The sequence below is a fragment of the Hypomesus transpacificus genome, chromosome 17, assembly GCF_021917145.1.
Source record: "Hypomesus transpacificus isolate Combined female chromosome 17, fHypTra1, whole genome shotgun sequence".
Classification (NCBI taxonomy): domain Eukaryota; kingdom Metazoa; phylum Chordata; class Actinopteri; order Osmeriformes; family Osmeridae; genus Hypomesus; species Hypomesus transpacificus.
Window position 1 is genome coordinate 12,687,214 of NC_061076.1, and position 137,365 is coordinate 12,824,578.

At 40.2% G+C, this 137,365-nt stretch overlaps 3 protein-coding genes across 7 annotated transcripts; all 3 read left to right on the forward strand.

The window, feature by feature from the left end:
- Positions 1 to 42,112: 42,112 nt before the first annotated feature.
- Positions 42,113 to 55,663, forward strand: cdipt (CDP-diacylglycerol--inositol 3-phosphatidyltransferase (phosphatidylinositol synthase)). Of its 2 annotated transcripts, none has more exons than XM_047038354.1 (6): positions 42,113 to 42,276; positions 42,763 to 42,897; positions 42,998 to 43,151; positions 45,314 to 45,395; positions 53,497 to 53,578; positions 53,871 to 55,663. In XM_047038354.1, the coding sequence occupies exons 1-6, from the start codon at positions 42,234 to 42,236 to the stop codon at positions 54,014 to 54,016; spliced, it is 642 nt and encodes a 213-aa protein (XP_046894310.1). In that variant the 5' UTR covers positions 42,113 to 42,233; the 3' UTR covers positions 54,017 to 55,663. The 2 variants fall into 2 exon arrangements, with proteins under 2 accessions (XP_046894310.1, XP_046894311.1); XM_047038355.1 differs by lacking the exon at positions 42,113 to 42,276 and adding an exon at positions 42,440 to 42,605.
- Positions 55,664 to 56,278: 615 nt separating this feature from the next.
- LOC124480099 (myc-associated zinc finger protein) lies at positions 56,279 to 66,367 on the forward strand. 3 transcript variants are annotated; one of them, XM_047039182.1, is made up of 9 exons: positions 56,279 to 56,531; positions 57,332 to 57,365; positions 57,626 to 57,776; positions 63,588 to 63,961; positions 64,138 to 64,403; positions 64,592 to 64,655; positions 65,069 to 65,240; positions 65,411 to 65,777; positions 65,985 to 66,367. In XM_047039182.1, exons 2-8 carry the CDS (start codon positions 57,333 to 57,335, stop codon positions 65,725 to 65,727), a joined length of 1,377 nt encoding a protein of 458 aa, XP_046895138.1. In that variant the 5' UTR covers positions 56,279 to 56,531; position 57,332; the 3' UTR covers positions 65,728 to 65,777; positions 65,985 to 66,367. The 3 variants fall into 3 exon arrangements, with proteins under 3 accessions (XP_046895138.1, XP_046895136.1, XP_046895137.1); XM_047039180.1 differs by having other exon boundaries at positions 56,279 to 57,365; positions 57,623 to 57,776; XM_047039181.1 differs by having other exon boundaries at positions 56,279 to 57,365.
- Positions 66,368 to 66,875: 508 nt separating this feature from the next.
- nlk1 (nemo-like kinase, type 1) lies at positions 66,876 to 100,576 on the forward strand. Of its 2 annotated transcripts, none has more exons than XM_047039178.1 (11): positions 66,876 to 68,815; positions 81,222 to 81,351; positions 81,553 to 81,626; positions 85,774 to 85,916; positions 86,215 to 86,300; positions 86,594 to 86,803; positions 94,806 to 94,907; positions 96,725 to 96,811; positions 96,921 to 97,119; positions 97,329 to 97,422; positions 97,524 to 100,576. In XM_047039178.1, exons 1-11 carry the CDS (start codon positions 68,508 to 68,510, stop codon positions 97,570 to 97,572), a joined length of 1,482 nt encoding a protein of 493 aa, XP_046895134.1. In that variant the 5' UTR covers positions 66,876 to 68,507; the 3' UTR covers positions 97,573 to 100,576. The 2 variants fall into 2 exon arrangements, with proteins under 2 accessions (XP_046895134.1, XP_046895135.1); XM_047039179.1 differs by having other exon boundaries at positions 81,553 to 81,608; positions 85,810 to 85,916.
- The last annotated feature ends 36,789 nt before the right edge of the window (positions 100,577 to 137,365 follow it).

Sequence of the window (137,365 nt, forward strand, 5' to 3'; positions counted from 1 at the left end):
CACCTTGATATGTAAAAATATGACTGAATTATAGCTGTTTGAGCTTGGACCAAATCTGACAATGCTTGCCATTGGAGAAACATCTTATTTTATTATCCAGTTGATGACTGAACATGGCAGATTCCAGATCTGGCAATGGCTCAATTGGCTGAGATGTTGTGCTGTTAAACAAAGGGTTGTAGGTTTGAAACCAGTCAGAGGACATTTTTTATTTTTTTGGACAGAACGGTTTGTAGTGTTCCGGTCAAACCTCCGGTTGTAAAACATAGCAATGGGTGTTTATTTGAGCCCATAACAACACTCCGATCATATGTTAAGCGAGACTGTGTAAACCACTGCAAAACAAGCCAGGTTTATAACAATAGCTAGCTACTTGGAGTCTATGTATGGTAGTGTCAGATTTACGCCGGTCTCCCATCATGCGCAACCCGCCCTCTTCAGAGAATTCAGAATGCAGCGGCCCGTCTGGTCTACAATCTACCCAGACGCTCCCACGTTACCCCGCTCCTCATCTCCCTCCACTGGCTACCCATAACGGCCCGCATCAGATTCAAGACCCTGGTACTGACCTTCCGAGCAGTGAACGGGACTGCGCCCGACTACATCAAGTCTCTCCTGCAGCCTTACACCCCCACCCGCCACCTACGGTCTTCTTCAGACAACCGCCTGGTGGTCCCACCTCTCAAGACCGCCCGGTCCCAGCACAAGCTCTTCCCCTGCCTGGCACCCCAGTGGTGGAATCAACTCCCCACCTCCATCAGAGACACGGACTGTCTCTCCACCTTCCAGAGAAGGCTCAAGACGCACTTGTTCCGGGAGTACAATGGTACTTAGGAATGGTTTGCTGAATCCAACGCTAGTTTCCTCAAGGTTCACAATGACTCTTGCCTAGACTGTTGCTCTTGTTGGTTAGTGGTAGCTGATTTAAACTGTTGTATTCTTCTTTTTTAGTTAATCCTATTTTTATTGCTTTCCTACAGGTACACCTGCGCTTAGAGATTAATGTTGTGTAATTTTAACTTGTTTAACTACATGCTCTTATGGTTTCTTCCCTTTAGCACTATTTTTTGGTTGTTCACAATATGTACTTCTTGTTTTTTGACTACCCGCAATGCTGTGGGGCTATCTTGTTGTTATTATCAGTGACCTATGCACTTTGTGAAGCTCTCTCTTGGAAGTCGCTTTGGATAAAAGCGTCTGCTAAATGAATAAATGTAAATGTAAATTTACAACCGAATTAGCTCGAATGAAGTATATTGATCATCAGACATCTCTCTGAAGTAGCATAAACAATTTCACCTTGGTATGTCAAAATATGATTGAATTAGAGCTGTTTTAACCTTGGCTGAATCTAACAACGCTTACCACAGGAGAAACAGCTTACTTTTTTGTACAGTAACTGAACGTGACAATATTCAACACTGAGAATAGCTCAACCAGCTGGAACGGTGATCTGCAAAATCTAAGGTCTTAGGTTTGATCCAGCCACACTGTTTGAGTCTGTCTTAAATTTGAAAATATGTTTAGTTAAACAGGATGACATTGTTCTGAAGTACCATGTGCAATTTCACCTTGATATGTCAAAAGACTATTGAATTACAGCTGTTTAAACTTTATCCAAATCGAACAAACCACGCTACAGGAGAAACAGCTTTCTTTTTTTATACAGAAATTGACCTAATTTTCCCAGTCCTGTGGGTAGCTCAATGGGTTGAAACGCTGTCCTGCAAAGTGCAAGGTCACAGGTTCGCATCCAGGCACAGTCTTTTGGCCTGTCATAATTTTGATTACTTGTTTAATTAAACAGGCAGACATCCTTCTGAAATACCATGCGCAATTTCATGCAATTTCACCTTGAAATGTCAACCGTTTCTTAGCCTTTGTCCCAAAGCTGACCAAACACTAATACTCATATCATGCAGTCGGCACCCTTGGGTACCCAGCATGCAGTGCGGCGTGTCCAAAAACGCAAAGACTTGTGGAAAATAGTTTGGTTTCAAAAGCCGTGCGAGGGATTTCAGTTGTAGTGTTCGTTCAGTTGGATGTTTGTAATGTTATTGTTGGTTAGTTATAATAATCTTGTTGGTCACCCTAATTGAGTATGTTGTGTAGTTTAATCGCACCAGAGAATCGGCTACTGTGCAGTCGTAGACTATTCTCGCAAGGAGCTGAATATGAGTGCTGCCCCAGCCCAGTTGCCCACATGACTATTATTAGTTGACTGAGAGTCTGGAAAGAAATCAATTCAAGAAGAGTTTCAATATTCTATGGAAAGTTAATAATGAGCTCTTGTTAATCATAAAATCTCAGCGGTTGGTGTGTAGCAAAGAGGCTAGAGACACTGACTTGTTACCTTATGCTCATGAGTTCAAATCCCCATTCAGCCTATTGTTGTTGACCAAACATGAAGTAGTTTTGCTCTCTTGTTGTCCAAGTCTCGATCTTCTACAGTGTACATGTTTATAGTATTTTGCCATTTTGCGGAGGAACCCGCATCGCTGCTTGCAGCTATATTTAGGATTCCTCCGTCAGGAGGAAACCTATTATTATTGTTAGTTTTATTATTATTCTTGTTCCATGGAAGTCAATGGCAGCCCCTAGAACCCTTCGACAACTTTTTGTGAAATTTGGCACACTCATTAAGGACAGTTGATTCTATACCTACACCAAGTTTCATGTCTCCAATTAGACCACTCCAGCGCCACCAACGGGTCAAAGTTGGACTTGTGTTTACACATGCAACTTTTGAACCGTATGACCCATTTTCAAAAATGAGGTACCATTGGATTCCCTGGATCAAGCCGAGTTCAACGCACACCATGGCGTCAATTTCCGGTTATATAGATTTTCCGCTATTTCCGGTTTTATGAAAAACCTTTGAAAGCCTACTCCTCCTACAATTTTTGTCATATCTTCTTCAAAGTTACCAGAGATGATCTTCAGACCAAGCCTCACAAAAGTTATCGAAAAGAATTTTGATCCTCACAACCGTTTGTCCGGTACAGCCAATCAAATTCATCAGAAAAGCCGCCAAACAGGATGTGAAGTCATGTCTCAGCAAATCTTTGAGATATCAACACGAAACTTGGTATATCGATGGAAGACACTACAACATGTTACCGTGTGCAAAGGCAACTTCATATCTCCAAAAATGATTGATATAAAGCAAATTGAACTTATCGCTAACGCTAAAATAATGCTTTACACATCAGCCAGTCAAAAACTGATACTCTGATTCAATCACAAGTTCATATGAAGACTCTTGAGAATGTTTATAACACAAATCTGTGAAAAAGTTGACTGTAAGATCAAAGGTCGATTTTTGGTGAATATTTGAAACATGCTTGCTTGGCTAATTTCTAGCCAAATTTCCAATGAATGTCTCCCCTCCTCCTGCCCGCGCGTGCTCCACATCCTCACACACTCAGCCTTAACTTACACACGCGCGGGCTTGGCAAGACGCACACGCAACATTTCAGGAGAGTGTGGGCTGACCAAGCCCCCACTCATTCCTTAGTTTCTAGCAAAGGCCTTGTGGATCTTGTAATCTTGGATCTCTTAACAAAAGCTGATCTTTTTAGTATTGCATTTCCGATTTTGTATGCAATGGTAAAAAGTTATACAAATCCTGAAACATTGATATATATATATGTATTTATATATATATAAATCTTTATTTCAGACGCCAAGTTCCACATAAAATAACAGACATAGAGCTATAAAAAAGAGAGTAAAACGAAAACATAAAACATAGATAATACAGTGCATAAAAAGTATGAAGACTTTTGTGCCAATGTAGTCTTAAGTTCCAAGTAATCGATAGCAGCTCTTTAGAGGGTTGACCAGAGCCTCTACTATTCAGTTCTCAGACTTGTCCAGTCGACACATGAAACCATACATCAGTTGTCTCAGGAGTGCCTTACAGGTTGGTACGTGCTTAGACAGAAACAACTGACCAGCACTATGCCACCTAGGCACATTAAGTAGCAATCTAAAAGCATCATTGAAACCATACATCAGTTGTCTCAGGATTGCCTTACAGGTTGGTACGTGCTTAGACACAAACAACTGACTAGCACTATGCCACCTTGGCTCATTAAGTAGCAATCTAAAAGCATCATTGTAGGCTACTTTCAGTATCTGTATACTCCTTTACCTGTACATAGACCACAAATGAGCAGTGTACAATGGTGTTATGTAGGTTCTAAACAGGGAACATTTAACTGAATCTGAGCACATAGAAAACGTCCTTAATAACATACTGGCCTGAGAATATATTTTACAGCGCTGTTGATACATATCGTTGTCATCTGTCCAATCATCAGAAATGACATGGCAGATATTTTATTTCCTCACAAACACCAAGGGGACTGCCAGATAAATAAAAGGTAGGGAAGGTTAATTTCCTGTCCTGATTACTTCTGACTATCATTATGTGGCTTTTCTTTGCATTACATTTTATATCATGATCTAAGCCATACTGAGAGCACACCCATAGCATCTGTTGCAACAGGCTGAGTGGAACCAGATAATCTGCGTACATCAGATGATTGACAATAGATTCACCAACAAGACAGCCTGTATTTGTCTTATTCAGCTGGCTTGATAAGTCGTCCATATCCATATTAAACAAAAAGGGAAATCAAATTCCTCCTTGTCGAACTCCGTTACCAACATGGAAAGGAGCTGATACAACATTGTCCCATTTAACATGAAAAGTTTATTGGCATACCAGAACACCAAAATCCTCACAAGAGGTTTAGGGACACCTCTCGCTATTAGCTTCATAAACAGTTTTTCATGACAAATTCGATCGAAAGCTTTGTAAGCATCAATAAAGCATAAAAATACAGATAAATTAAGACTTGTGTACCTGAGACAATCTCCTTCAGAGCATAGATACAGAGATCAGTACCATGTTTTCTTTTAAAACCAAACTGATTTTCTGCAGTCAGAATATACATTTTCAATTTCAATCAAATAATTCTCTCAAACACTTTAGACAAGATACTGGCCAATGCAATGGGTCGATAGTTGTCTATGCTGTTCAGTTTACCAGCCTTATCTTTAACAACAGGCACTAACAGTACTGACATAATAGAGTTCGGTAGAACACCATGAACCATAATTCCAGTGAGACACATGGCTAGAAATGGACTGAGTCTATAACTGGCATTTTTTAGATGCTCTGCAGAAATGCAATCCATACCACAAGCTTTGTTGTTGTCTACCATGTGGATGGCATCATAAATATCTACTGATCTAACTATCAAGTCTGCAGAGATACCTTTATATTCATTATCAATTCTCACTGTGTTACTTTGAACACAATTAAATAGTTTACTGTAGTGCTCATGCCATAGATCAGCAATCTTCTCTGGACAACTAACCCCTTTGATATCAGAAGGGAGGGGAGTTCTGTTATTATTTATGATCTTGACCTCCTTCCAGAAGTCAGTAAGATTGTTATTCTGCAACTTTCTGGCCAGCGAGTCTGCTCTCATTGTGTTTTCGTTTCTCTTAATGAAACGAGTGCATATTTAAATCTAGCATTTGTGAGGTTTTTGTTATCAAGCAGCACTCCCTGTCTGGGTCTAACTGCCTCTGACCAGACTCTAAAGGCTTCTCTAACAGCAGCATGTTGCTCAGACACAAACTCATTCCAGACAGGCCGTGCGTTAGGGACCTTACTCTTGTGATTAATAAAAGGTTCACTGGAAGCATAAAGACATTTGACAATATCATCATACATGGCATAGAGCTTTTCAGCATGATGTTTATCCTTGCAGTTCATATCCGTGCACATTAGGGCATCCCTAGAAAATGCAACATCACTATGTAAGCTGTCAGTTAATAGAGAATATCTGTGCATAACCTCTTTGGTCAATTTTGACCAGTCCAGTTTTCTTGGGGGGCCAGCAACAAGGGTACACTCTCAACATTTAGCAGCATAGCAACTGGTATGTGATCAGTGGTGGCCAGCCCATAACACATCTCTATACTTTCCAGTGAGTCATGACCATCGGCTGTGGTTACAATATGGTCTAGCCAGGAAGTTGTGTGCCACGTTTCACTTATATAGGTAAAACTTGTATCAGGCAATAACGCTTGATATAATTAATTTAGTTTCATTACAGAACTGCTGCAGATGTTGTGCGAATAAACGCTTATCTGACATGTCAGCATTAAAATTACCGATGACATAGACAAAACATGAACTATTGTCCTCTATGAAGGACTGAATAAAAGCTAACCTGTTCTGAAATTCATCCTCATGGTCATAGGATTCATATGGTGTGTACACATTTACAATAGTAAATGTATTTTCATTGTGATTAAACTCCAACCCAATAGCCCAGTCAACGTTAAGCCACACCACCTTTACCGTTGGGTCATATTTTATGTTCCACAGTATAGCTACACCACCAGCTATCCTCCCACAAACCATTCTCATGCTGAGATCGGTAGTGGACTCTCCAGCACCATGAAAGTTCTTGTGTAGGGAGTTCAATTTGTCCAGATCTTGCTTGGCCATCCAGGTTTCTTGAAGGCAGACAATGTCACTCTCGTCCAGCAATGTGTCCACCACCAAACGTCTTGATCTATCAGCAGCAGTATGTCCTACTCCGAGGCCACGAGCGTTGTAGGATACAACCCGCATTAATGATCTACCACGGACCCATCAGGGCAGCTGGCCGGTGTGTCTGTCTCCCTGGTCTCTACATATAGGCCTACATTCATCCCAGCATCATGACTGAGCTGAAGCTCGGTACCCTGAGAGCGGGGGGTATGCTCTGGTCGTTATTTTTTGAAAGTATACACCAAGGGTAATTACCACACCACAACTGTCCCACCATTACCCATAGGTGGCGCTACATTCCACGCCCTAAAGCACAAAGGCTTTCTGGAATGGATAGGCTAACCAAGCCCCCTCCCTTCACTCCTTGGGTTGAAATAAAGGCCCTTGTGGATCTTGATGGTATTATATTTCAGATTTAGTATCCCATTGGTAATTCTGCAGCATAGATTTTTCTATACAGTTCCAATTTGTCAAGAATATACATTTTTCAATGGTTCGCAATGTTTGGAGGAATCCGCCATTACTGCTTGCAGTTATATTTATTATTATTATTCTCCTTGCGCCACAATAACTCAACTTGGTATTGGTAACTAATTTTTCTAATTTGGCACAGTGATACTACATCTGAGTGGGTCCCCCCACGCCAACTATGGGCCACATCAGACAATAGGGGGCGCCACAGGCCACGCCCTAAAGTCCGATTTTCAAAGTGATGGCATTTCCACTCCATTGCTCCAATTCTTCTGAAACTTGGTGTTCATGCCTCATTTCTCATGGGGAACAAAAAAGCCTCAAGGACCCATAAGGTCTGATTGATTTTCCTGTACAGTGAAAACTTGGAAAAATCTTCAAAATTCCTCTTCTGTTGAACCAAAGGTCTAATTGACTTGAAATATGGTACAGATATGTATCATTGACGTATAAAAAAATGTTACTTAAAGTAGTTGAATCAAATACAAAATGGCTGAAAGACCAGTATTTATGTAAATGTACACATTGCCTCGATTACTTTGTGTCAATAAATCAAATATAATTTTGACTGATTGCTTTTCAAACCTAATAGGGTTCAAGATGACATCTCTCTGAAGTACCATAAACAATTTCACCTTGGTATGTCAAAATATGATTGAATTACAGCTGTTTCAACCTTGGCTGAATCTAACAGCGCTTACCACAGGAGAAACAGCTTACTTTTTTGTACAGTAACTGAACATGACAATAATCAACACTGAGAATAGCTCAACGAGCTGGAACGGTGACCTGCAAAGTATAAGGTTGTAGGTTCGAATCCAGCCACACTGACTCTGTGTTAAATTTTAATATATGTTTAGTTAAACAGGATGACATCGCTCTGAAGTACCATGCGTGATTGTCAAAAGATCATTGAATTAGAGCTGTTTAAACTTTGGCCGAATCGAACAAGCCATGCTATAGGAGATACAGCTTTCTTTTTTGATACAGAAACTGACCAGGATTACTCAGCCTTGCAGGTAACTCAATGGGTTGAAACGTTGTCCTGCAAAGCGCAAAGTCACAGGTTAGAATCCAGGCACAGTCTTTTGGTCTGTCATAATTTTGATTACTTGTTTAGTTAAACAGGCAGACATAATTCTGAAATGCCATGCGCAATTTCATGCAATTTAACCTTGACCAAATCTGACAATGCTCGCTATTGGAGAAACAGCTTTTTTTTATTATCCAGTTACTGAACTTTGTGTATTCCATGCCTGGGAATGGCTCAATTGGCAATTGAATAAAATACAAAATGGCTGAAAGAGGTGTATTTATGTAAATGTACACATTGACTCAATTTCTTTGTGTCAATAAATCAAATATATATAAATATATAGGTTTTTCAAACCTTATAGGGTTCAAGATGACACCTCTCTGAAGTATCATAAACAATTTCACATTGGTATGTCAATATGATTGAATTAGAGCTGTTTCAACCTTGGCTTATCTAACACTTACCATAGGAGAAACAGCTTCCTTTTTTACAGTAACTGAACATGACAATATTCAACACTGATAGTAGCTCAATATGCTGGAACGGTGACCTGCAAAACAGAAGGTCATAGGTTCGAATCCAGTCACGCTGTTTGAGTCTGTCTTAAATTTGAATGTATGTTTAGTTAAACAGGATGACATAGTTCTGAAGTCCCATGCGCAATTTCACCTTGATATGTACAATACGTTTTTACTAAGTCAATATGTGTGTACAAGTCTGCTTTATATTACAGTCAAACCAACACATAATGTCTAAATTGACTACTTTGTATGGTAAGCTTGTAGTGAGACGTCAAAAGTACGGTTTGGAGTCTGTTAGCACAAAGAGTTTAACTTACATTTCTAAATGAAAAGTTTATAGCCTGTTCTCCTATTCTAAAATGGCCACGGGGCACGACAGTAAACAAAATCTGCAAAACACCCAATGCAACTGCCATACACTTGCGTCCCACTATCAACAGAACAGTAACTGTCATGCACCAGTGGAGGCGCTGTCACATACCACTAGCCATTGTCATGTACCAGCGGAGGCACTGGCACGTACCACTAGCTACTGTCACGTACCACTTGCTCCACTGGCACGTACCACTCAATTCACTGGCACGTACCACTCAATTCACAGGCACATACCACTAGCCGCTGTCACATACCACTGGCATGTACCACTAGCTACAGTACAGTACAGTTTCGGTTCTAACCGCCTCAAATTTTTTCCAAAACAGTGACTAGGTACTTCAGTTAGCTGCCGCCTGCCGGGCTAATTTACCTAGAATTCAACTTGTAGCAATACCACTACCATACTAGTGTCTGCTAGCATTCTAATTCATAATTTTTTAAGCCATACTATGCGTTTGTCGCATAGTTTTGTCTATCGGAAAATATTAGTTTGGAATGTTCTAATCACATATTTGGCCATGTTTCACTCAGGGACCCTCATTCGAACGTACACATATTTTTGACGCCAAGCAGTCTGTAATGTAGTGGTAGTTAGCAGTTGTATTGTGTTCTTTGTGACACAAGTCCCTTGTTGTACGTAAATAAATATCATGTTTTAGTTTCCTGTTATTGTGATGTTGCGATCTTAGCATATACCCCTGCATATTGTCTTTGTGTCCAAACATTAGTCTGGTACTGTAAGTTATTTTTTCCTACGTTAATTCAAATATAGGAGTTTTAACAAATATACTGCATGTTTAAAATGAAACATTTTGCATTGTTTTGTTCTTGTTTTCACAACTGAAAGGATCATATTGTTTTGGTTATTCATAACCACAATCCTTTACAATTTTTTTCCAGTGTCACGATTTATGGCAATCATATAGTCTTGGAAAATATTAAGACTATTACATGTAGTTATATTGTTCTTCAATAGCTTTTCCTGTTTTTCAGATGCCACTTAAGAAGAAATGTAAAAGAGGATGTAACCTCAAGGCTGCTGATCCTGCATGCAGTTCCTTGTCTTATTTTTCTCTATCCACTGCTCCCCACTCTACCCCATGTCATATCCCATCTCCCTCTTCATCCCCCACCCCAACCTTCACCATCTCTGACTTTCCTCCTCTTCCGACCCATGGGTCATCTGTTTTCAGGCCCTGTGAGTCTCTTTCACAGTCTCTGCCTGTGTCAAGTTGTGAGACCATGATTTCACATTCTCATTCAAAGGCCAGTGAGACAATGTTCACGCTGCCTCTAAAATCTGTAAGGTGTGCGCCAATACCACACTGTTCTGATGGTGACTCTCACCATGGAATAATACCTGAAACAATACCTGAAACAATACCTGAAACAATATCTGAAACAATATTTGAAACAATACCTGAAACAATATCTGAAACAATACCTGAAACAATACCTGAAACAATACCTGAATCTCCCTTGAAAGCATTGCAATCTTATGCTAAATGTGATCTTAACAATGTTGTGCTTTCAAATACAGTGGCTGCAAGGCACAGAAGAGGATGTGTTCAAAGATTGTTTCACCAAGGACATCAAATGCATGTTTTCAATGTGTGACAAACAGTTTAACAGCAATGTTGATGAATAAACTGAAAAATGTGTGCACATGGAAAAGTAGCGACCTAGATGATATTCTTGTTAATGGAAACGATATGTATATGTCATTGCAGAAATGTGGTCAGATTGTAGGCAATAACAGTTTGTTGATGATCAGTGATTTGCCCAAATCATATGTGCTGCATAATGTCGGTTTCACAATAAATCATGGGCAAGCATTTTCTGGTAAAGTTGGACTACATGAGTATGATCCAGGTTTGGTAAATATATCTGTAAGCCTTTATGAAGCCATGCAGAGAATCCTGCTAACAGATGAGAGCTGTTTTTTGACATTAACTCTAAGCACATGTGCCATTATCAAATAGGTTAATGGTTTTGCAGTGTTTGATTCTCATTCACGGAGCTATGATGGGCTTGTTAGTTCAACAGGGAAAAGTGTTGTTTGTTTCTATGAAACGTTTGATGATATGTATAATCAGCACATTAATAAACTTGCATTGTCAATGAATGCCTTTGGGAAACCATTTGAGGTAACAGGACTCAGTGCTATAATGCACGTCTCAGACCGCAACAACTTTCACACAAGGTCTGTAACATCACTGGTACAAGTTTCCAGGTCTACTGGTAACCAATGCAAATCAAAAGCCATCAAAACAGAAGTGACGAAAAAGGCCAGGTCTACTGGTAAGCAACGCAATTCAAATGCCATCAAACCACAAGTAGAGAAAGAGGTATTTATTGTTGATGGCAAAACTAACCTTGCCAAAAGCTACAACAAAAAAAGCCTGTTTGATCATGCATTGCTAAATGAGAGCGTCTTGTGTGACAACAATGTCATTGTTAGTAGTGATGAAACACTTTCAACTTCAAAAAGTATTGATCTAACAGTAGAGGAATGCAGTGAGTGTATTGACAGCACAGTCGATATCACTACCAAATGGAGTGCAAGGGCAAAAACAGATATCTCTACAGACGGATTAAAAATTATTCCAAAATGCGATGTCCATGAAACAGATGTCAACATAAGTGAGGAAGTAGAACTACTGTGTAACAATAATGACGATATCATGGTTAAAAATGTGACACTGCCAACATGGAGTTTTAACCCATTAACATGTCTTAAAAAATGTACTTTATGTTCACAGCTAGATTTGCCCTATGTAAATACTAATGACGATTTAACAATTCGCCAATGCACACCAAGTTCTCTGTGTGAATCAAAAGCTATTCAAAAAGATGGTAACTGCTTGTTTCGGTCATTGGCTTTTGTAATTTGCAGCAATGAAAGTACGCAAACATGTGGTGAAACACTTATTGAAGAATAAGGAAATATTTAAAACGTTTCTGAGACCTGAATACAACTCTGTAGAACACTATACACAAATCACACGAATACTGTACTCAAAGACATGGGGCACAGAATTAGAAATAATGGCTGCAGCCGATCTGTTAAATACTGACATCTACACGTTTAATTCAGACCACTGGAACATCTACAAAAGTCTTTCAGACAAAAGTGAGGGTGACATATATCTGAACCCTGTAAATGGAAACCATTACTTGTGTAACAGACAAACACCATGAAGGCGCATGTGCATCCTTGTGCCTAGAAAAAAGACCTACGCCCAAATGGAATATGAATTTGAGAAAAAGGGCAACATGCAGCACAATCAAAGATGAAGAAATAGATAAAGCCATGGATGTGTCATTAAAAACAGCTCCAGGTATAATACAACAATCACAAAACACAAATGATGCAGAAACAAGACAAAGCCAAATAGCCCTCAAGAAGCAAAAATATCAGAATGATAGTCAATTTCGAAAACATCACATGATGTTGCAACACATTATATACAACAAATGAGGAATACAGACAATCAAAGTTGTCACAAAGTAAACTAAAGTATGCAGAAAATGTAGACTTGCAAAATTAAAAAAAATTGTACAGTAAGAAACAATATAACAACGTTATTTTTCAAATGAAAGCTAAGCAGTCCAGCCAAAAGAAGTACAGAAATGAAGAGGAGTTTAATTTAAAAGTCAAACAATACAGCAAAGCAAAGTACAGCACCGATGATGACTTTCAAACCCAAGTCAAACAATACAGCCAAAAGAAATACAAATATGATGCAGACTTTCAAAGCAGTGTAAAAGCGCAAGGCATGCAAACGTTTGTTGGTAAGAAAAATCGGACATATTCCATGGTTTATGTTATAGAATCCTTTAGAAAAAATGTAAAAACAGGCCCGCAATGTGTTTGCTCTGTTTGTCATCGCCAGCTTTTTCGAAAGCAAGTTATTGAATGTAAACATGATCGCTACACAAGTCGTCCAATTGTTGCTGCTATGGCCAAACAGTGCATTACAGATACATATTTACAGACTTATGTATCTGTAATGAAGATACATATGAATGAAGAATGTGATGATAACTGCACTAAACATATTCAATCATTTAAGCTGTGGATATGTCACACATGTCACCGTAAGATTTGTTCTGGTAGAATGCCTCAAGAAAGTGTAGCCAACAATTTGCAGTTGCAACCCATTCCTTCAGAGCTAAAGTGTTTAAATTCACTTGAGCAACACTTAATAGCAAAACATATTCCTTTTATGAAACTGTTGGCATTACCAAAAGGTGGACAAAATGGTTGCCATGGACCTGTCGTGTGTGTTCCATCTAATGTCGATCAAGTAACAAACATGCTTCCACGAAATGATGGAAATGATTTAATGCTACGAATTAAACTAAAACGCAAGTTAACATACAAAGGACATTATGAGTACAAACATGTTCATACAAATCATGTTTACAATGCATTGCAGTACTTAAAGTTAAACAACAAATATATGTACTAATGTATGATGACATTAGTATTAACAATGAATGGGTAAACCCTTTGGAGAAAGTGACTGATGTGCTAATCAATGAAAATCAACAGGATATCATTGTTAACCCTCTCAATAATAGGTATGATCATACACCTATGGAAGTTTGTAATATGAATGATTAAATACAATCTCAATTAGACTCTACTGTTCCAGAAGTCGATAAGAGCAGTACAGTCTGTGATAACATTGTGACATCACAAATGTCTGCTGAACCAACGCATTCAACAAGCCTTGCTGATGAAAATACAAACAGTGATTCTGAAAATGATCAACCTGAAGAAGAGTTGACATACATTGAGCAAACGCATGGGCTGTTTCTAGATACATGTTTACAGCCAGTAGATATTGCTCAAGAAGTTTTGGATCAGCATTTTGACTCTGTGTTATCAGTAGCTCCTGCTGAAAATAATCATCCCATAAGACTGTTAGAAGATGCTACTAATGAAGGTAAATGTTTTCCTGTTTTATACCCCACGGGAGCTCCTACTTTTCATGACCCTCGCAAAGAAAGAATAACCCTGGCAAGATATATGAATACACGTTTACTAAATGCTGATTTGCTAAAAAACACAGACTATATATTCTATGCTCAATACATATCAGAAGTGCAACAAGTTTTTTCAAATGTTTCAATAGCCCTGCGCAAAAGTTCAGGAACAGAACCAAACTACAAAGATGATCCCAACATGCTAACTAATGCAGAATCCTTAAGATGGGTATAAAAAAATGACGAAGGTTACAAGTTCTTACGACCTATACATGGAACACCCCCTTTTTGGCAATCTGCTCAGAAAGATTTGTTTGCAATGATAAGACAACTAGGAATCCCAACATGGTTTTGTTCATTTTCCTCAGCTGACATGCGCTGGCCTGAAATGATAACAACACTCAGTCATGCACAAAATAAAAATGTGCCTATAGATAAACTGACTTGGTCAGAGAGATGTGCATTGTTAAAACAAAACCCAGTTACAGCTGCAAGAATGTTTGACCACAGATGGCACAGTTTCTTAAAAGATGTGATTATGTCTCCAGCTGCTCCTATTGGACAAATAACTGATTACTTTTACAGAATTGAATTTCAAAACAGAGGCTCCCCTCATTGTCATTGCTTGTTCTGGGTGGAATCAGCCCCTCAAATTGACAAAGACCCAGATGAGAAAGTTGTACATTTCATTGACAAATACGTATCTTGTGAACTGCCTTTGTCAGATGATGAAGAACTGTGTGAGATTGTAAACGCTGTGCAAAAACATAGCACTAAGCACTCAAAAACCTGTAGAAAAATGAATGAATGCCGGTTTAACTTCCCACGACCTCCATCTTGTAGAACATTTGTTGATTGTATTGTAAAACCTCAGAAAACTAAGACCAAAGTGGTTAAAAGTGACTTACAAGACCCTACAATGCCCATTCAAAAAGTCAATAACACTGAAGAAAACTTGAATAATTCACAACAGCCAGATCAATGCAATACTGAACAATCACAACAAGCAATAAATGAGGAACAGGAATTGAGAAAACTTATGACACCAGACATAGCTAAGAAGATTTCGAAACTAATCAGAACAAGTGTATGAAGTACTGACCAAACATTTGAGTCTACAGAGGAACTTTTTGAAAGCATTGACATTTCTCAATTGCTTTTTGAAATAGCAAACTCAAAACTAACTGCTATAACAAATGTGGTATTAAAAAGAAAACCTGGTGACATTTGGATTAACCAATAAAACAAAGACCTGTTACGAGCTTGGAATGCCAACATGGATATTCAGTTCATTGTGGATGCATATTCTTGTGTTGTGTATATTATCTCTTATATTTCCAAAGCAGAGAGAGAAATGGGATTGTTACTAGATAAAGCACAAAAAGGAGGACATAAAGGCAATCTGGATGCCAAAGCATTCAAATCACTTGGCAGTGTTTACCTTCATAATAGAGAAGTCTCTGCACAAGAAGCAGTATATAGACTGACTGGAATGCATTTAAAGGAATGTTCACGCAAAGTAACTTTCATACCGACACCCTATGCGCATGAGTTTACCTCTCAGTGTATTGAGAGAAAGAAAAAATAACGACAACAGTCAACAAAATACTATGTGGATGACAAGTGTAGTAGACCGGTATAAACATAGACCACAATAACCACAGTTTAAAAACATGTGCCTTGCCACGTTTTGCTCAGAATATCGTGTCTTGAGTCAAAGTGAAGTTCCATGTAATCCAAATGAATCTGTTGTTCAACTTCAGGACAACTTCGGACACATTAAAAAAAGATCACGCACGGAACCAGCTGTTATTAGATATGCAAGACTGTCACCCACAAAAGATCCAGAAAAATACCATCATAGCCAGTTACAATTGTTTTTGCCCCACTACCAAGACTGTGAGTTGAAACCGCATTTGTTGGTGTCATATGAAGATTTTTACAATGTTGGGATTGTACATGAATTTAATGGTGACCAAGACACAGTTAAAGCAATTGTTGACAACAACAGGTCCTTGTATGAACAAAATTCAGACAAACTAGACTATGCACAATCTGTTAAGGAAGAGCAGGGGGAATTGGACGATGCTTGGGCACAGATTTGTCCCCAGTCTGAAATGGAACGCCTTCAATGTTTACAGTCTCAGGAGATCATTGAACATGAAACTGAATTACATCATATTTCAAAAGATATTCCAGATTTGACAGAAACTTTGCGTACAACTGATAACGTAGAACTCAGAAAATAGTTCATGACTAGGGACACTGCTTGGGATATAATGAGATCCTTAAATGATGAGCAAGCACGCATTTTTTACAAACTACGTCAATGGAGTTTAGAAACTGTTTGGGGACAAAATCCAAAACAAATACAACTTTTTATCACTGGTGGAGCAGGCACAGGAAAAAGACATTTGATTAAAGCTATACATTATGAGTTGTCAAGAATTTTAGCACAAGCATGTACAAACCCTGATGACACTACAGTGCTGTTAACAGCTCCTACTGGAGTTGCCGCGTATAACATTGGTGCAGCTACCATACACAATACTTTTTGTATTGGCACAGATGTGCGATTACCTTACCAGCCGTTAGGTGAAGAAAAGATCAACTCTTTACGAGCTAAGCTTTCCAATTTACAATTACTGATCATCGATGAAATATCAATGGTAGACACCAGACTGTTTGCATACATTCACGGAAGACTAAGACAGATAAAACAATGCGGAGATCATTCTTTGTTTGGAAAAGTGAGCATCGTTGCTGTTGGAGATTTTTACCAGTTACCGCCGGTGAAAGGGAAACCACTTTACAGTGATATGCCAGGACTGAATATTTGGAACGATCACTTTGAAATTACACAGTTGACACAAGTTGTAAGACAAAAAGATTCTACTTTTGCTGAGTTGCTAAATCGCATACGTGTCCATGAAAAATCAACCCCTATGTTGCCAGCAGACATTAAACATTGAAACAGTGCGAAACAGGAAAATAAATGAATGTGTTGCACATTTATGCTACTAACAAACAGGTTTACGATTACAACTCCAACATGCTAAATTCAATTTGCCAAAAAGCTGTAACCATTGAAGCACAAGACTTTGAGCGTAATCCCAAAACAGGACGTATGGAAAGGAAAAATGGCCACCACACCAAAGTTTTTAATACTTGTCTTCAGCCAAGTGTTTGTTTGGGCATACAAGCTCGAATCATGCTTACTAAAAACATTGATGTTTCAGATGGACTTGTTAATGGTGCCTTTGGGACAGTTGTCCAAATAATATATGATACTGACAAAGATTTTCCCTCCCTAATACATGCTGAATTTGATGACAGCAAAATTGGACAGCAACAAAGAACTAAAATGCACAAACCAAGTAATACTACACAGAACATCACAATCATTAAACCTGAAGAAGAGAAAGTCTCTAACAATGGTGGCATACGTCGTCAGTACCCATTAAACTTAGCATGGGCTTGTACCGTTCACAAAGTCCTAGGTCAAACAGTCAACAACGCAGTAGTAAACTTGAAAAAAATATTTGCACCAGGACAAGCATATGTAGCTTTAAGTCGTGTTTCTTCTCTGTCAGGCCTAGTAATTGAAGACTCAAAGAATCCGTTATTTACTGCAACAACACCATCAAAGATGTTATTAAAACAATGCTTACCTTCATCTCAGACAACCCACCTTCAACTGAATCATTATTCACAATTGCTTTTCATAATATCCAAAGTCTCAATGCACATTTTACCGATATGCAAGCAAACAAGAGTATACTGAAATCACAGTGCATCTGTTTAGCTGAAACATGGCTGCAACTAAATATTCCAACCAACCATTTACTTTTACCTAACTTTACCTTCTAAAACAACAGTCGTTACAATTGCTACAGTCCTATGAACGTTATCACCAATACTTTAAAACATCAGTGTTATGATGATATTCTGTCGGAGGATGGGCCAAGGAACGCACCACAATGAAAAAGAGTTGACTTTGTTTATTAATCGAGCTGCTCGGATCACACCATGATCCAAGTCTTCCACATTCCACAGTTTCAATTATTTGCTGCAGTTGTATACAGACCACACACATACCAAGTTGATCTATTCTCATTCCTAAATGCTTGGGAATCAGATGGCTGAGCGGTGGAGAATCGGGCTAGTAATCAGAAGGTCGCCAGTTCGATTCCCAGCTGAGCCAAATGACGTTGTGTCCTTGGGCAAGGCACTTCACCCTACTTGCCTCGGGGGAATGTCCCTGTACTTACTGTAAGTCGCTCTGGAGCGACTGCTAAAGCGTCTGCTAAATGACTAACTGTAAATGACTAACTGTATTCAAAGAACAATTATTACACCTTATTGATGAAATGAATACTTTTCCAGGGGGTAAGATTATCATGGGGGACTTCAACGATAATCTTCTAACTTCTCAAACTATTCAAACACTATTTGAAAAACACAATTACATTCAATTAGTCAACTTTCCAACCACTGATGCCAACAATATAATAGATCATGTATACACAAAAGATGTAAAATTCCACATATCACTCGAATTGTTGTTAACCTATTACAGTCACCATAACGCTATTCTTATTCATATAAAGTAGCCAAAGCATTATCTGCAAAACAGTAGATGTTTAACCAAAAACACAACACAACCTAGACACGTTACTATTATTATTCATTAAATACTTTATAATTTGTAATGTTGTAAACCTGCTGACAGGACATCTAAACAGTGGACCAGTGACGCTATGGAGGATCTGCGGGCATGCTTGGACTGTACTGACTGGGATATGTTCACGACTGGTACCAACATTCGCTAACTAATCGCAAGGTTGGTGGTTCAATCCCCGACTCCTCCCAGGCCATGTACCGAAGTATCCTTGAGCAAGACTCTGAGCCCCAAGTTGTTCCCGATGGGCAGAGCGGCACCTTGCACGGCTGCTCGCCGCCGTCGGTATGTGTGAGTGTGAGTATGAATGGGTGAATGAGAAGCAAAATTGTAAAGTGCTTTGGGTACCGCTAAGGTATAAAAATGCGCTATATAAATGCAGTCCATTTACCATTTACATCAGCTTATGTGAGGACTGCTGTATTCCAACACGCACCAGGGTTAACTTCAACAACAACAACAAGCCTCAACAAAGCTCAGAAGGTTGCGGTCGGAAAAGGAGGAAGCATTTAGGAATGAGTCCATTCCATGTACCAGCCTGTCTTGAGTCCTCCACCATCATCCCTGTGCCCAAAAAGCCAACAGGATTTAATTGACTACAGACCTGTTGCCCTGACCTTTGTGGTAATGACGTCTTTTGAGCGCCTGGTGCTGGCACACCTCAAATCCATCACAGAGACCCTCCTGGACCCCCTGCAGTTTGCCTACAGAGCCAACAGGTCTGTGGATGATGCAGTTAACATGGCCCTCCACTTCACCCTACAGCAACTGGACTCTCCAGCATCCTAGCATCCCAGAACAACTTAGAGCTCACTTAAGACAGTGGAGATGGTTGTGGACTTCAGGAAGAAGCCACTCACCCCCACCAGCCTGTGCGACTCCTCAATCAACACTATGGAGTCCTTCCGCTTCCTGGGCACTATCCTCTCCCAGGACCTCAAGTGGGAACTGAACATCAGCTCCCTCACCAAGAAAGCACAACAGAGGATGTACTTCCTATGGCAGCTGAAGAAATTCAACCTTCCAAAGACAATGATGGTGCACTTCTCCACAGCCATCATTGAGTCCATCCTCACCTCCTCCATCACCATCTGGTATGCTGCTGCCATTGCCAAGGACAAGAGCAGACTGCAGCGTATCATTTGCACTGGTGAGAAGGTGATCGGGTGAAATCTGCCTACCCCCAAGGACCTGCACACCTTGAGGAGCCTGAAGCAAGCAAAGAGGATTGTGTCCGACTCCTCCCACCCTGGACACTGTTCCAGCTACTCGCCTCTGGCAGAAGGCTGGGGTCCATCAGGAACAAAACCTCACGCCATAAGAACAGTTTCTTTCCATCTGCTACTGGCCTCTTCAACAAGGCCAAGGACTCCAACTGACATTTAAATATTATCTATTATAAGTCCATCCGTCCACACAAGCCACCTTGATTTCATTTGCACTATGCTGCCCATTCATGTTTGTATTCTAATTTTATATATATTATTTTAAATTGTTTAAATGTTTTGTTATGTCTAGATCTTAGAATTAGTTAGACTATTGTACTTTTTGTATTTTTTATTTAAGATCCGTATATGTTTAGTGTTTGCACCTTCCTGCCACAGTAAATTCCGTGTTTGTGTAAACCTACATGGCGAATAAACCTAATTCTGATTCAGATTTGCTGAAAGAAACATTACTTCATATTTATACAGTTATTTATCATTCATGTTCATATTTTTAGAGCTTCTTGTCTGACATAAAACTCTACTGAAGCACAGGCCCCTATTCATATCCCTTTTTTTTCTTTCAAGCTTGCTGGGCACAATGCACTACTAGGTTATTGAAACTCCCTTTGCTTAACCCAATATCCAACAGTTCAGGGACGCAAATTTGATATCACCTTTGTCAGGGACATCAATAGTTAATGCGAGCGTGTTTTTTTGAGCTTCATGTAATAATGATTTTATGTTTTAGTCAAATTAACATGATCGGTAAGTCTCATTTAGAAACCATCTTTACTTTTGTAATGTTTTCTTAGCCTACATCAATTCTGAATTGTGTGCCGAGTTCAACATGTGGGGTTGGGACTTCTGTGTGCGTGCGGCAGTGGCTATTTGTCAAGCTCAGAAGAGCGCTCTGACATGGAATTCTGCATGCATGGGGTTGTGTTTTCGGTTAAACACTTTTACAAGCGTTGATTGGGAGACTGCGTTAATTTTTTCCGGAGTTATCAATCTAAATTAATGCACTGACTAATTAACTAAATTGTTAGAACTCAAACTTTAGATTTTACTGGGGCACAGCAGATTTATACTTGGGCACGTGCACCAGTAAAAAAGGGTCTAATGACGCCCATGAGCGTAGTATTTGTAGCCCAATGGTTTGAAGTTCAAGCAAGGTGAAACTTGATTTTAAATGTCCTTTGCCAACACAATGATCAATACTACAAAACTACAACCTGCCTGATACTAACCAACCGATTTCTTACATGTTGATAAATATTTTTAATACTTTATTATTTTTACTTGGAACTTTAAAATATATTCCCTTGCCATAGGGTCTACCTTAAAACACAAGGACAAACATTTATCATTTACTAATATTTACAACAATGCAGAAAAACGTCCATGAAGACACTGGCAACTGATTACAACATCAACAACTGAAATTACAAGCCTCTAATTAGTCTGTGGCCACCTGGACTCAATGAAAACAAATTCATATAATTGATTTGAATCACTGTCAGCCAATCATACGAAGACATTCCGTGTCTTGGCAGCATGATATAGTGCCACAGTATTAGTGCACAGGAGACAAGCAAGACAAACGTATGTTTAATTCATCCAAGACAAGCAAGAGAAACATAGCCTGTTTAATTCGCCCCAAGACTTGCCCGATGCAATTTCCAGTTGTTGTACTACATTATACAAATAAGAAAACAATGTAGTGGTAATAAAATGTGTGATTTGAAATGTCCTATTGTTTAACAAGAATGTGCTAATTTTAGCTGTCCATTGACTCCAAAACAATAGCCTAGTTTACTACAATTGAAACTGGGAAAACGCATTACTAAAATGTTGAACTGATGCTGTGAAATGTTTTGATCCTAAATTTCACAGTAGGCCTATGTGTATTCCTTTCATGTTTGCTTCACAACAATAGTTTTCTTGAAATTTATCAAATGGTGACTAATGGTGTGTTTCCCATGTCTACACAAGATGACGTCACCAAAGAAGCTGAAAGTTGAGGTCGAAGGCTTTATACATGGGGTCTCTGATTTAAAGGAATTAGCCTCCAGGAAAAAGTACTGTACTGCAAGAGGCAGATAAAAACACCAAGATGGTGATATTCACACCACAACGACACAACTGGTTCAAATGCGTAGAAAAAGATGAGTAAGTGTTCTGAAAAGTATCACCTCTGCTTAAATTGATCTGCTAGTCTGTTACTTTTAAGACATTGAATGGGCTCATGGATTTGACTATGCTTTGTGTCAATTGTTTCCCTACACCCTTTATTTTTGATCTTTCAGAAGCCCAGGAAAGGCTGAAGATGTCATGCTCACTCCCTCGCGCCAAAAACATGGAAGCCATGACATCCATAATGAAACATCAAAGCTGACTTGCATAAGGAACCTGTCATTCTTATTTGACAGAAATGCATATGCAGACGTGCAATCTAGGAAATTGGCCGACATCTTGGCTGACCCTAGAGAGCATCAAAGAGTGAGTAAATTGAAATGCTTGCTATTTGGATTATTTTAACAGTAAAACAATGTATGAAATTTAAAAGTTTCTGTTTTGGCCCTGTTGTGGTTTTCAAATAATGCTGCTCATTAGCCAATGCTAAGCATTAAGAATTAAGACACTTGTCATGCAAAGTATTAATCTTGTTTCATTGTTTGCCTTTTAAGGTAAATGTGGTGGTGAAAATAATGGAGGAGAGAGAAAAAGGCAGCAGCATTACAAGATCAAAGAAACCAATGAACAGGACATCATATGCCATCTCAGACAAAACTGGCTCAATTTTATTAACCGTTTGGGGTGACGAGTCACTGAAAATCAACAAGTGGGAAGAGTTCAAAAATGTCTCAGTGAGGTTTTTCAATAGCCAAGTGACTCTTACTACAACAATGGACACCACGTTTGCAATTGTGGACAATGAAGGAGAAGCTTTACCAGCTGCAGACAACGACACCACACAACTTCAAGGAATCATTCTACAAGTAGCAGTGACGGTTAGCTACCTTTGTCCACGACGCCATCAACTTGCCAATGTCAACATGTCTACCTTGATGACAAAATGTGAAGACTGTAAGGCCTTTTGTAAAAACACCAAATTGACTAATGTCATTATGGGGAAAATTGTAATTGAAGATGAAAATCAAAACCCAGTTGAGTACACAATGAACAATGACTTGATTCATTTACATTTATGCATTTAGCAGACGCTTTTATCCAAAGCGACTTCCAAGAGAGAGCTTTACAAAAGAGCATGATCACTGATCATAACAACGAGGTAGTCCCAAACATTGCAAGCAGCCAAAACATGAAGCATACATTGTGGAAAACTAAACAAGTGCCAAAAGGGAAGACCCATAAGAGCATGCAGTTATACAAGTTTACAAATTAAAACAACATGAACCACAAAAAGTGCAAATTAAAACAACATGAACCACAAAAAGTGCAGGACTGTACCTGTGGAAGAACAATCAATAGTAAAATATTTCACAGCGAGTACAAGACTTAATTTCGTTATAACTAACCTACAAGAGCAACAAGTCACTCAATAAGAGTCATTGTGATCCTGGAGGAAACTAGCAACAGGTCTAGCCAAGCATTCCTAAGTGCCGTTGTACTCCCGGAACAAGTGTGTCTTGAGCCTTTTCTTGAAGGTGGGGAGACAGTCGGTGTCCCTGATGGAGGTGGGGAGCTGGTTCCACCATTGGGGGGCCAGGCAGGAGAAGAGCTTGTGTTGGGACCTGGCAGTCTTGAGCGGTGGGACCACCAGGCGGTTGTCTGAGGAAGACCGTAGGTGACGGGTGGGGGTGTAAGGTTGCAGGAGAGACTTGATGTAGTCGGGTGCAGTCCCGTTCACTGCTCGGAAGGTCAGTACCAGGGTCTTGAATCTGATACGGGCGTTGATGAGCCAGTGGAGAGAGATGAGGAGCGGGGTAACATGGGAGCGTCTGGGTAGATTGTAGACCAGGCGGGCCGCTGGTTTCATTCACTAGTCACCAAAAAAGAGATTCTAGATAAGGAAGAGAGAATTATTGCAGACATAATGCAACATCACATGGCTGAAGTGACGGCAAGAGGAAGTCGTGCCATTTCTATAACTTTCTGTGAACAGCCTGAAGGTTATACGCAGACCCCAGAAGAACAAGCACAAACATACCCTGGGTCTCAGGATGACACAGAGGAGGACTTGCTAGAAAAAGATGGCATGGATTTTACAGACTCTCTCCAAAGGATCTTTAAAGAGAACACGCCATCACCCATCTAACACACCAGCAAGACTAAAATGGCGCACAAGTAAAAATGGCCTTGGTCTCAACTTTTTACATTTTCATTGTAAACGTGCCTTTTTGTCATTTAAAGTCGTTCACTATGCTGAAGCACTTGCCTTGTTTGAATATTTATTTGTATAATTGCACTTCCTTTAAGCTAATTGAAGCTACCTTTTTGTTATTGCTTAACTGCCACATTGTTAGCTGTGGCCATTATTTTTGGATTGTCAGTGCAATTTAGACTGACACTTGTGGAATAAATACTCGTTAACTGTCATTTTCAGATTTTCAGGATTTCACTTTGTTTTCAATAATGACTGTTCTCCAGTTTACAGTTATGGTTTAGGCATAGAAGCTATAGAAATATTGCACAAGTGGAAACATCTCTTATGCAGTGTTTTAATATCTGAATTTACAACACATGAATATTTTCATGTCAGTTCTTTTTGGGGATTCTGACTGATTTCTGGTCAGTCCTCCGGTTGTCATAGCAGTAATTAGTGTCACAACACTTGCAAGACTAAGCCAATGCAAAAGAAGCCTTTAGGCTACTAGGAAATAGTCATAACGGTTATGTTTAGCTGTGATGGGATTATTACAGAGCCAGAACTTTCTATTTGGTAGATAAGATCATCTAGCCAGCACATCTGATTTTTTTTTCCATCGTGTGTAAACCTACGTTTGTTGTACATGTCGGAAAGCTAAGTTATTAATAATCAGAAGGTTGCCGGTTCAGTTTCCGACTGTGCAAAATGATGTGTCCTTGGGCAAGGCACTTCACCCTACTTGCCTCGGGAGAATGTCCTTGTACTTACTGTAAGCCGCTCTGTAAGAAGTTATGTAAATGTAAACATGTCTTTCAAAGTAATATTTATCATAAATTAGCCTAATACAAGACAATATGGTTGAATTCAATGTCCACATTGTATGTGTTTTATAATATTTTCCAATCTTGCGGAGGAACCCGCATCGCTGCTTGAAATTTGGCATATTGATACAACATGCCACAATAACGGCCCAAACACAGACTGGCCCACATCAGACCATAGGGGGCGCCACAGGCCACGCCCAAATGTCCACTTTTCAGAGTGATTGCATTTCCACCCCATTGCTCCAATTCTTCTGAAACTTGGTGTGCATGCCTCATTTTTCATGAGGAACAAAAAAGCCCCAGGACCCAGAATGTCCACCATGATGGATTTTCCTGTACAGTGATAATTTGGGAAAACGTTCAAAATTCCTCTTCTCTTCAACCAAACAATCATTTGTTGATATAGCCACTTGTACACTTTAACACGGAACCATAAATTGACAAACAGAAGAAAGTGACAACAGTTTGATCAAAGAAGCCATATCTGTTTTCAGAATTTAAATAAAAGTCAGTTAGAGTTAGCCTAGCCTCTGACTTGAGTGCTGGTTACAAAACTGCTCGAGAACGTCCTCTCGAGCAGGAGACTCGCGCTCAAGTCAAAGGTGCCCACTACAATTTCTGTTCACATCAGAGGGAGTAGCCAATAAGTAAGATTATTCCTGTCAAAATTCAAATTATAAATGAAATTCTCAAATGATAAATGATAAAGGCTACAATTACAATATCTTGAAACGTTCTAACTTTAATGTATTTATTTTGTGAGATGTTGCTTGTGTGTCGTTATATGCACATAGCTTATTCTTAACACTGTGTGTATTTTTATATTTCAGAATGGCCTTACAGACACTCTTGGAAACCAAGCCTCCAACGCCCTACTTTCGACCCCCGCCTCTTGGCGGTGGAGCAGCCTAGGGTGGTGGCCTGGGAGCAGGGCCGGCCCAAGCCTTTATGGGGCCTTAAGCAGAATTGATTTAGGGGCCCCCGTGACGCAAATATTATTGATTATTTTTAAAGCTTGATTATTCGCACACTATTTATCTAATGCACTAATTAGCAATGTTATTAGTTGTGTTTCTTACATCATAACATTGATTTTACCCTTATACAGTTTTTTATTTTAACAGAAGCAAACCCACAAGATTGGTCAGGTGATGATTTGAACTTTAAGTATTCAAAGTCATACAGTACTAAGTGGTGTACTTAATGAGGTGTACTGAAAAGTAGCTAAATAAACCAGACAATGCATCTATTGTACACAAGTTAACCTCTTTAATAGCTTCTGGTTTAACTAGCAATGTGCAAAAGTGCAAAACATTCAACTCCAAATACCTTAAAGATAAACAGTATTTTGTTATTTCTTACAAAACTGATATTAATTAAATACCTACAATATAAATAGGATTGTTAAAAACGGACCTGCTGTATCATCAACTGTAGCATTGGCACTTGGGGCAGGAGGCGTTGGTTGAGACCCAGCTCCAAAATATTTCAACAGTTCTCCTAGGGAAGATTCAAATGCGTACATGGTAGACGGATCAGAATATTAATTTAACAACATAAATTATTTTACAGAGCAGCAAGCCATCTGTACACTTGTAACCACAACTCTTAATCTATAACTAGCTGATTGAGGCATAATGCTATTGGAATATTATACAGTGACCCCAAAAGGGTAGGATCTATGCTAGCTACTCTATGCTAGCTTTGTTAGCGACCTTAACTGTCAAGTAGCCAGCTTCTGTTAGCTCACAACGTAGCGTAGTTTGCAAACCTACCTTATAGCAAAGTTCAATGGCAATCTAAATTTATTTTGAAATGTATTTAGCTAGTATGCACTCGCCTAGGTAAATCCACCTGGGGAGTCAGGTGGCTGAGCGGTTAGAGCGGTTAGTGGTCTGAAGGTCGCCAGTTCGATTCCTGGCTGAGCCAAATGATGTTGTGTCCTTGGGCAAGGCACTTCACCCTACTTGCCTCGGGGGAATGTCCCTGTACTTACTGTAAGTCGCTCTGGATAAGAGCGTCTGCTAAATAACTAAATGTAAATGTAAATGAATGCATACTAGCAAAATACATGCCAATTTTAAAGGGGGGGATCTAGCTATTGTTTTATTTTGTAAGATAGCTAGTCTAAGTGTTACACTAAAATGATAGCTAGTTAGCTCTAGCTAACGTTGAAGGCTTGTTTGATGCATCTATCTCCAGACAGTAAATGTTTATGGTTAAAAACTGTAATTAATCATGCAAACATACCTTGATCTTGCTGTTTTTTCTCTTCCTCTGTTTTCTTTTCTCTGCGCCAGAGGAATATGTCCTTTTTTGTGCCATTGCTTTTTGCCGTGTCAGATTGAGATTGCCGACTGATCTTTTCTGTTCTCGAACAATCGACAACGTCATGTTGCTGTATGAGTGCTGACAAAGGCAGGCCCCCAAGATAATATATTAAACCAGTAGCAGTAGGCTATTATCTTCCTTGCCAGCCGGTCAACATAATATTGAGTTTATTGCAAATTTGTATAATTACCATTAACATAATATAATTTTAAAATTAAGCTGTAACTTAATGTGACCCTGGTGGCCATGGGAGCCCCAAGCAGCCGCTTAGTTCGCTTATGCCTTGGGCCGGCCCCAGTGGCGAAAATCTGCTATCAACTTTGGGGGGGGACAATTATATGACATTTTCTGATATAGAAAATGTCATATAATTATTATTATACAAGGGCAATTTCTGAAGGGGACACCAAAATGATTGCTGTAACACAGCCTACATCGTAATATGTTAAATGTATATTGAGGAACCATAATCCTAATACTCCTGGATAATTTATAGTGAGTAACTGAAGGGTTGTCTCAACTTGTTCAAATGTAGTTATATTAGGGTTTCTTATCAGCCAAGTGAATGCAGGTGTACAGTATTTACAACCAGCAATACCAATGAAAGGCCAGTATGTACTGTACACTGTATGGGTGCAGTTTATGTAATTACAATGGGCATGGTGCAGTCTCATCTAAAATAATCTCAATTGAACCATCATAAAGTCAGGGAAAATCGCGAAACCATTTCTCTTGAAGTGTCAACACTGTTGGCAAGAGTATGCGGTTCTATAAATTGTGGGTGAGGCTGATATGGTTCTGTGCCACCACTGAGGTGACTAGACAGTGCTGTGCCACTGTCTCCTATTCTGGTGCTGCTGGCAAAAAGGTTGACCCCCGGTCCTGCCATGGCTGTGACCACTGTCATCTGAAGTCTCTTCCTGGCTCTTTCCCTTTCACCACCCTCACTAACTCACAGTCTGTCTCCTTGAAAAGACATAAGGTGTTTGCCATCCTCCTAACTACCAGTACCCAATACTACACAATTAATCACAACAACAATACATGCCTCAAACTAATCTTGGTTCAGTCACCAGTTTAAGTAGAGAGTGGGGGTATCCATGGCACTGTCCAATTATGTCCCTATTTTACAAGTCTAAAGAAGAGAACCCGTCATGTTGCCAAACAAGAGACTCAACAAACTTACCTGAGACCCCCTGTCTCTGCCAGTCTGTTCCTGCCTACCTGCAGCTCTATTGTCTGTTTGTCATCTGGTGCCTCCTCTGCCTAATGGCATCATTATGAAACATTCAATTAGCACATTTCACATCATTCTTATGAACATTTTATCAACAAATCTTTGACATTAGGCCACTAGGGTTCTTTCTTTGTGTTTTGGTGTCCTGAAATGCTCTGATGTCGATCTTTCTTTTTTCTGCAATTGTTCTACCTTGCTTGCCCACACACAATGTGCATGGTATTTACAGTAGGAGATGGGGTTCTATCTTTTATTACCATTCTTCTAGAATAGGCTTCGATCTACCAGGTAGCTAGACAGTTAGGAAAGGTGAAACAGATTGCATTGACAAGGATTGACAGATGTATGAGTTTACCCTTTACACAACGCAAATTGCAACCTTTTGTCATATTAATATAATTGATGTTTTGGTTTTACATTGGCTGGCTTCCCAGAATAGGTGAATTTGCAGAGCTAGCAAGCCCCAATTCCGTTTGTGTGGTATTTGCCATCATCTTTGCTATCGCCAGTATACTCAAGATCGGCACACAGGTACTTCGAAGTCCCTAGAGATGATTTAACTTTTGCAACGATACCATTTAAGATAATTATGACAGTGGTAGAATATAGTATAGTTCTGTTCAGTATCGCTAACAATGGCAAATGGATTTCGAAGAACTACAATATCCGTGCTGATCTTGGATTCAATTGACAATAGCAAAGTTTCTATCTTTTGACCACGCCAAATGGAATAGGTGCTAGCTAATGTTTGCTCGATCAGTTTGTTTGCTAGCTATGCAAATGCAGCTATCTTAGTTTGTGTGAATCCTGCCAACATAGTAAAATCGCTATAGTGCGATTAACTGGATTAATTTCACGTTAGCTACGTGCATCTCAGATGGTAGACACTCAAGTCACATTGGCTGTTTATCAATCCACGTTTTTTTCCGTTCTTGTGTTCTTGCGAACTGGTTTGACGTCATCTTGTATTGCCCAAGTACGGTTCCAATCCAAAGAACACAAGTCACCAAGAACACCAAAAATACCCGGAAATGTTGCTGATCCGCCCCTTTTATCGAGGATGCATCGGATGGTGATTTGACCAGCGAGAACGCTTCTGATTCCCCAGAAGTCATTGCAAGATGTCAAGCGAGGCGGACAAACCTCACAACTGTAAATTTGTACCTTTCATATTTCAGCTAAACGGTACGTGTAAATCAGCATCTGAATTAAAATGTGACGAGAAATAGGCAGTTCAGTCGCTGAAAATGTTCTTATTTTATTGATGAAACGGCTAATTTGTAAATTTGCTCCAACTTGTCGATAACCTAGCTCAGTGCAGTGCAGACACTAGTTAACAGGTACTGTAAGTTAGCAAGGGCTACAGAAAACGTAAATTACAGGTAGACTGACCAGTTTTATACATGTGAATATTTCTGTGCGTAGGTACTTTTCGAGTTTTGGCCGTACGCCATCTTCTGGTATGAAAGCTGCGCAATCCTTTATGCATGAGGCCCCAGGTGTTGGTGTGTGTTGTACATTGTGAAAAGTACTGGATGAAGTAATAGCTTTGAAATAAGAAACTGATTACTTGTAATAAAGTTTTTTTGTTCATTCAGATCTCTTCAACACAATTACTTGAATAGCGTATCTTTCATAAAAAATGTATAATATGTATGATGGGTCTGTAAGAGTGTTATGGACGTTGTTATTGGAAAATATACAGTTGGATAACAATCCCATTTCACTTCTGCAAAACAGGTTTCCTTAGGTTGGTCAGAGCAGAGCAAACAAGCAGTAGTTTATCAATGGTAGATATGTTGGCATCACCTCTGCGTTTGATCATGGAAACTGGAAGTGTATTGTGTAGGATTTTGAAGGTTTTCAGCCCACCAATTGCTCTCTCCACATGGATTCGTGCTCTGGACATCCTCCTGGATGTTGCCACCTCTGATCCTATCAGTTGTTTTTTCCCCCTGGTAAAAGCTGGCACCACAAGGCGGACACCTTTAGCTGCAAAGTACTCAGGAAAGTTGAATCCCCTGTCAGCCAGCACAATGTCTCCCTCTTCAAGCAGATCTATGAGTCCAGAACTTTTGGTTATTACTTTGTCACTAGCGCGTCCACCCCACACTTTGGACAAAAAAGTAATTGCACCTGTTGGACTAACACCCACTAAGAACTTGACTGTGTTGTGTGACTTGTAGTTGGAGTATGTCAGAGCTCTGGCGTTGAGGCTGGATGGTCTCTCTATAAACACCTCACTGCAGTCGATGATGCACCTCACACGGCGGAAAGTTGGGGTCCTAAACACAGATGGAAGGTGTTTGCGTACAGCTCTCTGGGAGGGCCAGTGGATCAGACACTGCATTTCCCTCGCCATGACATCCAACCAGCTGTGGAAAATTGAAGCAACAGTCCCACAACTTGACCCAAACCTGATAGCAAGGTCTTGATGAGTAAGGGCTAGCCTGAGCTTCATCAAGACAATGAGAAACTGGTCAGCTGTAGAGAGTGGTGTTGAGGCAGTGGGCGTCCATGCAGATGTCAGGTAGGTCAGCAGAGTGAGGAATACTTATGCAGATGGAGGGCCAGTATAGATGTTGTTATGTTTGTTATGTTTGTTATGTTTATTCAATTCAGGTCTTGGTGTTTCTTGTTTCTCCCTCTGTAACATTGCAAATTGCTCCTTCAGTGATGCATTCTCCACAATGAGAGCATCTATCTCCTGCATTGACAGCTCAGTTCCGACAGAGGTTGTGGTGGTCGTACAGGGAAGGTCATTATTGGTAGGCTCTTCTACTTGCACCGATGGTCCTTCTACTACCACTCTATTAAGGGATCTTTGATACCTCTCCATTCTGTGTCCTCCATCTGCGCTGGCATTAAGAAGGAACTTAGAAGGAATGAAATCGGGGTGCAAGGGGTCGTTTGATGGTTTACTTGAAATAAAAGTAGCAGTTAAAATGTGCTTAATTGACAGGAGTGCATGCATTGTTTTAAATGATTTTGTTGTAATTGTTTTATATTTCTTCGTTTTTTGTTTTATTTAAGGACAGCATATTATATGTTTACTAAATGGGCCTGCCCACCACAGTAAATTCCTTTTTGAATCTTGGCGATTCAACTTTATTCTGATTCTGTGTAACGGTTAATAGCTCCCCAAATCAAGTTTCAAGTAGAAACGTATTCAATATGTATACATAAAAATTATAATTGAAGCAGATGGTGAATATATGGCAACATTCGGCAACTAAAAAGCATTGTTGTATTGTAACGAAGTACAAATACTTTGTTACTGTACTTAAGTCTTTTTTTTGGATATCTGTACTTTACTACTTATATGTCTGTTTACTTTTACTTCGCCACATTTTGCAAAGAAAACTGATACTTTTACTCCGATACATTACCCCTGAAACCTTCGTTACTCGTTACAAAATCAAATCATGTTTAGAAAAAAAAATTCTCATGAGAGTGATGAGACCAAACGTCGAGGACTGTGGTAGAACACACTGACTGCAAGCAGGTTTGGCGAATCAGTGGTCCAAGCACATGTTAAAGCGCTATGACCGTTTGCAAAAGCCCGCGCCCTTAGTTACTGTTGCTATGTCTTTTGAACTCGTTCATGCACAACACTGTCTGTCAGTGTTTCTTTTTGGAGTAATATCTTTGCGATATCCTCCAGATCAAGGCAAAATGGACTGCAATAATATGCAGTGGAAGGATGTATCCAAAAGATTAAGACCAACAACGAAGGGGACACAACAATAATCAAAGCAAAAACAGGTCTCAATCCAAAAATGAGAAACCCCACGACCTCTTCATTTAATGCCACCAGCTCAACCTAGACTGTAGTCACGTTATTTCACCGCTGGGTAAGATCTGTATATAATATTTCAAGCTCGCTAATAAACTACAAAGATTGTTATTATTCTTTATTCCATCTCTGGCGAGGTAGCTAACTAGCACTAGCTAGGATGGTGACAATCTAAAGTGCAGTGCAGTAACGTAGCAGTGTGGAGCAAGATAGCTGCTAGTAGTAACGATATTGTTCAAGGGATGTGTGTGCATGTTGCTTAAAGTATTTCACAGTCACTGTACTGATAACTTGCTTGTTAAACTGAGGATCCTGATGTAATGCTATGGCTTTGTATCAGATCGCCAGGTTATTTCTCTCAGGTTGTGCCTTATGCATACCTTCTTTAGAAGATGAACTAAAAAAAATTATGTTACAATGACTGGGTTGTTACTTTCGGTGCTGCTTTAGTATTGCCTATTGTGTTAAAATTGTGTTCAAATAAGGCCCAGTTTATAGGTATGCTCATTCTAGTCGGAATAAACTTAATAATTCTCAAAATTCTGACCCTTTGCTTTTTTATTAACAGCATTTACTTTTACTTTCAATACTTTAGTACATTTAATATCAGAAAATTACTTTTGATACTTAAGTACAGTAAAGATCAGATACTTTAAGACTACTCAAGTAGTATTCTAAAAGGTTACTTTTACTTGAGTCATTTTTCATTAAGGTATCTTTACTTTTACTCAAGTATGGATTTTGGGTACTTTATACACCACTGCTAAAAAGTAACTAAAAGCTACATAGCTAGTTCACGGTTGCTACAGTAACCAACCAGTAACAGCTGCAAATAGAGCAATGTCACTAGCTAGTAACTAAGTAGCTGATCCAAGTATCACTTGACCGAGATGACTTTAAAAAAATACTTGCTTTGTAAACAACAAACGTTGTTAGGTAATCATATAAGTTTGTCTCACCTGTAATGAAGTGAGTACTGCAGATTTTCGAATTTGCTGTTGGTAACCAACAACTTCTCTTCACCGTAGCAATTCAGTCATCCCGTTGACCCGTTTCTTTAGGAAAATCTAAACATTTTGATTGTGGACAACTTGTTCGTCCCCGATCTCAGCGAACAGCCGACAACGCAACAACAGGATCCAAAAGACATCGTTGTGTTTAAATAAATAAATGTTAAAATGTAAGCCTATTTTTTATGTTCTCAGGTTACATGACTGTAAATATGATTTACTCTTAGCGACACAAGAGGGCGGACGAGCACACAATCATTAATGTGATGAATGTTCATGTATTGTATTGTGACCTAATGGACTTCCCGTACATGGACATTTTTATGCGTAACGTTTCTTACTTTAAAAGTTAGTTCGCGCTCAACCCAACCGGCAGATTGCCACATTTCATTGTTCTGGAATAAATGTCCTATAATGAGAGAAGTCGTCAGCCTCCTTCATACGCATCGTCAGCAGCACCACTCTGCTGATAAAACTCAACAGGTTATGGTCCCAGGAGACGTTTGGAGGAAAAGACAGTCGACGAAAGCCAAGAAAGTTGCAACGGATCGCGTGCTGAGGAAGGCTGCTAACCTGAGAAGAGGGGCAAGCTAGCATGGCAGAGCAACGAAGGGCAAGTAGCAGCAGGCTACATCGACTGGTATTCGACGGCGACGAAGCAAAGTATGAAGTTTGGGAAACTAAATTGTTGGGACACTTTAGTTTATTAGGGCTGAAAAACACTGTTGAATGAGCCAGTAGAAGAAGCTGAAAAAGCAGCAGATCCTGAGAAAAACGCGGACGCGTATGCAGAGTTGATCCTATTGCTAGATGACAAAAGTCTGTCTCTGGTAATGAGAGATGCGCAAGATGATGGCAGAAAAGCATTAAATATTCTGAGAGACTATTATGCAGGGAAGGGAAAGCCTCGTATAATTAGTTTGTACAACACGCTGACCTCACTTCAAAAGTCCATCGGCGAAAGTGTAATGGACTATATCATTAGAGCAGAGAGCGCCATAACTGCCATAACTGCCCTGAGAAGCGCGGGAGAAACGCTGGGGGTCAGTTTGCTGGTGGCTATGGTGCTGAAGGGATTGCCAGAGAGCTTCAAGCCATTCGCAATTCATGTGGCGCACACCTACAAAAACATCACGTTTGCTGACTTCAAGACCAAATTGCGGAGTTTCGAGGAAACCGAGAACATCAGAGCAACCGGGTCGAACGATGACAGCTTGATGAAGACCCAGGGGAGAACCGGACGGCGACCTCCCAGTAGCAGCGCACATGGACCGGGCAAAGACAACAGCGAGATGGTGTGCTTCAAGTGCGGGACCAAGGGGCACCGAGCGAGAGCGTGTCGACAGAAGACGTGGTGTAGTGTTTGCAAAAGTGACACACACAGGGACGCGACATGCAGACGAAAAGACAGAGACCGAAGGGACGGCGTGAGCAAAGTGTCGGAGAATGCTGAGGTAAAGGAGGACTTCGCGTTCAAGATGACGGACGGAAGGGCCAGTGACCAGCGGCAGCCGGCGCACACCATCCAGGAGAGGGGCCTGATGGTGGACACCGGGGCCACATCCCACATCATCAACGACATCGCCTTGTTCACAAGTTTCGACAGCACCTTCAGGCCAGAGACTCACAGCGTCGAGTTGGCTGATGGGACCAGATGCAGCGGCGTCGCTCAGCGGAGAGGCACGGCAGTGGTTACCCTCATCAACAGCAGTGGACGGCGGTGCAATGCGAAACTGTTGGACGCTCTGTATGTGCCGTCGTACCCGCAGAACATTTTCTCGGTGAAGGCAGCAACCACGAGTGGGTCCACAGTCGTCTTCAAAGAAGACAATGATGTCTTGATAACCAGATATGGTACCAGGTTTGACATTCATGTGTTTCGCAGGTTGTACTACCTGCACACTGAGATTGAGTCAACTGATGATAAGTGTAATGCAACCCACGACATCCAAGCATGGCATGAGATACTAGGCCACTGTAATTATGATGATGTGCTGAGCAAGAGTGTGAGGTGTGTATTCAAGGGAAGTTTACACAAACTAGAAATAGGAACCCCGATGCCAGAGCAAAGGCTCCTTTAGAAATGATACACACAGATCTTGCAGGTCCAATAGCCACTGAGTCATTAGATGGGTACAAATATGCACAGTCTTTCACCAATGATTACTCAAATGCAGTATTTGTTTACTTTCTAAAGAAAAAGAGTGACGCAGTGCAGGCAACTGAAAAATTCCTTGCAGATGTATCCCCTTATGGGAAGGTGAAGTGTGTGCGATCTGATAATGGAACTGAGTTCACAGGTGGTGATTTCCAGGCGCTGCTGAGGAAAAGCAAAATTAGGCATGAGACGACAGCTCCATACTCACCACACCAAAATGGAACAGGAGAACGTGGGTGGCGTACTCTTTTCGAGATGGGCAGGTGCATGCTAATTGAAAGTGAGTTACCAAAACACCTTTGGCACTACGCAGTACAAACAGCAGCAACGGTACGCAACAGATGCTTGAACAAGCGCACAGGGCTGACTCCTTACGAGATGTTGACAAACAAAAAGCCCAATGTGTCCAGAATGCAACGATTCTGTTTTTTTTTGTTTGCTACAACTATAAGCAGGAAAAGGGAAAGCTTGACTCCAGGTGTGATCAGGGGCGTTTTGTGGGGTACGATAAAAATAGCCCAGCGTATTTGGTGTACCACCCAGATACAAACAAAGTGCAAAAACACAGGCTGGTGAAATTTGTGAGCAAAACAGCTGCAGAAAAACAAACACAGACAGATGAGCCAGATCTAAATGATGACAGTGTGGGGCACAGAGTCAGGACTAGGGGGACGCAGGGGGTCAACAGGAGTGCAGAAAAGGCTCTAGAGCAAAATGAACCCGGTAAAAGTCCACATTGCGATAGTCCAAGGGCAGCAAATGAGTCTACTGAGCATAATGAAACTGTTACAAGCGTCGATCCTGAGAGTAGGCGGTATCCAATTAGAGAAAGGAGGGCACCAAATTACCTAGACGACTTCGTGAGAGAAGACAGTGATAGTGACGGGATGCATGTCACAGTAGACTACTGCTGCAGAGCAGTTTGTGGCATTCTGCAAACTTATGGTGAAGCAATGCAGTCAGACAATTCAAAAGAATGGAGAAAAGCAATGAATGAGGAAATCCAGTCTCTAAATGAGAATAAAACAGGTAACACTTTAGAATAATGGTCCATTGTTAATGAGTAGCTATGCAGGAAGTAATAGGTAGTTCTACATTAACACTGAATTTAATACTATTAATTAAATGGAACCAAGATTAACTAAGCAGTAAGTAATAGCGAATTTAGTACAAAGGTAGTTCCTTGGTAGGTATTTGATTATTACTAAATAAATATATCCTCATTGAGAACTACTTGTGAACTATGACCAATTAAGAAAGAATAACCAATGAATTACTAATCACAAAAGTAACGTCTACAAAGTGAACAATTGTTTAGTTTTTTACTCTTAACATGGTCATAACATTTCAAAAGCTTGTGCCTGAAATTAGTTCTTTGTGGAAACCAGTTTATGAATATTAACGTTATAACACGTCCCTGTATGATTATGGGACAGGTCCCCCCAATATTTGATCATACTGTATGATTATGGGACACGTCCTCCCCAATATTTGATCATACTGTATGATTATGCGGGCAATTTCAATGTGTCTGCTATTAGGTCTTTCTGCAGCTCAGAAAATATCAAATCACGGCCGGTCCATTTTCCAAATCCAGTCGACTTGGCTTACCAAAACCTATTTGTCCTGAATCCATGTCCATGTTTTCCCCTAAACCTATACTGGTGCAACGTCAACGAGTGAGTTTGGAGCGCAAAATCATTTGGCAGTGTCACATTTTTATGGATTGTAAATATCCAGTATTTGGCTAACATACAACAACAACGACTAGGTGAATTTCACTAGAATTTCGAATTGTAGAATTAGTGCAAATTTGGAATTGTAGAATTAGTGCAAATTTCGATTGCAATACTATACAGTTTGTATGAGGGACTTTTTACAAGCTAGCCGACAGCTATAGTCTGGCTTTACAGCTAGCAACAACTGTAGCTAGCGTTTTGGGCCATGTTCCTGTTCCCTGAATTGGGTTATCTAGCAAATTATTTTACAGTCCTGACATTTGTTCTTTCTTCCTTAATCATTTTTATTCCTTTGGGAGCGTTGCTGTTGTAGTGGATAGGCCTATACGTTGATTTGGGTTAGGGTTAGCCATGTACTTACTTATTACTTATTTATCCATTATGTTTGACTCAGTTTATCGTCACATTTTGTTGAGTGTGTTGAATGTTTCATTCCAAAATACAGAATTTTTTGTTTAAATGCTAGGTTTCATCATTGTGCAAAACGAATAAAAGAAAAGAATGTTTAATTCAGACATATTTTACAAAATGCTTTATTCTTGCATGCCCATGTGCAATTTTGCATTATGTAGGATTTTTGTTTTACGACTTCATGGAAATCTTCCAGTGGATATAATTAAAATAAATGTTATCCAATCACTGCAGTTGTTTTATGTTGTATATCTTGTGAGGTGACATGTTAGTGAGATGTTAACATGTTTTTCACTTTGAAATAATGGTCCAGATTACAGTTACTGCGGGATGATAAGGTAACTCTTGAGTAATTAGTGAAGAGTTAACATGTTTGTCACTTTAAAATAATGGTCCACATCACAAGTAGTTACTGCAGGATTACAAGGTAACGCTTAAGTAATTAGTGAGGAGTTAACATGTTTGTCACTTTAAAATAATGGTCCACATCACAAGTAGTTCCTGCAGGATGACTATGTAACACTTGAGTAATTAGTGAGGAATTAACATGTTTGTCACTTTAAAATAATGGTCCACATCACAAGTAGTTCCTGCAGGATAACAAGGTGATGCTTGAGTAATTAGTGAGGAGTTAACATGTTTTTCACTTTAAAATAATGGTCCGCATCACAAGTAGTTCCTGCAGGATGACAAGGTAACGCTTGAGTAATTAGTGAAGAGTTTTACTGGTTTTCACAAGTAATAGGCCTATAATAAGTATAATGTTATATTTGACACATACGATACAGGCATACATTTCTGTGAGGCACTAGTGATATTCTAACAAACATTGTAATCTGGAAGATGGGGTTTTGCGCTTATCACAACATAAATGCATGATGCAAATTGTTTTTGAAAAGAGAACATCAATGTTTATATTCATATCCTAAAGAGAAGTCCTCCTCAGGCGGCTACTGTAACATAAAGGTAGGTCTTTGGAGTCTGAGACATTGAACTGACACTCAAGAGCTCATAATAGTAAACTAATACAAACATGAGAGTGTCAGCATCACTTCCTAATTATAAAAAATGTTAAACAAATTATCATTATTTGTATTATGCCATGTTTAAGTTTGAAATAAACAGAGAACATTCGTCCATCCTTTGGTAAGAGTAGGCAAAATCTCAACCTGTAGTCAACGTATTTGGGGGAATATAATATTCATAAACTGGTTTCCACAAAGAACCCATTTGAGGCACAAGCTTCTGAAAAGTTATGACCATGTTATGAGTAAAACAACCACTTTTTAGACATGTTACTTTTGTGATTAGTAATTCATTGGTTATTCTTTCTTAATTTGTCATAGTTCACAAGTAGTTCTCAAGAGGATACATTTATTTAGTAATAACCAAATACCTACCAAGGAACTACCTTTGTTGTAAATTAGCTATTACTTACTGCTTAGTTAATCTTGGTTCCATATTAGTTAATAGTATTAAATTCGGTGTTAATGTAGAACTACCTATTACTTCCTGCATAGCTACTTGTTAACAACGGACCATTATTCTAAAGTGTTACCATAAAACCTTTACCCCGACAACACTACCCGTGGGCAAGAAACCAGTGGGGGGTAGGTGGGTTTACGCAATCAAGTCTGGTGTAGATGGGAATGACCAGTACAAGGCTCGATTTGTCACCAAGGGCTACAGCCAGAAAATGGGGGTAGACTTTGGGGAAACGTTTTCACCTACAGCAGACCTAACCAGTGTTAGAACGGTAATACACAAAGACAATCGGGACGATTGCTCTTGCCAGAAATCCTGTAAATAGAAAGCGTTGTAAACCCATAGACATTAGGTGTCACTTTATTAGGTCTACTGTGAATGAGGGTAAGGTGAATTTAATGTATTGTGCTACTGATGAAATGGTCGCTGATGTGATAACGAAGCCTGTCAGCAAGTTCAAACTGGGAAAGTTTGCAGGTCTTCTTTTTGGTGACTAATATGTGTAAGCCAAAGGTACACATTTGTTAACTTTTTTTGTTTTTTTTGTGTTACCAACCTGAGTACAAGTGGGGGTGTTAAAATGTAAGCCTATTTTTTATGTTCTCAGGTTACATGACTGTAAATATGATTTACTCTTAGCGACACAAGAGGGCGCAAGAGCACACAATCATTAATGTGATGAATGTTCATGTATTGGATTGTGACCTAATGGACTTCCCGGACATGGACATTTTTATGCGTAACGTTTCTTACTTTAAAAGTTAGTTCGCGCTCAACCCAACCGGCAGATGGCCACATTTCATTGTTCTGGAATATATGTCCTATAATGAGAGAAGTCGTCAGCCTCCTTCATACGCATCGTCAGCAGCACCACTCTGCTGATAAAACTCAACAATAAATAATTACGACAGTAACTTACTCCCTACGCTTTTAAACTTGCTGACTTCAATAATAGAATTATTCGCGCGTTTGAAAGCGGAAGCTTTCTAGGGCCAAACTTGACGAATGATAATTCTAGAATGTTCATCAAAAAAGGTCTATATGAAATACTATTAATAACAATTGATATGTGGTGGTAGAAATATAAATTAATGCAGGATTTTCATCAATTTACCAGCTAACTAGCTTCAGACAGAAAATGAATGGGGTTCAACGGTGGAAAATACAATGTTTGGAATTATAGTAGGTCGCATGACACGCTTTACTTCCGCATTCCTCGATAACAATGGGACTCTGAAAGTGTTGCAACTCTTTTTCTATGGTTCTGACTACGACCAGAGATCCCGCTTGATGGCATCCGAAGCAGAACCAGAATGTCAGAGGATTAGCAACATTAGCAACAACATTAGCAAACCAAAACTCTTTCTAGCATGTGTATTGACAGGGAGAGCCTGATCAGCTGTGTTGTCGATGCCTCCGGCTCGAGAGAAAAGTGGAAGTAACCAGAGTTTGCCGTAAAGCAGTATCTCGGCCTCATATGGAACTAGAGTGGAACCAGAGCCTGTACCTATATTAGACATTCTCTGGTGGAACTGCAACCAGTTCAGAACCCGGAAGTTTCCCGAGAGTCGCAGTTCTCCCAGACCCCCACCAGAGAATGTCTAATATAGATAATTTATCCTTAAACAGGCTCTGCCCCCACCACTCGCCCCTCGGCTTCAGAGCCATAGAAAAAGATGGCTATGCCAGAGAATGTCTAATAAAGAGAGAACTCCCATTCTCGGGAAACTTCCGGGTTCTGAACTGGTTGCAGTTCCACTCAAGTTCCATATGAGGGCGCTAACGGTCGAGTGCAGAATTAATGGAGGTCTATGGAGCTATATCCCTCAAAATCCACTTTTCTCAGCATAGAATTTTTTGTCTAGTAATTTGAATTCTGAAATCGAAAGGGGAGGACAAAAAAAAACACACCACTGGGTGTTAAATTTTTTTTAAAGTCGCCTTTCTGTTCTAAAAAGCCTTTGAAAATGGCATTGACGTCATACACATCATACTGCTTGACGGCAAGCTCTGGTTACTTCCACTTTACTCTCGAGGCATCGACAACACAGCTGACAGGTTAGGCTCTCCCTGTCAATACACATGCTAGAAAGAGTTTTGGCTGCTAATGTTGTTGCTAATGTTGCTAATGCTCTGACATTCTGGTTCTGCTTCGGATGCCATCAAGCGGGATCTCTGGTCGTAGTCAGTCCTTCACTAACCAATCAACATTCGTTAGCAGAATGCTAGCGTGTTATGGGCAACAACGACTTACCCTGTAAGAAATAGAAAGGACATAAGTACTCGTTCATTTAACTTTTGACCTGTAATCCATGTTGAACATGCAAAAACTATAATCAAATCTGAGATTTATCAACAACAATCAGGCGAAAGAGGCACATTTAGCCGTTTACCTCCATAGACTCCCATTCAACATGCACTCGACCGCGATCACTCCCAGTGGAACTCTGGTGGAACTGCAACAAAATTCGGTACAATGGGGATTAATAGGGAGTGGGCAGGCTCTCCTTAAACAGGCTCTGGCTATGCTATGGCCAGAGAATGTCTGATTTAGTCTTATCTTTGCTGGTTCCGCTTCGGATGCCATCAAGCGGGATCTCTGGTCGTAGTCAGTCCTTCACTAACCAATCAGCATTCGTTAGCAGAATGCTAGCGTGTTATGGGCAACAACGACTTACCCTGTAAGACATCGAAAGGACATAAGTACTCGTTCATTCAACTTTCGACCTATAATCCATGCTAAACATGCAAAAACTACAATCAAATCTGATATTTCTCAACGACAATCAGGCGAAAGAGACAAATTTAGCCGCTTAGCTCTATAGACTCTCATTCATTTTGCACTCGCTCGCGATCACCCCCAGTGTAACTCTGGTGGAACTGCAACCACATTCCTTACAATGGGGCATAATATAGGAAGTCGACAGGCTCTCCGTTGACAGGCTCTGGTTTCTGTTTGGCTGGGTGAAAGCTTAAAAGCTAACAACGCGCTTGGAAGCAATCGAAGACGACTTGTTTTTACCGAAGTATTTGAAAGCTGCTGCCATGGCCAATGAAAATATTTTCCTTTTTGTTCCGAATTTGATCGGTTAGTATGTCAAATGTATGAACCACATCTTCGTGCCAGACTAATTGGACCATATTCAATAGCTAGCTCTATAAATTAAGATTATTGTATGAAGCCAACGTGTGGCTAGAGTGCTAGGTAGCCTTGCTACGTAGTTGACATTAACAACTGCCCAGTATTTTTGTCCACCATATTTTTGTAGGTCGTGAAGGCTGCTTGACAAGAATCGGCAAATGAAATCCTTAAATGTTTAGGTTTGACCTGTCAGTTAGTGGTTGGGGCTAGGCTAGCCGTCGTACCAAACGAAGCTATCATAGCTTTACATTGTTAGCTCGAGATTTGGTTAGTTGGTAGGTGCATTGAGGAGTTTGACAGTCTGATTTATAGCTCTATGCATCCATTGTTGTACGGATCTGGCTGTTAATTCTCCATTATGAAATTATGATGGCTATCTGATTTCAGGCAACAATTTATGCCATCGCTTGTAACAACCTCTTCTTCTGGTAGGGTATGCCCGGATTGTGTTGGCTTTTTTGGCATTCTACCTGATGCGGTGTTGTCCAGTGCCTGCAGTATTCTGCTACCTCCTTAGTGCCCTCCTGGATGCCTTTGATGGGCATGCCGCCAGGGCCCTCAACCAAGGTATTCAAATATAACCCTTAAATGATTAACCTAGTGTAACTCAAATTATCCTGACTTTACAGTACATGGTGTGTTTATCCGATACCATCTTTTCTTGCAGGTACAAAATTTGGGGCTATGCTGGATATGCTTACAGACCGATGTGCTACAATGTGTTTGCTTGTCAATCTGGCTGTGCTCTACCCCTCTTACATCTTCCTATTCCAGCTGAGTATGAGCTTGGACATTGCCAGTCACTGGCTGCACCTGCACAGGTATACTCATCATTGTATTTTGTCTAGACCAGACATGTCAAATGTGTGGCCCGTGAACAGATTTTATGTGGCCTGTGAGAAGCTTCCCACTAGAATGTGAATATGATTTTAAGAATAAAGGCCCATTCACACCAAGGACAATAACGAGAATTATAAAGATTACTATATTTGCTTCCACACCAACCTCAACAATTGGCCTAGCTTCTTGCAATGGTGTCTTCCATTTCAAAAGGCTTTAATTTCGGATGTATTTTGATTGGTTGTCAGTGTTTTATCGTTCATCAGCTGGAAAAAAAGTTTTGAAAGTGACCACAACAATATCCTTCCGCTATATAGTTGTTGTTACCATTGTGGTGTGGACCATGCTATCGTTTTAAATATAGAACGATTCCTATAACTATCTTATTGTCCGTGGTGGGAACGAGCCTTAAGTCCGTAATTTACACTGATTCTGGGGTAAGTCCGCTTCATATGTGCTTCCAAAACATAATATATGGTCATATTAAGTCACATTGGTTAGTGGTGTGTGGATTTGATGCAGTTAATAGGCATATAACAATACGCTTCTAATGTCAATCCATAGATTTGGCTGCCATTGCACGTGAATAAACCAGGGGCCTCATGTATAAACGTTGCGTACGCACAAAAAGCTTGCGTACGATGGTTTTCACGCACACTTTGTGATGTATAAAGATTTACTTGACGTGAGAATGTGCGGGCCGTCACGGAAACTTTTGAGCAGACGTGAGAATGTGCGGACCGTCCGCAAAGTCTTGTCTGGCTCAGTAACATGGCGAATTCCAACTGAAAAGTGCAGAGACTCACCAAACATTACAAAATAAAGTTTCCATTAGTACTTTATGACGTTGACTATTCAAAAAACATAAAAATAAACGTTTGATCATTAATGTGGATGATCATATCAAAATGCCAAAACACAAAACGGGAAATGCTATATAGCCTGTTTATACCGCCACCACTTAATAACTTCTCTTAAACTTGAGGCTGTCAAACGAACGACAAAATCATGCTGTTACGATTCGCCACCCACCACTCGTTTCTTCATTTAAAGTTTTATATCGGACCATTTCTTCTTAATTTCTGCCATGGTCCGGTTCTCTGAACCCACAGCATTGATGGCCCTATAATAATAATGATAATTTTATTTGTAATGCACTTTACATTTACCTAAATCTCAAAGTGCTGTCTTTTATCACTAATATCTGATGACAGGCCGCCAAACAGGACACATTTTCTCGCCTCCACCTCTGTTGTCAGAACCGCAATCTCACAGTCACCGTAGTTCTTCAAATAAACGCTGCAGCGTTTAACGTTCCATTTTGGTGCTGCGTTTCTTCGAGGGCCGCGTTTATTCGAATAAATACGGTAATTCAGACAACGAAATTCAAGTTCAAGTCTTTTATTTGTCAGATGCACAGAACAACACAAGGTTAGACTGGGCACTGAAATTCTTAAGACAAGACAACGCAAGCACCTGACATAACATAACATAAGTACACGGAACAAATTTACATCTATGCTGAGCATAGATAAGTGAACTTCCTGAATATATAGATAGCAATAAATAAACGACTATACTAACCCTAACACTAAAACTTCTAAAATTACAGATAACAATAAATAGTACGCTATACTAACCCTAATGCACAAAAAAAAAAAAAAAAAACTTTCAACCCTATAACCTATCTAACCTAAGTGGAGTATAGTGCAAATTTGCACATCAGTGGCTATGTCTACGACCAAACAGGAGCCTGGTGGCGAGGTACAGTGAGGGTTGACCTCAGGAGCGCATTTATAGTCCATCTGCATATTAATTTATGAGAGGAGGCAAGGCGGGGTCAGTGGCTCGTTCACGTGCGGTCAATCTCACGTTGATTGTGATTTATAAAGGAAAGGTGCGCAGGACCTGGCGTACGACCGGTTTTATACATGTGAATATTTTTGTGCGTAGGTACTTTTCGAGTTTTGGCCGTACGCCATCTTCTGGTATGAAAGCTGCGCAAACCTTTATACATGAGGCCCCTGGTGATAGGCAGGCCAAAACATAATCCACACATGAAAACATATTTGTTGTCATATTGACAAACATGTAGAAAATGGTACAAATTAATCCCCCCACTCCCTCTTTCGCTCTTTCTTAGCTCAACAATGAAGGGATCCACTAGCCATAAGGCTATTGATCTATCCGGCAACCCCATACTCCGTCTGTACTACACTTCCCGGGTAAGAGATATGACCCACCTACATTCACCTGTACGTTCACATGTGTAATGCAGACTTATTATCTGCATTACACATCTTGCATTCATAATAATTAATAATAATTAGTCATTTAGCAGACGCTCTTATCCTTATTATAATTGGGTTTCAATGTTGCCCACTCCCTTAATCCTTAGATGCGTGAGTTCTAAATATTTCCTACGCTCCCACCAGAGTGAGTTATGTTAGTGAGCAAGGCATCATGCTGTGGTCTAATTTTGTCTTCCAGCTAATACCTACCACCTCTAGGTCTCTTCAGGCATGTTTTCAAAACAAAATCCAGGTGGAAATAAGAACTTTCATTTTAATTGTGTTCAAGCTTCTATTACTCAACACCAGTAAGACTTACAGGGGTCCCAACAACAGGGGAAGTAATTTCAGAGTGTCACCTTTCAAAAGAGACCACAATTATGCATGTACTCCAAATGGTTCAAGAACAGCTCTCAATTTACTTTGGGTATGCTGTTTAGGTGTTTTCAGGCTAATTTAACAGGATTCTTAAAGCGGTCATAGAATGATTTTTTGGGGGGGTATTTCACACTGCTTTTAAGGTCTCCGAATAGGGTATGTAACATTGGTTGGGCTGAATATGACCTGGGTGCTGTTCTATGCGCCGTAATGCACCCTGTGAAATAGCCCTAGAATGAAACAAGAGTTTTTTTCCCTTCTATGGTATGCTCATGAATATATAGATGAGCTGCGTGCTGATAGGTTGGTTGGTTTACAACGAGCGAAGCAAAGACACAACATAGCCAAAAATGTATCGTGAATTGACAATGACATCACAGGTTATTTATTCGAATGAAACAGTCAGGAAAATGAAATAACGTCAGCCCCATTGCCAGTAAGCTAAATCATCACATTCTACCTATGCTAGATACAGGAGATGTTAGCATTGCTATAACTGTTAGTGACAAAATCATACTTACAGCTTGCGGTTGTGATGAGCATACGGTCGGAACAGCGCCTCTTTTCAGCAACAGCGATGTAGCAAATCCTGCTTTAAATTGTCCAAGGTTTTCAAAACTGTCTTTGGTGAAATGGTTCGAGCAAATTAATAATTGAGTGTTGCACTTCACAAGGATCTTGTCATAGACAAACATCAGTCATGCCCGTCGAGTGTTTGCTCCCTTGGGAAGCATCAGCATTCCCTGTACAGCCTGGATTTACGACCATGGTCCATTTTCAATATCCTTGAAAAACGTCAAAACTTTCTTCTTTGTAATTCCCATGGAAGTACACAGAACGGCGCACAGCTAAACTCCTGTCTTAGCTTAACTACATTTTGGGGTGTGACAAAGGTACAGACCAGAGCCAAAAAAGGTGGAGCCAAATTTGTGAGGTCCCAAATGTGGCTTTTTGGAAACCGATCGTTTTACAGCGGCAGTTTCAAATTTTTGAGATTTGCATAGAGAGGTGTTTTAAAAGGCTTTGCCTAAACTGACATGTACCAACTCGGCACAGAGTTTTACACATTTAGTCTCTATTTCTTACTCTACTGTTAATGCAGTACTATGTTTAACTTAATATCAGCACCTCTGTCACAAACTGTCTCTGGAGTGGGGGATGGGGGCTTCATATCCAAGAAATTACACCCCATAACTTTTAAAACAGATCTAATGGCCTACTACAATTGTAAATATCCTATGGCTTCTTCTCCAATTGGGCCTCAATTCAATCTAATCTCAAGTCAAACTGAATAGTAACTGGTTCAACTCCATGTCCAAGCCCATGGTATCTGTGGAGTAATACAGTCATCACACTTGTCAAACCCCTCCCCACACAAGTCCAATGACTTTATAACTTTTGTGTAGGCCCAATGTTTTTCATCAAACAATTTAGTGTGATGTTTTACTTCACTGTTTTAAAAGATAATCTGAAAGAAATACATACGTAAAAAGCGTTATTCAGCCGCTACAAAATTATCTATTACTAATAATAAGCCTTGTGTTAACAGTTGTTACCGAATGCCGATATAATAAAAAATGCCAGTGTTTGCATGCCTTAGCGAAGTAGACCAATTTACGGTTTTCAAGTGGTACATCATATTCAACGTCAAACTATGGAATGCAAACCGTTGTTGTACTTTCATAAAATGCTTCCATACCAAAGATGTATTTGCCATTTTACCTAAAGGACTAATAACACCAACTGTAAACATCTGTAGTATGGTAGAGTTTAAGTTAACTGCTACAATTGTTCTCATGTGCTGTGTGCAACAAAACAAAACGCAGATTAATTTTTTGTTTAAATTGTAAAAATTTTTAGTTGCTTTATTTGTCTTAAATAATATAATCTACAATTTCTGTAGAACATTTGTTTATTTCAGCAATGGTGACATAAGCGGGAATCATATCTCAATACTACCATACGGCTGCTCGACAAAAAAAATCTTAATCGAGCATATTGACCAAACAATTGACTAGTCGACTCAGTGGGGACAACCCTAGACAACAAAAATGTTTCATGTAACTGGCCTTTCTAACAGTACAACTGACCCCAGCTAGACCCCTCATGGTCTAGAACATCCCCTAGCTGCAAATCCAATCAAGACAAGAGCCTTTTCCTAAGGCCCAGTGGTGGACTCATGCGGATGTAGGAATCCTAAAAAGCTTTACGATAGCTTTTCCAGGTGTGATAAAAAAATAAAAAATAAATACTGGATGGATAAAACACATATCTAGAATAAGTCAAGAAAGCAGGATCCTGGAATTTGATCTAGTGCAAAGATATTTTTTCTTCATTGTGATTAAATGACTGGCGCTCGGTGCTTCTAATGATGAACACTAAAACAATCACACCCTTTTGTGAAGGCGTGAAAAGGTCTAGAATCTTTCAAGGGGGATTTCTCTGCTATAGCATTCCAGGTTTACCTAAATTCCAATAGGCTTATCTTTAACTATTTAAATTTTATTTCAATGTATGACACATCATTTGAAAGTTTACAATCTGAATTTTCATAATCTGTAAAAAACTGAGAAATTACCTTGGCTGACAACCGCTCCTTTTCACCAGAGCGTGTGACATATTCAACAGCAGTCTGTGATGCATCTGTTTTCAATCGTTAAAATAATAAACATGCCTCACATATAAATGTTCATTTAGGATTTATTGTGACATTATATTACAAGTAAACAGTTTGTGGTTGAAATGATAATTTATATACCTCTAGTTTTAAGCCAGTGTTGCTGTAAAACTTCTGGTTTAGGAAGCCAAATGGCAACAACACAGATGTAGGATTGCTCTTTGAGCAAATGCACCAAAAAACACAAACTTTCTATCGTTGTATAGGAAACCTAATAGCCACAAAAAAAAAAATCTGCACCCCTCTTACTTAAATCAAAAGTCCCAGCCACAGCCTACTTCATGTAAATCTGTTCATGAAAGTCTCCTATACAGGACTGTGAAAATATGTAACATTTCCGTCTAACATCGGACAGACCTCATAATCAGTTTCTATAAAGTGGAAACGTATACTGCGTGTATAAATTAGTCAATATTCTGATATTTTCTTCCAATCAAGTTTCCAGTTCCAAACCACATCAGTCTTACTAATTACTCAGTATAATCATTTTCAGGTGATAATTGTTGATGAGGGAAGGTGTGGCTCAAAAAGGCAAACACTTTAAATTGTAGATGTGCATAATTATAATGCTGATTTTTGCTACAGGTAAATGGGCCAAAATAGAGATGTAAGTGTGACGGGTGTGAGCAGCGGCACAAAGGGCACACTTATTAGTGGTATCTTGCTTCCAATTCTATTATTTTTTTTTACAAACTAGTCATTTGGAGCAGATATAAATAAAAGACTAAAAAAAAAGTCAGACTAATTTGTGGCGGTGCGCCACAGAATCAACACCGGCCGCCACACATTGCGTTTCGTAAACATTTTTTTTTATCGCTATTTAGGTAAAAACACGCAGCGTATTCGTTCAGCTGCATTTCCTTTCCCTGCTCTCCCTCCGTCTCTTTCACGCACGCGTCTTTCTCACATACACACACAGTCACTACGTCAGCACACGTTAGCAACGATGCATACGCCGTTCTAGTGAGACCGACAGCTACATCAGCGAGCCTTCAGCATTAGTGCCGTAGCTAAAGGTCTAGGAAAGTTGAGGCTACTTTTCGCTAGGTACCGACGGACATGTCTTAATCAAAGGTTCCCCTTCGTTGTTTTGGTGAGAAGTTTCAAGAGCTAGCTACTTACCCGGCGTCATGGAGCCGACCAGTTAAATAGTTATTTAGCACCCTGTATGAAGCGTCGCTACCTGCATATGCAGAAATTATTTGTTTGTTGTTGTTGATTGATTTTGTGAATTATTTCGACCCCCCCCCCCGGTCTGACATGAAACAACACCCCCCCCCCCCCCCCCCCACATATAGCTTTCTAATCTGTGGGAAACACTGGAGTGTAAGAGACGCTGAATAAGTTGAATGTTTATTTCAAGCAAGGTAACTTCTTTCAATTGCCAGGTTAACTAAACACTTCTCTATGGGAATATAAAATTGGAAAACAAACACCCATGGATATCCATAAGTACTGAAGAGCTCAGTGGCAGTAGTTCAGTGACTTGATAATGGTTTGTTACATAATAACTCGATGACTAACTCATAAAAAAGGAGGCAATGACAGGTCTCTCTGCTCTCACAAACAAGCTAGCAACGGATAGTAGCTTACTTATGCTTTCCTATCAGTATCTAGTTTTGATGGCTGTTACCAAGACTGGTCCTGCTTAAAAAGCATCAAACTCTATTCTGATGTTTTTATGCTTTCATTCTATGAGAAGCCTTTAAAAAAAACTTTAAGTCACATTCATTGTTGACAGTCAGATATTGGATGGCATCCATGGCTCTCCAGGACTAATCATTTGATGCCCCTCTATTGCTTTAATAATCTATCGGTCCCACCACGATTTTAACGAAGCAACAGTGCAAAGACAAGAAGAAGTATTTATCTCCTCGCTAACTGGCCTGTAGCTGGTTGACCCTGTTGGTAAACAGGATAGCAGCCAGAGTAGTGCAAATGGTAGCAGGCATAATGTAATTCTACCATTAGGCTCACTTGGACGAGGCTGGCTGTAATTGTAGTCCTCTGCTCCTTGCCAGGGTAAGTAGAGCTAACTACTACAGTAACTACTGTGATGGATTGCTAACCAGTAGAAATAAGCCATATCAACGTTTCATAAATGAGACATTTTCACTGTGGCTTGTGCCTGTGGTCTTTTTGTTGTGTAGCTAGTGTAGTTTTGTAGTTCTACCAGTCATAGTCATAGACTGGTAATAGTGTGTACAACGCTGTACGGTACCTCCTGGAAAGTAACTAGCTAGCTAACAAAAAGCTGAAAAATATCTGCAAAACAAACATGGCGACACTGCGGATGTAGCCAGCTATGTTTCTTGTGATAACACCACCCTGAGCTGTATTTTTTGTCAGCTGTAACTAGCTAAGCAGGTAGCAAAATTACTTAAGACTTATCGTTCACTGAGTTGGTCTGCACGCAGTTTGTACAGGCCTTGTTATGAACGCAGGCGCCGTGTGACATCATGACGTCATGAGTTTCTGATTGTAGCTAGCTAGTTAGCTACCGTTAGCAACACTTTTCACCACAAAAAACACAATTCTGCCAAAACCGTGCAACGGAACCTTCGCGGAAAGACATGCAACATCGACTAGACCAGGGGTGGCCAACCCTGGTCCTCGAGAGCCTCAGTCCTGCATGTTTTAGATGTTTCCCTGCTCCAGCACACCTGATTCAAAGAATGGTCATTCTCAGGCTTGGGTAACGACCATTCATATGAATCAGGTGTGCTGGAGAAGGGAAACCTCTAAAACATGCAGGACTGAGGCTCTCGAGGACCAAGGTTGGCCACCCCTGGACTAGACACACTTTTTTTGTCTCAGGCAACAACTCAGGCTCACTGTCTGGCACACGCAACAAGCGCACAGCCACGCACACACAATTTGAAAGCTCCCGCTTAATATAGTGACAATGGCGGAGATAATCAAACGCTCCAAAGTGTGGTTACACTTTACTAGGATAGATACAGACAACTTGCTGCCACAACAAACAATTTGCATGCAAGGGCTGTATACCACTATACCAATGTTCAGTTGTTTTACAATAATTACAAACAGGGTTTTCAAGTTTTATCAAAAGTTTGGCGCAAGATTACCATACACGATTGGATACAAAACGTTAGGGGTAGGGATCGATACCCGGTTCTATAAGGACACTGTTCCAAATTTCCCAAAACGGGAAGATCAATATGGTCCGAGCTTATCGATACTGCTATCGAGACTAGTGGTTAATATAATGTAACGTTAACTTATGTAGGCCTATCGAGAGATGAGTCATGTCATTTAAATCAAATCACTGGTGCACAAACATGCATCGATTGTCTAATACAATTACGAAATTCAATTGAATTGCCTGCCAACGGCCTTTAAACTAAACAAAGAATTTATTTGCCTGACGCTGTACTTCGCTTCATTTCCCATTTTATTGCTTGCTAGGATGGTTGAACGTACTAATTAAAAAACGTATTATCGTTGACGATAATAAGCCAATTCAGGGCTCTACAATGCAACCATTTCACTCGCATATGCCCCTAAAATTAAATACGTGCGCAAACTGGACGTATGATCATTGAAAACATGGCTCTGTGGGCTGCAATAACAAAGTTATTGTTATATAAATAATAGAAAAGTATCGATAAAGACTCGAATCGTTAAGCAGTCTCAAAAATTCTATCAATATAAATCAAAATTAACGATCCCCGTCCCTAGTTAGGGAGGGTGGGGGGTTTCTGATTAGCTGGTTTTAACTCTGTATAATTGGAGACAACTATCAACTACGCTTCGTCCATTAATTGTAAATAGCGGGTTAAGTTATCCCTTCTCAGTGTGAGAAATGGTTGAAATCAGGGGCGTAGCCAGAATCATCTTTTTGGGTAGGCCTAGAAAAATATGGTTAGGCATCTTTTCATTTTTTTTACTTATTTACTTTGCGATGTGCACCCAGTGCATAATGTTTCTGAGATATTTTTGTTTTTGGATAGGCCTTAGAACAAATTGGGTAGCCCTGTGCCTACCTAGGCCTACCTGTGGCTACGCCTCTGGTTGAAATGTGTGAGAAGTACAAGGTGTTGCATGAGAGCATGAAAAACTGTTGAAATGTGTGAGTCTCACGGCAGGGGCGGATCTTTTAGAAAATTATTAGAAAAGTGCAGGGCTAATGGAGTTGCAACGTTAGTTTTCCTTTTGAATTGGAGTTCATAACGTTAACTCGTTGCTTTGGGAAGGAACAACAAAGATGACCATGGTAAAGTTAGTTTGAAGTTCGATATTCAACAGATATTCGGACACCCAATCTTGTGTTATTTTAATTGGTGTTTAGCACCGCTACAACTGGCTGCTTAGCCAATGCTTTTGGCTGCCTGTATGTTTAGGGACCATCAACAAGCTACACATTTGAAAAGTCAATAGCTTTTCAACAACATGAACTAGGAGTGTCAAAATCATTTTAAACTGTTTTAAGATGTATGCATTCATGCTGCACAGCCTTTATTTTGTTCATTTTCATCTCAGGTTATAAAAAAATATATATATATTCAAAATAAATCTTCAAACGTTAATTGCTTTTTGGTTATGGGACCTGTAATTCTAAAATTCATTTGAGTGTTCACTGACTATGCACACATGTTGCACAGCCTATACTTTTTTTCATTTTTATCTTACACACTTCTGCCACGGGATGCCACCCCTCAAAATCTACTGCCACCCTCTTGCCACCCCGTGAATATTTTTCTAGATCTGCCCCTATCTCACAGCGAATGCTCGAGACTTGAGAGCCCTGTTTGAAACATTGCTTTCTTTCACTATAGATAATTTAATTAATTTAACATAAAATATAATAAAGCAATGTGAATTCTGTTTTTATGAAAATAAAATAAGAATACCGTTAAAGCACCGAATCGGTAAAAGTAGTAATACCGTTATAATCTTAACGATAGCCATCCCTAGCAAGCATACCTAATTATTGCACACTAACTGTGTCTTCTGTAGCCGGTGCTGTTTGTCATGTGCATGGGGAATGAGCTCTTCTTCTGCCTGCTCTACGTTCTCTACTATATTGAGGATCCCGCTGGTAAGTCCTCACTCTGCAACCCCATATTTATATTATTACCTTTCCCTTTAACATCTGCATGAGTGCAAAGAAGACACACTGACACATCAATTCATTGGGACTAACTTTTAATGACAATGTAAATGCCTTTTTTAAAGCATAATTTACTGTGGATATGGAACACATTTATGTCAATGTAATCATCTTACATGGTAGCAGTTTGGAAAATAGGTCTCTTGTGGGTTATTGAGTGTGTGATTTAGATTTCTAACCATCTGCATAAACACTCCTCTACTCTGTATCCCCCGTGTAGTGTGGCTGCAGTGGCTAATTGGAGTTTGCGCCATGGTGTGCATGCTCAAATCCGGTATTAGCCTTCTACATCTGGTCACTGCCTCCAGGAACATGGCCGCCATTGATGTGGCTGAACGTGAGAGAGAGACAACCAAGACGGAATGAGTGGGGGAGTTGGGGGGGGGGGGGGAGAGTACAAGTTCTCACTAACAAATCAAATAAATATATATTTGTACCATCTTTTGTCAAAAAGTCTAGACACCTTTGGCTGAACAGCCATCAAACGTTTGCCATGTCAGCTGTAATGACTAGATGATGTCACAAAGTGTTATCTTGCATGTAGGTAAGTATAATGGTTTGTACAATACGTTTCTGACAGGCCGAAGAGTCAGAGTAATCAGGGGACCCTTTAATGCATATTTATTTATGGAAGAAAAATGTTGATCCCCTCCCCTACTACAGAAGCTACTGTAGTGTAATTTATGTGACATAAGGGATGAATGTGGCCACTCAAATGTACTTGAAACTCCTTTTGGTTATCAGACATGATTAGTTTTTTGGGGCTTGCCTTCTGGACATTCTAAATGATCGTTTAATAAGACCCAAATGCATCCCTTTTTAAATGCAGTATTGTAGCAATGTTCTAACCCAAAGGTGGGTGTGTTGCTGTTCATTAGTTATTGACTAAATTCTGATAATTAATTTCAATAGTTATGCTATACTGCTACTGTCAAGTTGGCTGTAAATGTATTTCAAAGTCTGAGCCACTATTATTGCTGTTCATTGACATGTTATTATTGGAATTCCTATGATTATCAGTAAATGTTTCCCTAGAGGAGTGTGATTAATAATTTATCCAATTTTCATTTTGATATTACAGCTCTGCATATTTCCTTTTAGTTTTTCTTTGTTCTGTGCTTGGTGTGATTTATTTAAGCCACAAATGCACTCAAAACATTAGGTAGTTCATTTGATGAATGATGAATGGCTGCATGTAAAAAAATATTTGACTTGTTATAAAGCTGGTAAATTAGTTGTCAAATGACCAACAGCTAACACTGGTTCTACATGAAGATAAACTCCTCAAAAAATGTTTGGAACCGTTATTTCGGTTGACTATTCCTCCCCTTCAATAATACCAATTGGTATTGTGTTTTATATCGTTGGAAAGTCTGATTAGTCACCTTTACAATGAGCTACAACTTCCTTTATTACTGTGGGAGAGTGCAATTATTCAATCCACCAAGCAACTCAAACTCAACTCAAAATTTTTGGGGGGGCCGCTACCCACACGGTTAGCTGTGTTGCTCATTCCACGAATGCACGATCCTTACAAGTTGTACCTCGTTGTAAAGGTGACTAATCAGGCTTTCCAACTATATAAAATACAATACCAATTGGTATTATTAAAAGGGAGGAGTAATCGACCAAAATAACGTTTCCAAACCTTTTTTGAGGAGTTTATATAGTGAATAATGGGAGGTACAGACTACAGATATGTTAACAGATAATCACACACATTCAAATGCATTGGGCACATTCCATATATCAAGTGAGGCCAACTGTGTTGAATATTTTATTTATTTTGTAATATGCTGTAGTTGTTGTAAAAGTGTTAATATCACTGTAAACGTATGTGCTCAGTATACCTTTGCAGATAACTATGTAACCATGTATTACAACCTTGTTGAAATGTGGTTATGTAACTTATCCTTTAGATAGGCTATAGATAGATGTATAAAGCTGAGAGCACAAATTAAGCCATGTTTGATTGAATAATATATCCATATATTAAACTTGTATTTAAATAAATTGCTGATTTAATGGCTTATTTCACATACATTGACACATACATCTTACAGATGTAGAAGATTATAAAAATGTTGCTGTTAAGGGGAAGCTGCAATAAAGACATGTTCAAACCAAATTGTTGATATTTTGACTGTTCTTTTGTTTGTATTTTAAGCTGTACACTGACACCTTTTTTTTCAATGCCTATTTTTTATTTTTTTATAAATCATTCTATTTTGCTAACAAAATACAAAAGCAAGGTCTGAAAAAATTAAAAATATAATTAATACAAATACGAAAGCCAGAGGTGTATAATACCCTCGTCAAGTCACAATTACAAAGACCTTCAAGTATACACATATTTTATAGCTCTCACATTCGGAGCATTGAAAATAGTTTACATATCGTTTAATTTTGAATAGACCCAAGGAGAGGCTTATTCAAATATTTGTTTGCATTCCTGTTTTATGTTTATTTGTATTTAAGAATGGATGCACATTAACATGATCACTTGGTTCCATCGTGTAAATGTGATGGACCTCTGGCCCCTATTATAATTTTGGTAGGAAAAGGTCAAAATTGACTTAACAAACCCCACAGTTGATGGCAGTGTCGTCATGCTTGCAAGTTGCATCTGCGCGTGCCTTTACCTTTAAGATGCGTGGGATATTGCCACTTGTCCGTCCTAGGTTTTCACTGAAGTGCAATCAGATGTTTACTTGAGCATGCTCAACACAAATAGCCTCTTAATGTTTCATACAAAGGATTGTTTGCTGTCTGGAATGTATTTGGAATATTATTATCTGTCGGCAAAGAAATTGAAACGGCGGGGGTGAAAGGACGGGACAATTGAAAACATCGCGCAGAGGAGAAGGGGCTCGAGAGGAGGGTGCATACACAACACACTTTCCCTTTAAACTGGGGAACAGCGCATAGATAGAGGGGGAGAATAGATTTTTTTAGGACAGTGAGACTGGGTGGGAGGGAGAGAGAAATTGAAAAAACGAGATGTCTCGATTGTAAAGCCTATGTGGAGTCATGGACTGCAGCCGAGCAGGAACACTCTAGCTAGGGACACGGTTTTTATGCAACACCGAGGCTTTGGAATTAATCGTTTTGGCCTTTTTGGAGCTATCGAAATAAATTTATCCTTCCCCCACGCATTATCAAAAAGCTGATTATAATTATTAACTTATTTACACCTCTCTGAATTTGCATGAGTTTTTCAGTATATCTTTTACTGTCAAATATTTTGTTATAATAAGCAATCTAATTGTATTTCATTTATATCCATCATTAAAAGCATGACATCAACCATTATGCCGTTTAGTTCTCGATAGTGTCAGCATATACATCGAATCTCGAGAGTTATTCAATAACTACTAAGCTACTAAACAAAATGATTAACACGAGTTTAACACTTAATTTTTAACATTCATGCTTTTAAAGACAAGGCATAACTGCCATATTTTACATCGCCTCAAAACTCGAATGAATATCTGTATACAAGTATGTTCTTAATTTCTTGTTGAGCAACATGACAATAACTTTCACACAGACAATTATCCAACTTAGATTTTAAATAGAGACTATCAGTTTGTAAAAGGCAGATTCATAGCCGTTAGCCTACAACTCCCCTTTTTAATACATTAAGCTTCTCATAAAAAGTATTTGTTGTCGTTTGTCCAGAATGGATACTTCTTGGAGTAATTTTCTGTTTCAGGTAAGTAACTGATGTATCTATCAACTGTGGGGCTCTCGCTCTCGCTCTCGCTCTCGCTCTCGCTCTCGCTCTCGCTCTCGCTCTCGCTCTCGCATTTTAGATATATTTGTTTAATCACCATGAAGTTTGTTAGTCGATTAAGAGTCAACAGATTTTCAGGAAGTGTAAAAATGCAAACCTATTTTCTAAAATAAAAATTGGACTACACAACAAATGCTGTTCTTCCATAGGGGTATGACATATTTTCCCTATTTCAGCAGACTGCCCCATCACAAACCCAGTCTGATCCACCACTTCAGTCACAGCTTCTGCCAGATATGTCTGGCTCGGCCCAGAGCCCCCCTTCAGAGCACATAGCCCATCCCCCATCTACCGTTGACACAGCTGCGCTGAGTGAGGAGCCTTTACCTGGTGAGTTATCTGAATAAGGCAGATTATGACAATTGCTGTTGAATGGGAAGTAAAACCTTAGTTTGACAAAACCAGCATTTTGCTGTTTTATTTTGATCACACTCTTAGCTCAATTATTGTTTCCATCCATCATCTTCCGCTTACCTAGGGTTGGGTAATGGTGGCAGCAGGCTAAGCAGGGTATTCCAGACTCTCCCCAAAAATACTTTCCAGCTCCTCTGCATGCCACCACAATGGATTTGAAATGAATGAACTGAGATGCAATTTAAGTGCAGACTTTCAACTTTAACCTCTAAATAATCCAGTTCAATTAGCCCAAATCGTCTAATGAGCCATACCCAAAGTAAATTGAAAGCTGTTCTTGAACAATTCGGAGTACATGTGACAGGTACGTAACAGACGTGGCCACGCTCCTTCACAAGGTCTACGGCCCGATGTTCGCCACTCGCTGGGCTCGAACACTCCACCTCTGACTTGCCAAGTGCGACCCCTACCAGCTACGCCAACGAAAAGCTAGCTCTTCGTTGACGCGGGTGGCCTGTTATATACTTGAGGAGTATATGACTTTCAAGGATTCACACCCGTTACACATGCATGGTCTCTTTTGAAAGGTGACACTGAAGTTATTTCCCCTGTCAGAAACCCTGTAAGTACTACTGGTTTTGAGTAATAGAAGCTTGAACACGGGTGAAATAGAATGTTTTTATTTCCACCTGAATTTGATTTTGCGTACAGATGCCTGCCGATGACTATAGGTGGGAGGTATTATCTGTAAAACACAATGGACCACAGCATGAAGCCCTGCCAACTCCAAGTCAAAAGTAGATTATATTACCACAAAAATATGAACATTTTACAATTTATTTTACAGGTTTAGGACCCCCTAACCTTTGGTCATATACTTTATCCATATTAGGATAAAAAGGTATTACTTTTCATAATTGTTGCCTCTCATAAAAGGTGGTACTTAGAGCCATCATATACCAGATCCAGGTCCCCCATTAGTATTGCTGATACACAGCAACTGAAGCATAGTGCTTTATCCAATTCATCAGTATTTATTTCTGATACTTCCCCAGACTATTAACAAATTATTATTTTGAATTATGTACTTGAGTTGGATGTATTTTTACTCATTTGCATTTATTTTTATTATTATTTCGACTTTGTATTTCTGAAAATACTGCTTGGTTTGTGATTTAAAGATCAATGAGTTATAACTATGTAATGAATAATTACTAGTGAGTGCACAGTGCCTGTGATGCAGTCGGTGATTAACATGCCAGTGAAACACACAAACACAGAATACTTGAATTATGGATAGGGCACAGTACCCGCAATGATGTTAGTGACACAGATTTTTGAATTATAGATGGTGCAGTGCTCGTGATGCAGCTAGCAATGACAGTTCTCCTCAGTGGCTATGGTACCTATATTTCTCAGATCACAGTTTAAATTCTCTGTCATCTCTGAAGTTCTTGTTCAACCTCCGCATCATATATTCAAATAATTTTTTCGCGTGCAATTTTTCATTATCTTAAACAAATGATTATGTAGCCTAAGAGGTGTTTGCTATGTGTATATTCATGTTTCTATTTTTTCTTTGTGCTATGCAATGCTGTTAAATAGTCTTGGATATGACACGACAACTGACCGATGACACAAACTTTGTACGAACATTGTTCCTGTCACTATATACATGCCTTTAGAAAATGGCCAAGGAGGTTTTGTGGTAGTAATTGCGCCCATGTCCGTGATGCGCACTGTTGACTATAATGTTGTAGTTGATTTGGTGTTGAGAGCTATGTGCACATTTGCAATATGCGGATAATATTTACATCAGTTAACACATTGCTTTATGTAACAAAATTCACAAATCTATACTGAAATTATCCACTTTATATTGTTGTGCTGTTAGCTAGCCAGCATTTCATCCATAAAGGAAACCCTTTGAAAGCAGCACTGCAAACTAATTGTAGCTACTAACTGTTACAGGGGTAGTGGTGGTGGACCCTAGTGCACAACACAGACTAACAAAACGATGAGGTATGGTCCAGAAAGGGTTTAATGCCTGGGTTATTGCAGAGTGGAATGGCAGTGACAAAACAGATGGGATAGGCAGGGTAGGCTGTGCAGGGGTTTGGCAGGGTGTCAAGGTAGGCTGGTGATCCTGGAGGAACAGGTAAAAAACAAAGGTAGCGAAACAAATTATGATATCACAAAAACACTTCTAACTGACTATATTCAGTAGGTAACCAAGAGCATGACTACCAAGGTAGACAAAACTATAATCCACGATAAATGATGTGAAAACCAGGGTTGATATGCTGCAGGGCTGATGAGTTGATGGGAGACAGGTGTTGAGACTGAGGCAATGTGTGTGTGTAATTGGGAACAGAAGACCATGGCCACACCCACCACAGAAAGACACAGAAACAAACAATGACCGCCGCTAGGTGGCAGAGGTAGAGGGCATGACACTAACCTTCCAGCTATACCTACTGAAATAACCCATCCACTTTAAATATTGTCTTTATCTTAGTTAGCTAGCCAGAATTTCATCAGTAAAATAGTCTTGGATTTTCTGTGACTTAAAAAATATTGTTCATGTGCCTGTTTTCAGCTTGCTATTTCGATATAGTTTCGGGAGACCCCTGGGTCAACCAAGCCCAAAACCCTCCTTCTTCAGCATGACAGCTTCCTTCATCGCCAGTGTCCATGAGCAGGTTCTTAGGTTGCCACCAGGACAGGCATCGATTACCTTTTAGCCTCAGCTCCTCGGTTTCCATGTCTCCTACCTCCCCTGTAATGCATGACAAATTCTTCCGGAGGAAGACCTCACAAACAGGGGCCTCTGTCAGACGTTCCCAGGCCACCCTTACTACACATTTGGGTTCACCAGGTCTGTCCGGCAGTTTCCCCTCCTGTCTGATCCAACTCACCACCAGTTGCAAAGCACCCGAACCCAATGCCTGTCTCTGTGGATGGTTGGCCCACAGGGCGGCAGCTCCATGTTGCTCATCTGAGCACCATGGGTCAAGGCTTGGCCACCAGACGCTCGCTGGTGAGCACCCCTCCCAGGTCTGGCTCCAGGAGGGTGTCCTGGTTTCACTTTTCTGGGCGAGGTAATGCAGCTGCCTACTCTTCAATTAATATGGAATCTTGTGAATCGCTCTAAGTCTGGTCCCTCTTCCAGGACCAATTTACCCTGGGCAGCCCTACCAGGAGCTGTTGCCCAGGACAACACAGCTCCCAGGATCAATGTTCCCTCTAATTGTTTTCTGCACTGAGCAACTAGAAATCTGTCTGAGCGCATTGTGTGATTTTTAAAAAGTGTTTACAATGGGTATAACAGAATGAACTTTTTGTGTCAAGTGATGTCAAGTTTTAAGTAATCAAGTTTCCACTCGGCCCAAGTTTTCCTGGTGGTAAACTCACCTTTTATTTTCGCCTCTGAGCAAAGTTAGCAGAAAACCCCGCTAGCTTCTCCATAGCTAAATATATCAGAAATCTTCACCAGCCTACCTGGACCATTGCTTGTGTCTATTTGAATGATTTAATCAAGCCATTCGTGTTTAAATGTAATACGTCCCCTTTTTTGGCAACGTTCCTGATTTTTGTTTAGCCATTGCTGCATTGCTAGTCAAAGCTTGAGCTGAGCGCAAAATGGACGTTAGATAGAATGTTCAAATGTAACATTATTTTTGTAATTGTATTGTAATTGGCTGAGTAGCCTTGAGTGACATTGAAACGTATTAAGTAAGCTTCGCCGCCACATGATTTGGTTGAATGTTTGACTCAAATGTCCCAGTTAGAAATGTGTATGTGTGGCGGCCTGCGGAAACCCTTCACATCGTGAAAATGTGACTTTCTGTGTATTATACATATTTGGAAACTACAAACTCTTGAATACAAATCAGTTTAAATCACAAAACAACTGAAGTTACATCATTTTAAAGTTGACCTGTGTCTAAAAGTGATAAGGGAGACAACTGCATTCAAAGATTCCATTCTTCTGTGGCAAATATGGAAAGGAAATCCTTTTGTTCATAATCACGTTGTGAATGTAAATTTCAGTTTAAGTATAGGCTACATTAATAATTTATCAGAAAGTTATTTTTAGGTTTAACAGCCTGACTTGATTGATCAGTTGTTTGGGCCTGCTGCAGCACTCAAAAGAACTGGCAAACTGAGCATTTGATTTGACATGGCTTGAAAATCTTGATAGCTGTCCAAAAACAGTTGGTGTTGCTGTTGGTGTAGCTGTTTTTTTATAAGTAATCCTATACTTCTTGTACATTACAATGAAGTTTAGGGTGTTAACAAGACAAAACATCAAAAATCTCAATTTTGACAGAAAACTATTTTTGAACTTTTATGGCTTATAGCCAACAATGAGCGGCCACGACATCCGATGGGTTTCCGCAGGACGCCACCAAAGTTGGGTAACGTTACTTTTTAAAGTAACTAATTACAGTTACTAGTTACATTTCTTGTAAAGTAACTATTTAGGTTACTTAGTTACTTGCCGTAGAGAGTAAGGCGTTAAGTTACTTTTGCGTTACATTAAGAAAATTATTTTATTTCTAAGACAATTCACCTTGGTCACTCTTATGCCCAGAAGGCACATTTAATGGGTTGACCTCAGCAGTAGAACATATTTGACTGAATAGGCTACAGCAATTCGGATCAAGGTAATAATCTACCATAATGAAAAGCAATATTTGCATGAAGTTCTTGAATCAAGAAACTCTTTAATCAATAAATAATTTAGTAAAATGCCAGGCAGAAGTCTAGTAGTTAGCTAGCTCTACAATTTACCGGGGCTAGGTATATGGTAGCAAAATGGTGTTCACTTCACCTATATACTGAACCAGACTTTACTTACTGTAATATCATCTTAAATCCGCTGCAACGATACAGCGACGCATCACACAAGCTTGACTTCAAATACATTATTTAATTCGACATTACGTAGGGCTACTGTACATGCAAGTCTTAAATAACTATTGAGCTGGTATGCTCCATGACGCCGGGTAAGTTGGTCTTGTGAGACTGCTCACCAAAAGAACGAAGAGGAACCCACTAGCATTATCATAGGTACCTAGGTTTGCAAAAAGTAGCTTCAACTTTCCTAGACTTTTTGCTTCATGCTGAGGGCTCGCGACCAAAAGACCAACTTGAGTAAGACGTTACTTTTTTTAACAAGGATTTTTTTTTTTTTACAGATTCAATTAAATAAGTGACGCGCTAAGTTACTCGTTTCCTAACAAAAGTTGTCTGATATTGTACACACTGTTACATTGTAACGCGTTACACCCAACACTGGCCCCACACATATACTCCTAGAGCACACTTTCGGTCCACCTTCCAATTTCAAGACACCTGTTCTTATTGAATACTTAATGACTTGAACACACTTACACATGCATGAGATGGGTAGGGGAAGAGTGATGTTGTCACACCAAAGCCACAGCTGCTACAGACAGGAAGGAACCACTCGTGTCCTCTGGTTAATGAAAGCAGCAAGTATTCACACATACACTCACCTTATTTAGAGGTAAATTGAGAGATCCCACTATAAAAAGGGGAGTTTCACAAAAAATACCTTTCCATGCTACCCCTGTGTCTCCTTGTGCCCATCACTTGTGTGTGTCAGGAATTAAAAAAAAGAGGGGGGTGGAGAAGCAGTAATTGTATAAGAGAGTCCAGAAGATAGTTTTTGATGCTACATATAGAAATCACACTGACTTTTACTGTCATTCACCCGTTTTGTCACGCACAGCTAATTTTTTTTCCCCTTATTTTCAGTGAAATCAGTTTCAAAGACCAGTCGCTCAACTCATATCTGTGCCACATGTAATAAGCAGTTTAAGAACAGTTACAACCTCCGACGCCACCAGTCGGTACACACGGGCATCAAGATGAAGGACAGAGCAACCAGGGAGACAGAAGAGGGGGGCAAGGGGGGAGGAGGACGTGTGGAAAGACAAACTGTGCCTCTTTCCCTACTCCATCTCTCTCTTCCCCCTCCTCCTCCGCCACCTCAACCTGAGCCCCTCCCTCAACCTACCCCCCTCAATAACCAAGATAGCGAAACTGTGTCCATTGCAACAGCAACTGTTACCATGGCTGCAGCCCAGGCTATCCAAACTGCAGTGGTGGTTGTGGGGTCAATGGAACAGGTGGGTTGGAACTTTTGTGGCATGATGTGATTTGCTTTTCTTTCATAGGGCGTATTCTTCAAGAGATTAATTTGTTGTGAGAACAAAAAAATGTTTTAAGTCATGCAACCGTTGAACATAGTGTACAAGAAAACTATGTGGCTTTCGCTGAATGTCCCTCATACTTTCCCATATAGAACCCACCCAACCCCAACTTGAACACAAACCCAAACTCTACCCAAGTGCGGAAAAACCATGGCTGTGAAGCATGTGGAAAGGCCTTCCGGGATGTGTACCATCTGAACCGTCACCGACTTTCTCACTCTGATGAAAAGCCCTACTCCTGCCCAATTTGTCAGCAGCGTTTCAAGAGGAAAGACCGCATGAGCTACCATGTGCGATCGCACCAGGGTGGCGTAGAGAAACCCTACGTGTGTCCGCACTGTGCCAAGGCTTTTTCACGGTGAGTAGTAAGTTGAATTGGTAGGTTTGGGTAGTTAGTGTTACTTTGATCTGAATTTTTGGTGCACTGTTCACCTTTTTACATAGATGATCCCTCTCAATATACTTTCACATGTACACAGAATATTGTATGAATTCACTTTTAGGCCTATCTTCTTGTTTTATACTTTGTAAATGTTGGTGTTTCAGACCTGACCATCTCAACAGTCATGTTCGACAGGTGCACTCCACTGAGAGACCCTTCAAGTGCACGGTAATCTTCACAGTCATACTCGTTGTCCATGTCCTTTTTGTCTCTGAAAGTACATTTGAGGACTTCATCTCAGTTTACCGTGAACAATACATGCAATAATACATTGTAGTATTTCGATGGACCACAAGTGTGGACCACACTTTTTACATCAATATTTCAGACTTATGGGTTTTTCTGAAGTTCTGATAATATTCCCTGACGTTTGACCTTTAATGCATTATGGCTCCTCTGCCTTTTACTTGGTGTCTCACTTTCAACAAACACATTGTTAACATATAAGATACAGTAGTACTATAGTTCATCATGGTAATAGTGAGATAACATTGTTAATCTGTTCATGAATTTGTTGCAATGGTTGCTGACATGATTTCTTGCACACATCTATGCGTCTTTGTGTTTTATGTTCTGTACAGACCTGCACATCTGCATTTGCAACTCGGGACCGTCTTCGTGCCCATTTGATCCGCCATGAGGAGAAGGTGCCATGTCACATCTGTGGCAAGCTGCTATCAGCAGCCTACATCACTGATCACATGAGAGTCCACAACCAATCTCAGCACCATGCCTGCCACCTGTGCAACCGGAGTGAGGGCAACTATTTCCTTCAAATCAACATTAGTTTCAATGGATATTACTTCTGTAGGATTTTTTACACCTACCCTACTAAATTATCTAACCCCTCTGTCTTAATAGACATTCTCATACTCAATCCCACTTTGCTCTTTCTGTTATGCTCTCTCTCTCTCTATTGTCAGGCTTCACAACCCTCACCTATCTGCGTGTCCATGCCCAGAAGCACCATGGGCAGGAGTGGAAGGAGAGTGGAGGGGCACGGGGCAGCTTTGGTGGAACAGGTGCTGGAGGAGTTTTGCTTTGCCAGTTATGTGGGGTCCAGTGCAAGACAATCACGCAGCTTCAGGGCCACATGGGCACACACACAACTCCTCAAAGTGCCCCCAGTCCATCCAGCCCCGTGGGCACTACCAGCGTTGCCGTGACCGTGTCGGGTAGTACCCCTGTGGGACTTCTGGTGACGGACTGCTCCAGCATCGCCCCTCAGCCCCATAGTTAGCTTACCGGACTGAGGGGGGGACTCAACAGTGAACATTGAAGACTTCAGAGGTGAGAGTGCACATGACATTTCACATAACTCAGTCAGACAAGGTGTACAACTTCAAATTTATTTTGTCATTGTCTTATTGCATGTGCCAATTTTGAATGTTGTAATGCTGTTTTCGTACACATGCATGGGTGTGCGTGAAGACCATGAAGAGAGTTCGGTTTGTCCTTACTACCTGCTTCTGTATGCTATTGTCCATATTCCAACAGTTTTACCTCCTCCACTGCCAAAGGTGGATCGAGAACGAGAGATGATCATGAATTCCTCCAACTATTTGTCCAATCAGCCCTTACTGCCAAATTGTATACACTGCAGGACTTGGACTTGATGCATAAGCTCCAAATAGAGAACACTTATTTGAAGCTGTGATTATAAACTTTTCCCACGGCAAAATAAGTCAAAGCTATTATATGCTTGCCTCAACACAAGACAAAACACAGTAGAGTTGTAAAGTACAAATACAAGGAACTATTGTGGTGTTCTGTTTTCCATCTCCCTTTGAACCCTAGTACAAGCCTGGTCCTAACCAGACTCTCGTACATTTCATTTGTACAGAGAGTCTGGCCTCGCTCCATTGACAAGCGTTGACTTCCTTGTAGGCGGGTACTCTGTTGAAGTTTAAAACTATTGGATCTGCCTAGAGCCACTCTGATCTGCCATAACCAATCGCTAGTGTTTGCCTTAGCAAATTCCTTCACCACTGTAACAGAGCTAGCTGCCGTAGCTGGAAAATCAAACTGTTCCCGAACCCCGTGGGGAGGAGGGCCACATAATCATGGCCACCAACAAAACTCAGCAAAACTTGCTCCGGCTTTAGCTGTTGGATATTCGGCAGCGTTGCCACTACGGACCGAATGTCTTCGCTCGCATCTTTCTCCACCGCCATTACGGAACTACAACACAAACTAGCGCACAACATCAACGTCATTGTTCTCAGCCACTCCCTCTGTTGGCTGATTGTCCGGTTGAAAATCAAACGGAAAAATCTGACTTAGGTTCCTAATTGCCAGACCTAGTACAGATGCAAAATCAAAATTGAGCGGAAGTACGTAGGAGGGCAGAGCCAGGCTGGGGGGGGGAGAATGAAATGGTGGAGGTTGGTTTAATTTTCTTTTGTATTATTTTCACAGATTACCCTGTGATCTCTTGACCTTTACAAATGCATCTCAGACCAAATTAATGTACAATTCCCTGAAAACACTTGGCCCATCATGCATTTTGATATTGTCAAACTGAATGTTTATTTATAATGCTACTGTACTTCTTAGACACTGGATGTGCAACATTTATTGACTTACAATTATATTTCCGTTATAATTGTCTGGATGCTGATTTGTAATTTATCTCAAAGTGTAATTGATATGAAAAATAATTTGTATCTGTGATTTTTTTTGTGAGGCTGTACGATATTGATGTTATTCTGTATAAATACCCGATAATAAAGCATCAGACTGTAAGATGAACGTAAATATTACAATCAACGGTCAGTGCTGGTGATGTGGAAAAACTGAATTATGTTGACTGAAATCACATTGCAATTATAATTAAGTATATGCGAAATCGATGTCCTCTATGGGGAGATTGTTTACAACGGTATTCAAACCATCCCCCACACCCCCAAACTCAGAACTCCTCCTACTTAGCTAACTCGCTCGCACTATTAGAAACAGCTGACCAACAAAGAAGAAAATAAAGATTTTAGGAGATTGGAAAAGTTAGACGGAAGAAAAATCAGCGATGGACTATTGCACATCGCTGTCGACGGCTCGATAACGGACATTTTTCTTTGCAAACATTGGATACGTCATGGCTAGGTTAGGAAGGTAGCTAGCGAAATTGTAAGTCTAACTAGCAAATGTTAGCTTGCTATGGTTCTAGCAACACAACCGTAACCATACTTTCTGAACTGCCGAGGATGACCAGATTGCTGTGCTCTTATGTATAAAAATTGGGATCTGGTATATTTTTATTATCGGGCATTTTGTTACACTTTTTATTACAACTATATTCTTACACAAAAAACAATAAATAGGTCAGGTTAGCTGGCTGCCTAATTACAGAGCTTATGGGTCAAGGAACAGCTTAGCTATTGAATTGGCGCATGCCAGCTAGCTACAGTACAGTACGCTTTATCTTATGTCATTGACAATTCAATTGCCAATTTAATTGGCATACTCACGCTCGACATGATTTGTTATGTACGACGATTGGGCACAGTGCAACCCATCTAAATGTACTTCGACGTTGACCTGCAATTGTACATATTAGCACCAGTGCTAACTAACTTTTTAGGCGTTAGCTAGAACTAGCTAATGTACCTGATAGCAGAAACCAGACAAAGCAACCAGACATTGCTAGGTAGCTAGCTATGTTGCATGTCAAGTCAGCTTTGCATAGCCTTTTACCTCCTACTAGCACGTTAAAGTTAGTCTGTTGGTTAAATTGAACCACCTGCTATCTAATATGTTTGGTGGATAGCTAGTTATTAATCATAGCTAAAACATACTTGAATATACCTTGTCCGCTTTCTAGCGGGACTGTTTGTCAATCGAAACAAAGATGTGTTCAGCTGTCAGCGCTGGTTTGGTAGCTATTTAGCTAACTTGGCACACACAAAGTAATAGCAGATGAATGCAACGCCCACAGAAACGGCTAGGTTGGTAAAGCTCTAGTGGCTACGTTGCTAGCTGCTTATAGTTAAAACAGTTCCGTTTATAGAGGTCTGTAAAATAATGGCATTCCATAGTACCGGTCGGCAGGCGGTGTGTAGTAACTTGTTCCCCGGCTCTGAGTTAGGCCTTAAGTATTTCTGCGTCAACACATCCACTGGAGGTACTTCCACGGGCCTCAGTGCAACACCGAATCTGACTGGCCCCACTGCCCCGGCGGGGACTCCTCGCCACCCTACATCTCTTGTGGGAAGCACCGGCGGCGGGGCTGCTGTACCTCAGCCTTATAGTAACCCAGCCAGTGAAGTGCCAAGCCCAGCCGAAATGGAGCCGGATCGCCCAATCGGTTATGGAGCATTTGGTGTGGTCTGGTAAGTTGTTTCTTTTTAAGAGTTTATTTTCAGTCTTAATGAGGTTTCTCTTGACAACTATTCTGTATGTTAAATTCAGTTCAGAAAAAAATGTAGTGTAGGTATGGCAGCCATTCCATTCCAGTGTCTGTTGAATTCCAACACAAGTACACCTCATTCTAATTAACTAGTGCACAGTACCCGTGATGCAGTCAGTGATTACGACGTCAGTGAACCACACAAATACAGATTACTGGAACGATAGATGGTGCACAGTGCTTGTGATAAAATTGATGGCACATACACAAATACACACACACACATTTCTGGAATTATAGATAGAAGGTGCCTGTGATGCAGCTGGAGATGACAGTTCTTCTCGGTGGCTTTGGTAGGTTACATATAGTTCTCAGATCACAATTGTTAGCGAGGCTAACAGATGAAAAGTGAATCACCAAACAACAACAACAAACAGGTTGGCTACAACCTTAATCTAAACAGCTAGTGCAAACTTGCTGCAAAAGTGATGACGAGTGGTTAGGGCTGTCCTCACTCTGGTTGATATGCTCTTGGTCGACTAAGATTTTGAGTCGAGCTGCCGTATGGCAGTGTGAGATTTGATTCCCGCTTGTGTCACCATTGCTGAATTAAAGAAATGTTCTACAGAAATTGTAGATTATATTATTTAAGACAAATAAAGCAACTCAGAAAAAAAAAAAAATATATATATATATATATTAAAGGAGACATGACATGAAAACCTCATAAAATGAAGTTATTTAACATTAATGAGTTCCTCTAGCCTGCCTTTGGTCCCCCAGTGGCTAGAATTTTCGATAGGTCTAAACAAAGCCCTGGGTGTTCTTCTCCGCCTTTGACAAAATGAAGGCTCAAACGCTCTGTTTGAAAATCTCCTCCAAGTGACGTAGATACGAGGAAGGTTACCTCCCCTCTCTCTGCTTTGGCCGCCCAGATCATCTGGCCCGCCCATGAGAAACTAAGCTACCACCGTGCAAGGGCGAGTGCGATATCGGTTTTTCCTGGAGAGACATCATGGTGAGGAAACAAACGAAGCATAACAGTTGCTCAGTGCTTGGATGTACAAATGCAAGAAAAATCTTTTTTTTAGTTCCTTCATCCGACCCTTTGCACAACCAGTATCTTAATTGTATTTTCGCTGGAAATGCGCCAACACAACTTCCCAAAGTTTTGTATGTCTGCGCCAACAATTTCAGCCACTACTGTTTCCTCAACTTGAGCCAACACAAAGCTGGCCTTGCTGAAATTAAATTCTGGATCATTACTAAATCTCCTTGGTCAAGCTACAAACCTTGGACAAGTAAGTTAACTAACGCTATATCATTTTGTTGCTTTACTGTATATGGTTACCTAGCTTGCTACCCTTAGAATGTGGCTGTAACATTAGCTCTGCAGCTAACAGCTGAGTTACTGTTGCTAATGTAAAGATAAATGGCATCAAGTTTGTGTGTGAATAAAAAGCAGTGTTTCCCACAGATTAGAAATCTAGTTGTGGCGGGGAGGGGGGTGGGGGTTGTCAGACCGGGGGGGGGGGGGGGGCCGTAATAATTCCTTTGTTAATAATTCGTTACACAGTTAATTTTTTTATAATTTGTTACATTAAATATTAATCCTAAAGGATTCACACCTTCACAAAATTAACAACAACTAATATATCATTTCTGCATTGTGCATGTAGCCACGCTAGTGCTAAACAACTATTTAACTGGTCGGCTCCAGGATGCCGGGTAAGTAGCTAGCTCCTGAGACTTCTCACCAAAAGAACGAAGGGGAACCTTCGAGTAAGGTACCTAGCGAAAAGTAGCCTCAACTTTCCTCGACTTTTAGCTACGGCACTAATGCTGAAAGCTTGCTGATATAGCTGTTGGTCTTACTAGAACGGCGTATGTATGCATTGTTGCTACGAGTGCTGACGTTGTGACTGTGCATATGTGAGAAAGACGCATGAGTGACAGAGAGACGGAGGAAGGGCAGGGGAAAGGAAATGCAGCTGAACGAATACGCTACGTGTTTTAACCTAAATAGCGATTAAAAAAAAATGTTTCACGAAACGCAATATGTGGCGGCCGGTGTTGATTCTGTGGCGCACCGCCACAAATTAGTCTGTGTGGGAAACACTGCGCCAGTGTTGTACACGTCTTTGTTATTTGGATAACCGTTATGCTGTTGGTGTTATGGCGTGCGCGATATCCGCCTTTCCCCTCATTTAAATTATTATGAGTGTGCACCTTTGCACACCAGGGTGATCAGATGAGAATGGGCAAATTCGAAGCATCTTACAACAACAGGGCTACGAGCTAGCTGAGTTACTGTCGCCAATGTAAAGGTAGATGGCATCAAGTGTGTGTGTGTGAATACAAACGCTGTAACGCGAGTGTTGTACCCTTCTTTGTTATTTGGATAACCGTTCTGCTGTTGGTGTTATGGCTCGCAATATCCACCTTTCTCCTCATTGAAATGACTGAGTGTGCACTTCTGCAAACCAGGGTGATCAGATGAGAATGGCTAAATTCGATGCATCTTACAGCAACGGGGGCTACGAGCCATTGCGATACATCCATTGTAAACATTAGCGCATGTTGCCGCCCCTCTCCTCTTCATTAGCATTTAAAGCTACAGACACAGAAACAGCGCGTTTTGAGGAAAGCTCATTGAGGGACTGCTCACAGTGGCTGTAACTATGCACCAAAGCTGAATTTTGGGAAAGATACTACAGATACAGTATTAGGGGACCACTAATTCTTATATAAAAGTATCCAAAAACAGCATTTCATGTCTCCTTTAAAAAGAAAAATGTGTTATTGTTTTCCCTCGTCAATCTGTGCTTTGTTTTGTTCGTTTTTTGCACACGGCACGAGCTCAATTGTCTGCCGAACTACAAACTCTGCCATAGCCTACTTTGTCGGTGTTATTAGGCAAAATTGCAAAGAAATTTGTGGTATGGCAGCATTTAATTTACAGTACATTTACAAAGTACTTTTATCACCCAAACAAAAGTACCCCTGGACTAAAAGTACCCCCAGGACAAATCCTCAAAATGTAATAAAAGTACCCCCCGGAAAATTGCCAAATCAGCACACAAACTGTGTCCATATGCTATCAAAATGTGTTCCTACCGGTGTAAGTGTGCATCTTTTACTGTCACTTACAATCAGGAATAGAAATGGACAGCAAATATACCATTGCTAAGGTAACCTTGTGTGTACAGAGAGACTCTGGGTAGACACTATTATTAAGGATCTCTGTCACTAGATTCGCTCAGGGGTAGTTTATCTCTAGGCTCATATAGGAGGACTGCATTAGTGCTTAATTATATAAAAATATCCACCCAAACCCACAATAACAACAGCAAACCAATCAGATAATGTTTCAAAAAAGTATGAAGTTGTATTTATAAAAGTATCAATACACCATATATAATTTCAGGATGAATGTACAGAAAATAATAAAAGTGTGATATGCAAGTGTGTGTTATATTTAACTATAGGTTAACATTATAAATGTATTGAGTAGTCTGGGGGGGATGCTGATAAGGATAGTTTGTGTCAAGTTTAAATGTTAAGTCCAATTATCTAGAACATTCAGTGTGGTATAGTAACGTCTAAAATATGTAATGTAGTGCTGTAGTGTCAGTGAGTGAAATGCAATAGGGATCTTAAATCATCATCAATTGAACTTATGGCTTGTAATATGAAATATCAATGAAGACCTTAACTACCACTAATAAAACAGGTGGCATATGCTATTCAATGCAAATGATCATTAACAACTTTTCCATACAATACACATGAAATATACAAACAATCACCCTATGTTGGATCCAACACCAAAACAAATGTAATGTCTTTAAACCTGAGATCTCATTAAAACAAAACAAAAAAAATAAAGCTCGAGCTGATGTCAAAACAAAAAGGAGAGGCAAAAATCTGTCTGATCGCAAGGTCCCGTCCTACCACGCTCCTGTGTGAGATGGTCCAGAGGAGAACGTTCTACTGTTTAGCGGGAATCAGTCAGTCCATGGAACACAGGCTAGCACAGCAAAATGGCACACCTCGATCCTTCACTCTAGCCTCGATGCACGGCATTCAGGGGTGGGGGAAAAACCAGCCTGCACACACGTTTGTGGCGATTAGCAAAATTACATTTAAGAACTTCATCGTCAACACAAGGACTAAATAGTTCATTCCCTGTCATTACTTTGTAATTTGAACATACAGTGTGTATTTATGTCAAAAGACACAGTTACTTCTCTCCTTCCTTTACATATGCCTCCTAGCTCATTCACGTTTAGCACCATAGCCTTACGGCTAACACAGCTAGTTTACATGCACATAACACGGTAATTACACAAGTTTATGACAAATTTCATGACAGGGAACATCACACTTGCAATAGTTGTCACCTATCCTGACTGGTTTAAATAACTATTACTTTCATTCAACACGTAATCTGCCGTAAACATTTAGCGTGTTAACAACGTTTTAACATCATAGCTAGACAACATCAACTCACCAGGATAAGTTCAAAATAACCAACAGTTCTTCTACAAAATCTTCCTGTAGTCAGTCTCTACAAAATCTTCCTGTAGTCAGTCTCTAATTCTAGTCTGTGGTAAAAAGTTCTATGTTTTATCTAAGCCACTTATTTGGCATCAGTCACATCAACATCTTGACCGTAATACTGTTTATGGTCTCTCCGTTAATGGTGCGAGAGCGGGAACGCAAAAGGGGAGGGCTTAGGGAGTGTCTCACAATACCCAGTATTAATACTAATGTGACTATAGTTAGGGTTCATCCATTTCTAGCAAGTGAAACTAACCAGGGTTACACTAGGAAAAAACTTTGACACTTAATACATAATCATTGTTAGAAAATTTCAAGGTTGTCTGGTTACAAATATATGGTAGTACTTTTCCTAAAACAGCTTACAGTCAACATGACAACCACTACCAAATAAAGCATTGCAAGGAAAACACTTCAATGCCTGTAGCTTGGAAATACATTACAGTTTGGGTCACCTTCTGATCTAAAGATCTGTGCTCAGATCTGTGATCAGTTAATAAATGAGTCTTGCAAAGTTATTTTGAAGTAATGTATTAATTTTGTTCAAGATGTGAAGACAAAAACATTATTGGCCCACATCAAGTGCAATTAACCATGGCCTTCTTCAGTGTTTTGAATTGTATCCTACAATTGCTGCCACGTTCTTTTTTGTACTATTATTCTCAATCTCCTGTTTAGAATATCGGCCATAGGATAGCCTACTCTCATTAGTTTCAGATAGCTCATCAAATTACGCAAATTATCAGTAAATCACTGAATGCATATAGATGCAGTAGATTTGGTAGGTCTACAATTTACGCATTTTAACAGTCGTAATGGTTTGACAAGTTCTCTCCCTTGTCATGTTAATTGCGGCAACATTGCCCTTTTGGGGACAATTCCCCCCCAAAAACTCAAATCTTACGCTGCTGAAACAACACCACTCTGTTGGGTTACGCCTTGCTTTTTACCCACTGAATCTTTATACATAAAACTTAAACAAAGTTAAATAAAAATAACTGAGAGGCCTTAACAACTTGTGTGATGCCGGGCCAGACACACACACACAGAACAATTTGACACACTGAGATCTGCTACACTCACACCACATTTTCTTAAAATGCAATTTACCTGCCTTCATCTTTGCCTATTATACAGCCATCTTCACCCGTGTTGCACTGTAGAGCCCTGTCAATGGAATTCGACAGAAGGGACATGTATTTCACACGTACACATTTCAAGGCAATTGGAGGAATGGCTGAGCCTCCATCCTTTTCTGGCTGTATTGACTTCGATACAATACCTAGCGGCTGGTGGGCCGAACCACCCGTCCACATGCATGGTAAATAATACTACTTCTGGAGAGGATGTCCTCCCACCAATCAAAGCTTTTGCAGTATGAACTGACATGCTGTTTAGTCAACCCAAAGACAGAATTTGTGACGTTTGTTGTGTAATAGACTGAATGTTTTTTAATGTGTGTGTGTGTGTGTATATATATATATATATGAATACAGCCCACCCACACATTTGGACCAGCCCTCTGAACAATGCCAGAGGAAAAAATAAATAAATAAAAAGTTCACACTGATTAATATGCAAACGTAAGTAAATGTTTTGATTTCAATAGAAATGAATATGAAAAAAGAGCATTATTACGATAGTAATAATAGGCTATGTATCCCTTGATATGTACAGATGTATGGTACAAAACAAACTAATCTTGCACAATAAATACATTTATTATTGATATACCATCTCCCACGATCTCTCAATCACCCTGGGATCTGCGACGGTGACCCCTTCATCCTCTGCCAGGAACCTTGGGGTTACCATGGATGACGAGCTCTCCCTCACAGCCCACATTGCTGCAGTCTCCCGGCTGTGTAGATTCACCCTCTACAACATCCGGAAGATCAGGAGATACCTGTCCGAGCACTCCACCCAGCTGCTCGTCCAAGCACTGGTCCTTTCCAAGTTGGACTACTGCTGCTCGCCGGTCTCACAGCATGCGCAACCTGCCCTCTTCAGAAGATTCAGAACGGAGCGGCCTGTATGGTCTACAATCTACCCAGACGCTCCCATGTTACCCCACTCCCCATGTCCCTCCACTGGCTACCCATCATGGCCCGCATCAGATTCGAGACCCTGGTACTGACCTTCCGAGCAGTGAACGGGTCTGCACCCGACTACATCAAGTCTCTCCTGCAGCCTTACACCCCAACCCGCCACCTACGGTCTTCTTCAGACAACCGCCTGGTGGTCCCACCGCTCAAGACCGCCTGGTCCTAACACAAGCTCTTCTCTTGTCTGGCCCCACAGTGGTGGAATTAACTCTCCACCTCCATCAGACACACTCACTGCGTTTACATGGATTCTAATTACTGGCTTATTTGGACTGAAATAAAATAATGTTTCTTGTAAACACATTTGTTAGAATAATTGTAGTCCGACAACGATCCGATTAACACCCCGAGAACTCAATCCAAATCGGTTGATAATTCGGACATCTCATGCATGTAAACGGTGAATTGGACTATGAACTGGACTCGGCGTCTTTGCGCATGCTTGAGATCCCGCCACCCTCCCTCCCAGGTTGTGACCTGGAAGTCGAAAGAGACGATAAGTTGTCACTGCCGGGAGCCGGCCCGGCAGAAACAAACAACGGGAGCCAATAAGGCCAATTGCGTTCACAGTACTCCTATTGTTATCATGCACGAAATTTAGAGTTACGTAGCTTTACCTTGCTCTCCGTTCGCCTTTGTTCTCGTAATGTTGCTTGTTGGACTCGCTATCTTGTTATGTTAGTTTAGCCTATTCAGCTTCCCAGGTATGTTCTTTAAACTATTGTGTAGCTGAATAACTGTTAGTGTTGCGTTAACATACCGGACACCTATTCAGACTGTTGTTCTGTGTGTTATTGTGTGTAGTTGAATAACTTGCCTTTCCAGATTAAATGTCTGTTCTTGGTCTTGGATTTTGTGAAATACATTTCTAAATAAATGCGATTTATAGTATTTTTTTACTCTTCGTGACACATTTTTTGACTGATGCGACTTATACTCCGAAACGACTCATGGTGCGTTTACACTGCAGCAACGCAACAACATGCATTCCATACATTTTCAATGGAGCCAGGCGAATCGCTTGCGTAGTGGGTAGCGACGCGATCCAAGCAATTCAAGTTGAGACGTTCTCAACGTTTTGCTAATGAGTAGCGATGGCCAATCGGAGTGTTTTCTTGTTTCTCGTAAAGTAGCAACCATGGTAAACATTCTAGCTTTCAGTTTCAAGATGGAGGAGAAACTAATCTCCTGTGGCTGCATATCCAGTCCTGTACGATACGTCTCTGTATTTGTACAGAGACATTAATAAAAAGAATGAAGCCTGGTGCAGGGTTGCCGACGTTGTAGGTGCTCCTGGTGGGTTTTTGTACTTTCAAATTCAGTCTTGTCACATTACGTAACTTTGTTCTGTGGTAACTAGCCCGGCTGGGCTAGCTAGTTGTATCGACAGATTAGCAGAGACTTCAAGTAATTTAATAAAACGTTTTTACTAGGGCTATCAAGCGATTAAAATATTTAATCGCATTATTACATATGATTAATTGCAAAATTATTCAATCATTTTAATCTGTTAAAATGTACCCCAATAAATGATTTTTGTTGTTGAAATAACATTAAAAGGGTGTACTTAACTTCAAATAGGCCTAACGGGATGATAATGTCCATATAACAAGTTCAGATGGAACACAATTTAAATTGTGAGTTTTATTTATTCATTTATACTGCTGTATAATAAACATCCACAAAATTAAACTTGTTCTGGAATATGAAATACATTTAAGACATGTTGTCTCATATCCTGCTCCATAATATTCAAATCTCACTGAAACATACTTCAGATACTTAAGAAACCACAGATTGACCTTAATATTGAACAATAGTTTCTATTTTGTTGAACACAGTCAGCTGCTCGCTTCTTTTGCGAGTGTTGTCTGCCTTACAGGGTTCTACAGTGCAAGCATTTCACTCGCATTTGCGCCTAAAAATATGTAGCCTATGTACGAACTTGAAAAATAATTTACGAGCACAGTGCGCGAGTGACGTGCTGTTGTCAATACACGGAACAACAGCGCGATGAAGTGAAGCATACCACTGATTTCACATGGAAAGCAAATGACGGAGTCACGACTGCACGATGTGAACATAACATAATGACTCGCGAGCGACGATTCGCAACCAATGGGCAGAGCCATATAAAAAGAGTTACGACACTCTTATATCTCGCCGATACCTGAACACTTTGTTCAAGTAGCTTGCAAAAAAACACTGTTGGCAACCTGTTTGAATGGTTTTCAACGGGACAGACAGTAGCAGCATCGCGATTTACAGACATTGGCCGCGTTTCCCAGATTTGTTGAGAAGGTCTTAAAGCATATTAACACACAATATCAATTGGTTACTGGTGTGTTGTATTATCTGTGTGATACTTGTGTGTGATTAATATTTATGTATTACATTAACTTAACGCTATAACATTAGGCAGCAATATTGTCAAACAGAGCTAGAAATGGCTATGCTAGCTACCATACTGTAGCTCACACCAGCTCAATTTAAGACAAAAAAAAAGTTTGGTAAATAGAACAGAATATACAAGGCAACCAATTGCATTCAATAAATCATTTTATGATGCAATACGTCCAGTGAGAGGTTCAAGTTTGTTTTTAGTGAGTGGACCTGAAATTCCTGCCGAGCGTCGACAGCTAGCTGGACTATAAGGAACCCTAAATCTGCAATTCATTGTTGCTAGCTCTAATCACGTGCATTTAGAATCTAACAAGCTATATCTAACAAGCTATATCTTACAATACACTTGAAGTAAAGCTGGCTATATAAAATGTGGGTGACCAGGCGTCCTCTTTGACCCGGACATGTCGTCTTTTCGAGACCTAAAAATTGTGTCCGGCAGGGATTCCAAAATTGTCCGGGATTTTGCCTCGTCGGAAATTTGTGTTTCTCTGGGTCTTTCACAAACCATTGCGCCATTCATGCTCAGTGTTACGAAGCAAGTTAGCTGGTAAATTGATCAAATTACTGCATTTTCTATTTTTTATTTTCAAAATCAGCTAACTTGATTCGTAACACTGAACATGAATGGGGTTGAACGTTGCAAAATACAATGTTTGGGACTATAGGTCGCAAATTACACGCTTTACTTCTGCCTTTTTCGATTATACTACAATGGAAGTCTATGTAAGTGTCCCAACTCTCTTTTTATATGGCTCTGTGTCTACCTGCGTGCGTGCATGCATTTAACATATTAACAATAACTAGATACATGTTTCTTAAACTACTTGTTCTAGTTCTATCGGAGTGAAAGTTGCTAGTTGTCTAGCATTAACTGTTAAGTCAGTGGCCATGTTAGACATAAAACTGTACTGGGGCACAGGCCCCTATTCATAAACAGCTCTGTAAAGTCGGAAATGTTGTCATTTTATGAATTGGGCTATGATAAACTCTTTCTCCAATCTGCAGCCGGCTGCGGTGCTCTAGTATGGAGTCGAATACACGTACTTAATGTCTGATCACGAGTAGTTCCCTGCACCACGCAGCTTAGTTTCTAGATGTAGACGGTTACAGGACAGAGCCCACACCAGCCTGAGTAAATTTAGAAACGCATACATATGTACTCTGAAAACTGAGCTTTTCGAATACGCTCCCCTAAACAGATGTTAGTCCAAGATGTTAGTCCAACCAAATGTAAATGACTAAATGTAAATGTAACCAGAGACCTTTGAAAACACCGGGTTCGCGTAGTACTGTGGACGGGGTCCGGAGCTTTTCAGATACGATGACGTTCAGTTGCCATGGCATTGGGGGTAGCTTTCGCTCTATAGCTATAATGTCAAGATGAACATGGAAGGTGAAAGAAATATGCAGCTCCATCTCTATAATTTATTCAAGCAATAAGCCCCAAGAGGCTGTGGTTTACGCTGATTTTAGAACAGGTAAGGGGAGTAGTTAGTTATCTGTTCTAAAATCAGCGGAAACCACGGACTCGCGGGGCATATTGCTTTTCTAAAACTTACTACAAATATTTGATATGGTTTCATAAATAAAAACAATTAGAAACAAAATAGTTTAATAAACCGTCATTCTTCCGCTACTACAGTATAGTTCCTACATATATATTTGCCACGCAACAGCCAGATGGACATCTTTGCCGTCTTTTTCAATTTGAAATGTTCGATGTGTAGTAATATGGAATGTTAAAGAATGTTATGAGGACAACCTGTGAGGTTATGCTGGATTTTACAATGGCATGGAATGTGATATAGCCAATCACAATCAAGGATGGGAACAACCAGTATTAGAAATTCTGTTTTGTTATTTAGAAACTAATTCTGTTTACAGCCAATAATCAGCTGCTTTCAAAGGGCCTGTCTAGCGAACAGAATGACAATATAAAGTGGATTTACTTTCAGTATAGACCCATGAAGCTTTTTACATAAATTAACCCGTTAAAGCAGGGGTGTCGAAATCTGGTCCTCGAGGGCCGCTGTCCTGCATGTTTTAGATGTTTCCCTGATCCAGCTCACATGATTTGAATGAATGGTCGTTATAACCACCCATTTAATTAAATCAGGTGTGTTGGAGCAGGGAAACATCTAAAACATGCAGGACAGCGGCCCTCGAGGACCGGAGTTCGACACACCTGGGTTAAGGAGTCGCGTCACACGTGATCGTTCGAATGCGGTTCCCACAGCGTAACATTGCACATGTGATTCAAACATTCCAATTGAATATTTTCCTATAGACAAAAACTGTGACAAACACTTTAGTATGGCTTCAAAATGTATTTATGAGAAGGGTAACAAGTAACACTAGCATGGTAGTAGCACTGCTACGAGTATTATGCTAGGTAACTTAGCCCAGAACCGTTTCAGAAAAATGACTTGCGCTGTGGGGACCGTCGGAAATATTTAGAACTCACTCATCTTAAGGTTAATGTGTTTACTGGTGTCAAACTGCCTGCACATTGCAAATGTAAAAGCGCTGTATGGCAAATTAGGCCTCCAATTTTGATACTGGCTTAACCATTGTGGATGTAATGACTTCTGTAATGAACTAAATGTTAAGATGTTTGTGGTGATAAGACAATTTAACAGAACCAATATAGTACATTTTGATCAACATAACATAAGCAATTTATAACGTAGGAAACAGCAGACGCATAAAGGTTACATAATAATTTGCATGAATGTAGGCTACCACAGTATTGGCAATTTGACTAGAATAGATGTGGAGGTTGAACAAGTACTTACGAGATGACAAGAGAATTTCAATTGCGATCTGAGAAATGTAGGTACCAAAACCACTATAATTACAGAAATCTGTGTGTCACCGACCTAATTGCGGGCACTATGCATTATCAATCGTTCAATGAATCTGTATTTCTGTGTTTCACTGACATTTTAATAACCGACTGCATCACAAGTAGTCCGTACAGTGTTTGGTCATAACGCCTTTCATTTTGCTGCTGCAAATGACTGACACTCACTTCAAAACACACTCAAACTAACAGCTCTTACCTCTCTTAACATGTTCAAACTAAAGATGAAAGGAATCATAGTTGACTGCTGTACCTGCTGATCGGCCCTTGCTTCTCTCGCTTTCTCTCGCTTCGCTCTTTCTCGCTCTTGGTCTCTCTCTCTCATTTTTATAAAGAAAACCCAATAATCTGCTTTTTCTTTCTTTATTTGTATTTTTTATTGTGTTGTTTATATTGGTGTATATAACTACTGGAGTTACTGGATCAATTGTTTCCCCTTTTAAACTCTGCAGGTCAGTGACTGATCCTCGTGATGGAAGGAAAGTGGCTCTAAAGAAAATGCCAAACGTCTTCCAGAATCTGGTTTCCTGCAAGAGGGTCTTCAGAGAGTTGAGGATGTTATGCTTTTTTAAACATGACAATGTAAGTGTAGATACTTTTTAAAGGATGGCGTAGGCAGCTGGTGTGAAAGATTGAAAACATAAAAACAAGGAATTTGGTATTGTGTTTGAAAGTCATCATGATTTTTGTTTTAATGTAATATTGGGTATCAAGGAGAAAGACACAATGTTAAAGAAGGGTATTACTGAATTTTAAGTGTGTGCATTGGTCCCATCTTTGCAGGTGTTGTCAGCCCTGGATATTCTGCAGCCTCCACAGATTGATTGCTTTGAGGAGATGTATCCTTTTAAAGAAAGGTAATTTCTGCTGTAGAACCATCAATGGGACATTGGCAGTTAAAGTTGAAAAGCTAACTTAATTGGGTTGTGCATGCCTTCGGCGAGCACAAACCATTGTTCTCTCACATATATATTTATTATTATTGTGAGAATGCTGTTAAGCATACTATTGTTTTTCTGTTTCTCTTTATTGTTGGAATGCTGCTTCAGCATTCAAAGTTTTGTTCTTTGAATCTTTATTCAACTTCTTCTATTTCTTCCGCGCAACCTTTCAGCGCCTTAAAATCTTCAGCTATTAAAACCGTTCAGCTATCAAAAAATTCAGCAGTTTCAGGCCATGGGCGCTCTGACTTTTCAGCTTTGTACCTCTTATGGTTGAATTAATATAAATCAATATTCATAATATTTTAAACATGGGTTTCCAATGGGTTTCCAATGGAGTTTTCTTTCAAATCCTTTCAAACTTCTTAACTTCTTCAACTTCCAAATCCTCCTTCTTCCTCAATCTTTCAGCTAGAGCCACCATTTAAACTTTAAAACGTTGACAAAACCCTAAACTATTTTTACATAATTCAGCTTTTTGATATCTATTCAACTTTTTTTTATATCACTGATTATGTTTCGTGACTTTTTCAAACCGTTTCTGAGATTTACATGGGTGTTTACGAGATAACTTTCATTTTTTGGATTGGACGTATAGTTTTGCGTCTAGGTTAACTTGTTTGAGGTGTGGGTTCCAGCTAAATGTGTTTTTTCTCTCTGCCCAGCTCGTTAGCGATCACAGCTGCGCCATCACCGTGGCAACCAAACAGACACGCACCATGAAAGCAGAATTGGGTGACGTTTTCAATGGTCAATCAATGGTTTCGGCAGAGTCTTGGGTCTCGGAAAATATCCTTAGTTTTGGGATTGGATGTACAGTTTTGCGTCTGGGTTAACTTGTTTGAGGTGTGGATTCTAGCTACATTTCTCATAATCGACCTAGCGCGATGGCTCTCCATAACTAAAAACGGTTCAACTTTTTTTCCACAATCGACCAAACAAGATATGTACATTGAGCTTAAAGTGTACATAATCTAGCTAGATCGTTTTTATTTTGGCAAGTTTTACAGAAATCTGCAAAAATCGAGGCTCACTGTCATAGCTGACCGTCACGAACAGCCAAACCAGGCCCTGGGTAAGTGTTTGCTGCACTGCTGGCGTTAATCCTACGAACAAACGCAAAGTAACTGGAAAACTTTTACTGTTATTTGATGATATTGAACACATATGTAAAGTAACTTGTCTTTACTCTAAATATCTTCTCCGTTTTCAATATGAAGTTGTACATCTAGCTTATGTAGGAAATCTTCCATTGCATCCTTCGGTTATTATTCAAGCCTACGGTGTTAATACATACCATTTTGACACACTTGCAAGAAATGATCCGCTGCTTAGATGTATCATGATCTTGTTATAAACGCCGGGTTCGCATAGTAGTGTGGACGGCGTCCACGGAGCTTTTCAGATACGATGACGTTCATTTGCCATGGCTTTGGGGGTAGCTTTTGCTCTATAGCTATAATGTCGAGATGAACATGGAAGGTGAAAGAAATATGCTGCTCCATCTCTAATTTATTTACCAGTTTAGTTAGTGTACTTCAGGTACAAGGATTATCACTTAATAGATACGCGTTACTCCTACGCAGAAGGCGAGCGTTGTCCTCGGTGTGCCTGAACGATAGGGGGACAAGGCAGAGAAGACGGTTTAAACCAAATAGAGCGGCGATTCTGGGTGAGACCTGGCTGAAAAGCTAGCTGGTGGGACAATTTTAAAACACCAGATAGTATTGCCAGAGGATTATGTAAACAGGGCACCGTGGCGGGAGGGAGGGGCAGGAGTGGCGTAACCATGACAACGATTGTCATGTACCCATGTTAGTGTGGACGGCAAACATTTGGAAAACTATATGAAAACGCTAGTGTGGACGGAGATCGTTTTAAATTTGAATACGCGTATTTGTACTTACCTGGGCGGGTGTGGACGGGGCCAGAGTAACGTGAGGAAAATTCCACAACAGATAGCAGTCGGTCATAAGGCTACTATCTTAACAAAGAAAACAACAAAAAAAACGACCTGTGACCTGCCTTTGCTCATCCCTCAAGCCAGAAAGTGTTGACAGGCTACTGTTTCTTTCCAAAAACCTGTAAACTAGTCTTTTCAGCTTAGTTCTGAAATGTTCTCATTTGGTTACATTCTGTTATGGAATATTTGTTTTTTATTGATTGTATATTTTGAGTTTTATTCACATCCATTCTGCAGGTACAATGCATTGTGACAATAAAATTTGATTAGGTTAAAATCAACAAATAATTGTGATAATTAATCGTGATCTCAATATTAATCAAAATAATCGTGATTATCATTTTGGCCATAATCGTGCAGCCCTAGTTACATAAACAAATTGATTTTAACGTGTTAGGCAATTGTCAGTCACCCATGCAAAAAAAGAGAAGTGCCACTTGTTTTTATCCAATCCATATTTTCTGTCTGAGTGTGAGAAACTGCAGGAAGGTTAGGTGATTGACACCTACTGATCAAGGATGGTCATCAATAAACCAGCACACCATGTCAGGGTTTTTCCTGGGTCAAAATGGGTCTTCGGTTCTCCCAAAAAATAAAATAAAATATGTATATATACATTTTTTTTTTTTTTTTTTTTTTCTAATCAATGTATTTATTTGCAAGTATTTTGCACCCCCACACACACACACACACACGCACACATATTTTTGTCCTATTTCCCCTAAAGCAATAAAGTTATAAAGTATGTTTTAAATGCTATAAATGCTGCCAATTAATAATTGACGTAACAACTTATTGTAAATGGTCAGTAGCCTAGCCTATCAATTAAGGTAGGCCACTCTGAAGCATGTACACTGCCTGCTTCATTTGATCTTGATAGGCTAAGCATTCTGTAGCAAATATTAACAATATACCCACTTTTTATTAATTAGAACTACTTCAGCATAATAATGCACCTAGAATACAAACCTGAGAAAGGGCAGCAATCGCTATCAAATCAACAGACATGTGCAATTTAGCTAGCAGGGGAAGAATACAAACAACGAAAATCACCAGTTAACTTGATTAAAATATGCAAGAACTATAGACTTATACAATAACAATCTTAAGAACTGACAACATAAGTTGTACGTTGTCAAGGACGCACACGCGTAATCTCAACTGCGGTGTGAAGCGCGTGTCCGTGCTATTCTCCGAACATGCACTCACGGCTGATATACGGACGAAACTTTTGTACAGCCTGATTTCTAATACCGTGACTGCAGAAATGTAGCCATAGAGGAAACACTGCACTATATGTTATTCCAGGTTAAGAATACCAATGGAGGCTGCGTTTGAAATCGTAAATCAAACTTTTGTCAGCATTTTGAGTGGAAATGTAATTAGCATTTGTAGGCTACAGGTGTACTATTCGTGCACGTCGGGCTGGCCCTCGCAGCGGAAAGACAGTTTAGTGGCCGCTCTGTCCATTCGTGCACCTCACAGTTGCGTATTTATCAGACAAGAACACACCCTTATCAACTTGATTATTATTGATCAAAACAGAACGAGGGTTCGGCTGTAGCCTACTTGAAACATACTATTGAGAACATATTCGCTGACATGCATTGCACGCGTGATGAACACGTTTTTTTGCCTTTGGCGCTCGGGATTTGTCATTGGCGCTTTAGAAAACGGCTTTGGCGCGTGCCAAAATGTTCTCTATGTAGGAAAAACCCTGCATGTGGAAACATCCCTCATCCAAAAATTAAGAACTTTCAATTAAGCTGTCAAATTGATGTTTTTATCATATCTATTTCTTTTGTTTTTTGTTTACACAGGTTAAGGGAAGTTAACATAGAATCCTGAATTTTTAGGGACTAAGCTCTCTTTTGTTTAACAGTTAAGCTGTTGAGGATTTAGGTGTTGTTCTATGAGCAAATGTTAAGCGGTCTGTGATATTGCTTCTAAAAATGTCTATAAAATAAGAATTGATTTTAACAGTTTAGTTGTGGAAAAAAATCTGAAACCCATTATGCACTTGACAAAGCAGTACATTAGTTAAATAATTGACTAATTGCAGTCACCCCCTTTCTCATTACCTTTTCTCAATTGCTATAGGAATCTTTTTCGTTTCCTTGACTCATGGGCTTGTAGCTATGTGATAACAGAGTTGATGCAGAGCGACCTTCACAAGGTCATAGTGTCACCACAGCCCCTCACCACTGACCACATTAAGGTCTTCCTTTACCAGATCCTCAGAGGTAAGTGTTAACAACTGATATGCGGTTATATAGTATCTCTTGATTTGATGCAACCCCAATGAAACCTGACCTGAATTGTCTAATTCCTCCTTATAGAACCTTGTGGTCTTATGCAAATCTTGAGCAAAATATTAGGATACCCACACAATGTGGTTGCTCCACTATGCTTTTTGCTCTGCTGACATTCTTTGACATTGGAGAGTTGATCACTAAATTAAGCCACCCTAACCTTTATAAAATAGTGATGTCTTGTGCATGCTTGTTAGATGTGTGCTAATGTAGATCATTTTTTGCTTAGGGCTGAAGTACCTACATTCTGCAGGAATTTTGCACAGGGACATTAAGCCTGGAAATCTGCTTGTCAACAGCAATTGTCTTCTTAAGGTAACATTCTGTGCAAGTAAGAATGTATGTGAGCACAATTAATATTATCATAAATATCTTTGTTAATCAACCCTTTAACATTTGAAAGACAGGGACCAGTCAGCTCTACAATCCAATAATTCACAGTACTGCTACTATCTGGGTCAAGATATATTAATGTGACCATGCGGTTGTAGGCCTGTTTTTCCCCAAAAATCCAATTATTTTTGATTGTGCTACTTATAGTCTTGTAGTCTAAAAGTTGCCTAGACTAAACATTTGACAAATAATGTTTCCCACCTGGTCTCTCTCAGATCTGTGATTTTGGGCTGGCTCGTGTGGAGGAGCCAGACCCGTCGCGTCATATGACCCAGGAGGTGGTGACTCAATACTACCGGGCGCCCGAGGTGCTAATGGGCAGCCGCCATTATGGCTCAGCCATCGATGTGTGGTCAGTGGGATGCATCTTTGCTGAGCTGCTTGGCAGACGCATCTTGTTCCAGGCCCAGAGCCCCATCCAGCAGGTATGCACAGTGGAGTGGAGGATGGCAGCAGAGTTAAAGTAGTATTTAATATATTATATATGTTACATTTGATTTGGCTGTACAGATAGGGGATGCTATCAAAGAAGCAACTGTAGGGCCAAATCTTTGATCTCTAGTTTTTTACATATTTTGAAGGTGTAGATTGTAAGGACCACAAACATCTAAACATTACTATACAACTATACATTTGATAACAGAAGTCATTACATGCATAATGGTTGAGCCAGCCGGGCTTGTACATTTGCAATGTGCGGCAGTTTTGACACTAGTAAACACTTTAATTTATGTAACCAAATTCACTGATCTATACTGAAAGTATATCTACTTGATGTTGTCGTTCTGTTCGCTAGCAAGGCCCTTTTAAATTAGCTGATAATCGGTTGTAAAAGCTAGCACCCTCAACGTGTGGCATTCTTTATAATACATTAAATGTTGCTGAATGATTGAAGGGCTAGACAACAATCGTTCTAATGAAATAGTCACTGACAGTCGCGGAAATGTCAGATTGACAAAGGACATCAGCCATTTAGGATTTTGTCTAAAATAGCAGTGCCACCTTGTGGCCCGAAAGTATTATGCAATAAAAAAGCGATTATCTATTTAATAGTTTTGCCTTGCTTGTTTAGATCCTCATTTAGGCATTTAAATGTTTTAGAATAATTGCGCTTGGCCCCTTGCTGCTTGCAGCTATATTTTGGGGGGCGAAGCTGCAAAGCCACCTTTTGGGTTTTAACTTTTCTTACTGGGTGTCTGCCTTTGGCAAGGCAAAACTTATATTCTCTCTCATATATATGTATTTAATATTTATTTATTATTTTCCCACCCCAACTCGTGTCAAAAAGTTTGTCCCAATTGCGTTGTTTGTATCGGTGTGAATGTTCTGTTTGACAGTTTAAACATACATTTTTTTTGTGACAGTGAAGCTAACGGTAGCTAACTAGGCTTATCATTTTTAATAATTGGAGACAGGGACAGACTACAGGGCTCCGTGACTCCTCGATCCGGTCGGTGACACGCTATAGTCTCAACGACTTCCTCCTTCACAATCAAAGTCCCCCTTTTCTATACCCTGCCTAACATAACAGGCCACTTTCAATAGCATTTTTTTAATATCGAGAGGTGTGAATGAGTATTTTATAACTTTTTGCATCTGTCTGCAATGAATGCCAATATTCTGTACAGAGAGTTTGAACATAACGGTAAGTTAAATGACATTTCTTCTTGAGCTGTAAGTATCACTCTGTGCGCAATGTAATGCCCGTTTAGTTGTTTAGTCCATAGATGTAAAGGGAACAAAACATAGATGTAAAGGGAACAAAACATATTCAAAATGATCTGTCAGGCTAGTTTTACTACATTTAGTCATTTAGCAGACGCTCTTATCCAGAGCGAACTAGAGCTACTAGAAACTAGAGCTACTAGAAAGCCACCCTACGAATGCAACTTTCGTTTTGCACAATGCGCTACTGGTCTATTATAGACCAACTGCAGTCTAACCTGCAATGTGTGTGACATCCTTTAGCCAATAAATTACATTTTGCTGAATGATTGAAGGGCTACACAACAAACATAATGAAATAATCACAGACTGACAAGGTCATTTTCTGACCTTGGGCCGGTTGCACAAAACACCTTACATTTTTTTGTTAACTTTACTTAAGGGGGTTGCACAGAATCCCTTAAATGGTTTCCTTAGCTAAAGTGCAACGTCAAGGGATTTACTACATTGAACGTGATTTCACAGCAGTAAAATTCGACTGTGTCCACGGAGACCGCGTTTGTTGAGTTGTATCGCTAATCCATCACCTTAGTAGCTCTAGCTTAGATCTAGCTAGCTTATAGACCTACAAAAAGGCAAGAAAACCAAATTGTTCAGAGGAGGAAAATATTGTGCTTCTACACGAATACAAAAAAGAAAGCACGTACTAAAACTAGTGCTGTCAGTTTAACGCGTTATTAACGGCGTTAACGCAAACCCAAATTAACGGCGTCAATTTTTTTATTGCGCGATTAACGCTCTTTTTGGCCTAGCAAACATTGTAGTTTTTTTTCACATGCTGTTGCAACAACTACCGAAGTTAGAAAAACTACAACACCACACCGGATCTAGCTAGACCGGAAACAAAACAACAGGCACGCTACACACTTGTTTGGCTTGCGATCCGGCTAAAGCGTAGTAGCAGAGCCCGTTTACGGATATGAGACATTCTCTGGTAGTAGGTTAACTTTACGTTTTGAGTAGATGGCGAGCGCGAGACGCCGAAATGGATGCCAATAAGATTCTGAATTGAAAGTTTACTTTTAAAAAGTTGCCAAATGGTTCCATTGACAAGACCAAAGTGATCTGTGTGTTTTGTCGTTGTAAAATGAGCTATCATTGCAGCACGTACAGTCTGAAATACCACTTGATGGCCAAGCACACAGATGATGCAAATTCTCCGCCCCCTCGTCAAAGCCAGGCGATTGCAATGTTGTTTTCAATAACAAAAAATATGTGCCCGAAGCAATCCGAACCACTTTTCCATGTTGATAAGAGCATTAAAATTTGAAAAAAGAATGGGACAAAAAGAAATCAAGGGACATTTAGAATAGATAGAAATGTGCGATAAATTGTGATTAATCGCGAGTTAACTATGACATTAATGCAATTAATCGCGATTAAATATTTTAATCGTTTGACAGCACTAACTAAAACGTAAATTTGATCCACAAATGACTGCAAACAAAAAACAACAAATGCAGGACGACATTGCATCAAAAATAAAATTGCAACAAAGTTTGTTGAAGCAGTCAATAATAATAAAAAATATAGCTATATGATAACTCAGTCCAAAAAAGAGAAGCAATGTCAGGAGGGAGTCCAATGAAACTGGTAATATCAACTTTACTTGTACATTACATTTAGTCATTTAGCAGACGCTCTTATCCAGACTTACAGTAAGTACAGAGACATTCCCCCCGAGGCAAGTAGGGTGAAGTGCCTAGCCCAAGGACACAACTTTATTTGGCACGGCGGGGAATCGATCCGGTAACCTTCTGATTACTAGCCCGGCTCCCTCACCTCAGCCATCTGACTCCCTACATACTACTACTACTTGTAGGTATTGTTGCTACACAGTAATGTTTAAGTTAGAGCTTGAGCTACTTCTTCTAACTGTAGATCAAAATTAGATATTTTCATTTACCGGCATGAGTCTACCTACTTACAGCGGTAGCCGACGCATAAATAGCCTTCATGTTTAGACTGCAGCACAATAGCTTAACAGTGCTATAGGTGTGGGATGGGTTAATTTATCTACCTAAACTTGGCCATGTTGCGGTAAAGATATTTTCATTTACCGGCATGAGTCTACCTACTTACAGCGGTAGCCGACGCATAAATAGCCTTCATGTTTAGACTGCAGCACAATAGCTTAACAGTGCTATAGGTGTGGGATGGGTTAATTTATCTACCTAAACTTGGCCATGTTGCGGTAAAGAATAAGTCAGAGGTACTTTAAGTTTTTCTTCCTTACTTTGTTTGCTAAGGGCTTTTGTGCAATGCTTTAACAAACTTTAATGGAATCCTTAAGTGTAAGACCAAGATAAGGAGAAAACCTTAAATACTTTAGGAAACATTTAAGGAAACCTTAAGGAAAAGACTTAAGGGGGCTTTGTGCAACCGATTATATTTTAAGGAAACCTTAACTCTGATTTTAAGGAAAATCTTAACTTGAGGTGTGTGGTGCAACCGGCCCCTTGCCTTTAGCTCCGTACAAGACGTGCCATCTAGCAATCATTACGTGTCAGTAACAACGCCCCTGTCTGAAGCCTACTTGTCGTAGTGTTTTGTTTCAGTGTCTTTGTTATATTCTTTTGTTACAGCCACATAGGGACGGACTGAGAGTTAAAATAGGCCCTGGACTTTTATCCAGACTGGCCCACTAGAACCGGCCCCTGTATACGCCACCACAGCTACCCACCAATGCATCCACAGTCTGTGTTTGATGTAATTCAAGTTAAGGAGTTTCACAGTTCATGTTTAAAAAAAATTGGCCTTTTTTGAGCGCAAAATAGTTTTTTGATATAGCGTTTTTTCAATTGGTAAAACCTTGTTTAGTGAAGATGTCTTTTTGTCTCTTATTTTTCAGCCCCTTACGTTTCTTAGCCTGGTTTTCGATCGTTTTATAAGGTGTGTTCGACTTCATGCAGCGCCAGCGTTGCATGCAGCCGCCGGCAGCCCAGCTGACTTAAAGCAGCCAATGGCATTCTCAGCTTCAAGTCAGCCAGCTGCAGCCGGCGTCGCTGGCGCTGCGTGAAGTCGAATACATCTATAGTCTCTACTAGCTAGCTTTTGATCTCAAGTGTCACTGTCGTGTGTAAGCGAGACAAAGGGGGCGGGGTAAGGGATGCATAGACGTTCATTTGGAATAGACCAACTGGCCTTGGGGAAAGGGGGGCCGGCCAACCGTGACGATCAATCTTCTGCTGACATTTTAATAGTATCCTAGTTAAAAAGGGCAAGGCAAGCGGCCGTCCGGCCCAGAAGTGTTTTGGCCCACCGGGAATTCTCCCGGTGCTCCCGATGGCCAGTCTGCTACTGGCTCCGCACACAAGACAAACAGGTCTGTCCTGCCACCTATCTAGAAAGCTCCTGTTTCAATCTGCCGTTTGGCCATTTTTGGGAGCAGTGTCTGACAGCTGCCCAAAAGAATTGCGAATGAATGAAAACCAATGGCGGTTTCTTTAAGACTGCAAGGATTTTAAATGCATTAGAACACGTTCATCTCGAAGACGAGTTTGTTCAAAATCAGCTACATATAGCAGGTCGACTGACTAGATTTCCTTCTCATACATTCCTGTAGCGTCAGTGCATTTCCCTGTTGAAGCCTTGCGTCCATGGAATTCAATGGGGCTGCTTTTAACAGTTTTTTTCAGTGCTTCAAAACTATACGGTCATTGGATAAATGCTGCGATTATGTCCCGCCCACGGACGCTTTAATGGAGGAGTGGGCTGGCCTGGGCTGTGTTCGAAATCTTAGATAGCTGTCTTAATCCTTGATCTCTTACTAGACAGGTGTCTAACTACACAGGTCCTTTTGAGGGAAGGTATCTCCAAAACCGTTGATTTCGTCTATTAAGGCAGGATGTACGTCATCGCGCTGCGTGTACTTATGTGCTCGCACTAGCGTGCCACAGAATGTCTAATATAAAGAGAACTGCCAGAGAATGTCTAATATAGGGAGAACTGCCACTCTCGAGAAACTTCCGGGTTCTGAACTGGTTGCAGTTCCACTCAAGTTCCATATGAGGGCGCTAACGGTCGAGTGCAGAATGAATGGAGGTCTATGGAGCTATACCTATCAAAATCCACTTTTCTCAGCAATTTTTTTTTTGTCAGTAATTTGAATTCTGAATTCAAAAGGGGAGGCAATTATAAAATACACACCTCTGGGTGTTCGAAAAAGCCTTTGAAAATGTAATTGACGTCATACACATCGTACGACCAGAGCTATTGCTTGACGGCAAGCTCTGGTTACTTCCACTTTTCTCTCGAGGCATCGACAACACAGCTGACAGGTTAGGCTCTCCCTGTCAATACACACACTAGAAAGAGTTTTGGCTTGCTAATGTTGTCGCTAATGTTGCTAATGCTTTGACATTCTGGTTCTGCTTCGGATGCCATCAAGCGGGATCTCTGGTCGTAGTCAGTCCTTCACTAACCAATCAGCATTCGTTAGCAGAATGCTAGCGTGTTATGGGCAACAACGACTTACCTTGTAAGAAAACAAAAGGACATAAGTACTTGTTCATTCAACTTTTGACCTGTAATCCATGTTGAACATGCAAAAACTACAATCAAATCTGAGATTTATCAACGACAATCAGGAGAGAGACAAATTTTGCCGTTTAGCTCCATAGACTCCCATTCATTTTGCACTCGACCGCGATCACTCCCAGTGGAACTCTGGTGGAACTGCAACAACATTCGGTACAATGGGGCTTAATAGGGAGTGGCAAGGCTCTCCTTAAACAGGCTCTGGAACTGCCACTCTCGGGAAACTTCCGGGTTCTGAACTGGTTGCAGTTCCATGTGAGGGCGCTAACGAGTGAGTGCATAATGAATGGAGGTCTATGGAGCTATACCCCTCAAAATCCACTTTTCTAAGGATATCATTTTTTGTGTAGTAATTTGAATTCTGAATTCGAAAGGGGATGCAAAAAAAATACACCGTGCTGGCTGTAAGATTTTTGAAAAGTCGCCTTTCTGTTCTAAAAAGCCTTTGAAAATGTAATTGACGTAATACACATCGTACGACCAGAGCTACTGCTTTTCGGCAAGCCCCGGTCACTTTTTTCTCTCAAGACATCGACAACGCAGCTGTCAATACACATGCTAGAAAGAGTTTTGGCTTGCTTATGTTGTTGCTAATGTTACTAATGCTCTGAGATTCTAATGTCATCAGTGTCGCGCAAGTGTAATTGGCTAGATAGACGGCACGCGTCGTTGACTTCATTGTTTTGATTTTTCAGTGAACGCTCAACAGCTGTTTAAGATGGAAGGAATAAAGGAGAGATTGGCGGAGCAAGTTATAACATATCCACACCTTTATAATGCCTCTCAAAATTTGCTACAGCCATTTTCTCTGATCGATCACCTAGGTTACAAAGCGTAAACAATGTAACAATAACTATGCATGTAACGGTAAAATGATTCTGATTCCTGTCACGCGAACCTTGAGCACAGGCAACTGTTTGCCGAAGTAGAAGGGCAGCAGCCTGAGCAACACTTATTTTCATCGGCGAACAATTCAAAAGTGTCGGCGACATAATTATAAATTAGGCTTTAGCGTTACTGGTGGGCCAGCTCAAATAGAAATTTGATATCTCGCGGGCCAAGTATACCAGATTTGGCCCGCGGGCCAGAGTTTGACACCCCGCCTTAAGTATTTAAGGTTTTCTCCTTATCTTAGTCGTATACTTAAGGATTCCCTGAAAATGTGTTAAAGAGTTGCATGAAAGACCTTAGCAAACAAAGTAAGGAATACAACTTAAGGTACCTCTGACTCATTCTTTACCGCAACGTGGCTGAGTTTATGGAGATGAATTAACCCATCCCACACCTATAGCACTCTGTTAGGCTACTGTGCTGCAGTGTCAACATGAGGCTATTTATGCGTTGGCTACAGCTGTAAATAAAATAGCTAGCTTAGACTCAAGCCGGTAAATGCTGTTGATCCATTTTGATCTAGCTAAGAATTAAGCTAGCTTTCACTTAAACGTTACTGTGTAGCAACAAGACCTACAACTAAAGTTTATATCACCAGTTTTATTGGACCTCCTCCTGAAATAGATTTTCTTTTTTGGACATAACAGTCAAGTTATCATATAGCTAGCTATATTTTTTATTTCTTGAATTGACCACTTCACCAAACTTCTTGAGTTTTTTTGATGCAATTTCGTCCTACATTTGTAATTTTTTGTTAGCAGTTATTTGTGGATTAAATTTACGTTTCAGTGTGTTCTTTCTTTTTTGTATTCCTGTAGAAGCACAATATTTTCCTCCTCTGAACAATTTGGTTTTCTTGCCTTCTTTTTGTAGGTCGTAGATCTAAGCTAGAGCTACTAAGGTGATGCACCACTAGCGATACAACTGAACAAACGCGGGATCTGTGGAAACAGTTGAATTTTACTGCTGTGAAATCACGTTCAATGTAGTAAATCCCTTAACATTTCACCTTAGCTAAGGAAACCATTTAAGGGATTCTGTGCAACCCCCTTAAGTAAATCCCTTAGCTAGGGAGAAATATACCCTTAATGTACCCATAGTTAAGGAAAAGAATTAAGGTGTTTTGTACAACCGGCCCCTGGTCATTTGACCCCTAACCATGCTACAAGTAGGGAAAACCGGCTTGATGCTTCTAGTGTTAAACTGTGGTGTGCAGATGATGTAGTCCAAGTGTTTATTACTTGAATTGAAGTTGCTCATTCTTCCTTCCAGTTGGACCTAATCACTGACCTGCTTGGAACCCCACCTCTCTCTGCCATGGCATCTGCTTGTGAAGGAGCCAGGGCCCACATCATGAGAGGACCACACAAACCGGTACTTGGCCCATCTCCACTACACCACTCCACTAAACCACTGACTTGACAGATGTTGGGTAGTTACAGTCTGTGTATGTTCTGGACAAAATGTAATCAAACATCAGTAGGCCTGTCGCGATAGTCAATATATTGACTTATCGCACAGTATATGGAAATGAGCGCAATATTTTTTTGTGCTGCGATATATTGCAACTGATCATTTTTATAATAACAAATAATGATTATATTAATTTTTACATAGGAACGAATGTCACCAACATTTTAGTCGATCCCGCTGCCTCAGTCATCTTGTCTGCTTTCTGTGTCGAAAGCGTAGGCGGGACTACCGTCTCCACACACACAGAGCGGACACCGACAGGTGAAGAGAAGGCGTGAACTCGCTGTGTTATAAAGTGTTCTGTTTTGTGACATCTACAGCTAGTTAGGAAGAACAAGAAAAAATTGACTTGGTTTTAAAGCCGCAATCTTCAGCTCTGGTGTGGGAAAATGTTGTCTTTAAGCCGAATGAGATGAGAGCCAATTAACGTGAACGTGCCAGTATGTCAACTTTGTTTAAAACAAGTGGAAACGAAAAGAGGGAACTAACCTAACATCTCACCTAGCAAAAGATAAGTGTCTATTTCACCCAGTTTTTCAACCTGTGAACAACAACTGTAGCCTGGCCCTAACCAGACCCTCGTTCATTTCATTTGCACAGAGGGTCTGGAATCGCTCCATTGACGAGCGTTAACTTCCTTGAAGGCGGATCCTCTGAAGTTTAAAACTATTGGATCTGCCCAGAGCCACTCTGATCTGCCATAACCAATCGCAAGAGTTCGCCTTAGCCAACTCCTTCACCACTACTGTAACGGAGCTAGCTGCCGTAGCTGGAAAATCAAACTTTTCCCGAACCCCGTGGGGAGGAGGGCCACAACATCATGGCCACCAACAAAACTCAGCAAGGAATGTTCTTGCTCCGGCTTTAACTTATGGATATTCAGCAGCGTTGCCACAACCGCAGAATTGCTTCGCTCGCATCTTTCTCCGCCGCCATTACTGAACTACTCAAACTAGTGCACGACATTAACGTCATCGTTCTCAGCCACTCCCTCTGTTCGCTGATAGGACCTACAAAATCTTTTTTTCTGAAAACCGACTTCAAAGTCAAACTTCCAGACCTAGTACAGAAGCAAAATCCAAATTGAGCGCGCAAGTACGTAGGAGGGCAGAGCCAGGTTACAACAACTGCAGCTGGAAAGGAGTCTTCCATACAGTTCTGTTACAGATGCCTTTTCCCGACAGTGCAAATATAAACGTGACAGCGCAAAATGGCGCACACTCACAGATAGTGTAACTCGCTATATAGCCAAAGAGATGCAGCCATTAAACACGGTCAAAAAAACAGCATTTAAAAAAAAATGCAGCAAACTTTTGACAAACACAGGGCTGCCAACTCTCACGCATTGGCCGTGGGACACACGCATTTCAACCATTTCACATGCTCTCACGCCACACCTTGTATATCTCAAGCTGAAAAGGTAACACCAACCAAATAGCCCTGTTAACGTTGTAAACAATAAGGGATGATGGAGTGAAGCGGGGGGTGGGGGGGGCAGGCGGTCATTATGTAATTATCATAAAATGGACTAAAAATTACAATTGACAATAATATCGTTTAGCGCAATTCATTTTGTTGCAGTATATAGCACAAGAAAAAGTAGTTATCGTGACAGCCCTAAACATCAGTTACTTCATAGGTACTTGTTTACTATGTTTCATAAGCTAGTACCTCTTAATATCTTAAGATGTCTGTATTTTGTTTCATCTTGCTTCCAGCCCTCGCTCTCAGTGTTGTACATGCTGTCAGACGGTGCAACCCATGAGGCAGTGCACTTGTTGTGTCGGATGCTAGTCTTTGATCCTGTAAGTACATACAAACAGTGTGGTATAATTGCATACAGAGCCATCTCCACCTAAGATTATAACTGCCATGGTTGATGACAAATATATTTCCCATATTCCGTGTACTTAGTCTAAGAGGATCTCTGGCAGTGATGCTCTCTCCCACCCGTATCTGGATGAGGGCCGATTGCGTTACCACACCTGCATGTGCCAGTGCTGCTACTCTGTACCCAGTGGCCGTGTGTACACACGTGACTTTGAGCCTCCTGCCGACAGGCCTTTCAGCCACAGCTACGAACACAGTCTGCTCTCTGTCTGGCAAGGCAAAGGTGAACAGGCAATGTTTTTGCGCTTTTACATTGTCATTTCAACTCATGTTTTTACATCTACTGTTAATGAGAGCTCTAAAATCACGAAGACACTTCTTCTGAAAATGGGTGAGAAAGTTTGCAAAAATTATTGGGCAACAGAGGGAGTGCTTTTAACTCTTATGAAACAGATTTGTGTTAATAGTTTGGCAACAATGTTTTTCACTCAGAGCTCATCCATCGCTTCATAACTGAGCATCAGCAAGGGAAACGAGTGCCACTATGCATCAACCCCCAGAGCGCAGCTTTTAAGACCTTCATTAGGTGAGCAAGTGGCGAAAAGAGGTGAAGGGTCAAAGACCAAGCATTGTACAAGATTGAGCCAAGCATAACACGCTAATTACAACGTCTTGTGTTCTTTTCAGGTCTACTGCTTGGCATTCCTCAAAGGTCTCCAGGAAGGAGGAGAGATGAAAGAACATATTGTGCCCAAAATGAATCATGGAAAATGCATACTAGAACGGGGTTATTGATTTGAAAATGACGAAGATTGATTTGGTTCTCTTTGGGAGGGAGCTGTGATAGAAGAAATCATGCCAATCTATCAAAAATCAGACCAATGGCTATACGATCATAGCAAACACTTACCAATACCACATTTCCTTTCAAAACTAGTCTCTAAAGGAAAACATTTTACAATAGTGGAGACTTAACTTCTTGCTACTTAAGACTGCTAATCTAAAGTGTAAAGATGCTGCTGACCTAAAAGGAATTTTGAAAGAAATAGAAAAAAGAAGTTGAATAATTATTGAGAAGTGTATTAATAGTAGACCTGAATCTGCTTGCACCAATGTGGCTGATATTAGAGGAGGAAAGTGATTTTAATTATTTGTTAAATTGTTTGCTCCATGTTCAAGTCATTCCAGCCTTGTGCAATAAGGAACATCTCAGCCGCTATACTGAATGACAGATGCGTGTAGACCAGACCCCAACCTTTCCATTTAAAAAAATATTTTGTTTGATGGGATTTAAAAACTAATGACATAATTATTTATGTTGTATTTGAGTAAATCCCCACTTTCACCAAGCGTGATGCATTTTGCATCAAATATAACATGGCTGTAGCCCTTTGCGCTGATCATGAACACGATTGTATTTAGTGATTCAAATTACTCAAGCCTGATGTGAGATTAATTTCTATCCTCCATCATAAAAGGTAAAATAACTAAAAACGATCTGATCGAAAATGGGAAATGAATCAATAAAAACCTGTGTTGGGGGCATTGGTGGGTAAAATGTACTATGCTAGCTCAAATGACCAAACTTTAAATTACGGTGATTTTTTTGGGGGGAGGGGGGGGTTGCGGCGGCATGTATGATTGTGTGGTGTTATATTATCTATTTATTGTGTTTGTATTTTCTAGCATTAGTGGCGGTAGACAGTACTTGGAGATTATTCTTAAATCCTGTTGTGTTGAGTGAATACTGAGCACACTTTGCTTCAGTTATCTTTATTATTACCTCAACAACTTGTGAGATCGAGAGGGGGAGCCAGTAAACACTGGGTCTGTATATAGATGGAACAAGCTCAACTACTGTGTACTGTGATGTGATGTAATTCCTTTGAATGAAATCACACAGTTCTTTATGGGATGGTCTCAAATCATCCCCTAAACCATCACAGCTTTTGTGAAGAGGACAGTGATTAGTCAAGAGGAATCCACATGGTAACAATGACAGCTGGCCCTCTGAAAGGCCAATGTATAACTGTTCATTCTTCACCTGTCCAGATGTACCTCCAGAAATGCACATGGTGGTTGATTTGAAACAAGGCATTTTTTGTTCTGTTTCACCCTTGAAGGAGTGGGATTGAAGAAAGTTCAATTGTTTGCTGCTTTTTTAAATTATATTTTTAATTCAGTTTAAGGCTCAGGTGGCCCATAGCAGACTGTGAAAACTGACAATACAAGCACCGGATGGATGTTCACCAACAAGCAAGAGTGTGCCTAACCCAATAAGTGGAACCACAGAGCTGTGTATGTTTTACACAAGTTGGGATTTACATCATAAACAGTCTTTCTCCAGTTAAAGGTAGAAGTTCTCTCTTAACCACAGTATTCATTTTAACATGATTTGACCATCAAACCTCATTGTTGGATGTACCTGGCTCATAGCTGTGTTTAAAAATAAAAATTCAACCTAAACCATTCCACCACTTGAGGCCATTGAGGAGTGATAGAATGTTACAAATGTATGCATGTGTGTATTATGATCTAAACAGAGAAATTGGATTTGAATACTGTTGTTGAATGTTCAGTGGTAGTAGTCAACACTGACAACCCTTAATTTTTATAATTTAATTTAACTCGATCTTTGGCCATTGTTATAATTTATGTTTGTGTTGTGATCCATTATTTTGCCCTTTTGTTGGTTATCCAATGTTGAACTTTTGTTAGTAGAATTTTAGAATAGAATGCCAGGGTTGGTTCCTTCGACTCCAATGCACCCTCTCTAAACATTAGATATCTTTGGTATGTTTGTGTGAATAGAATGTGAATCACACCCGTTTTCCTTTGTTTGGATTTTGTCAGTAGGTGTAAGGGAGAAATGGAAAGCAGTTAAAGTGCTTTGTTGTTAGATAGGCATGGGGGAGCAGCAGTTCATCTGGTCTATATTGTGTAGACTTAATAAAAAAAAAAAAATTGTGTTGATTATGAATATAAAACCAATGTTGAATACTGCTGTTTTGAAAATGTTTTTCCTTTTATTTTGTCATGTTTAGAAAAGGATTGACTTGTTCCCAACAAATACTTGAATTTCTTAAAACATTTCTAGAATAAAGAGTAGGTAAATTAATAAATAGTCCCTGGAGAATATATATTAGATTTTTAATTGTGTTTCACTAAATTGTTTATTTGTACAACATTTTCCTTCAAACATTAAACCAGTTGTCATCTGAAGCAGCAGTACAGGTGTCTTTATAACCATGTGCATCAAAAGATGAACTATCGACACTGGTGAGGTGGATCACTTTATGGTCCTCATCAGTAAGTCAAGGTAAAACATTTTGGGTGGTATTGGGTATGCTTTGAGGCCAAACTGATCTTTGAAGTATTTTATTAATTATTTTTCTGCTCTTTCTATGTAAGCTTTATCACATAACTTTTTTACTACTTTTGCCACTTTGTTCAGAATGACAAGTAAACTGATAAACTCATGCTGGGTGTTAATTCCATTTTCTTTCAAAAGTGAGTTGTGGCAATGTGCATGTAATATGCTGAAATACTGGTATAAACGTTGCGTACGCACAAAAAACTTGCGTACGCTGGTTTTCGCGCACACGGTGTGATGTATAAACATTTGATTGACGTGAGAATGTGTGGGCCGTCTGTAAAGTCTTCTCTGGCTCTGTAACATGGCAAATTCTAACTGAAGTGCCGAAAGTCACCAAACATTACGAAATAAAGTTTCACTACTACGTTTATGACGTTGACTATTCAAAAAACAAAAAAATAAAAGTTTGATCATTAATGTGGATGATCACTAGCCTGGCTGCCAGCCCAACTTCTCCCCGCCCCCAAAAAAATTTGGTCGGGAAGTTGGGTCTGGAGGGTCTCGTATTGGGGACCAACTACAGAAAACCAGAATCTGGGTGAACCAATTAAATTGCCAGGGCGGGCTTTATACAGGCTCTGTTTATACGATGATGGACAGATGATCAACAGTAATGTAATCACCCACGTCACAAAAGAGGGCTTAAGTTGAATTCGTTTTAAACAAACATGGCTACCGCTGGAGATCTGGGATGTTATGATACTGCCATCGAGTCTGTTTTAGAAGACATCGACAGCGCATTAATTTTGAAAAAGGAACAGAGAGACGCAATCAAGGCATTTGTCGATGGAAAATATGTTTTTGCCGTCCTTCCTACGGGATTCGGTAAAGGTTTAATTTAATTTATCAGCTGGCCCCGATGGAGTTGTAATCCTAAACGGAGAACTTCGTATATGCATTGCCCTTTATTGTTTCACTCAAAAAGGTTGACCGTGTGAACAAGTACTCTCCCTACCCTTAAATTAATTTTACAACACCGGCAAAAATCGTTTGTATTCATTCTTCAAGCATACTTCAAGTCTGCTTGTAGTTTAGTTCTGTTGACAACAACTATGCGGTGCTTAACATACGTCACATACTCTGTTGCTCTGATTGGTTGTAGATCTATCCAATTGAGCGAAGAGGCATTTGTTTTCCAGGCTCGTTTGAAACACACCCTGTAGTCAAAGCCCAACGGAGAGTTCTCAGACTCATATTCTGACTAGAATTAGGAATATGACAACGTCAGGCTAGATGATCACATCAATATGCCAAAATGGGAAATTATATATAGCCTTCTGTTTAATCCGCCACCACTTAATAACTGCTGTTAAACTTGAGGGTGTCAAACTAACGACAAAATTACTCAGGAATTGCATGTCACGCTAACCCTATAGCTGCCATGCTATTACGATGCGCCTCCACTTGTTTCTCCTTGTGCTGCCTTCGGGTCACATGACCCAAAGGTTCATAACGAACCATCGTTGTGTTTACCCCATTTACACAATACAAAAACTAAAATAAAACAAAAAATATTGTAACCTTCGCAATGTGGGGGGTCTGAGACCGCCCAACGGTTAAAAGAAAATGCTTCACTTTGTTTTTGTATGCGGTAAAGTTGTCGCAATACGACGGTGGGTCACAATGACTGATGGGTCAGAATGACCCGAAGATAACACAAGGGTTTGTTGTAGAAAAAACATCACACTGCTGTAATTGACGATGGAGAAATGGTTGTGGATTATATGATTGAGGATGAACCTCTTAATCACCTTTATTACTTTTATATGCTATATTACTGAAAACCAGATGCAAAGCTGTTGACTGATTAGTATTACCGCTAAAACATAGAAGAAATAGAGGCCAAATGTGGAAGACCAGATAGATAAGAGTTTGAGTGCAAGAGAGAGAAGGATGTGAGTTGGCCTCTCCCATGAAGGACTACAAAGCCCAGATATTGAGAACTACAAGCGCTAGACATCAGGGGACAGATTAATGTCCTTAAACTCAGTATAACCTGTGCAGCTGCCGCAGTATAACCATCTGCATATTAATTTATGGGAGGAGGCAAGACGGGGTCAGTGGCTTGTTCACGTGCGGTCAATCTCACGTCGATTGTGATTTATAAAGGAAAGGTGCCTAGGACCTGGCGAACAAGCAGTTTAAGCATGTCGCCATAGTCTGGAAACACCTCGAGAACTAACTTGTTAATCTCTGCAGCATACACCTCAAAACTCTCCTGTGGCGCTTGTGGGTGGGCCGACCGGCTAGCTCTAAAATGGTCCATACACTTTGTGTCCAAATGCCTCTTTAAGTCTGTCCTTGACAGCTACATAATCCGTCTGGACGGCCTCTGGAAGACTGTCCCATAACAGAAAAGCTGCCTTATTCAGTTGAGTAGGTAGAATTCTTACCAGTTCATAATGATAGTCATAGTTGTCACCATCGGTAAGCACTCCGACTGCAACTTCAAATTGTCTCGACCAGCTATGGAAGCTGTCACTCCCCTCACCACTAAAAAAAGATAACAAATCAATCTTTACTTTCCTTCCTGATGTACGGCTTCTGCCTCTCTCCGATTTGATGATGAGGGGATCCTCGTCTCCAAACCACATCTTGTCTTTGGCACCTCTCAGTATTGCTATGTGTAGACTAGATTTTATTTATATGATTATCCCTATCTCTCCTCTCTCATGCCAGACTCGCAAACATGTCACCAGCTAAGCTAACACTAATAGCTAACACTACTTACTTCTCACAAAACAAAGAAAACTATTTAGAAAGATATCTATTAATTCCGGAAGCACCACCGCTGTGACCAATGTAGCCGTTGTTTGTGGGTTCATTTGAGATCACTTTCTGTTGTGTAATTAATTATATACTAACACGGTCTTCAAGCACAACTTGTATTTGTTTACTGTATTTCTCCCAGACAGCATTCGAACAGCCCTTCACTTCAGGCCAATTTATACTTCTGCGTTTTTACGGACACGCACACAGGGAACGCCCTCTCCGTCAAGGAACTCCCCTCTCCGTGCCCTCTCCGAACCCCTCGGAGAGCTCTGCGTGCACCTCCTGATTTTCCTGACTGTCCCTCTGTCATTTTACGGATACCCCTTGGCTGTGATTGGTCCGTATTAAAAACTGCTTGAGTCAGGGGCGGGGTTGCCGTGACCAACAAGAGAATAGAATCCTTTGACCGCCATTGTTGTAAGTTTTTACAATTCATATTTCAGCTAAACAATACATGTAAGTTAGCATCTGAATTAAAATGTGATGAGAAATGGGCAGTGTAGTTGCTGGAAATGTGCTTATTTTATTGATGAAACGGCTAATTTGTAAATTTGCTACGACTTTTCGATAACCTAGCTATTATCGCAGTGCAGCGCTATCTACTGTTCTGGCGGTGAATTGCTTTCAGCAGGCAGAGTCGTCGGAGTAGTATAAATTCCACCAATCCGTCCGACTCCGTGCGTGCGTCTGTCCGTAATGGAGTCGGAGAAGTATAAATCTGCCGGTGCGTTCACACTGCAGCGTTTTTTAATGCTCTGCACCGCTGGGCTTCCCACAGTGCACCACGCTCGAGGGCGTGTTAGGAAAGTTAATACAGAGTTGTAGTTCTCTAAGGTCACTGTTGTAGTTTGTGTGAAACGGTGTCATGGACAAGTGTGCAGACTTGGGTTTATGTACTTACATTATCGGTCATTATTGATATAAATATAGGTGGTCCTGTCTCGATCAAAATACAGCTTTTACATGGCATGATATAAGGAATCAGATACGCTGACTGGATGTTGCATGATCTTGTCAACTAGGCTTTAGTACAGCACTTCATACATTTTTCCAGTAACATTCGCTAGGTTATGGCCACTACACATTTACTGTATGGCTAGTGAGTGACTGCCAACCAGCATTTCAACGTTGAATGCCAAACGTGTGCCAGGTGATCTAGACTAGCTAGACTACTGTAGTATGCAGCTAGCACAGACGAAAGTTAGAGCTACGTAGGTAGCTAATATGACGAGACTGAATTTAACACACCAGGGACACCGACAACCTCTGCAACCCTGCGCCAGGTATATATTTTTGTTTACGTCTCTTTAATCGTACAGAGGCTTAGAAAACAAGACTGGGTGTGTAAACACATATACGATAAGTTTCTCCTACATCTTGAAACCTAGAAAATGTTTACCATTACCAACGGTTGCTACGTTACAAGAAACAAGAAACCAATCCGATTGGCCAACTCTAGCGTTTTCAAACTCTTCATTTACATAAAGTTGAGAAAATCCAACTTGCAACGCTCTGCTCGCATTCCCACAATACCCTATGCGAGCGTCAACGCTCCGCTCGCCTTCCCACAATGCCCTACGCGAGCGTCAATGCTTGGTTTCATTGAAAATTAATTGGAAGCCGACGCCCCGCTCCGCTGCAGTGTGAACGCACCGTAACACTTGCCCTAGCAACACGCCTACGGCAAATTCCGAAGTACAAAACACCCCCTTTCCCGTCACACATAGAAAGGTCCTTCACAGTACCAACTCTCCTTGGTCCAGCAACAAACCTAGGACAAATAAGTCAACTAACGCCATATCATTTTGTTGCTTTACTGTATATGGTTACCTATAGGGCTGCAACTAAAGATTATTTAATAATCGATTAATCTGTCGATTCTTTTTTCGATTAATTGATGAATCGGATAAAAAAAAACAAAGCATTAATTTCCAACCGTTTATTCAAAAACAGAACTGACAGTGCAAAAAATCTTCAGAATGTCCACAAACAGGCACACAATTTTGAAAAAGTTATTAATATTAGCGTGGATTTAATGGTATTTTCCAAGATGAGCAATTTATTTGAGTTTTGTTTATTTATTAGAATAATATGGTGTATATTTCAGATTTTTTGACACCATTTTGAAAAAAGTTACAATTTGTGATGATTAAGCTATTTTCAAAGATAAGTGATTTTCTATCATTTTATTTGAAACTTCATTGAAAAAGTAAAGGCTGGGGAAGTATACCAGACATTGTTAAGATACTCTGGTATCTGTTTGATGTTTTATATTCCCAAAAATATAAATAACATTTTTCAGAATGGTATGGGTTATTTTCACCCGGTCCCTAACGCTGCAAAGTAGCGTCTTCCGAATGTGAGACGAATGTCGAATATAAAACTAACTTCACCTCGGTCAATTAACACACTGTTTCGATGTATTTAGTGTGAAATGCTCCCAGACCTTGGATGACTTGGATTGTACTAATGAAATTCTTGCCAACGCTTTTAATAATCGATTTAATCGATTTGTTGTGGCAGCCCTAGTTACCTAGCTTGCTACCCCTTAGAATGTGGCTGTAACATTAGCTCTGCAGCTAACAGCTCAGTTACTGTCGCTAATGTAAAGGTAGATAGCATCAAGTATGTGTGTGAATACACACACTGTAATGCGAGTGTTGTACACTTTGTTATTTGGATAACCATTCTGCTCTTGGTGTTATGGCGCGTGCAATATCCACCTTTCCCCTCATTGAAATGACACCTTTGCAAACCAGGGTGATCAGATGAGAATGGGCAAATTCGAAGCATCTTACAGTAACGGGGCTACGAGCCATTGCGATACATCCACTGTAAACATTAGCGGATGGTGCCGCCTCTCTCCTCCTCATTAGCATTTAAAGCTACAGTCACAGAAACGGCACGTCCTGAGGAAAGTTCATTGTGGGACTGCTCATAGTGGCTGTAATTATGCACCAAGGCTGAATTTCGGGGAAGAGACTTCAGATACAGTATTAGGGGACCATTAAGGCCTATATAAAATCATCCAAAAACAGCACGTCATGGGACCTTTAAAAACTCAGTGGCTGGACGCACATCTACTGTTTCTTCCTCATTGACAGATTATTGATTCTCTGAATATGCAAATATCCCAGGCCACGCACATGGCCCACAACCACTGATTGTGCTAGGTTGACCGATGCAAGAGCAGTGCGCATCAGGGCCTTTGACTGAGGGTGCAGTGAACATTTCTGGGGGGTATCATAATTACGGAAAAGGGATGGTATTTTTGGGTTACTCAAGCCTTCGGCATGCATAACCATTGTTCTCTCACATATATATTTATTTCTTCATTATTATTATTTCTTTTCCCACCTCTAAGGATCCCTCAATATTTGGACTACATTGACAAAGTTGGTGTCAAAAGGTTTGTCTTGTTACCGATTGCGTTGCTTGTATTTTTATTTACGTTTCATTGCAGTTTTGTTTAATTTACGTTTAGTTTAGAAGCTTACAAAGTTTTTGTTGCAAAAAGCGCCTTGTGTGGCACAAGGGAACTCAGTGCTAGCAGAGCTTGTCTAAGGAGACCCTATCCACTCCCTATTAAGTCCCATTGTACCGAATTTGGTTGCAGTTCCACCAGAGTTTCACTGGGGGCGATCGCCGACATGAATCAATGAGTGCTAAATGAATGGGAGTCTATTGAGCTAAACTGCTAAATTAGTCTATTGAGCCTGATTGTCGTTAAGAAATTTCAGATTTGATTGTAGTTGGTGCATATTCAACATGGATTATAGGTCGAAAGTTGAATGAACGAGTACTTATGTCCTTTCGATTTTTTACAGGGTGAGTCATTTTTGCCCAAAACATGCTCGCATTCTGCTAATGAATACTGATTGGTTAGTGAAGGACTGACTACGACCAGAGCCATAGAAAAAGAGATTTGCCACACTTCCATGGACTCCCATTGTTATCGAGGAATGCGGAAGTAAAGCGTGTCTCACGCGACCTATAGTTCCAAACATTGTATTTTCTACCGTTGAACCCCATTAATTTTCAGTGTCTCCGAAGCAAGTTAGCTGCGAAATTGATGAAAATCCTGAATTTTTTCGTATTTCAACCACCACATATCAATTGTTAGTAGTATTTCATATAGCCAGCTTTAGATCAAATGTATCGTAAGATTATAGCTTGTTAGATTCTAAATGCAGTTAGAATTAGACTGTAGGTCTAGTATCTAACGTAGAGCTAAGCAACACTTTTACTTTAGCTAGCTAGAGAGCACGTGTATCATAACCAGAGGGTTGTTGGTTTATTAATAGTCTGTCAAATTAGTTCTAGTCAGAACCATTTTCTATGGCTCTGATTCTAGTTATTGGTGTTCGTTGGCATACAGTTTACAGAGTCTGCTCTTATTAACCTATAGTTAGTACATCTGATTAGAGCTTGCAACAATGAATTGTAGATTAAGCCTTGGGTCCAGCTAGCTCTCAACGCTCGGCAGGAATTTCAGGTCCACTCACCAGCTAGTTAGCTCAACTAGATGCATCTACTACTGTGGTCTGAGGTTTGTAAACAGCAGACATTTAGATCACCGGATCACTACAAACAAAAGGAGTGGAAGAACACTGGACATACTGTACAATAAACATTTTATTGAATGCAGTTGGTTGTCTTGTATATTCTGTTCAATTTTTTTCTATTGAACAGTTGCTGGTGATAATGGTTAGATTCAACTTGTATCAAGTACTACAAATAAGTGTTGTTAATGTGTGAATTGTAAGTGGGCTGATGAATAAAAAAACGTTTAACAAGTCCCATTACTTCAACAGTCGAAGGTTGAACGTCAAGTGGAACAATAGTCCTCATTAGGCTACAGTTTGGTATGTACAGTTGGTACAGTACGGTAGCTATCATCTTTCATATTTCTGAGATGGGCATCACTGGCACTGCACTCCAGTGGATCTCATCCTACCTGTCGGGAAGATCCTACCAGGTCTCCTGGGGAGGCAAACTGTCAGGCCCTCGCCAGCTCTCCACTGGTGTCCCACAGGGCTCCGTCCTTGGTCCCCTCCTCTTCTCTCTGTACACCACCTCACTTGGACCAATCATCACCTCCCATGGCTTCTCCTACCACTGCTACGCTGACGACACGCAGCTGTACCTGTCGTTCCCCCCGACCGATCCGGGGATCTCAGCTAGGATTGAGGCCTGCCTCACAGACATCTCCGCCTGGATGACCGAGCACCACCTACAGCTGAACCTCGCCAAAACAGAACTTCTCATCATACCGGCCAAACCCTCCATCTCCCACGACCTCTCAATCACTCTGGGATCTCTGACGGTGAACCCTTCATCCTCTGCCAGGAACCTTGGGGTTACCATGGATGATGAGCTCTCCCTCACGGCCCACATTGCTGCGGTCTCCCGGTCGTGTAGATTCACCCTCTACAACATCCGGAAGATCAGGAGATACTTGTCTGAGCACTCCACCCAGCTGCTTGTCCAAGCAATGGTCCTTTCCAAGTTGGACTACTGCAACTTGCTGCTCGCCGGTCTCCCAGCATGCGCAACCCGCCCTCTTCAGAGGATTCAGAACGCAGCGGCACGCCTGGTGTACAATCTACCCAGACGCTCCCACGTTACTACGCTCCTCATTTCCCTCCACTGGCTACCCATCACGGCCCGCATCAGATTCAAGACCCTGGTACTGAGCTTCCGAGCAGTGAACAGGACTGCACCCGACTACAACAAGTCTCTCCTGGCCTTACACCCCCACCCGCCACCTACGGTCTTCTTCAGACAACCGCCTGGTGATCCCACCGCTCAAGACCGCCCGGTCCCAACACAAGCTCTTCTCCTGTCTGGCCCCCCAGTGGTGGAATCAACTCTCCACCTCCTTTAGAGACACAGACTGTCTCTCCACCTTCAAGAGAAGGCTCAAGACGTACTTGTTCCGGGAGTACAACGGTACTTATGAATGTACTTATGAATACAACGGTACTTATGTTATACATACAACAGTACAACGGTACTTATTTGCTAAACCCAATGCTGGTTTCCTCAAGGATCACAATGACTCTTGCTTAGAGACTTGTTGCTCTTGTTGGTTAGTGGTAACTGATTTAAACTGTTGTATTCACTGCGAAATTTTCTATTTTAGTTCATCTTTTTGTTTTTACTGTTGCTTGCTTTTTCTACAGGTACACTTGCACTTAGAGATTCATGTTGTTTAATTGTAAATTGCTTATCTACATGCTCTTATGGTTCTTCCCTTTGGCACTTATTTTCTGGTTGTTCACAATGTGTGCTTCTTGTTTTGGCTATCCCGCAATGCTTTGGGGCTATCTTGTTATTATCAGTGACCTATGCACTTTGTAAAGCTCTCTCTTGGAAGTCACTTTGGATAAAAGCGTCTGCTAAATGAATAAATGTAAATGTATAAAACCCAGAAAGTACATTTGCAATCATAGGGTGTCATTTATTGACATGGTTCTTCATATGAAAATAATGAACTATTATTAACAACTATATTTACTCAAGTGTACCGAAATGCAAATGTAGGCTACCTATAGACCAATTATCACCCTACGTCACACAACTGTCAAGCAGGCTCAACTGGGGGTGCAAAAGACGAACTTCTCCCCGTTCTATTACTCTTGGAGTGTCGTTCAAGTCATCATATATCTCTGGCCACTGGATTGCAGGGCTTGATATTAACTTTTTGAGGCTCTTGGCCTTTGGACAAATACATTTACGTTCACTTGTCTATGCTCAAAAGTCACTTGACCCCGATACCCTTAAATAAATAGCCTGTCCAAGTGATCGGGCAAAACTAGCCTGGCTAACGGAGGTCGCTTTCTCAGGCAAATGACGAATGAAACAGACAGGTTAAAGAAATCCGAAATTCTGGCTATCTTCACCAGACTCGTATCTACATTAGGCAGTCCTCCCTGAACTTTCTGGTGTAGAATGGAGTGAAATACAACATTGTGCACACTGCCAGTGAGCGAGTCTGACTGAGGCTAACGTCAAAACAGTGTAACTGGGATGTAGTCTCACTCAGATTGCCAGTTTAAACAAATCAGAAAAATAATCGGACCAGCTGACTAAAAGCAGAATTCCCATATCTCTTGAAAGCTGCCCTGCTCGACTTTTTAATGTAGAATTGACTGTAAAAGTGTAAAATTATGAACTTTGTGACATGACGTGAAGACATGGTTGCCGCTCGACTATGCGGTCTGCACCGGGCGACATTCTCACTCAAATTTCAAGACTTTCGTGACCCAAATCAAAATTCTGATGCGACAGATCATTGGGTAATCGCTTTCTCTCCTACAGGCATGTCCTCCTCGACGCTTTTGGTCTTTTTAAATCAAACTATTTGTATTATCCGTGTGGTCCTTTTTCCATTTAAAATGCTATCCTTTCCCAGTTTTCTGCAGCCACAGTGCGCGCGCATCCCGATTGTTTACAAACAAATAATTGGTCTATATTGACTTCAGTTATTACTATTAATTATATACGCCACTAGGAGGCGCTGATAACAACACAACAATGTTCACTAGAGACGTAGGAGAGTCTACAACGGTGCCTCATGTGCACGCTTCAATTCAGTTTCTCTGAGTAAAATAATTTGTTACTAATTCATTTCGTGTATACAAGTCTGCTTTACTTTACAGTCACACCATTACACTATATGCAATATAATGTCTAAATCGACTACTTTGAATGGTGAGCTTGTAGTGAGACATCAAAAGTATGGTAGTCTGTTAGCACGAACAGTTTAAATTATTTTTTTAAATAAACATTTAAAGCCTGTTCTCCTATTCTAAAATGGCCGCGGGGCAGTTAGTCTACATGACAGTTAGTCTACATGACAGTAAACTAAAGCTGCAAGACACCCAATGCAACTGCCACGAGACACTTACGTACCACTATCAACAGAACAGTAACTGTCATGTACCAACGGAGGCGCTGTCACGTACCGCTAGCTACTGTCATTAGGGAGGACAAACCCGTTTGAGCGTTTTTCTTGAAATACGTTTTTATTGGTTATTCCTGGTGAAATTATGGAATTAAATGACATATTTACGATATTAAAATACGTGTGCACAATAATATCAACAATATTTGCTAAATGTAGACGTTTTTAAAGGTTTTAAATTTTACCTCGAAGCTACTTCCGTTAAAAACAGCCGTTTGTGAAAGAGGCTAGTTTTACAACAGCGACTTTGGTTGTAAACTTCTTTAACATGTTAGCTGATTAGCCAATATGAGTGAGATATGTATACAGTTACATTAACAAACCTCTTGCTTGTGAAGTATTTCGTCTTAAGGACGTTTTCTATGTGCTCAGATTCAGTTAAATGTTCCCTGTTTAGAACCTACATAACACCATTGTACACTGCTCATTTGTGGTCTATGTACAGGTAAAGGAGTATACAGATACTGAAAGTAGCCTACAATGATGCTTTTAGATTGCTACTTAATGTGCCAAGGTGGCATAGTGCTAGTCAGTTGTTTGTGTCTAAGCACGTACCAACCTGTAAGGCAATCCTGAGACAACTGATGTATGATTTCAATGATGCTTTTAGATTGCTACTTAATGTGCCTAGGTGGCATAGTGCTGGTCAGTTGTTTCTGTCTAAGCACGTACCAACCTGTAAGGCACTCCTGAGACAACTGATGTATGGTTTCATGTGTCGACTGGACAAGTCTGAGAACTGAATAGTAGAGGCCCTGGTCAACCCTCTAAAGAGCTGCTATCGATTACTTGGAACTTAAGACTACATTGGCACAAAAGTCTTCATACTTTTTATGCACTGTATTATCTATGTTTTATGTTTTCGTTTTACTCTCTTTTTTATAGCTCTATGTCTGTTATTTTATGTGGAACTTGGCGTCTGAAATAAAGATTTATATATATATAAATACATATATATATATCAATGTTTCAGGATTTGTATAACTTTTTACCATTGCATACAAAATCGGAAATGCAATACTAAAAAGATCAGCTTTTGTTAAGAGATCCAAGATTACAAGATCCACAAGGCCTTGGCTAGAAACCAAGGAATGAGTGGGGGCTTGGTCAGCCCACACTCTCCTGAAATGTTGCGTGTGCGTCTTGCCAAGCCCGCGCGTGTGTAAGTTAAGGCTGAGTGTGTGAGGATGTGGAGCACGCGCGGGCAGGAGGAGGGGAGACATTCATTGGAAATTTGGCTAGAAATTAGCCAAGCAAGCATGTTTCAAATATTCACCAAAAATCGACCTTTGATCTTACAGTCAACTTTTTCACAGATTTGTGTTATAAACATTCTCAAGAGTCTTCATATGAACTTGTGATTGAATCAGAGTATCAGTTTTTGACTGGCTGATGTGTAAAGCATTATTTTAGCGTTAGCGATAAGTTCAATTTGCTTTATATCAATCATTTTTGGAGATATGAAGTTGCCTTTGCACACGGTAACATGTTGTAGTGTCTTCCATCGATATACCAAGTTTCGTGTTGATATCTCAAAGATTTGCTGAGACAGGACTTCACATCCTGTTTGGCGGCTTTTCTGATGAATTTGATTGGCTGTACCGGACAAACGGTTGTGAGGATCAAAATTCTTTTCGATAACTTTTGTGAAGCTTGGTCTGAAGATAATCTCTGGTAACTTTGAAGAAGATATGACAAAAATTGTAGGAGGAGTAGGCTTTCAAAGGTTTTTGATAAAACCGGAAGTAGCGGAAAATCTATATAACCGGAAATTGACGCCATGGGGTGCGTTGAACTCGGCTTGAACCAGGGAATCCAATGGTACCTCATTTTTGAAAATGGGTCATACGGTTCAAAAGTTGCGTGTGTAAACACAAGTCCAACTTTGACCCATTGGTGGCGCTGGAGTGGTCTAATGGGAGACATGAAACTTGGTGTAGGTATAGAATCAACTGTCCTTAATGAGTGTGCCAAATTTCACAAAAAGTTGTCGAAGTGTTCTAGGGGCTGCCATTGACTTCCATGGAACAAGAATAATAATAAATATAACTGCAAGCAGTAATGGCGGATTCCTCCAAACATTGCGAACCATTGAAAAATGTATATTCTTGACAAATTGGAACTGTATAGAAAAATCTATGCTGCAGAATTACCAATGGGATACCAAATCTGAAATATAATACCACCAGGATCCACAAGGGCCTTTATTTCAACTCAAGGAGTGAAGGGAGGGGGCTTTGTTAGCCTATCCATTCCAGAAAGCCTTTGTGCTTTAGGGCGTGGAATGTAGCGCCACATATGGGTAATGGTGGGACAGTTGTGGTTTGGTAATTACCCTTGGTCTATACTTTCAAAAAAGCTCGACCAGAGAATACCCCCCGCTCTCAGGGTACCGAGCTTCAGCTCAGTCATGATGCTGGGATGAATGTAGGCCTATATGTAGAGACCAGGGAGACAGACACACCGGCCAGCTGCCCTGATGGGTCCGTGGTAGATCATTAATGCGGGTTGTATCCTACAACGCTCGTGGCCTCCGAGTAGGACATACTGCTGCTGATAGATCAAGACGTTTGGTGGTGGACACATTGCTGGACGAGAGTGACATTGTCTGCCTTCAAGAAACCTGGATGACCAAGCAAGATCTGGACAAATTGAACTCCCTACACAAGAACTTTCATGGTGCTGGAGAGTCCACTACCGATCTCAGCATGAGAATGGTTTGTGGGAGGATAGCTGGTGGTGTAGCTATACTGTGGAACATAAAATATGACCCAACGGTAAAGGTGGTGTGGCTTAACGTTGACTGGGCTATTGGGTTGGAGTTTAATCACAATGAAAATAAATGTACTATTGTAAATGTGTACACACCATATGAATCCTATGACCATGAGGATGAATTTCAGAACAGGTTAGCTTTTATTCAGTCCTTCATAGAGGACAATAGTTCATGTTGTGTCTATGTCATGGGTGATTTTAATGCTGACATGTCAGATAAGTGTTTATTCGCACAACATCTGCAGCAGTTCTGTAATGAAACTAAATTAATTATATCAAGCGTTATTGCCTGATACAAGTTTTACCTATATAAGTGAAACGTGGCACACATCTTCCTGGCTAGACCATATTGTAACCACAGCCGATGCTCATGACTCACTGGAAAGTATAGAGATGTGTTATGGGCTGGCCACCACTGATCACATACCAGTTGCTATGCTGCTAAATGTTGAGAGTGTACCCTTGTTGCTGGCCCCCCAAGAAAACTGGACTGGTCAAAATTGACCAAAGAGGTTATGCACAGATATTCTCTATTAACTGACAGCTTACATAGTGATGTTGCATTTTCTAGGGATGCCCTAATGTGCACGGATATGAACTGCAAGGATAAACATCATGCTGAAAAGCTCTGTGCCATGTATGATGATATTGTCAAATGTCTTTATGCTTCCAGTGAACCTTTTATTAATCACAAGAGTAAACGCACGGCCTGTCTGGAATGAGTTTGTGTCTGAGCAACATGCTGCTGCTAGAGAAGCCTTTAGAGTCTGGTCAGAGGCAGGCAGACCCAGACAGGGAGTGCTGCTTGATAACAAAAACCTCACAAATGCTAGATTTAAATATGCACTCGTTTCATTAAGAGAAATGAAAACACAATGAGAGCAGACTCGCTGGCCAGAAAGATGCAGAATAACAATCTTACTGACTTCTGGAAGGAGGTCAAGATCATAAATAATAACAGAACTCCCCTCCCTTCTGATATCAAAGGGGTTAGTTGTCCAGAGAAGATTGCTGATCTATGGAATGAGCACTACAGTAAACTATTTAATTGTGTTAAAAGTAACACAGTGAGAATTGATAATGAATATAAAGGTATCTCTGCAGACTTGATAGTTAGATCAGTAGATATTTATGATGCCATCCACATGCTAGACAACAACAAAGCTTGTGGTATGGATTGCATTTCTGCAGAGCATCTAAAAAATGCCAGTTATAGACTCAGTCCATTTCTAGCCATGTGTCTCACTGGAATTATGGTTCATGGTGTTCTACCGAACTCTATTATGTCAGTACTGTTAGTGCCTGTTGTTAAAGATAAGGCTGGTAAACTGAACAGCATAGACAACTATCGACCCCTTGCATTGGCCAGTATCTTGTCTAAAGTGTTTGAGAGAATTATTTGATTGAAATTGGAAATGTATATTCTGACTGCAGAAAATCAGTTTGGTTTTAAAAGAAAACATGGTACTGATCTCTGTATCTATGCTCTGAAGGAGATTGTCTCAGGTACACAAGTCTTAATGCATCTGTTTTTTTATGCTTTATTGATGCTTACAAAGCTTTCGATCGAATTTGTCATGAAAAACTGTTTATGAAGCTAATAGCGAGAGGTGTCCCTAAACCTCTCGTGAGGATTTTGGTGTTCTGGTATGCCAATCAAACTTTTCATGTTAAATGGGACAATGTTGTATCAGCTCCTTTCCATGTTGGTAACGGAGTTCGACAAGGAGGAATTTGATTTCCCTTTTTGTTTAATATGGATATGGACGACTTATCAAGCCAGCTGAATAAGACAAATACAGGCTGTCTTGTTGGTGAATCTATTGTCAATCATCTGATGTACGCAGATGATCTGGTTCCACTCAGCCTGTTGCAACAGATGCTATGGGTGTGCTCTCAGTATGGCTTAGATCATGATATAAAATATAATGCAAAGAAAAGCCACATAATGATAGTCAGAAGTAATCAGGACAGGAAATTAACCTTCCATACCTTTTATTTATCTGGCAGTTCCCTTGGTGTTTGTGAGGATCCAAGATTACAAGATCCACAAGGCCTTTGCTAGAGACTAAGGAATGAGTGGGGGCTTGGTCAGCCCACACTCTCCTGAAATGTTGCGTGTGCGTCTTGCCAAGCCCGTGCGTGTGTAAGTTAAGGCTGAGTGTGTGAGGATGTGGAGCACGCGCGGGCAGGAGGAGGGGAGACGTTCATTGGAAATTTGGCTAGAAATTAGCCAAGCAAGCATGTTTCAAATGTTCACCAAAAATCGACCTTTGATCTTACAGTCAACTTTTTCACAGATTTGTGTTATAAACATTCTCAAGAGTCTTCATATGAACTTGTGATTGAATCAGAGTATCAGTTTTTGACTGGCTGATGTGTAAAGCATTATTTTAGCGTTAGCAATAAGTTCAATTTGCTTTATATCAATCATTTTTGGAGATATGAAGTTGCCTTTGTACACGGTAACATGTTGTAGTGTCTTCCATCGATATACCAAGTTTCGTGTTGATATCTCAAAGATTTGCTGAGACATGACTTCACATCCTGTTTGGCGGCTTTTCTGATGAATTTGATTGGCTGTAACGGACAAACGGTTGTGAGGATCAAAATTCTTTTCGATAACTTTTGTGAGGCTTGGTCTGAAGATCATCTCTGGTAACTTTGAAAAAGATATGACAAAGATTGTAGGAGGAGTAGGCTTTCAAAGGTTTTTGATAAAACCGGAAATAGCGGAAAATCTATATAACCGGAAATTGACGCCATGGTGTGCATTGAACTCGGCTTGATCCAGGGAATCCAAAGGTACCTCATTTTTGAAAATCGGTCATACGGTTCAAAAGTTGCGTGTGTAAACACAAGTCCAACTTTGACCCGTTGGTGGCGCTGGAGTGGTCTAATGGGAGACATGAAACTTGGTGTAGGTATAGAATCAACTGTCCTTAATGAGTGTGCCAAATTTCACAAAAAGTTGTCGAAGGGTTCTAGGGGCTGCCATTGACTTCCATGGAACAAGAATAATAATAATAAATATAACTGCAAGCAGTAATGGCGGATTCCTCCAAACATTGCGAACCATTGAAAAATGTATATTCTTGACAAATTGGAACTGTATAGAAAAATCTAAGCTGCAGAATTACCAATGGGATACCAAATCTGAAATAATACCATCAAGATCCACAAGGGCCTTTATTTCAACCCAAGGAGTGAAGGGAGGGGGCTTGGTTAGCCTATCCATTCCAGAAAGCCTTTGTGCTTTAGGGCGTGGAATGTAGCGCCACCTATGGGTAATGGTGGGACAGTTGTGGTGTGGTAATTACCCTTGGTCTATACTTTCAAAAAAGCTCGACCAGAGCATACCCCCCCGCTCTCAGGGTACCGAGCTTCAGCTCAGTCATGATGCTGGGATGAATGTAGGCCTATATGTAGAGACCAGGGAGACAGACACACCGGCCAGCTGCCCTGATGGGTCCGTGGTAGATCATTAATGCGGGTTGTATCCTACAACGCTCGTGGCCTCCGAGTAGGACATACTGCTGCTGATAGATCAAGACGTTTGGTGGTGGACACATTGCTGGACGAGAGTGACATTGTCTGCCTTCAAGAAACCTGGATGGCCAAGCAAGATCTGGACAAATTGAACTCCCTACACAAGAACTTTCATGGTGCTGGAGAGTCCACTACCGATCTCAGCATGGGAATGGTTTGTGGGAGGATAGCTGGTGGTGTAGCTATACTGTGGAACATAAAATATGACCCAACGGTAAAGGTGGTGTGGCTTAACGTTGACTGGGCTATTGGGTTGGAGTTTAATCACAATGAAAATAAATTTACTATTGTAAATGTGTACACACCATATGAATCCTATGACCATGAGGATGAATTTCAGAACAGGTTAGCTTTTATTCAGTCCTTCATAGAGGACAATAGTTCATGTTGTGTCTATGTCATGGGTGATTTTAATGCTGACATGTCAGATAAGCGTTTATTCGCACAACATCTGCAGCAGTTCTGTAATGAAACTAAATTAATTATATCAAGCGTTATTGCCTGATACAAGTTTTACCTATATAAGTGAAACGTGGCACACAACTTCCTGGCTAGACCATATTGTAACCACAGCCGATGCTCATGACTCACTGGAAAGTATAGAGATGTGTTATGGGCTGGCCACCACTGATCACATACCAGTTGCTATGCTGCTAAATGTTGAGAGTGTACCCTTGTTGCTGGCCCCCCAAGAAAACTGGACTGGTCAAAATTGACCAAAGAGGTTCGGCACAGATATTCTCTATTAACTGACAGCTTACATAGTGATGTTGCATTTTCTAGGGATGCCCTAATGTGCACGGATATGAACTGCAAGGATAAACATCATGCTGAAAAGCTCTGTGCCATGTATGATGATATTGTCAAATGTCTTTATGCTTCCAGTGAACCTTTTATTAATCACAAGAGTAAGGTCCCTAACGCACGGCCTGTCTGGAATGAGTTTGTGTCTGAGCAACATGCTGCTGCTAGAGAAGCCTTTAGAGTCTGGTCAGAGGCAGGCAGACCCAGACAGGGAGTGCTGCTTGATAACAAAAACCTCACAAATGCTAGATTTAAATATGCACTCGTTTCATTAAGAGAAATGAAAACACAATGAGAGCAGACTCGCTGGCCAGAAAGATGCAGAATAACAATCTTACTGACTTCTGGAAGGAGGTCAAGATCATCAATAATAACAGAACTCCCCTCCCTTCTGATATCAAAGGGGTTAGTTGTCCAGAGAAGATTGCTGATCTATGGAATGAGCACTACAGTAAACTATTTAATTGTGTTCAAAGTAACACAGTGAGAATTGATAATGAATATAAAGGTATCTCTGCAGACTTGATAGTTAGATCAGTAGATATTTATGATGCCATCCACATGCTAGACAACAACAAAGCTTGTGGTATGGATTGCATTTCTGCAGAGCATCTAAAAAATGCCAGTTATAGACTCAGTCCATTTCTAGCCATGTGTCTCACTGGACTTATGGTTCATGGTGTTCTACCGAACTCTATTATGTCAGTACTGTTAGTGCCTGTTGTTAAAGATAAGGCTGGTAAACTGAACAGCATAGACAACTATCGACCCCTTGCATTGGCCAGTATCTTGTCTAAAGTGTTTGAGAGAATTATTTGATTGAAATTGGAAATGTATATTCTGACTGCAGAAAATCAGTTTGGTTTTAAAAGAAAACATGGTACTGATCTCTGTATCTATGCTCTGAAGGAGATTGTCTCAGGTACACAAGTCTTAATTCATCTGTATTTTTATGCTTTATTGATGCTTACAAAGCTTTCGATCGAATTTGTCATGAAAAACTGTTTATGAAGCTAATAGCGAGAGGTGTCCCTAAACCTCTTGTGAGGATTTTGGTGTTCTGGTATGCCAATCAAACTTTTCATGTTAAATGGGACAATGTTGTATCAGCTGCTTTCCATGTTGGTAACGGAGTTCGACAAGGAGGAATTTGATTTCCCTTTTTGTTTAATATGGATATGGACGACTTATCAAGCCAGCTGAATAAGACAAATACAGGCTGTCTTGTTGGTGAATCTATTGTCAATCATCTGATGTACGCAGATTATCTGGTTCCACTCAGCCTGTTGCAACAGATGCTATGGGTGTGCTCTCAGTATGGCTTAGATCATGATATAAAATATAATGCAAAGAAAAGCCACATAATGATAGTCAGAAGTAATCAGGACAGGAAATTAACCTTCCCTACCTTTTATTTATCTGGCAGTCCCCTTGGTGTTTGTGAGGAAATAAAATATCTGCCATGTCATTTCTGATGATTGGACAGATGACAACGATATGTATCAACAGCGCTGTCAAATATATTCTCAGGCCAGTATGTTATTAAGGACGTTTTCTATGTGCTCAGATTCAGTTAAATGTTCCCTGTTTAGAACCTACATAACACCATTGTACACTGCTCATTTGTGGTCTATGTACAGGTAAAGGAGTATACAGATACTGAAAGTAGCCTACAATGATGCTTTTAGATTGCTACTTAATGTGCCAAGGTGGCATAGTGCTAGTCAGTTGTTTGTGTCTAAGCACGTACTAACCTGTAAGGCAATCCTGAGACAACTGATGTATGGTTTCAATGATGCTTTTAGATTGCTACTTAATGTGCCTAGGTGGCATAGTGCTGGTCAGTTGTTTCTGTCTAAGCACGTACCAACCTGTAAGGCACTCCTGAGACAACTGATGTATGGTTTCATGTGTCGACTGGACAAGTCTGAGAACTGAATAGTAGAGGCCCTGGTCAACCCTCTAAAGAGCTGCTATCGATTACTTGGAACTTAAGACTACATTGGCACAAAAGTCTTCATACTTTTTATGCACTGTATTATCTATGTTTTATGTTTTTGTTTTACTCTCTTTTTTATAGCTCTATGTCTGTTATTTTATGTGGAACTTGGCGTCTGAAATAAAGATTTATATATATATATAAATACAAATATATATATATATATATCAATGTTTAAGGATTTGTATAACTTTTTACCATTGCATACAAAATCGGAAATGCAATACCAAAAAGATCAGCTTTTGTTAAGAGATCCAAGATTACAAGATCCACAAGGCCTTTGCTAGAGACTAAGGAATGAGTGGGGGCTTGGTCAGCCCACACTCTCCTGAAATGTTGCGTGTGCGTCTTGCCAAGCCCGTGCGTGTGTAAGTTAAGGCTGAGTGTGTGAGGATGTGGAGCACGCGCGGGCAGGAGGAGGGGAGACATTCATTGGAAATTTGGCTAGAAATTAGCCAAGCAAGCATGTTTCAAATGTTCACCAAAAATCGACCTTTGATCTTACAGTCAACTTTTTCACAGATTTGTGTTATAAACATTCTCAAGAGTCTTCATATGAACTTGTGATTGAATCAGAGTATCAGTTTTTGACTGGCTGATGTGTAAAGCATTATTTTAGCGTTAGCGATAAGTTCAATTTGCTTTATATCAATCATTTTTGGAGATATGAAGTTGCCTTTGCACACGGTAACATGTTGTAGTGTCTTCCATCGATATACCAAGTTTCGTGTTGATATCTCAAAGATTTGCTGAGACATTACTTCACATCCTGTTTGGCGGCTTTTCTGATGAATTTGATTGGCTGTAACGGACAAACGGTTGTGAGGATCAAAATTCTTTTCGATAACTTTTGTGAGGCTTGGTCTGAAGATCATCTCTGGTAACTTTGAAAAAGATATGACAAAAATTGTAGGAGGAGTAGGCTTTCAAAGGTTTTTGATAAAACCGGAAATAGCGGAAAATCTATATAACCGGAAATTGACGCCATGGTGTGCATTGAACTCGGCTTGATCCAGGGAATCCAAAGGTACCTCATTTTTGAAAATCGGTCATACGGTTCAAAAGTTGCGTGTGTAAACACAAGTCCAACTTTGACCCGTTGGTGGCGCTGGAGTGGTCTAATGGGAGACATGAAACTTGGTGTAGGTATAGAATAAACTGTCCTTAATGAGTGTGCCAAATTTCACAAAAAGTTGTCGAAGGGTTCTAGGGGCTGCCATTGACTTCCATGGAACAAGAATAATAATAATAATAAAACTAACAATAACAATAGGTTTCCTCCTGACGGAGGAATCCTAAATATAACTGCAAGCAGTAATGGCGGATTCCTCCAAACATTGCGAACCATTGAAAAATGTATATTCTTGACAAATTGGAACTGTATAGAAAAATCTATGCTGCAGAATTACCAATGGGATACCAAATCTGAAATATAATACCACCAGGATCCACAAGGGCCTTTATTTCAACTCAAGGAGTGAAGGGAGGGGGCTTGGTTAGCCTATCCATTCCAGAAAGCCTTTGTGCTTTAGGGCGTGGAATGTAGCGCCACATATGTGTAATGGTGGGACAGTTGTGGTTTGGTAATTACCCTTGGTCTATACTTTCAAAAAAGCTCGACCAGAGAATACCCCCCGCTCTCAGGGTACCGAGCTTCAGCTCAGTCATGATGCTGGGATGAATGTAGGCCTATATGTAGAGACCAGGGAGACAGACACACCGGCCAGCTGCCCTGATGGGTCCGTGGTAGATCATTAATGCGGGTTGTATCCTACAACGCTCGTGGCCTCCGAGTAGGACATACTGCTGCTGATAGATCAAGACGTTTGGTGGTGGACACATTGCTGGACGAGAGTGACATTGTCTGCCTTCAAGAAACCTGGATGACCAAGCAAGATCTGGACAAATTGAACTCCCTACACAAGAACTTTCATGGTGCTGGAGAGTCCACTACCGATCTCAGCATGAGAATGGTTTGTGGGAGGATAGCTGGTGGTGTAGCTATACTGTGGAACATAAAATATGACCCAACGGTAAAGGTGGTGTGGCTTAACGTTGACTGGGCTATTGGGTTGGAGTTTAATCACAATGAAAATAAATGTACTATTGTAAATGTGTACACACCATATGAATCCTATGACCATGAGGATGAATTTCAGAACAGGTTAGCTTTTATTCAGTCCTTCATAGAGGACAATAGTTCATGTTGTGTCTATGTCATGGGTGATTTTAATGCTGACATGTCAGATAAGTGTTTATTCGCACAACATCTGCAGCAGTTCTGTAATGAAACTAAATTAATTATATCAAGCGTTATTGCCTGATACAAGTTTTACCTATATAAGTGAAACGTGGCACACAACTTCCTGGCTAGACCATATTGTAACCACAGCCGATGCTCATGACTCACTGGAAAGTATAGAGATGTGTTATGGGCTGGCCACCACTGATCACATACCAGTTGCTATGCTGCTAAATGTTGAGAGTGTACCCTTGTTGCTGGCCCCCCAAGAAAACTGGACTGGTCAAAATTGACCAAAGAGGTTATGCACAGATATTCTCTATTAACTGACAGCTTACATAGTGATGTTGCATTTTCTAGGGATGCCCTAATGTGCACGGATATGAACTGCAAGGATAAACATCATGCTGAAAAGCTCTGTGCCATGTATGATGATATTGTCAAATGTCTTTATGCTTTCAGTGAAGGTTTTATTAATCACAAGAGTAAGGTCCCTAACGCACGGCCTGTCTGGAATGAGTTTGTGTCTGAGCAACATGCTGCTGCTAGAGAAGCCTTTAGAGTCTGGTCAGAGGCAGGCAGACCCAGACAGAGAGTGCTGCTTGATAACAAAAACCTCACAAATGCTAGATTTAAATATGCACTCGTTTCATTAAGAGAAATGAAAACACAATGAGAGCAGACTCGCTGGCCAGAAAGATGCAGAATAACAATCTTACTGACTTCTGGAAGGAGGTCAAGATCATAAATAATAACAGAACTCCCCTCCCTTCTGATATCAAAGGGGTTAGTTGTCCAGAGAAGATTGCTGATCTATGGCATGAGCACTACAGTAAACTATTTAATTGTGTTCAAAGTAACACAGTGAGAATTGATAATCAATGTAAAGGTATCTCTGCAGACTTGATAGTTAGATCAGTAGATATTTATGATGCCATCCACATGCTAGACAACAACAAAGCTTGTGGTATGGATTCCATTTCTGCAGAGCATCTAAAAAATGCCAGTTATAGACTCAGTCCATTTCTAGCCATGTGTCTCACTGGAATTATGGTTCATGGTGTTCTACCGAACTCTATTATGTCAGTACTGTTAGTGCCTGTTGTTAAAGATAATGCTGGTAAACTGAACAGCATAGACAACTATCGACCCATTGCATTGGCCAGTATCTTGTCTAAAGTGTTTGAGAGAATTATTTGATTGAAATTGGAAATGTATATTCTGACTGCAGAAAATCAGTTTGGTTTTAAAAGAAAACATGGTACTGATCTCTGTATCTATGCTCTGAAGGAGATTGTCTCAGGTACACAAGTCTTAATTCATCTGTATTTTTATGCTTTATTGATGCTTACAAAGCTTTCGATCGAATTTGTCATGAAAAACTGTTTATGAAGCTAATAGCGAGAGGTGTCCCTAAACCTCTTGTGAGGATTTTGGTGTTCTGGTATGCCAATCAAACTTTTCATGTTAAATGGGACAATGTTGTATCAGCTGCTTTCCATGTTGGTAACGGAGTTCGACAAGGAGGAATTTGATTTCCCTTTTTGTTTAATATGGATATGGACGACTTATCAAGCCAGCTGAATAAGACAAATACAGGCTGTCTTGTTGGTGAATCTATTGTCAATCATCTGATGTACGCAGATTATCTGGTTCCACTCAGCCTGTTGCAACAGATGCTATGGGTGTGCTCTCAGTATGGCTTAGATCATGATATAAAATATAATGCAAAGAAAAGCCACATAATGATAGTCAGAAGTAATCAGGACAGGAAATTAACCTTCCCTACCTTTTATTTATCTGGCAGTCCCCTTGGTGTTTGTGAGGAAATAAAATATCTGCCATGTCATTTCTGATGATTGGACAGATGACAACGATATGTATCAACAGCGCTGTCAAATATATTCTCAGGCCAGTATGTTATTAAGGACGTTTTCTATGTGCTCAGATTCAGTTAAATGTTCCCTGTTTAGAACCTACATAACACCATTGTACACTGCTCATTTGTGGTCTATGTACAGGTAAAGGAGTATACAGATACTGAAAGTAGCCTACAATGATGCTTTTAGATTGCTACTTAATGTGCCAAGGTGGCATAGTGCTAGTCAGTTGTTTGTGTCTAAGCACGTACCAACCTGTAAGGCAATCCTGAGACAACTGATGTATGGTTTCAATGATGCTTTTAGATTGCTACTTAATGTGCCTAGGTGGCATAATGCTGGTCAGTTGTTTCTGTCTAAGCACGTACCAACCTGTAAGGCACTCCTGAGACAACTGATGTATGGTTTCATGTGTCGACTGGACAAGTCTGAGAACTGAATAGTAGAGGCCCTGGTCAACCCTCTAAAGAGCTGCTATCGATTACTTGGAACTTAAGACTACATTGGCACAAAAGTCTTCATACTTTTTATGCACTGTATTATCTATGTTTTATGTTTTCGTTTTACTCTCTTTTTTATAGCTCTATGTCTGTTATTTTATGTGGAACTCGGCGTCTGAAATAAAGATTTATATATATATAAATACATATATATATATCAATGTTTCAGGATTTGTATAACTTTTTACCATTGCATACAAAATCGGAAATGCAATACTAAAAAGATCAGCTTTTGTTAAGAGATCCAAGATTACAAGATCCACAAGGCCTTGGCTAGAAACCAAGGAATGAGTGGGGGCTTGGTCAGCCCACACTCTCCTGAAATGTTGCGTGTGCGTCTTGCCAAGCCCGCGCGTGTGTAAGTTAAGGCTGAGTGTGTGAGGATGTGGAGCACGCGCGGGCAGGAGGAGGGGAGACATTCATTGGAAATTTGGCTAGAAATTAGCCAAGCAAGCATGTTTCAAATATTCACCAAAAATCGACCTTTGATCTTACAGTCAACTTTTTCACAGATTTGTGTTATAAACATTCTCAAGAGTCTTCATATGAACTTGTGATTGAATCAGAGTATCAGTTTTTGACTGGCTGATGTGTAAAGCATTATTTTAGCGTTAGCGATAAGTTCAATTTGCTTTATATCAATCATTTTTGGAGATATGAAGTTGCCTTTGCACACGGTAACATGTTGTAGTGTCTTCCATCGATATACCAAGTTTCGTGTTGATATCTCAAAGATTTGCTGAGACATGACTTCACATCCTGTTTGGCGGCTTTTCTGATGAATTTGATTGGCTGTACCGGACAAACGGTTGTGAGGATCAAAATTCTTTTCGATAACTTTTGTGAGGCTTGGTCTGAAGATCATCTCTGGTAACTTTGAAGAAGATATGACAAAAATTGTAGGAGGAGTAGGCTTTCAAAGGTTTTTGATAAAACCGGAAGTAGCGGAAAATCCATATAACCGGAAATTGACGCCATGGGGTGCGTTGAACTCGGCTTGAACCAGGGAATCCAATGGTACCTCATTTTTGAAAATGGGTCATACGGTTCAAAAGTTGCGTGTGTAAACACAAGTCCAACTTTGACCCGTTGGTGGCGCTGGAGTGGTCTAATGGGAGACATGAAACTTGGTGTAGGTATAGAATCAACTGTCCTTAATGAGTGTGCCAAATTTCACAAAAAGTTGTCGAAGGGTTCTAGGGGCTGCCATTGACTTCCATGGAACAAGAATAATAATAAATATAACTGCAAGCAGTAATGGCGGATTCCTCCAAACATTGCGAACCATTGAAAAATGTATATTCTTGACAAATTGGAACTGTATAGAAAAATCTATGCTGCAGAATTACCAATGGGATACCAAATCTGAAATATAATACCATCAAGATCCACAAGGGCCTTTATTTCAACCCAAGGAGTGAACGGAGGGGGCTTGGTTAGCCTATCCATTCCAGAAAGCCTTTGTGCTTTAGGGCGTGGAATGTAGCGCCACATATGGGTAATGGTGGGACAGTTGTGGTTTGGTAATTACCCTTGGTCTATACTTTCAAAAAAGCTCGACCAGAGCATACCCCCCGCTCTCAGGGTACCGAGCTTCAGCTCAGTCATGATGCTGGGATGAATGTAGGCCTATATGTAGAGACCAGGGAGACAGACACACCGGCCAGCTGCCCTGATGGGTCCGTGGTAGATCATTAATGCGGGTTGTATCCTACAACGCTCGTGGCCTCCGAGTAGGACATACTGCTGCTGATAGATCAAGACGTTTGGTGGTGGACACATTGCTGGACGAGAGTGACATTGTCTGCCTTCAAGAAACCTGGATGGCCAAGCAAGATCTGGACAAATTGAACTCCCTACACAAGATGTTTCATGGTGCTGGAGAGTCCACTACCGATCTCAGCATGAGAATGGTTTGTGGGAGGATAGCTGGTGGTGTAGCTATACTGTGGAACATAAAATATGACCCAACGGTAAAGGTGGTGTGGCTTAACGTTGACTGTGCTATTGGGTTGGAGTTTAATCACAATGAAAATAAATGTACTATTGTAAATGTGTACACACCATATGAATCCTATGACCATGAGGATGAATTTCAGAACAGGTTAGCTTTTATTCAGTCCTTCATAGAGGACAATAGTTCATGTTGTGTCTATGTCATGGGTGATTTTAATGCTGACATGTCAGATAAGCGTTTATTCACACAACATCTGCAGCAGTTCTGTAATTAAACTAAATTAATTATATCAAGCGTTATTGCCTGATACAAGTTTTACCTATATAAGTGAAACGTGGCACACAACTTCCTGGCTAGACCATATTGTAACCACAGCCGATGCTCATGACTCACTGGAAAGTATAGAGATGTGTTATGGGCTGGCCACCACTGATCACATACCAGTTGCTATGCTGCTAAATGTTGAGAGTGTACCCTTGTTGCTGGCCCCCCAAGAAAACTGGACTGGTCAAAATTGACCAAAGAGGTTATGCACAGATATTCTCTATTAACTGACAGCTTACATAGTGATGTTGCATTTTCTAGGGATGCCCTAATGTGCACGGATATGAACTGCAAGGATAAACATCATGCTGAAAAGCTCTGTGCCATGTATGATGATATTGTCAAATGTCTTTATGCTTCCAGTGAACCTTTTATTAATCACAAGAGTAAGGTCCCTAACGCACGGCCTGTCTGGAATGAGTTTGTGTCTGAGCAACATGCTGCTGCTAGAGAAGCCTTTAGAGTCTGGTCAGAGGCAGGCAGACCCAGACAGGGAGTGCTGCTTGATAACAAAAACCTCACAAATGCTAGATTTAAATATGCACTTGTTTCATTAAGAGAAATGAAAACACAATTATAGCAGACTCGCTGGCCAGAAGATCATAAATAATAACAGAACTCCCCTCCCTTCTGATATCAAAGGGGTTAGTTGTCCAAAGAAGATTGCTGATCTATGGCATGAGCACTACAGTAAACTATTTAATTGTGTTAAAAGTAACACAGTGAGAATTGATAATGAATATAAAGGTATCTCTGCAGACTTGATAGTTAGATCAGTAGATATTTATGATGCCATCCACATGCTAGACAACAACAAAGCTTGTGGTATGGATTGCATTTCTGCAGAGCATCTAAAAAATGCCAGTTATAGACTCAGTCCATTTCTAGCCATGTGTCTCACTGGAATTATGGTTCATGGTGTTCTACCGAACTCTATTATGTCAGTACTGTTAGTGCCTGTTGTTAAAGATAAGGCTGGTAAACTGAAAAGCATAGACAGCTATCGACCCATTGCATTGGCCAGTATCTTGTCTAAAGTGTTTGAGAGAATTATTTGATTGAAATTGGAAATGTATATTCTGACTGCAGACAATCAGTTTGGTTTTAAAAGAAAACATGGTACTGATCTCTGTATCTATGCTCTGAAGGAGATTGTCTCAGGTACACAAGTCTTAATTCATCTGTATTTTTATGCTTTATTGATGCTTACAAAGCTTTCGATCGAATTTGTCATGAAAAACTGTTTATGAAGCTAATAGCGAGAGGTGTCCCTAAACCTCTTGTGAGGATTTTGGTGTTCTGGTATGCCAATCAAACTTTTCATGTTAAATGGGACAATGTTGTATCAGCTCCTTTCCATGTTGGTAACGGAGTTCGACAAGGAGGAATTGGATTTCCCTTTTTGTTGAATATGGATATGGACGACTTGTCAAGCCAGCTGAATAAGACAAATACAGGCTGTCTTGTTGGTGAATCTATTGTCAATCATCTGATGTACGCAAATGATCTGGTTCCACTCAGCCTGTTGCAACAGATGCTATGGGTGTGCTCTCAGTATGGCTTAGATCATGATATAAAATATAATGCAAAGAAAAGCCACATTATGATAGTCAGAAGTAATCAGGACAGGAAATTAACCTTCCCTACCTTTTATTTATCTGGCAGTCCCCTTGGTGTTTGTGAGGAAATAAAATATCTGGGCCATGTCATTTCTGATGATTGGACAGATGACAACGATATGTATCAACAGCGCTGTCAAATGTATTCTCAGGCCAGTATGTTATTAAGGACGTTTTCTATGTGCTCAGATTCAGTTAAATGTTCCCTGTTTAGAACCTACATAACACCATTGTACACTGCTCATTTGTGGTCTATGTACAGGAAAAGGAGTATACAGATACTGAAAGTAGCCTACAATGATGCTTTTAGATTGCTACTTAATGTGCCAAGGTGGCATAGTGCTAGTCAGTTGTTAGTGTCTAAGCACGTACCAACCTGTAAGGCAATCCTGAGACAACTGATGTAGGGTTTCAATGATGCTTTTAGATTGCTACTTAATGTGCCTAGGTGGCATAGTGCTGGTCAGTTGTTTCTGTCAAAGCACGTACCAACCTGTAAGGCACTCCTGACAAAACTGATGTACGGTTTCATGTGTTGACTGGACAAGTCTGAGAACTGAATAGTAGAGGCTCTGGTCAACCCTCTAAAGAGCTGCTATCGATTACTTGGAACTTAAGACTACATTGGCACAAAAGTCTTCATACTTTTTATGCACTGTATTATCTATGTTTTATGTTTTTGTTTTACTCTCTTTTTTATAGCTCTATGTCTGTTATTTTATGTGGAACTTGGCGTCTGAAATAAAGATTTATATATATATATATAAATACATATATATATATATCAATGTTTCAGGATTTGTATAACTTTTTACCATTGCATACAAAATCGGAAATGCAATACCAAAAAGATCAGCTTTTGTTAAGAGATCCAAGATTACAAGATCCACAAGGCCTTTGCTAGAGACTAAGGAATGAGTGGGGGCTTGGTCAGCCCACACTCTTCTGAAATGTTGCGTGTGCGTCTTGCCAAGCCCGCGCGTGTGTAAGTTAAGGCTGAGTGTGTGAGGATGTGGAGCACGCGCGGGCAGGAGGAGGGGAGACATTCATTGGAACTTTGGCTAGAAATTAGCCAAGCAAGCATGTTTCAAATATTCACCAAAAATCGACCTTTGATCTTACAGTCAACTTTTTCACAGATTTGTGTTATAAACATTCTCAAGAGTCTTCATATGAACTTGTGATTGAATCAGAGTATCAGTTTTTGACTGGCTGATGTGTAAAGCATTATTTTAGCGTTAGCGATAAGTTCAATTTGCTTTATATCAATCATTTTTGGAGATATGAAGTTGCCTTTGCACACGGTAACATGTTGTAGTGTCTTCCATCGATATACCAAGTTTCGTGTTGATATCTCAAAGATTTGCTGAGACATGACTTCACATCCTGTTTGGCGGCTTTTCTGATGAATTTGATTGGCTGTACCGGACAAACGGTTGTGAGGATCAAAATTCTTTTCGATAACTTTTGTGAGGCTTGGTCTGAAGATCGTCTCTGGTAACTTTGAAAAAGATATGACAAAAATTGTAGGAGGAGTAGGCTTTCAAAGGTTTTTGATAAAACCGGAAATAGCGGAAAATCTATATAACCGGAAATTGACGCCATGGTGTGCATTGAACTCGGCTTGATCCAGGGAATCCAAAGGTACCTCATTTTTGAAAATGGGTCATACGGTTCAAAAGTTGCGTGTGTAAACACAAGTCCAACTTTGACCCGTTGGTGGCGCTGGAGTGGTCTAATGGGAGACATGAAACTTGGTGTAGGTATAGAATCAACTGTCCTTAATGAGTGTGCCAAATTTCACAAAAAGTTGTCGAAGGGTTCTAGGGGCTGCCATTGACTTCCATGGAACAAGAATAATAATAAATATAACTGCAAGCAGTAATGGCGGATTCCTCCAAACATTTCGAACCATTGAAAAATGTAACAGTGATGTTAAGAATCCCCATTCAACCATTCACATTCATTTTTCTAACCCTCGAAAGTGGACCCTTGGTCATCTGAACGAGCCCAGTTCTTCTTGGCCGCTGTGGAACGTTTGCTGGAACGTGGCATCTAAAAAATACAGAAAAAATCACAACTATAAAAAGCCACATACCACACTACTGAACAACTATTTCATAATCTTAAATAATTGTAACTTCATGCTCAACAGTTCTAGTATACAGACCTTTAAGAACATGATAAGATGGTTTGAATTCTCAAGACACCAACCTCTTTTTACTTTACACATCCAATATTTCCCTGTATTCTATTTCAACTGTGTACATTCGAATGTAAGTCTGTAGATATTAAGAAGCAGATAGATTGAAGACTATAAAAACAAATTTGTGTATATATAGATAAAATGTTACATTAGTACGAGCCCTTGACCTTTTAATAGCATTAAGGGGTATGTGTCTACATATTTGTTTAAAATTTCGCTATATAGTTTCGAGAACAAACAATGAAATAATTCCTGGAATTTCCGCTGATACTTCTTAACCACTTTCAGACCGACTTCAAACGTTCGCTTAAATGTTTTCTATTTTCCACAAAATCGAGAGTTATTTAACACTTTGTTAGCACTATCCTTGGTCACAATGTTTGAGTTAAATTATCCGGACACCTTCTAAAATGGCTGTTTCTCAAACCAATTAGCACTAGGCTACGGCTAGCACTACAGCTATCTTATCAAACAAGTTACAAACGTACTGTAGAACGTAACCCGTTAATGAGCAGCGTCACAATATGTGATCGTTCGAATGTCGGTCCCACAGCGTAACATGACAATAATGTTAAAAGTTTTATAGCTTGCAAGCCTGCAATACATACTGTAAACAAAGAAATCCTTAGCTCACCTAGCCTAGCTCAAATTAGCTAATATCTTGTTAGCTAATAACACGCCTTAAAACTATATCAAATAGTCTTCCAATTATCATACATATAATAACGCTAAGATACATGTTTTGTAGGCTACTGTCGTTATATGTAATGATTACTCACGGTCAAATAGTGCAACAAGGAAAATGAAAAGGGCTGCAGTAGTAACGCTAGTTGTCTTCAGGTCTTCAGAGATGAAATAAGTCTTCTTGTTTGGGTCCTGAAGGTGGAGTGCTGAAGCTCAAAATCGTGCATTAGAACGATCCCTTGCGATAGAGGAGCAGGATTTTTCTGTATCGCTTTAATACTTTCCTTCAACCCCTTTTACAATGTGTTTGCATGTCCAGTTACTGCACATTTTTCAACGAACAAAACATTTTGTTTCTTTATCGACACAGGCAAGTTTTCAGGACACCTATAGTCCGCATCCAATCAGAGCTCATATACGTGACACCTTCATAACATCCACCAATCGTGTACCCCAATATTCAACGTAGGACGTAAACATTCACATGCATTTTGGTGAGCCGGTAATACTGTCAGTGGGTGACAGACCTTCAAATGCATAAAAACAAGTCAAACAATTGTATTATTCAGGTATTCCGTAAAGAAGCATAGCAACATTACACTTGAACCAGCATATTTGTTAGGCTATATTATTAATAGGAAGTGCATTTTATGTGAATATTATTTATAATAACTAAATATATAGTTCAAGAAATGATCTGATTTAAAATAACTACTTTCTTTCCTTCACTTTTGTCTTGTAATACACAAAGATACAAGCCCTAAAGGGAACCTTTCCCTGAGGAAGCAACTACAATTCGAGCCCTATGCTCAAGCCTTACCAGAGTTGGTGTATCACAGTGAACTAGACATCCCATTCAACATTATATGCAAAAGGGAAAAATACACCAAACGAACATTTAGCAGAAAGAGACTAAGTAAAAATGTACATTTACATTACATTTATTCATTTAGCAGACGCTTTTATCCAAAGCGACTTCCAAGAGAGAGCTTTACAAAGTGCATAGGTCACTGATAATAACAACAAGATAGCCCCACAGCATTGCAAGTAGTCAAAAACAAGAAGTACATATTGTGAACAACCAAAAAATAGTGCTAAAGGGAAGAAACCATAAGAGCATGTAGTTAAACAAGTTAAAATTACATAACATTAATCTCTAAGTGCAAGTGTACCTGTAGGAAAGCAATACAAATAGGAATAACTCAAATAGAATACAACAGTTTAAATCAGCTACCACTAACCAACAAGAGCAACAGTCTAAGCAAGAGTCATTGTGATCCTTGAGGAAACTTGCGTTGGGTTCAGCAAACCATTCTTAAGTACCATTGTACTCCCGGAACAAGTTCGTCTTGAGCCTTCTCTTGAAGGTGGAGAGACAGTCCGTGTCTCAAATGTATAGTGTGTGATACACACATAGCTGGCAAGTTGCCAGTTTCTGCTGACCAGGCAAATGGATGAAAACCTCTGACTGTATATCCGTGGTAGGGATTAGGTTGCTTCAGAGGCAAAGTACCATTTCAATAGCTTCAGGGACTAGTCAGCTAAATCTCCCATCCCAAATCAGTCTACCATCTCCAGTCAGATCGGGCTACCATCTCCAGCCAGCTCAGTCTCCCATCATCAGCCAGCTCATGGTCTCTTCACCAGCCAGTTCAGTCTACAGTACACTCAACAAGTATTAGAAACAACACAGCTTACACTCTCCAACTGCAACATATTATACAATCAGATGTTAAAAACAACCTCTCACTCAAATTTTATATGTTACTTTTGACAGGGTTTGACAATATTTATTTAAAGCTCAGCAGCCTTGTATTACTGTTATTTCGGAGCCGGAAGCTTGTAGTCTAGCTTCTTGACACATGATCCTGTTATGAACAATTTGATTTGCTAACAAGATGATATACCAGTTCTGGTTGCTTGGACAGTTTAGGTAGCTAAATTGGAAATGTATATTCTGACTGCAGACAATCAGTTTGGTTTTAAAAGAAAACATGGGTACTGATCTCTGTATCTATGCTCTGAAGGAGATTGTCTCAGGTACACAAGTCTTAATTAATCTGTAATTTTATGCTTATATTGATGCTTACAAAGCTTTCGATCGAATTTGTCATGAAAAAACTGTTTATGAAGCTAATAGCGAGAGGTGTCCCCTAAACCTCTTGTGAGGATTTTGGTGTTCTGGTATGCCAATCAAACTTTTCATGTTAAATGGGACAATGTTTTATCAGCTCCTTAACGGAGTTCGACAAGGAGGAATTTGATTTCCCTTTTTGTTTAATATGGATATGGACGACTTATCAAGCCAGCTGAATAAGACAAATACAGGCTGTCTTGTTGGTGAAACTATTGTCAATCATCTGATGTACGCAGATGATCTGGTTCCACTCAGCCTGTTGCAACAGATGCTAATGGGTGTGCTCTCAGTATGGCTTAGATCATGATATAAAATATAATGCAAAGAAAAGCCACATAATGATAGTCAGAAGTAATCAGGACAGGAAATTAACCTTCCCTACCTTTTATTTATCTGGCAGTCCCCTTGGTGTTTGTGAGGAAATCAAATATCTGGGCAATGTCATTTCTGATGATTGGACAGATGACAACGATATGTATCAACAGCGCTGTAAAAATATATTCTCAGGCCAGTATGTTATTAAGGACGTTTTCTATGTGCTCAGATTCAGTTAAATGTTCCCTGTTTAGAACCTACATAACACCATTGTACACCTGCTCATTTGTGGTCTATGTACAGGAAAAGGAGTATACAGATACTGAAAGTAGCCTACAATGATGCTTTTAGATTGCTACTTAATGTGCAAAGGTGGCATAGTGCTAGGCAGTTGTTTGTGTCTAAGCACGTACCAACCTGTAAGGCAATCCTGAGACAACTGATGTATGGTTTCAATGATGCTTTTAGATTGCTACTTAATGTGCCTAGGTGGCATAGTGCTGGTCAGTTGTTTCTGTCTAAGCACGTACCAACCTGTAAGGCACTCCTGAGACAACTGATGTATGCTTTCATGTGTCGACTGGACAAGTCTGAGAACTGAATAGTAGAGGCCCTGGTCAACCCTCTAAAGAGCTGCTATCGATTACTTGGAACTTAAGACTACATTGGCACAAAAGTCTTCATACTTTTTATGCACTGTATTATCTATGTTTTATGTTTTCGTTTTACTCTCTTTTTTATAGCTCTATGTCTGTTATTTTATGTGGAACTTGGCGTCTGAAATAAAGATTTATATATACATAAATATATATATATATATCAATGTTTCAGGATTTGTATAACTTTTTACCATTGCATTACAAAATCGGAAATGCAATGCCAAAAAGATCAGCTTTTGTTAAGAGATCCAAGATTACAAGATCCACAAGGCCTTTGCCAGAGACTAAGGAATGAGTGGGGGCTTGGTCAGCCCACACTCTCCTGAAATGTTGCGTGTGCGTCTTGCCAAGCCCGCGCGTGTGTAAGTTAAGGCTGAGTGTGTGAGGATGTGGAGCACGCGCGGGCAGGAGGAGGGGAGACATTCATTGGAAATTTGGCTAGAAATTAGCCAAGCAAGCATGTTTCAAATATTCACCAAAAATCGACCTTTGATCTTACAGTCAACTTTTTCACAGATTTGTGTTATAAACATTCTCAAGAGTCTTCATATGAACTTGTGATTGAATCAGAGTATCAATTTTTGAACTGGCTGATGTGTAAAGCATTATTTTAGCGTTAGCGATAAGTTCAATTTGCTTTATATCAATCATTTTTGGAGATATGAAGTTGCCTTTGCACACGGTAACATGTTGTAGTGTCTTCCATCGATATACCAAGTTTCGTGTTGATATCTCAAAGATTTGCTGAGACATGACTTCACATCCTGTTTGGCGGCTTTTCTGATGAATTTGATTGGCTGTACCGGACAAACGGTTGTGAGGATCAAAATTCTTTTCGATAACTTTTGTGACGCTTGGTCTGAAGATCATCTCTGGTAACTTTGAAGAAGATATGACAAAAATTGTAGGAGGAGTAGGCTTTCAAAGGTTTTTGATAAAACCGGAAGTAGCGGAAAATCTATATAACCGGAAATTGACGCCATGGGGTGCGTTGAACTCGGCTTGAACCAGGGAATCCAATGGTACCCTCTATTTTGGAAAATGGGTCATACGGTTCAAAAGTTGCGTGTGTAAACACAAGTCCAACTTTGACCCGTTGGTGGCGCTGGAGTGGTCTAATGGGAGACATGAAACTTGGTGTAGGTATAGAATCAACTGTCCCTTAATGAGTGTGCCAAATTTCACAAAAAGTTGTCGAAGTGTTCTAGGGGCTGCCATTGACTTCCATGGAACAAGAATAATAATAATAATAAAACTAACAATAACAATAGGTTTCCTCCTGACGGAGGAATCCTAATAATAAATATAACTGCAAGCAGTAATGGCGGATTCCTCCAAACATTGCGAACCATTGAAAAATGTATATTCTTGGACAAATTGGAACTGTATAGAAAAATCTATGCTGCAGAATTACCAATGGGATACCAAATCTGAAATATAATACCACCAGGATCCACAAGGGCCTTTATTTCAACTCAAGGAGTGAAGGGAGGGGGCTTGGTTAGCCTATCCATTCCAGAAAGCCTTTGTGCTTTAGGGCGTGGAATGTAGCGCCACATATGGGTAATGGTGGGACAGTTGTGGTTTGGTAATTACCCTTGGTCTATACTTTCAAAAAAAGCTCGACCAGAGAATACCCCCAGCTCTCAGGGTACCGAGCTTCAGCTCAGTCATGATGCTGGGATTAATGTAGGCCTATATGTAGAGACCAGGGAGACAGACACACCGGCCAGCTGCCCTGATGGGTCCGTGGTAGATCATTAATGCGGGTTGTATCCTACAACGCTCGTGGCCACCGAGTAGGACATACTGCTGCTGATAGATCAAGACGTTTGGTGGTGGACACATTGCTGGACGAGAGTAACATTGTCTGCCTTCAAGAAACCTGGATGACCAAGCAAGATCTGGACAAATTGAACTCCCTACACAAGAACTTTCATGGTGCTGGAGAGTCCACTACCGATCTCAGCATGAGAATGGTTTGTGGGAGGATAGCTGGTGGTGTAGCTATACTGTGGAACATAAAATATGACCCAACGGTAAAGGTGGTGTGGCTTAACGTTGACTGGGCTATTGGGTTGGAGTTTAATCACAATGAAAATAAATGTACTATTGTAAATGTGTACACACCATATGAATCCTATGACCATGAGGATGAATTTCAGAACAGGTTAGCTTTTATTCAGTCCTTCATAGAGGACAATAGTTCATGTTGTGTCTATGTCATGGGGTGATTTTAATGCTGACATGTCAGATAAGTGTTTATTCGCACAACATCTGCAGCAGTTCTGTAATGAAACTAAATTAATTATATCAAGCGTTATTGCCTGATACAAGTTTTACCTATATAAGTGAAACGTGGCACACAACTTCCTGGCTAGACCATATTGTAACCACAGCCGATGCTCATGACTCACTGGAAAGTATAGAGATGTGTTATGGGCTGGCCACCACTGATCACATACCAGTTGCTATGCTGCTAAATGTTGAGAGTGTACCCTTTGTTGCTGGCCCCCCAAGAAAACTGGACTGGTCAAAATTGACCAAAGAGGTTATGCACAGATATTCTCTATTAACTGACAGCTTACATAGTGATGTTGCATTTTCTAGGGATGCCCTAATGTGCACGGATATGAACTGCAAGGATAAACATCATGCTGAAAAGCTCTGTGCCATGTATGATGATATTGTCAAATGTCTTTATGCTTTCAGTGAAGGTTTTATTAATCACAAGAGTAAGGTCCCTAACGCACGGCCTGTCT

Bases quoted from the DNA above. Each gene is read 5' to 3' on its own strand.
- cdipt (XM_047038354.1), top strand. From the start codon at position 42,234: ATGGCCAATGAAAATATTTTCCTTTTTGTTCCGAATTTGATCG. The intron at 42,277-42,762 runs GTTAGTATGTCA...TTCTTCTGGTAG, and splicing joins TTTTGTTCCGAATTTGATCG to GGTATGCCCGGATTGTGTTG. The intron at 53,579-53,870 runs GTAAGTCCTCAC...TCCCCCGTGTAG, and splicing joins CTATATTGAGGATCCCGCTG to TGTGGCTGCAGTGGCTAATT.
- LOC124480099 (XM_047039180.1), top strand. From the start codon at position 57,333: ATGGATACTTCTTGGAGTAATTTTCTGTTTCAG. The intron at 64,404-64,591 runs GTGAGTAGTAAG...TTGGTGTTTCAG, and splicing joins TGTGCCAAGGCTTTTTCACG to ACCTGACCATCTCAACAGTC. The intron at 65,241-65,410 runs GTGAGGGCAACT...CTCTATTGTCAG, and splicing joins CTGCCACCTGTGCAACCGGA to GCTTCACAACCCTCACCTAT.
- nlk1 (XM_047039178.1), top strand. From the start codon at position 68,508: ATGGCATTCCATAGTACCGGTCGGCAGGCGGTGTGTAGTAACTTGTTC. The intron at 86,804-94,805 runs GTATGCACAGTG...TCTTCCTTCCAG, and splicing joins CCCAGAGCCCCATCCAGCAG to TTGGACCTAATCACTGACCT. The intron at 96,812-96,920 runs GTAAGTACATAC...CCGTGTACTTAG, and splicing joins GGATGCTAGTCTTTGATCCT to TCTAAGAGGATCTCTGGCAG.